This window comes from Dipodomys merriami, unplaced genomic scaffold, assembly GCF_024711535.1.
Source record: "Dipodomys merriami isolate MVZ:Mamm:240054 unplaced genomic scaffold, mDipMer1.0.p SCAF_1, whole genome shotgun sequence".
NCBI classification, from domain to species: Eukaryota; Metazoa; Chordata; class Mammalia; order Rodentia; family Heteromyidae; genus Dipodomys; species Dipodomys merriami.
In genome coordinates this window covers 127863673-127996394 of record NW_027202270.1, presented here as the reverse complement: position 1 = coordinate 127996394, position 132722 = coordinate 127863673, and the positions used below count along the sequence as shown (strand labels likewise).

The 132722-nt window shown below is 48.7% G+C and overlaps 4 protein-coding genes, 1 long non-coding RNA gene and 1 pseudogene across 9 annotated transcripts; 3 read left to right on the top strand and 3 right to left on the bottom strand.

The window, feature by feature from the left end:
• Positions 1-21753: 21753 nt before the first annotated feature.
• Positions 21754-45706, top strand: Vsx2 (visual system homeobox 2). Of its 2 annotated transcripts, none has more exons than XM_069991562.1 (5): positions 21754-22236; positions 23402-23486; positions 28039-28162; positions 44035-44215; positions 44961-45706. In XM_069991562.1, the coding sequence occupies exons 1-5, from the start codon at positions 21867-21869 to the stop codon at positions 45341-45343; spliced, it is 1143 nt and encodes a 380-aa protein (XP_069847663.1). In that variant the 5' UTR covers positions 21754-21866; the 3' UTR covers positions 45344-45706. The 2 variants fall into 2 exon arrangements, with proteins under 2 accessions (XP_069847663.1, XP_069847755.1); XM_069991654.1 differs by having other exon boundaries at positions 21867-22236; positions 45018-45343.
• Positions 45707-55454: 9748 nt separating this feature from the next.
• Abcd4 (ATP binding cassette subfamily D member 4) lies at positions 55455-71090 on the bottom strand. Of its 2 annotated transcripts, XM_070030129.1 has the most exons (19): positions 70979-71090; positions 68621-68739; positions 68350-68477; positions 66514-66653; positions 65370-65486; positions 65000-65125; positions 64427-64477; positions 62330-62424; positions 61962-62083; positions 61783-61874; positions 61540-61629; positions 59243-59451; positions 58988-59079; positions 58649-58685; positions 57750-57799; positions 57095-57147; positions 56744-56820; positions 56068-56183; positions 55455-55933 (listed from the first exon to the last, which is right to left on the bottom strand). In XM_070030129.1, the coding sequence occupies exons 1-19, from the start codon at positions 71014-71016 to the stop codon at positions 55865-55867; spliced, it is 1821 nt and encodes a 606-aa protein (XP_069886230.1). In that variant the 5' UTR covers positions 71017-71090; the 3' UTR covers positions 55455-55864. The 2 variants fall into 2 exon arrangements, with proteins under 2 accessions (XP_069886230.1, XP_069886238.1); XM_070030137.1 differs by lacking the exon at positions 55455-55933 and having other exon boundaries at positions 56074-56183; positions 56715-56820.
• A 90-nt stretch (positions 71091-71180) lies between these two features.
• Positions 71181-74945, top strand: LOC138805996 (uncharacterized). 2 transcript variants are annotated; one of them, XR_011365719.1, is made up of 3 exons: positions 71181-71291; positions 73015-73121; positions 74831-74945. It is a non-coding gene; the product is annotated as an uncharacterized lncRNA (long non-coding RNA). The 2 variants fall into 2 exon arrangements; XR_011365713.1 differs by having other exon boundaries at positions 71181-71373.
• A 22150-nt stretch (positions 74946-97095) lies between these two features.
• Vrtn (vertebrae development associated) lies at positions 97096-99207 on the top strand. The gene has a single exon (XM_069991300.1). It carries the CDS (start codon positions 97096-97098, stop codon positions 99205-99207), a length of 2112 nt encoding a protein of 703 aa, XP_069847401.1.
• A 3106-nt stretch (positions 99208-102313) lies between these two features.
• LOC138805897 (large ribosomal subunit protein eL22 pseudogene) lies at positions 102314-102754 on the bottom strand (annotated as a pseudogene). The gene has a single exon (XR_011365673.1). The product of XR_011365673.1 is annotated as a large ribosomal subunit protein eL22 pseudogene (transcript).
• An 18690-nt stretch (positions 102755-121444) lies between these two features.
• On the bottom strand, positions 121445-123818 carry Syndig1l (synapse differentiation inducing 1 like). Its single transcript, XM_069991054.1, has 3 exons — positions 123402-123818; positions 121743-121883; positions 121445-121603 (listed from the first exon to the last, which is right to left on the bottom strand). Exons 1-3 carry the CDS (start codon positions 123816-123818, stop codon positions 121445-121447), a joined length of 717 nt encoding a protein of 238 aa, XP_069847155.1.
• Between the last annotated feature and the right edge of the window lie 8904 nt (positions 123819-132722).

Sequence of the window (132722 nt, the reverse complement as noted above, 5' to 3'; positions counted from 1 at the left end):
AATTGGTTTGGTTCTGACCCTGTCACACCAGGAAGGATAATGATTCCAGCATGCCAGGCATGGGAGGGGCACGCGGTGGGGGCTGTGAGGATCAGAGTCTCACTGCACATCTTCATTAATGATCTGAAAGACAGGGGTAAACAGCATGCTAATGAAACCTGCAGATGATTGGTGTTACAAACCCCAGAGAGGAGAGAGAAATAGCCCAGTGTGACTCAGAGAGCTTAGAAATATGGGCCGGAGATTGTCAGAGGAGATTCATCCTAGGAAAATGAAAGCCAGCATGTCACGGAGGAATGATGGAGGTGCCTCTGGGTAGAGGTCTGCAAACCTGGAAAGCGGAGGTGGGCCACAGGTCATGAGGCTGAGTGAGGGGACAGGTTTGGAACACGAAGAAGGAAGACAGAACTGCCTTGAGAATCCGGGAACACATAGCCTGTGTCATTCTAGCCAGGACTAACAGGAGCCAGCTCTGCTGTCCTATATCTGTTTCTGGACTCCTTGCAAGGATGAGCCTTGTTTTCTTGTGTTTTGCTTTTGCTCTTTTTTTTTTTTTTTTTTGTCAGTCATGGGAGCTGAACTCAGGGCCGAGGCACTGACCTTGAGCATTTGTTTGCTCATGGCTAGTACTCTACCACTTTGAGCCACAGCTCGACCACCCGTTTTCTGGTAGTGAAGTGGAGATGAGTCTCATGGCTTAGTGGTAGAGTGCTAGCCTTGAGCAAAAGAAGCTCAGGGACAGTGCCCAAGCCCTGAGTTCAAGCTCCAGGACTGGCAGCAAAAAACAAACAAAAAGAAAAAAAAAACAGTGTCACAGGGCTGGGAAGGTGGCTCAGTACTAGAGCACTTGCCTTGCATGCCTGAGGCCCTGGGTTCAATTCCTCAGCACCACATAAGCAAAAAGAAAAAAGCCAGAAGTGGTGCTGTGGCTCAAGTGGTAGAGCACTAGCCTTGAGCTGAAGAGCTGAGGGACAGTGCCCAGGCCCAGAGTTCAGGCCCCACAACTGGACCCAAAAAAAAAAAAAACAGTCTCACAGACTTTCCTGCCCACATTAGCTTTGAACCATGATCCTCAGATCTCAGCCTCTCAAGTAGTCACCTATGTTCAGCTGAAAAGGCATGTTTATATTTATATTCACAATTATCAGATTAGTTGAGTGCTGGTGACTCAGGCCTGTAATCCTAGCTACTCAGGAGGCTAAGATTTGAGGATTGTTGTTTGAAGCCAGCCAAGGCTGGAAAGTCCATGAGACTCTTATCTCCAATAAACTACTCAAAAAGAGCTGGAAGTGGCACTGTGGCTCAAGTGGTAGAGTTCTTAACTTGAGCAAAAGAAGCTCAGGGACAGAACTCAGGCCCAGATTTCAAGCCCCAGGAAAGGAGGGGGGGAAGGTGAGGTGGGGATAGAGATCTGATTGTGAAAAATGTATCTCCTTCCTATCCCCTAGGCCTCAAGCCTTGGGCTGCTTGTAGGAGCTACATATTGTTCTATATTTGGCTTTTTCTGCCCTATTTAATGTATCTTGGATATTGTTCATCTTGGTACATATAGATTTAACAGCTATATACTATTTCACATACCACAAGTTATTTAAGCAGTCCCTGTGAAAGACCTTTCAGTTGTTTCCAGCCTTCTGCCTCTGCAGACTATATTTGTGGTGAACAAATATTCTCTAAGTCTTTGTGCATATACAAATATAGCTATCAAGGGGCTGGGGAGGTGGCTCAGTGGTAGAGCACTTGCCTTGCATGCCTGAGGCCCTGAGTTCGACTCCTCAGCACCACATAAGCAAAAAGAAAAAAAACGGAAGTGGCGCTGTGGCTCAAGTGGTAGAGCACTAGCCTTGAGCTAAAGAGTTGAGGGACAGCGCCCAGACCCGGAGTTCAGGCCCCACGACCGGACCCAAAAAAAAAAAAAAAAATATATATATATATATATATATATATATAGCTATCAAATATGTCACTAATGGGGAACTTGCTGGGTCAAAAGCCAGATGCAATTTTATTTTAATATAGTTTGGTAAATTGCTCCCTAAAGAGGTTGCAAAAATGAGGTCTTCCTCAACCCTACCACTGTGGTCAGGCACACAGGCTTCCTGTAGGGTAATAGGAGGGACTTCCATTGCCTCCCACAAGCCCTCATGTCCATTCTGCCCACGTAGCCTCCCTTCTTCCTGTTTCTAAGGACAGCCAAATTTAATGGAACACTCAAGAGGTCCCTGGGTATTGACCAGAACCTTTCACTTCAGTGGCTCTTGGACCCTTCAATTCCATGAGATTTCTGTTACTACTAGGTATATTATCATTTCTACTCGACAGCCGAGAGGCCCAGGTTTAGAGATTAAGTAACTCATTTGTGGTTGCCTAGCTTTAGGAGCAGAGCTGAGATTGGACCCCAGGTCTTTCTCCAGAATCTATACCTTTACCCCCATACCTGCTTCTACTCATTCCTCCTTCCCCATGGACACCAGTCTCTCCCTGCCTCTATTAGGAGCCCCTGCCACTTGGGCACCTTTGCTCCAGTGTATTAAGCCCCCCAGTCCTGCTTGTTTTCCCACCTAGGGCCAAGACAGACACTTCCATCCAGAACCCCTCCTCCTTGACGGCCTTCCTGTGCTCTTGACCTTGAGACGCCCTACCTGCACCCCAGGGTTGGCCCCCAGGTGATGCTCAGCCTGCAGGACTGAGAGAGCAACGGCTTCCATCACCTGACCCTACTCAGCCAATTCAGGAAGACAAGATGTCAAGTTAATGAGCCTGTGGGCCTCTAATTAGCTGTCAATTACCTCAAATTAATCAACTCCTCGCCTAATTAAGCATTATCGGCAGGTGGGCACAAAGCAGACCATTGTGTGGGAGCCATGAGAAAAGCCGGCCTGGCAAACTTGGTTAGGATCAGCACTGTGCACTGTGCCTGCCTCCCCACAGGGCTCAGCTACAGCCCAACTGAGAGGCACCAGGGTCCTCCACCCACCATGGTCCCCCGCACCGGGGTCCCTGGGGACCTCCTGGGTAGCGGAGAGGACGGGAGGTGCAGAGTTTAGAGAAGGTAAGACAGCTTTAGAGATGTGGGTAGCAAGAGCCGAAGACCCTGGAGGACTGGCTTCAGGTCCTCGGGACCTGTCCTGGCACGTAAGAGAGGAGCTGGGTTCGCAATGGGCAAGGAGTAGGCTAGGTCATAGTTGGGGACTTCAGGCTTGCATGGGCAGAGCTGGCTTCTTATCTTGGCCCAGCCAGAAAGCTCTGTAGACAAGAAAGCAACGTTTTCCATCTTAAAAAAAAAATAAGAAGAAGAATAGTCTGCTACCCGTGGCTCACACCTGTAATCCTAACTACTCAGAAGGCTGAGATCTGAGAATTGTGATTCAAAGCCAACCTGGGCAGGAAAGTCCATGACACTCTTATCTCCAGTGAACCACCAAAAATACCAGAAGTGGAGCTCTGACTCGAGTGGAAGAGTGCTAGCCTTGAGCAAAAAAGTTCAGGGATAACACCTAGGCCCTGACTTCAAGCCCCAGGACTGACGCGCGCGTGCGCGCGCGTACACACACACACACACACACACACACACACACACACACACAAACACACACTTTTTTAATGTATGTCATTTTTATTATCTTTATTTATTTTTTTTATTTTTTGCCAGTCCTGGAACTCTGGATCTGGGTAATGTCCCTAAGCTTTGTTTTGCTCAAGGCCAGTGCTCTACCATTTGAGCCACAGTGCCACTTCCTGGTTTTTTTTGTTTGTTTGTTTTGTTTTTAGTTTATTGGAGATAAGAGTCTCATGGAGTTTCCTGCCCAGGTTGGCTTTGAATCACAATTCTCAGGTTTTAAACCATGATTCTCAGATCTCAGCCTCCTGAGTAGCCTAGGGTTATAGGCATGAGCCACTAGTGCCTAACTTTTATTATCTTTATGTATTTGTTTGTACAAAGAACTTTTCAATTTAACCCATTAGTTTTTCAGTGCAATGCAGCGTGATCAATGGCACTCTTTCCATCATTCTCCCCCGTTTCTCCCAACCAAGCACAATCTTTTTTTTTCTTTTTTTTTTTCTTTTTTTTTGCTTATGTGGTGCTGAGGAATCGAACCCAGGGCCTCATGCATGCAAGGCAAGCGCTCTACCACTGAGCCACCTTCCCAGCCCCCCAAGCACAATCTTTAAGACCTTCCTGTGTCTTTGTTATAGGACCCAGTGAGAGTCTGTATGTGGATTTGCATGTCCCATGATGCATGGCAGTGGAGTGGCTCCAGATTCAAGAGCGCTTTGCCTAGGAACTGCCCAAGTTGTAGCATATCTCCATATTCTGAATCCCTCTAGCTTTCAGTGCATCTGTGAAAAAAATATGAGTGGACTCTAGAACATGCCAGGTGCTGGGGGCTGGAGTGTTCTGGCTACCACCTCTCACTCATCCCCAGCACCTTCAAGGACTTAGAGCTCAGCTGACTCTACTCACAAGCACCCCCAGCTGTCAAGTTTCAGCCTGACAGATGAGGTACACATAGATCTCCTCCTAAAGAGCAGAAAGAGGGGGACAAATGAGGTTGTTCTTCTTTTGGGTCTTGGGGCTGCAGACACGAAGGTGAACAGGGCTCCAGACAGCTCTTGGACACTGAATTTATGCCCTTGCTCATAGTCCTGACAGCTAAGCGGAATCCCCATTCTTGGCACAAGGTTGGGCAAGACTGGAGCCTAGTCTCTATGACCCAGTAGTGGTCAAATGCCACCACACCCATGCCAGTTCCACTCTCATTCCACTGCAATCACTGCTCAACGCTGGCACAGGACACCTTTCTATCCCTGGGCATTGGAAGCGCCTCAGCCTCACCCCTGTGAAAGCTTAGATGTCACTCATTCAACAACCATCCATTGTGCCTACTGATTAAAACTCACCGTGCAGAGGGGAGATAGTTAAGCTGGGTGCCAGTGGCTCAGGCCTATAATCCTAGCTATTCAGGAGGTTGAGATCTGAGGATCACTGTTCAAAGCCACTGTTTCAAAGCCAGCCCAGACAGGAAAGTCTGTGAGACTCTTATCTCCAATAAACCACGAGAAAATTGGAAGTGGCTCTGTGGCTCAAGTGGTAGAGCACTTGTCTTAAACAGAAGAGCTGAGGGACAGACAGTGCCCAGGCCCAGAGTTCAAGCCCATAGACTGAAAAGAAAAAAAGTGTGTGTGGGGGGAGGGGAGGAGGAGATGGTTGAGTAAACACAAATCACTCATGCATGCTCCAAAGAACCCTTATCAAGGCTATAGACTATATACACATTGTCTTTAATGATTCAAAAGGAAATAGAGTAAAACATGGACTTCCTTCACACTTCTGTTACCCAGCCATCTGATTTCTTTCCTATAACCATACCTTTCCATGTATGTATGTATATAAATATATATACATACATACTTACATACTTACATACATACATACATACATACATACATACATACATGGAAAGGTGCATATATATATATGTCTTCCTTTTTTAAACTATATTATATTGCCTTGGAGATTGTGGCAGAATGTGTTTATAATAATAGAGCCCAGTATTCCTTTCCTCCATAGATGTGTGCCTTTTCTTTCCAGATATAAAAATGCATGAAATCAGATCTATAATCCTAGTTACTCAGGAGGCTGAGATCTGAGGATCTCAGTTCAAAGCCAATCCAGGCAGGAAAGTTTGTGAGAGTCTTACCTCCAATTAAACACCAAAAAGCTGGAAGTGAAGTGTGTCTCAAGTACTAAAATGCTAGCCTTGAGCAAAAATCAAATCAAATCAAATCAAATCTCAGGCCTTCAGTTCAAGCCCCAGGACTAGAACAAACAAAAAAAGTATGAACTCAACGTAGCCAAGAGGAGCCTAAAGAGTCCCAATAATTAGATGTGACTCTGGGTGTCATCTTGGGACAGAAAAAGGAAAAATTAAGTAAAAATTAAAAGTTTGAATAATAAAATATGGACTTTAGTTGCCTCATTAATCATAACAAATTCACCAAATATGATACAACAGGTATGGTGGTACATGCCTGTAACCCCAGCACTTGAGATAGGAGGATTGGAAGTTCAAGACCAGTCTAGGCTATAGAGCAAGATGCTGTTTAAAAACAAAAATGAATTACAACCAAGGAACCACAGTATCAGATCATAACAGTGGAAACTGAGTGCCAGTTCATAATTTTTCCATATAGGTGAAACTTCTAAAAATGAAGTTTGCTTTTTAAGTATAATGTAAAAACGTGTACAGATGTTGAGATCACTGAAGTATGACTTCACAGAAAATCACTAGAACTTTGAAGGCTCTTGAGTCAAATGTATGGGAAAGGAGGAGTCCTGTCATGGGAGTCTGTGGATTTGTCTACAGTTAAAGGCCTTCCTCCGATTGAAGGGTGGACCCTTATGTAGTCCACCCTGCCTAATTGGCCATGAGGAAATTGAGGCTGGTTATAAAAAGGAACAGACCCCTCCATGGTGTCTCCTAGGTGCCTTGAGCACGCAGCTGATTGGCGTTGGCTGTCCATACCGGGCAGATGCTCCCGCAGACCCTCCTGGTCATCTGGGCTTTGAGGCTGTGGGTAACAATAGCCTGATGGCTTGTTATTCTTGAGAGCTATTGTAATTTCGACATTTAGCTGATGCCTAAGGTAAAGGAAAGATGCTCTTCTAACTGTCCAGGCTACTCCAACTGTTAGGGTTGGTTAAGGAGGGAAGCCTCTTGGGACCCCTGACATCCCTCCTCTCCTCTGGGATGTCTTGAAGAAGGCAGACAGTGGGGACAGCGGCCCTGGCGCTGGCGCTGGCCCTGGCCCTGGCCCTGGCCCTGGCCCTGGCCTCTCAGCCTGTGCGGGTGGCCCAGCCCGCGCTATCCGCTCCATCGCCGCTAGAGGGAGCTGCGAGCGGCTCTTCCCGAGGCTGCCCTCCATCCTCCCGCCAGGCTACTAGTCTTTTGGTCTCTGCCTTTTGGCCCAGGCCAGCTGCCCTCTCCAATCTGGTCCCCACGCCCACGCTGCGCCTCCCTGTTCAGCCCTCTCGTGCAAGCATCCTGGCGTCTCCCCCACTTTGGGAATTAGGACACAGAGTAACACTGTGTGACCAGGATCACACAGCGAACGCAGGCTCAGGCAACCGGGCCTCCGGCCGCCATCCCTCGGACGCTGTCAACCAGAGCGTTTTGAGCCGTCACAGGGAGAGAAGCTTCTAGCCAAAGGAAAACTGAGGCACGGGGCATCGCTTGAGCGCAGTGTGTGGGTGGCCCCATCTGTCAAGGGCAGGCAGGAGGCTGAGTCCAGGAGGCCAGCCCCTTGACAGATGACCACAGCGGGAAAGCATGTGGGGGGCAGAGGGTGCCAGCCTGCCTGGCGAGGCTGTCCCAGGAATGGGTGACAGCTGCAGCCTTGGGTGGGAGGGCAGAGGCACACAGGATAATAACTTTCACTCACTGCAATAGGCCTAATCCTATTACTTTGCATGGACCCTGGGGACCACCCTTCCCACCCCGCCACAATCCCCTGACTCCCACTGGGAACTGTCCAGGGGCCTCTCCACCAGCCCCTGCCAGGCCCTGCCCCATCTCTTGCCCTTTAGTGCTCTTAGACCACCTATGCCTGATTCTCTGAACCCTAAGGGGACTGAACTCCTAAAGGGAGCATGGAAGATCTATTGGCTAAACCTTGAACTTGAACCTGCCTGGCAGGTATGTCGGTCATGGGGCCTGAACTCAGGGCCTGGGCGCTGTCCCTCAGCTCTTCAGCTCAAGGCTAGCGCTCTACCACTTGAGCCACAGTGCCACTTCTGGCTTTTTCTGCTTATATGGTGCAGAGGAATCGAACCCAGGGCCTCATGCATGCAAGGCAAGCGCTCTACCACTGATCCACCGTCCCAGCCTTTCCTAAGCAGCTTCAGGAGCTTCTGTCTTCATTTGGGTTGCAGGAATTGCCAGCAGAGCCTCTTTCATGGTATATTTATGTGTAAAACAGACCATGGTGCTGGTTTTATGTGGTTATTCTATACAACAAATGCCCAGGGCCTGGCACAGAGGTGCCCTCCAGGGCCTCCAGTGTGATTATTACCAAGGTTGTTTTCCCAGAGGCCCAGGAAGCTCCGTGGCCCCAGGACAGGAGTGAAAGAGTCAGCTCTGGACTCTGTCATTACCTGCAGAATCCAGGGTTCATAGATAACCATGCTAAGATGCAGCTGAAATCAACACAAGGCAGACTCCAGTATTTTCCAGAGCATTCTTCTGCTGCTCAGGATCTACTTTTTTTTTTAAAGGGGGGGGGGAAGGAGGGGGGGAAGGGGTGGTGGCTGAGAATGTGCCTTAGTGGTAGCGTGCTTGCCTAGCATGCATGAAGCCCTGGGTTTGATTCCTCAGTACCACATACACAGAAAATGCTGGAAGTGGTACTATGGCTCAAGTGGTAGAGTGCTAGCCTTGAGCAAAAGAAGCTCAGGGACAGTGCCCAGGTCCCAAGTTTAAGCCCCAGGACAGGCAAAAAAAAAAAAAAAGAGAGAGAGAGAGAGAGAGACAGAGAGAGAAGGAAGGAAGGAAGGAAGGAAGGAAGGAAGGAAAGACCTGGCCCCTCCCACCCCCCACCCCCACCCCCGAAGTAGTGAGTTCCTCATTTCTCAGAGGGATCGAGGTTGATGCTGAGGAGCATCCTGCCAGGAGCCCTGAGGTCCGATTGCAGTCCCTAAAGCCCAGCATCCCTGGCCTGGGCACAGACACTGTCCTCTCTCAGGCAGGGTGCACAGGAGAGGCCTCTTTGGGCCTGGCCTCCCTCTCCCCCACCTTCTGCTGCTCCTCATTTACATAAATTATCTCTCCCCAATTATCCATCCAGCTGTCTCAACGGTGATCTGTGAATGAATTAAAAATGGAATATAATTTAATAATGGCTGATTAGAAGGAGATTAGTTGTTATATAAAAAGGAAAAGCCAAGAGCCAGCTAGTTGCCCTTAATCTGAGCCAATACCATCGTTATTCAGGAAAAGCTACCCTGGCCACCACCAGGCAAGGCAGACATGGGGAGAAGGGAGGGGGACAGCCCAGGTGGGGCCAGACCACCCCAAGAGGAAATGAGACACCAGGAGCCTAGTGTTAGGGTCCTATCTCAGCTGTGGGGCCTGGGCAGCTCCAGTAACTCCCTTCTAAGTGGGTTTGAACGGTTTCTGGGGTCTCCATTGTTCCCAATTCTAGACACCCTTGAACCAAACTGCTGGGTTCTCTCTGGGTAGCCTCAACACACAAGAGTGAGCCCCTGCTTAGCCCCTGAGCATCACGGGATGCATAGGAGTCTGGTGCTCCCCAGAACATAGAAAGGACAAGAGGATCTCTCTGTTTGGGGTAAGTAGTTAGAAAAAGGATTGAGGTTGGTGGCCTCAGAAGGTACCATAAAAGAGAGACAATTGAGTGCATGCTCAGCCAGCCCCTCCGACCTCAGCTTAGGACTGGGCCCAGTGGAGGCCATTCAACCAGGAGAATTTCATTCATTCTTGAAGTCTCAGCTCAAATGCACCTCCTCCAGAAGCCTCCCCTGATCTCCCTGGCATGGAACTCTCCCCTGACATCCTACACTTGTCCATTAGTGCACTCAGCACAACTGCTTAGGAGTACACATTAAGGATTTCTTGAGGACTAGGAGTGTGGCTTTGTCACATCTGCACCACTGAGTATTGAGCACAATACTGCGCAAATAAGATGCTGGCCCTCAGACACCTTCTGTGATTGCCCGGGTGGAGCGTGAACACGCCTTTCTGTGCTCCAAAAACACTGAGACAACACCCTCAGAATAAGTCTAGTCCTTGTTGTGTGGTCTCTCTGTCTCTGTCTAGAGAAACATTCCGGATAAGGATGAGTGGGTTTGCTGAGTGCTGTGGCTCACGCCTGTAACCCTAGCTACTCCAGAGGTTGAGATCTGAGGATCTTGGTTCCAAGTCAACCTAGCCAGGAAAGTTCATGAGACTCATCTCCAATAACCACCAGAAAACTGGAAGCGGTGCTGTGGCTCAAAGTGGTAGATTAGTAGCCTGGGACAGCACCTAGCCTCCACTTTCAAGCCCCACAACCAACCAAAAAAAAAAAAAAAAAAAGGAAAGAAAGAAAGAAAAAAGGGTGGGTTAGATAATCAAGAGGTGAAGAGGACAGACAAGCTAGTGTAAAGCTGTCTGTGCGAGCCCAGTCCATCACCTGCTACTGTGTGGCCTGGTATACATTGCTAACCTCCCTAAAATGGGGGTTTGTAATGATAACCCTCCCTTGTAGCGTTTTGGAGGATTAGATGGGAGAACCAAGGAAAAGCACTCAGAACTACACAGAGGTAGTTGGGTGCTTAAGCACAGTGCTTGTCACACTGCTGCTTGGGCTCTGGTACCTATTCCTCCCAGCTTCCTGTCCTTGGCAGAGGACAGGTGTGGATTGGCAGACAGGCCTGAATGGGGCTCCCTCAAGGTTCCAGACTGTGACCAAAGGGCCAAGAGTATCAGAACTATCATGGGCCTCCCCCAAAGAGGCACTCAGGATTGTGGTATGCCCAGGAGAGGGGTCATGACCCACTGGGCCATGTGTCCCAGGTGTTCAACATGATAGTACAGCTTCCTGGCCTGAGCGTGGGGTGGGACAGAGGGCAGCTTGCAGAGGAAATGGGCCTGTGACCAGGAAGGCGAAGGCTGAAGAGACCACAGCTGCTGTGCCTTAGGTGTCTAGAGCCCTCGTGGACCAGTCTGCCCTGCCAGAGGCTGGGATGGAGTGGGGTAGAAACCAGGGGGCCTTTTTCCCTACACTATGAGGTGGTACAAAGAGTGTGCACAGTGTTTGTTGGCGGGCTAACTGAACTTGCTCTAGATTTTTCCAAATTTTCTTTGTGTTTGTTTTGAAGGGAGCAAGGCAATGGGGGAGAGAAGAGGGGGGAGTCTGGAGCAGGCATGATGGCACAAGCCTGTAATTCCAGCACTTGGGAAGTAGAGTAAGAGGCAAGATCATGAGTTTGAGGATAGTCTGGATTGTATGGTGAAATTCTGTATCCATAATAGTAATAATAATAATTATTATTATTATATTTCTTATATTTGGGGGGGCTGGCATCCTTGGGGGATTGGTTCCAGGACACACTCCTCTACTGAATCTGTGGATGCTCAAACCCCTGACACAAATGGCATCATGTGTGCATACAGTCTACACATACTCTCATGTATACTTTAAATCACCTCTATATGACTTACAATAGTTAGTGCAATGGAAATGCTATGTAAATGGTTCTTATACTGTATACCTTAGGGAATGATGAAAGAAAAAAGTCTGTCCATGCTCAGCACAGATGCAATTTTTTTCCTGAATGGTTTCTGCCTGTAGTTGATAAAATTCACAAAGATGGATCCAGGAGATGACATATTTGACAAGGGCTAGTCTAGGGAACAGGAAGTTCCACCCACACCATCCTATGTCTCAGGTTTGGGACCTGCAGTACCCTCTGGGAACAAGGACTAACTGGTGACCTGCACCTTCCCCAGGACCCTCTGATCTCCATCTGCATCCTTCTACTCTACCCAACCCCGGCCCATCAACATAGGCAAGTGCTCCGTGGAACCAGGGAAATCTGTCCATTATTGCCACAGGGGAGGTCTCCCTGGCCTCCCAGGCTGCGGGATAATTTGATATTCAAATCTGGCAGAGACCTGCTTCAAATTGCTACAAATTAAGCTGATTTTCCCCCTCTGGATGAGGGATTTGCTCCTGTGGATCAGCCTTCCCTGGACTTGATGAGGTCAGGATTAAGAAGGAGGGACAGGGGAAAGAGCGAGAGGCAGCTAGGCTGGAGGGCTGGAGGGCAGAAGGGAGGGCCCAGGCCCAACCCCGGAGTTGGAGCAGGTTCCCAGAGCCTCAACAACCAGCTCTAACCAGGCATGGCAGAGTCTCTGGGCCCCAAATGGGTCAGCCCCCTCTCAGCACCTCAGGGAGAGCCCTGTACAGTTCACAAAGGCTGTATATATGTGGATCTCAGCTAATATAGCCAAGCCTCTGTGAGTCTGGGCAGAGCAGACCACCCCTATTTTACTGATGAGCAAATACAGGTTCTCAGTGGTGAAATGGGGCTCCACCAGCCAAAGACAAATCGGACCCAACCATTGCTACTGACTTACTGTGTCAACTTAAGCCTGTGACCTCTCTGAGCCTCTTTGTCAGGTTTCCTGGCAAGGCACACACAGTGCCAGGCACACACAGCAAGGGCTCCATAAACACTGGCAAAGCTTGAGGCCGAACAGTCATGAGAACCTGGACTCCCCAGGCTTCGCTTGTTGGAGGGACAATTGTCCCTGCCCTTCTCCTGACTCTGTCTCCTCACCCTGCCAGGACCCCTCCCACCCCCCCTCCTGCTTCCCCGTAGCTTCATTTCCGTCTGTTTGATCAAGGTCTGTACTGTATATTGCAGCAATTTCAAATTGCACCATTAAAGATTTTATGCTGGAGACGTTAAAATTAAAAAGATCTATGTGCAAAGAGTCACAACGAATTTAATCAACTTGATTTAATAGAAAACAGCAAATGGAATTTATGATGCTCCAAAAGACAAGGGAAGTTTTTTTTTTCCACGAAAAATAATAAAAAAGCACTTTGTGGAAAACAGAAAGCGGAATGGGGTGAGGGGTGGGTCGAGCTCCGCATCTGAGACTTTATCAGACCTAATCCTCAGCAAACAACCCCAGTTGGGGCTGTTTACCCGCTAATCCCAGCTGCCATTAAAATATTAAAGATAAATCTAATCGTCTCTTTATCCAAAATAAGCGACTTTTGTGTGGGGAGAAAAACGTCTAACCCTTTGAGAGAAGAATTAGTCCTAATGCATCAAATGGAATTCGGTCCAGGCTGGGAAGAAATAGGGTTTAGAGGCAAATGAGACGGTAATAGAAATAAAACCCGGAATAACAAATTAAAAACCCTCATTTACACGAATTAAAACGGCTCACAAAAGGGCTTGAGGCCCAACCCTGCCCTCCTCGGCCCCCCAGGTCTCCTGGCCCTGCCCATGGTGTCATCACCCAGCTCAGTGTCACCCAAGGCATGACCTCATCCTGTCCACCTCTGCTGTCCCCTGCAGATTCCAAGCCTAGGCCTGGGCCGAGCTTCTGGGAGCCTTGGCTGGGGCATCAGGCTTCTCTCAGCCCCTGTGTGGACTTAGGGGTTCCAACTCTGCTCCAGCATGAGTACCATTCCTAAACCAGAGGTCCTGGTTTAGTGTCTTAAACTCCTAGAATCCCTGTTGGCTGGGGAAAATGGGCAAGACAGGGTCTCTGTGTGATCTCACACCTCCCTTGGCCCAGCCTTGACCCCCCCCCCATCCCTGAGCTGCTCCGGGGTATGGCTCCACTGAACTCCACATGGCAACATGTGGAAAGGCACATACAGGGTCCATCCATGGCTCCCAGCATGCTTTCATTTCTGGCTCCCCCTTAAGACTTCTCAAACAGATCACACACTAAGGGACCCTAAAAGACCCCCGGGAAGCCAGGCTCTGTGCCCAGCACTGCGCCAGCCAGCGGGGCAGAGGAGGCAGCCCGCAGCCAGGGTTCTCATGGGCGGTCCCAGTGGGTTGCCATTCATGGGGGCTGAGGCTGCACTGGCTATTCAGGGTTTTCCCAAGGTGACCTCTAGGTTTCCCAAGGTTGGCCCTGGGGCTCCTGAGGATATCTCACACACACCTTCTGACCAAGGTCCGAGTCCCCTCACATTAAGACCACACTCTTTGCCTGTGGGTCCAGATGGGTCTCAAAGGAGACAAGTGTCAGGGGCCCCTCCATGAGCCACGGCAGGCTTGAGGAGCCGGGCTACAGACCAGGGTACAATTCCTTTCCTAACGCTTCTATGGACTGTAGAGGGAGAGAGTGGGAGAAAGTATTCCTTCCTCTCCCTAGGAAGCACCTGGGACCTCTCCCAGTCTCTACAAATCCATTATACAGGAAACTCATGTTGACAGCTCTGTATTATGGGATATTAAGGGGAATTGGATTGTGAGGCTGGAATTTCTCCTCTCTCTCAATCTCTCTCTCCCTCTCCTCGATTTCCTCCTCTTCCTCCTCATCCTCATCCTTTTCTCTCTCACTCTTGTTTTTTGAGATTGGTCTCCCTGTATATCCAGGCAGGCCTTGAACTCTCAGTCTTCCTGCTTCAGCCTCCTAAGTACTGGAAATACAGGCATGTCCCTCTGTACCAGGCTCTCTGGCTGAGTTTCTGTATTCAGTTGGCCTCATCTCAGTACCTACCACACTTGGCTTTCTGCTCAGTTGCCTCTCATTGCCTTCAAATTCTTCCCTACAATGACCCCCAACTCTTGGTTATAACAAGTGAAGATTCTAGGCCAAGAGAAAACAGGGACAAGTAGGGTACCTCTGGCTCCTAGGGAGTGAGTGACCTTCTATCCAGGATTGGGTGATGAACATATAATAAGGGACTGGATCCAGGGACCAATGGCTCAGGCCTGTAATCTTAGCTACTCAGGAGGCTGAGATCTGAGCCTTGTGGTTCGAAGCCAACTAGAGCAGGAAAATCCATGAAAATCTTATCTCCAATTAACCACCAGAAGACCAGAAGTGGTACTGTGGCTTAAAGTGATAAAGTACTAGCTTAGAGCAAAAAAAGCTCAGGGAGGGGCTGGGAAGGTGGCTCAGTGGTAGAATGCTTGTCTTACATGCATGAGGCCCTGGGTTCGATTCCTCTGCACCACGTAAGCAGAAAAGCGGCACTGTGGCTCAAGTGGTAGGGTGCTAGCCTTGAGTTAAAGAGCTGAGGGACAGCACCCAGGCCCAGAGTTCAGGCCCCATGACACAGAGGGGTGGGGGGAAAGGGAGAGGGAGAGAGAAGGTATTGGGTGGAATAAGGGCAAAGCCTTTGGATGAGCCTCCAAAAAGTTCTGAATGGATTCTCTTTCTAAGCCAGCACAGCGCCTGGCCTCTGCAAGGTCTGCAGGTTGGCAGGTGGACCTTGTCTGCTTGAAACAAGTCGAGTCTGCTTCAAGGAGTAGCCATAGAAAGGAAAATAGAGAACTATTCAGAAAAGGTGTGAAATAATATCTATATGCATGTTTGTGGTCTATTATGATGTAGTCTTGGAGGAAGAATGTTTAAAAAACGTACAGTATACAAGTACTAGCAAAGTACAGTTGCACACTCTTGTAACCTCAGCACTGGGGAGGCTGAGGCAGGAGATTATGAATCCAAGACCAACCTGGGGTACAGAGTAAGACCTTGTCTGGAAAACAAACAAATGAAACCCAACAAAGTACAAGGGCATGCAGGGTTAAAATGTAGCTAAATGGGCAGGTGTCAGTGGCTCACGCCTGTAATCCTAGCTACTCAGGAGGCTGAGATCTGAGGATCACGGTTCAAAGCCAGCCCTGGTAGGAAAGACTGTGAGATGTTTATCTCCAATAAACCACTAGAAAACTGGAAGTGGTGCTGTGGCGCAAATGGTAGAGCACTCGCCTTGAGCTGAAGAGCTGAGGGACAGCGCCCAGGCCCAGAGTTCAAGCCCCACGACCGATCAAAAAAAAAAAAAAAGTAGCTAAACCAGACAGAGGAAGAGGGAGGGAGGAAAGGAAGGAGGCAGAGAGGAAAGGAGGGAAGGAGGGTAAAGAAGTGTGTGGTTACAACCACACAGCAATTTATAGTCACCTCATCCATGAAGAGGAGGTAATAGAGCACCCACCCCATCGGTATTCTGTGAGTGAGTATTAAGTAAGGGACCCCATGTCCACACTGAGCCAAGTGGCTGGCACCTAGGGAGCACTCAGTGAACACAGAGATTACCAATGGTAGTTGTAAACTGCACCAGATAAATGCAGGCTATATGTAAATGCTAGGTAGTAAAATACCAAGTCAACAGGAATAAATCTCAGGTAGATCTTTACAAGACTAGAGAGTGAGAAAGGGAGACAGATGAGTTGCAATCGTGGACAACTAGAGAGAGAGAAAAAAAAAGAACTAAAGCCTGCAAATGAAATGCAATGGCCCATCTATTCTGAGTCATTGTTTGCAGCCTAGAAGTAGAGGATACAGTATGAGTATGTCCTGTGTCGGAGATCCTTTTCTCCATTGAAGGTTCTGGATGTATCTTCAAGTAAACAAGGACAAAGCTGGGAATGTGGCTTAGTGGTAGAGTGCTTACCTAGCATGCTTGAAGCCCTGGGTTTGATTCCTCAATACCACAGAAACAGAAAAAGCCAGAAGTGGTGCTGTGGCTAAAGTAGTAGAGCGCTAGCCTTGAGCACAGAGAGGCTTAGGGACTGTGCCAGGCCCAGAGTTCAAGCCCCAGGATTGGCAAAAAGAAAAGAAAAAAGAAAACAAGGATATAGGAGCTCACATCTATAATCCCACTTATCAGGAGGCAAAGATTAGGAGGGCTGAGGTTTATGGCCAGCCTGGGGAAAAAAAGTAATGAGACTGAATCTCAAAAAGCAAGTTTGGTACGCTGAGTCTCTCCTAAAATCCCAGGTCCAAGCTGTCCCAAGGCAAAAACTTGAAACCTAATCTGAAACGTATCTAAGAGCAAAAAAAAAAAAAATGGATTGGGCCAGCACCAGTGGCTCATCCCTGTAATCTCAGCTATTCATGAGGCTGAGGTCTGAGGATCACAGTTCAAAGCCAGTCTGGGCAGGAAAATCTGTGAGACTCTTATCTCCAATTAACCACCAGAAAACGAAGTGGCACTGTAGAACTCAGGAACAGCTCCCAGGCCCAGAGTTCAAGCCCCACGACTGACCAAAAAAAAAAGAGAAAGAAAGGATTGGGGGCATGTCTCAAGTGCTTAGCAAGTGCGAGACACTGAGTTCACCAATACCGCCAGAGACAGACAGACAGACAGACAGACAGGCAGGCAGGCAGGCAGGCAGGCAGGCAGACAGACAGAGAAAAAAGAAAGCAGAAACACAGTAGAATCAGACTCCAGCTTAGCTCTTGAAAGCTGTATGCTCTTTTTTAGATGGAGGGCTGTCCTCCACTCAATCCCTTGAGTGTCTAGAATTAAAGGCAGGAGCCATCCATGCCTGTCCTCCTTCATTATTTGAAAAATGATACACATTTTTCGAGGTAGTTAAGAGGATTCATTGAGACAAAGCCAAGAAGTCCAGAACTTAATAAATGTTCAGTGGGTGTAAACTACATGTGAACCAAAATCCCCCTTGAAGAGGCTTGAGGTGTAGCTCAGTGACAGTGCATTCACTTGCCTAACGTGTGCATGGCCCTGAGTTCAATCCTAGCATTACAGAAATAAAATGCTTCTTAGCATAAGCGTCTTTACTGAACAAATGAAGTCGAATGCCTGGTCCAATGCCAGATGACCAGAGGAGGAGCCCTCAGGGCCTTGGGCCGGGTTATCCTGAGGCTGTCTAGGGAGAACCATCCAGAACAATGAGAGATGAAATTCAGTCCCCCATGGGTTAGCCCAACATTCACCAGAGCATTTTAAAAAAAGTGAAACACAGTTATAGTGACAGACTAATAATGGGATTATTGATTTAAGCACAGACCCTTTCTCTTCCCCATATTTCCTAGTCCCTCCCCTCAAAAAAAAAAAAAAAAGAACAACATTGTTGTCAGTAGCTAGGTGGAGACTTGGGAAGACAGAAGCTGGGAAGAATGATTCAGCTGCTGTTGGAGCTAAAAATGACCAGAACTGAAGCAAATAAGAGAAATGGTATCCTCTTTTTCCTGTTCTCCTTCTCTGGCTTTACTGTCTTATTTGTAACAAGGGGACAACTCCTGATCTCTCAGAGAAGTTGAGTGGATTAAATGTGATAAAGAACCTGGTAGTCATTAATAAGAGTATTAAGGGTCTGAGCATAGTGATACATACCTGTAATCCCAGCATTTTGGGAGGCAGCCTAGTTACATAACTCTTAGCAGGATCTTACAGTTTCCAGCACTGCAGATTTCTAATCTTCATGACCATTTAGAGGGACTGCTACTATCACTGTCCCCATTTTATAGAGGAGTGAGGAAACTGAGGCTGGACAGCTTGCCCCAAGTTACCAAGCAATTGCTAGAGAAGGGGCCTGAAGCTGAGCCTGGAACCTCTGTGCTGGTTCTGGGGCTCAGGATCTGCTCGCAGCTCTGGTGCAGGCTGTTTGAGAAGCCATCAAAGCTGAGGGAGAAGTTAAACAATGGGCTCAAAACAGAGCCAGGATTTGGATCCAGTGTGAGCAAGCTTAATGCCTCTGAAAAGGGTAGACTTTACTTCCTCCCAGCCCAAACTTTGGGGGTCATCTTCCCTTAGGGCTCCCATACTGCACACATATCTTGAGTCTGGATCCAGACCCAGCTGGGCAGCTGCAGAGCAGGAACAAGTACTGTGCACAGTCAAGGCAGCACCAAGCCCCACCCTCATGGTCAGGAGTAAGCCAAGGCCAGGCATCCAGGTCCCAGGGTAGCACCGGTGTTAGACCCTCCCTCCACCCACAGCCTCTGGCAAGGGGGTGGGCCCCCACTCCCCTAGGGCAGAGTCATGACTGTCTCCTTGGGACGGACCTGGCAGCTTCACTCACTTGGGGATCAGTCATGAGATTTTTCATCCTCATCTCCTGCAAGAGCTGAGTTCATCACTCACACACTGGTTGCCATCACTCACGCCCTTGCCCATCGGCTGGCATCTGGCTCATCGTGGTTGCCTCACGATCAGTCAGCGACATGACAGATGCCATTAACATAACATCCCCCATCCATCGTCCCTGGGTAAGCTGGATGGAGCGAGGGCTGGAGTCAAAAGAGAGCAGCTGTGACATCAGACAGTTCAGGTCGGCTCTGCTGCTCACTTGCCGGGCAACTTTTCTTCTCTTGGATTTGTCTGCCCCGGCTGGCTTTGAACTGTGATCCTCAGATTTCAGCTTCCTGAGTAGCTGGGATTATAGGCATGAGCCACCAGCACCTGGCTGGTGAGATTCTTATCCTCAATTAACCACTAAAAAGCTGGACGTAGAGGTGTGGTTCAAATGGCAGAGCAACCAGTCTTAATTGAAAATGCTAAGGGACAGTGCCCAGGCCCTGAGTTCAAACCCCAGTGTGTACATCACACACACACACACACACACACACACATACACACACACACACACACAGAGGCACGCACGCACACACGCACACACACACACACCAAGGAGAAATTCTGGCAGGTAAGGACAGCATTGCTGTCTCCAGGGCCCTGTTTACATTGTTGCTGTGTGAGTGGAACCACAGAACTCAGCTCCAGAGAATAGAACATGAAGGGTGCCTTGAGATTGCAGATCCCTGCACCTGCACCTGGCAAGTGAGACTTGTTGAGCCAGCTCTCATGTAGAAGTGAGGTGCTAATGAATGGGACTGTTGGGAGGACCAGAAGGCATGTCATTCAAACAAGAATGGCCACACTTACTTCTCCCTGTACCGCCTGCCCTGTGAGATGCCCTTGTTAAATTCTGTTCTCACATCCGTCATACCTGAGCTGGTAAGAGGCACAGAGACCCTCCACCCTGTTAACAAGAACTAAGTTCCACACCCTGTAGGGTCTCTTTTACTCCTCAGTCTGGCCTGATGGCATCCACAGAGAAATCCAGACACCTTGGTAATGGATCAGGGATAGAGAATTTCCTTCTAGTTAGGGGTTTGCAGCTGACTGGCCAAAAAGTTCTGAATGGACTCTCTTTCTAACCTGGTTTGCTAATTGCTGCCCAAAGCCACTGAGCCTGTGTCTCTGTCTCCCCTCAAAGGGTGTCTTTGATTGAAAAAAATATTGACTAAAACCTGCTGTCTGCTAGGCACAGTGGAAAAAGGATTCCCAAGATAGATCCGACTCTTCCCATTTCAGTTCCCAGGAGGACTAGTTGAGGTGCAAGGTACAAGGGTACTGGGGTTCAGGGCCCGCTCTCCTTTGCTCTGTCTGGATCCTCAAGCAGGAACAATGTGGGGAAACAAGCACTCCATGAAATATTTTCAGAACTTAGGAGTCACTTTCCTGGTGGAGGTCCCACCCTGCACTAAGTAGTGTCCAGTTGCTTCTGGCTGCTTTTTGTTCCCTTTTTTCTTTTTTTGCCAGTCCTGGGGCTTGAACTCAGGGCCTGGGCACTGTCCCTCAGCTCTTCAGCTCAAGGCTAGCACTCTACCACTTAAGCCACAGCGCCACTTCTGGTTTTCTAGTGGCTCATTGGAAATAAGAGTCTCAAGGACTTTCCAGCCCAGGCTGGCTTTGAACCGAGATCCTCAGATCTCAGCCTCCTGAGCAGCTAGGATTACAGGCGTGAGCCACAGGCACCCAGCGACTTCTGGCTTTTTTTGTGTATGTGGTACTGAGGAATGGAACCCAGGGCTTCATACATGCTAGGCAAGCACTCTGCCACTAAGCCACATTCCCAGCCCTCTGGCTGCTTTTCAGCTGGCCCCACTGTGTCTTTCCTTCTCCAACAGGAAGGACAGTCAGTGATCAAAGGGTCCCCATCACATGGGGAAAGTAACTCATACCCCTCCCTCTTCCTTTTCTCTCCACAGCAAGCCCCCAGCCTCTTTATTCCATTTTCTCAATAAACTCTGAAATCCCTTTACTGTGGAACCTTAGGGCTTACCCATTTGTTGTTCAATTCACATTACTTGAATAATTGGATGGCAACATAAATAGCATTCTTCGGTGAAAGCTGAGCACACCTCATGTTTACTCTAGCAAGATGTTGGGAAGTCCAAGGCTGGCAAGGTGTGGTGATATAGGCCTGTAGTTCCAGCACTAGAGGTTGACAGGAAGGATGGTGGTGGGTTTGATACCAACCTGGACTACCTAGTGAGACTCTGAGCCATAACACCCCCCCCAAAAAAAAAACAAAAACAAGGAGGAGGAGAGAAGGAAAAGAAGTCATGGGGCTTTATTTCTGATCATGTATTCATTGGTTGAGCTACTGTTTGTTTGTTTGCTTTTTTTTAATTGTTGTTGCTGGTACCAGGACTTGAACACAGAACTTTGTGATCTGGTTTGACTTTCTCTCCCTCAAGGCTGGTGCTCTACCCACTTGAACCACTCCTCCACTTCTGGCTTTCTGCTGGTGAGTTGGAGATAAAAGTCTCACAGACTTTTTCTGCTCAGGCTGGCTTTGACTTTGAGCAGAGATCCTCAGATCTCGGCCTCCGCAGTAGCTAGGATTACAGGTATCAATGCTTGGATTGGTTGGGCTAGTTTTTATTAAGCAGATCGACTGAACTGAGCATTGCATTTTGTGCTGGAGAGACATGCCCATTCCCACCTCTGCCTCTTTGGCTCTTTTACTCTATCCCTACAGCCACCACAAATACTGCTCAGGGCCCTCCCGTTTCCCTTGTTCCCTCTATAAAGATCCTGTAGGTAGGCCTCTTTGAAACTGCTGACCAGTGTAAGAGTTATGGGAGGGAGGAGATCTCCCTCATTCTCTAGCCTCTCCTCTTAGCCCATGGTCCCACCCCAGGGACCTTTCTGGGCCAATCCAGGGACAGGGTCAGGTGAGGCCCTATTCATTCTGCCTCCTAGAACAAACCTGGAACCTGGTTGTTTCGCCTGCGCCCGGGGAGGGCTCCCGGCTCCAGGGCGTCCTGCAGAGAGAGGCCAGTGGCGCGGGTCCCGCAGCGCCCAGGCCCCTGCGCGCTGCGTGCGGCCGGCCGAGCTGCCAGCTTTTTTGGAATTCCTAATCGCTCCTGGCCCCGGTGATTGGCTGTTCGGCTCTGACCCCACTTGGGCTGCCGCCTGGTTGGATAAAAAGGGAATCTCCTTGGGGCTCCAGAGCTTTAGACACCGGAGGGGGCACCTGGGACCAACTTCGCGGAGCGGGGAGCCCGGCGGGGGGGTGGGGGAGCCAAAGACCTGCGGCCTCAGCCCCTCCGAAGAACCGGGAGATGACGGGCAAAGCGGGAGAAGCGCTGAGCAAGCCCAAGTCCGAGACAGTGGCCAAGAGCACCTCGGGGGGCGCCCCGGCCAGGTGCACGGGGTTCGGCATCCAGGAGATCCTGGGCTTGAACAAGGAGCCCCCCAGCTCCCATCCGCGGGCCGCCCTCGACGGCCTGGCCCCTGGGCACTTGCTGGCAGCGCGCTCGGTGCTCAGCCCCGCAGGAGTGGGCAGCATGGGGCTGCTGGGGCCCGGGGGGCTCCCCGGCTTCTACGCGCAGCCCACCTTTCTGGAAGTGCTGTCCGATCCGCAAAGCGTCCACCTGCAACCGCTGGGCAGAGCATCGGGGCCGCTGGACGCCAACCAGACGGCCAGCTCGGGTAAGGTGAGGGCGAGGCAGCTGGGCTACGGGGCGCGCGCGCGGGGAGCCCCCACGCCTGTCCACCCTCGGGAGAAAAAGTTAGTGCAGGCCAAGGGTCAGCCAGCAGATCCGGGGTGCGGGACCCGGGATCGCACCGCAGCAGCTCGGTTCCACGAGCCGGCGGCGTGCGGCCCGGCTTTGGCCGAGGCGCCCTGTGGGGGGGCTTCCCTCTGCTTGCCAGGCTCGGGGTGTCCGAGACCTGACCGGGGGTGTCATGCAGGCTGGAGGATCCCCGACTTCGCTTGCTCCCCCCACTCCCCGACCCCAGCGTTCTGCACGCAGGTGCCTCAGGAAGCGGGTGTCGACGCTGGCCCCGCGCTCCGTATTCAACTTTGGACACACCGCTGCATTGCTCAGCTGGGGTTCATTTTTCACCCCATGATCTCGGGGTGTGTGTGTGGGAGGGGGGGAGAATAGGCCTCCACTCGAGCCTACAAAAAGCCTTAATATATCGGGCCGGATCGGATCTTTCCAGGGTTCGGGGACCCTGGCTGACTTTGCGGCCCCCAGCCGGGACCCCTTTCCGCGGCAGTGCGTCCGTCCGGGGCTCGCTCGGCCCGCCGGCCCTGTGCGCTCCCGGCATTTCCCCTACTTTTGGTTTCTTCTTCTTCATCATCATTATCGTTGTCGTCGTCATCATCATCATCAATTATTGTTATATTGGTTTAGAAGGGCAACTGGCCCATCACAGCCTCTCCGACCTCGGGCGGGACTCATTGGGAGTGCTCCACGACAGGGTCATCGACCCGGCTGCTCCCACGCCTGTCCACAGCCCATCTCCCGGCGACCCTGGGCCAGCCCTCGGACCTGAGACTCAGAGCTCCGGGGCAGGACGGCTGCGGGGTTCCTGAGACGCCAGGGGTCTCCCACCACCCCGCGCCTCCGAGCGCGCCGGGGCCTTGGCCTCTCTTACAACGAAATCTGTTTTAAGCGTGCGGATCCCCGCGCTGCCGCGGGTGGGGCGGCCCAGGCCGCCGGGGTTCCGGGGGCTGGGGGCTTCCGGGGAGAGTGCAGGCCCGTGGGGTCACCGAGGCGGGGATCGGTGGAGGGCCCCGCGGGATTAGGGCGCCTCGGAGCGCACGCCCCATCCTCTCGCATGCCCCCCACCCCTGCCCGCTTTTCAGATTCCGAAGATGTTTCTTCCAGTGATCGAAAAATGTCCAAATCGGCTTTAAACCAGACCAAGAAAAGGAAGAAGCGGCGACACCGGTAAGGCCCCCTCCGATGCTGTTTCCACGGATCTCAGGGGTGAGGTCCGGGGCCGCAGCACAGCGCACCGGGGCGTTGCGTTGTTTGCGGGAATCTGTGTCCGGCGCGGGCGCGCAGCCACCCCGGGGCGAGGAGGAGGAGGAGGAGGAAGAGGAGGAGGAGGAGGAGGAGGAGGGCCGAGGGCCGCGGGAGACGGGAGAGGCCGCGATCAGAGGCCTGGGGGTGGGGGCCGTCCCCGGGTCCCTGCTTTAGCACTTGCCAAGAACCAAGCAGACCCCGCGGGCCGGCGGAGAGTCTCCGGCCCCAGCCGGTTCCTCAGTTCCCCAATGCCCATTCCTCTCGTCCCGGGGTCCCGGCGCCCCGGCGCCCCGGGTTCTCTCTGTTTCTGCTCCCAAAGCTTCCCTCCCCCCCCCCGCCCCCGCCCAGCGGGATCCGAGCTCCTGGAATTATTTCCCCTCGGCTTCTACTCTTTCGTAGCGAATTGCTACCTATCCGCGAGCCTCAGTTTCCTCATCTGTGAAATGCAGATAGGGGGAGCCCTGATGGCCCCACCAGCCCCATCCAGCTGGGGTGGGGGGCGGAATTAGAGACAGTGCCAGGGCGTTGAGGTTAAAGAGGGAGCTGTTTGAAATAGAATTAGGGATGACTTGCACAAAGTTAACATTTAAGAGGCCTTGAAAAAGGTGAGGTCTTGAAAAGCCACGGGGGAGGGGGTCCTCCCAGCACCCCCAGATCTCCATCCATTCCCCCCCCCCCAGTGTCACTGCAGTCCGCTCGGTGACAATTCGTGAGGTTAAGACCCGAGGGGAAAGAGAAGCAAAAATCTGCCTGTGATTCTGTGGGTGCTGCTTTCGGGTGCGGCCCCTGTGCTCCCCCCGTGGGGCGCATCTTTGTGCTTAGGTGGGGGGGTAGAGGTGGGGGTGGAGATTGTGGGGGGATGCTTTCTGTCTTCCAGCCCTAACGAATCCTCTTCTAGCCCCCCAAATTGTCCTACACGCGTTTGCACCCATTCGCTCTGTGATTTTCCAGTGCCCGACTCTTAGCCCTCAGAAACACAATTGGCCCCCACCTTTACAAACGCCCACCCTGGCTTCTCTGGCCCCACAGGGTCCCGCTTAGGTTTGAGGGACTTTGCTCATTGCCTTCACACAATTGTTTGCTTTCGTTCGGTTTGTTTCGTTTCAAATGAAACTTTTTTTCATGAGTCCCGTTCCTGGTCTTTTTACCCCCCGCCCCCCCCCCCCGCATTCGTTTATTCACTGAACAAATGTTCACGAAAATGCCCCTCCTCCTTTTTCGAGCCCCTTTCTCAAACTGGTTCTGGGTGGGTCAGCCTGTCAGCCTCGGGGAACTGGGGACAGGGGAAGAGGTAGCAGAGAGCTTTCCCTAGACTAGCATGGAGAACGCTGAGAAAAGCACCCCAAAACTTGGGGTGCTGGAATAGCATCAACTATTTTACTGTGTGCGCTAGAGACAGATGACTCCTCCCGTCCCTCAGCTCCCAGTCCAGGCTTGAGGTCCCTTCCCAGGAACAGGGGTGTGGGGGGGCTTTGGTGGATGAAGAGGGGACTGGAAAGCAATTCACCACAGCGGGAAGATTTACCACCTTGGGTTTCTGTCCTTTTTTTCCCTGGTGAGCGAAGGGAGCAGATGATTGGAAAGGAGAATGGCTCCTGACTGCTGATCCAGAGGTTTTTCATGAGTAAAAATAGCTGTTTCCCTGGGCTTCTCTCACCTGGAGATTTGAGTATGAAACCCCAGGATCCATAGTGAGAAATGGGGCTTGTTGGCACCCAGTTCAGGGCATCTGGGGGTGCAGTGGGGATGGAGCAGCGATGGTGGCATGCTCTGAGATTTTGCACTGTTCAGAAGCTCAGTTTGAGATGAGACGGCAGGCGCCTGAGAAACTTGGGGCTCTGCTTCAGCCAGGAGTAGGGGGCCCTTGATGGAGACAGAGCGTATCATTAGCATGCAGGCCACCTCTGTACTGGAAATAGGGGATGTTTGGGAGATCTGAGCTTCCTTTTATAGGTTTTACTGTTTTGGGTTTGGGTTTTCGTAGTCATCTTCCCTCCTCCTCCTCCTCCTCCCCCTCCTCCTCCTCCTCCTCCTCCTCCTCCTCCTCCTCCTCTTCCTCCTCCTCCTCCTCCTCCTCCTCCTCCTCCTCCTCCTCCTCCTCCTCCTCCTCCTCCTCCTCCTCCTCCTCCTCCTCCTCCTCCTCCTCCTCCTCCTTCTTTCCAGCCCTTTACATGGCTCTAAATGACCTTCAATCAGCTCTCTCCTCTTTGACTTTGGCAGGTTATCCTAACCTGTGTGTTTCAGTTTTCCTTGTTTGATTTGTTTCCTTGTTTTGACTTGTTTGATTTGATTGTTTATTCTGATGAGCAGTTCCGGGGCCCTTCAATAAGAGAGAAATAGAAAGTAAAGCGTGTTCACAAACCTGAAGAATTAACTTTTTATGTGCATTAGAATCTCACACATCCTCCTCAAGAGAACAGACAGGATTTCGAATCAAGCCACGTGTTGTTAGTGAAGAGCATGCTTTTCTTCCTTACACCCTCCCCATTTTATTCCCCCACCCCCTGAGATGTTAAAGTCCACACCAACAGGCGATCATGAGAACTGTGTCCGGCTTACACATGGACTCCTCACTCACGCTGGCTATGCGGGAAGCACAGCAGTGAGTTCAGTGAACCTGTGCCGGTCCTAGGGTCCAAATCCCAAGGGGATTTGGTCTCCCAGCAAGGGGAGACCCAGTTCCACAAGTTCAGTTTGTGGGAGCTGGCAGGTTTTTGCCTGTTTGCTTGTTGCAGAGGGGGTAGGATAAAGGCCACCTAGTGGAATCAGCGGCTGAATGCAGAAGCACTTGTGTCTTTAAGTGTGTGTTTAAAGTGGCATCATGGCTCAAGTGGTAGAGCACTAGCCTTGATCTGAAGAGCTCAGGGACAGCGCCGCCCAGCCTGAGTTCAAGCCCCACTGCCAACAAAAACAAAAACAAACAAACAAACAAACAAAAGCTTTTAAGTGCGCGTTTAGTGGTTTATTCAAGAAAGCAGGTTTCTAAAACCCCTTAACATTGGAGGCAGATTTTGATGTGTATATTTATTTGAATATTTTTCTAGGCTAAGAAAGTATAGTTTTGTTTTGTTTTTGAAGCAGTTTATGACATAAAGAGGTCAGTGTAAGCTCTTCTGTGCCCTAAACAGGACCCCTTCCACTCCTAGGAGTAGCTGAGTGGTGGTAGGTATGGGTGGGGACACAGAAAGGGTAAAGGGAACCCATTTCTGGCTGATTCACAAACACTGTAGCTGCAGCTGCATTTGAGTTGGTGATCTGCAAACTTTTTCTGAGTAGCTGGGAATCAGGTGGGATGGAGTGGGCTTCATTTATCCATAAGGCCTCTTTTACCTGTTTGGAAGGAAATGAGGGGCTTTCTGCAGTCTTCTAAAACTTCTGTTTCCTTCCCTCCTTCCCTCCTTCCCTCCTTCCTTCCTTCCTTCCTTCCTTCCTTCCTTCCTTCCTTCCTTCCTTCCTTCCTTCCTTCTTTCCTGCCTGCCTGCCTGCTTGCTTGCCTACCTGCCTGCCTTCCTACCTTCCTTTCCCCCACTCTCTCTTTTCTTTCTTTCTTTCTTTCTTTCTTTCTTTCTTTCTTTCTTTCTTTCTTTCTTTCTTTCTTTCTTTCTTTCTTTCTTTCTTTCTTTGTGTGTGTGTGTCAGTGTCAGTCATCAGGCTTGAACTCAGGGCCTCTCTGTTGTCCCTAAGATTATTTTTGCTCAAGGTCAACATTCTATACTTTGAGCCACAGCTCCATTTCTGGCTTTTTGGTGGTTAAATGGAGATGAGTCTCAGACTTGGGCTGGGAAGGTGGCTTAGTGGTAGAGCACTTGCCTTGCATGCATGAGGCCCTGGGTTCAATTCCTCAGCACCACATAAGCAAAAGAAAAAGCCAGAAGTGGCACTGTAGCTCAAGTGGTAGAGAGCTAGCCTTGAGCTGAAGAGCTGAGGGACAGCACCCAGGCCCAGAGTTCAGGCCCCACGACTGGACCCCCCCCCCCAAAAAAAAAGTCTCAGACTTTCCTGCATATGCTCTTTTTGAACCCAAATTCTCAGATCTCGACCTCCTGAATAGTAAAACTTCTTTCTTAGCACCTTTTCCCCAGAATACTTCCAGAAAAAAATCCCAATAGGAAAACATCACTGAGGGCTGAATTAATTCCCCTCTAACCAGAGGAATATGTTAGATCAACCCTTCAGAGGGCCAAGTTCTGTGTGTGTGTGTGTGTGTGTGTGTGTGTGTGTGTGTGTGTGTGTGTGTGTGTGTGTGTGTAGAGAGAGAGAGACAGAGACAGAGACAGAGAGAGACAGAGCAGGGAAGAAAGAAAGAAAGAGAAAAAGGGAGCGAGGCAGGGAGGCAGGGAAGCAGGGAGGCAGGCAGGGAGGGAGACAAAGATGGATTGTATTTATGTCCTAAGCCTGAGTTGGACTCTGTCCTTCCCAAGGCAGGCTCATTTGGTTTCCAAGGCCCTGAATGTCTGATCTTGCTCCCCCTCAGGACAATCTTTACTTCCTATCAGCTAGAGGAGCTGGAGAAGGCATTCAACGAGGCTCACTACCCAGATGTCTACGCCCGGGAGATGCTGGCCATGAAAACAGAGCTGCCAGAAGACAGAATACAGGTAACCCTGAGCCCCCCTGAGACATCTCTGTCTCTAGGGTCCCAGAAACCCATGAGGCTGCCTCCTATACCTGCTATGGACAAGAATCTGTCCGTGATCATGTCCTCAGGAAGGTTGGTTTATTTTAAGCTGACAGGTGTCTGCAGGTGTCTGCTGCCCACCTTTTGCGTAAGGTGGAAAGGACAAGAGGCTTAGCAGATGCCCAGCCGGCTGGTCCAGCCTAGCTTCTGGAGGAGTATATCACACAAACCCTGAGAGTCCTCGTGAGGAAAGATGGAGCTCTGGGGGGGGGGGGGTGAGGCCTGAGCAGGGTCTCTGCCACTGTAGGTACCTGTTCTAAGGTAAGAGGTAGCCTCAGGGTGCTCTGAGTGTCTGTGAAGGGGAATGAGGCTTCTTTCCCTGACTAGGCCTATTTCCCTTTCCTCCTCTTCCCTCCCCTCTCCTCAACTTCTACCCCATGCAGCTGCCTTGCATCTCTTTGCTACTCTCAGAAGGCTGCTGCTGTTTCTGTCCTGAGCTTTTCTCCCTGGCTTCTCCCTGGTCTGGCCTAGGATGGGGCCAAGTGTCTGGGAGTGGGCTCACCAAGGCCCTGCTCCTCTCCTGGTTCTGTGTCCTAACAAACCATTGGCCTGGACTGCCATGTTGTTGCTGTGGGTGATGCAACAGCCGCAGGGCCTTCCCCACACTAGAAGCCTCTAGCTGAGCTAGAGAAGCATGCCCATCCCTGCCCTGAGAGAGGAAAACTGATAGCTTCAAAGCAACACTTCTATGGAGCAGAAGAAGAAAGTGGGAGGGAGGAACTATTCCAGAAGAGCTAGAGTAGTTTGAGAGCTCCAGGGGCTAGATCCCCCCACCATCTCTGATGGGACTGGGAGTGCAGGGTGGGGTCCTAACTTTCGGGAACTCTAGGGCTTCTTTATCCTCTCCATATGATGTATGCTGGGTGGGCAGGGAGGACTGTAGCTACAGAGGGAACTAAAGAAGGTATGTGGATTGCTTCCTATTCTCTCACTGAAGGACCAGAGAATAGAAAACAGAGCTGTGAGTTGCTTTCTCAAAAGGGCCTTCCTCTTCCTGAAAAATCTATTAGGAATTGCAACTCACAGCTTTAGACATTGACACTAACAATAAGCTCAATTATTCATAAGCAGATTACATTTGGTGCATTTACCACAGTGGCCTGGAACCATCCTCCCTCACCCAGTTGGGCGCCGGGGGTTGATAATGAATTGTGTGTGTGCACATGTGCATGCACACACAGGCGTACACACACATGCACAATGCACATGTACATATGTGCACCTGTGTGCAGGGAGGAGGGGCCTGTGGGTTGTAAACCAGGGGCTGTAAATGTATGGCAGTGACCTCTGCCTTACATTCAGTAGCACTGAGTTGGCCACTGCAAGTGGCTGTGGGGGCCCCCATCAACAGGCCCACACTGGCACTATTGATTATAAAAAGGAACCTCTGGTAAGCCCAGCTCAGAGAGACAAATGGTACAGTTTTCTCTCATATGCAGAAGCTAGATCTAAAATACACTGAGACATGATAAATTATACAGGACTCTAGGCATTCATACACAGTGAGACCAAAGGAGGCTACTCAGGGGAAGAACACAAAGGCTCAATGCCTAGGTGAATCTGATCCTATACAATAATATTTATTGAAATGAACTCCAGGAAATGGAAATGAGAGGGTTTTTTGTTTTTGTTTTTTTTTTTTTTTTGGTTACTGTTTAAAAAAGAAGAAGAAGAAGAAGAAGAAGAGCCAGGTACTGGTGGCTCAGCCTGTAATCCTACCTACTCAGGAGGCTGAGATCTGAGGATAATGGTTCAAAGCCAGCCCAGGCAGAAAAGTCCCTGTGAGACTCTTATCTCCAATTAAACATTCAAAAACCAGAAGTGGCACTGTAGCTCAAGTGGTAGAGTGCTAGCCTTGAGCACAAAGAGACTCAGGAACAACCCCCAGGCCCTGAGTTCAAGGTCCACAACCACCCCCACCAGCAACAACAACAAAAAGAATAAGAAGAATAAGAAACGCCTAGTCCCTTGTCTCTGGCAGGGGGGAAGTCTCAAAGCAGGCTGTGGTGGTGGTGTGTGAAGGCTGCCGGGCTTAGCATTGGGGAAAGGCTGTCCTTTCCTCTACCTGCATTGCCACAAATGCTCCAGCAGGCCTGAGCTGGGCTTCATTATGTTGCCTCGAAATAATTTGTAGGAAGTGCTGGAAGCCCGTCTGGACCAGCAGAGCTGGGTGGAGTAAGGGATGTTGATTCACCTGGGGCTGTGAGGGAGGGTGACAGACTTGCAGATATGGGAGAAACGGACCAAGAGACTCTCAGACTCTTCCAGATCATGTGGCTATTAAGTGCTGCCCTTTTTGTTGTTGTTGTTGTTGGTTGTGGGGCTTGAACTCTTGGCCTAGGTGCTGTCCCTGAGCTCTTCAGCTCAAGGCTAGCGCTCTACCACTTGAGCTACAGGGCCACTTCCGGTTTTCTGGTGGTTTATTGCAGATAGGAGTCTCATGGTCTTTCCTGTCCTGGCTGGCTTTGAACCACGATCCTCAGATCTCAGCCTCCTGAGTAGCTAGGATTACAGAAGTGAGCCACAGGCGCCCAGCCTTAAGTGCTAGCCTCTTGAAGGGGTTGGGGAATGCTCAGCTGGCCCTGCCCAGATTCAGTTTACCTAGTGGCCTGGGAAAGGTCATAGTATGCATGAGGAACAATCCCAGCTATAATTTCCAAAGCGTGTGCCAGGTGTTCTAAGCATACCACGGTCACAGGAAAGGCATGGTGCTATAGTTTTGGGGGACACTGGCCCTGGGTTCACAGCTGGGCATCCACCCCTGCTAGTCCTCATGGGCTCAATGGGAAAGAGTAGCCCTCACAGAGATAAAAAGTGAACTGTGAGTGAACTGTGTCCTGAGTGGTGCAGGCTCAATCAGGTTCCACCCTGACTTCCTTAAATCCTACTGACAGCAGATAGAGACCGGGCCTCCATTAGAACTGAGGGAGTAGAGCCCAGCAGCCTGCCCAAGGTTGTATAGCTACTAAGCGAGGGACACAGACTGGAATCAAGGCTGAATCTGAAGCCCATCCTTCCACCACTGGCCTTGTGGGTTTGAAGCCTGGCTTTGACAGGAAGCTGGAAGGAGAGAAGTGGATTGAAGTCAGGAAAGGGTCCTGCTTCACAGTGTATCACAATGGTCAAGGCTAACAGAGTTTTGGGCACTGTGGGGGAAAAAAAGGAAAGGAAAGGAAAGGAAAGGGGAAAAAGAAGAAAAGAAAAATGCTCATAGGCCAGGGATGTAGCTCAGTGGTAGAGTGTTTGCATAGCTGTACAAGTCCCTGGGATTTGATTTCCAGCAATAAATAAATAAATAACACCTCAAGTTCACTTGTAGCAAAACTTCTATGTTTTTGCCTCTTAAGTGGCTTTTTTTTTTTTTTTGGTACTGGAGCTTTAACTCTGGGCCTAGATGTTGTCCCTTAGAGTTTTTGCTCAAGGCTAGTGCTCTACCACTTAAATGTAGCTCCACTTTTGACAGGTTCATTGGAGATAAGAGTCTCTTGGATTTTCCTACCTGAGCTGGCTTTGAATCGCCACCCTTTGAGTAGTTAGAATTAAAGGTATGCCTGGCCAAAGCTATTTTTTTTCCAATGGGCAAATTTATGTACATGAGTGAAAACTGAATCCTGCCCCTCAGCAGCCCATCAGTGACTTTTTTTTGTCTGTCATGGAGCTGAACTCTGGGCCTGGGCGCTGTCCCTCAGCAATTCAGCTCAAGGCTAGCACTCTACTACTTGAGCCACAGCGCCACTTCTGGCTTTTTCTGCTTATGTGTTGCTGAGGAATCGAACCCAGGGCCTCATGCATGCAAGGCAAGCACTCTACATCTGAGCCATCTCCCCAGCCCTCCTAATCAGTGACTTTTGTGTCCTTCTAGAACTAGTTCAGGGACACTCAGTAGAGCTCTCAGAACACAGGATGTAGAAACTATTCCTCCCAAGTTACAGAGACGCACCTGTGGCAGAGGCTTCTGCTTGGACTTGCTCTGAGTGCTCCTTGCTCATCAACATTTCCCCTCAGCGTGGAACCAATGCATTTTAAAGTGGACAGCTACCATTCCAGTGCCTGTTGCCAGCCTGCCTGCCCCAGATTTGGGGTCAGAAATATGCGTGTGTGGCTTGTGTGTGTTGAGATGGAAAAGAGGAATCATTAGTGGTGGTGAAATGGAAAGGTTGTTTTGTGTTTTTGTAGTACTGGGGATTGAACCAGGTCCTCTCCAATGCCTGGTAACTGCTCTACCATGGAGCTACACTGGAATCATGATTGGATGGGATCTCAAGGAAGTGAATCTGAGATCTACATCTGGCCTGAGATCATGAATGTGGCAGGAGTCCGGCCATTTCTCATGTCTGGGCCTAAAGAAAGGCAGAATGGACTTTATAAGGTCACCTCACCAGGCCCAGCCTGGGGCTGCCATTGTTGGAATGGGGTAAAGGTCAGGTGGAGTTTAACCATGCTGAGCCACGTAGCCATGCTAGGCCAAGCCAAGCCTTGGAATCCCCTAGGTATATCTGAGGCCTGCTTTCCCAAGTCTAAGGACCACTCACAGTGATTACATGAAGGCCAGCCACACCTACTTCCCATCTTTGTTTCACAGCCAGGGAGTCAAATTGAACCCTTAGTGACTCATTTGTAAGATAATAATAATAGTAACAACAACAACATTATTTTTCTGAATTGCTAACTTTATAAAGGTATTATAAGCTAGGCACTCGTGATTCACACCTGCAATCTCCAATTGACCACCCAAAAAATAAAAATGGAGCGGTGTGGCTCCAATGGTAGAGGGCTAGCCTTGAGTGAAAAGCACGCAAGAACATACACAATAACTAAAAAGTTACTGTGAGAACTATCCCAGGTACCAATTGCCTTCCAACTAGACAGGCCTTAATCTCATGCCCATATTTTTGGATAAGGAAACTAAGGAGTTGAGAGGCAAAGTGAGTAACAGACCAGGATTCAGACTTAGTTTCCTACTATCATATGAGATCCCATGACATGTTAATAAGTGAATATGGCAGTGACAAGGGGCCAGGCCTTGCTCTGTTGCTCTCTGGGCTAAGAAGAGAGGAGAAGGGTGTGCTGCGAGGGTACAAGGATTCCAAGCCCCCATGAGAGACCTGAGCACAGTCCTCTTTAAGGAGTGAATTCTGGCTATGGAATTATGGAACTTAGCTATCAGCTGTGGGAGACAGGAAATGGGTTTCCAGGTGGGTTTTATTTCCTCTGTGGAATCACTTGTTACTACAATTGTGAGACTAGGGTATATACCTGTATTTCCTTATTTGTATTTTTCCTGGTCAAAGTCTTGCTGGTTCTAAAAATGCAAAGGTGAACAGAGCTCTGGATGTGTAATGTGAACAGAGTCCACATCTCGCCTCTTGTCACCTTTGTGTGCAGGAAAAGTTGAGACTTAGATCCTCTGGCATTGTTTCACTTTGCCTGTTTCTAAGTTTTCCTGCCGAGAGCAAGGATGAAAGTGTCAGAACTTACATGCCAAGTTAAAAGAGTTGTCTAGATAGGAAGCCTTTATGGTATCTCAGCCCAGGAAGCTTGTTGACATCTTCAGGGCAGCTTTATAGAAATACCCTCCCACCCCCCCACACCCCTGACTCCCCACCCCCCCAGCAATCCTAATTTAAGGGATTTGGAGTAAAGCTTTGTCATCTGTATGTTTAAAGTCTCTCCAGGTTGGGCTGGGAAGGTGGCTCAGTGGTAGAGTGCTTGCCTTGCATGCATGAGGCCCTGGGTTTGATTCCTCAGCACCACATAAGCAAAAAGAAAAAAGCCGGAAGTGGCGCTGTGGCTCAAGTGGTAGAGCGCTAGCCTTGAGCTGAAGAGCTGAGGGACAGCGCCCAGGCCCAGAGTTCAGGCCCCATGACCGGACCAAAAAAAAAAAAAAAAAAGTCTCTCCAGGTAGAGGCCCAAAGTTAGATTTTGTTTTGTTTTGTTTTTGGTTTGTGTTTTTTTTTTTTTTTGGTCTGGTCATGGGGCCTGAACTCTGGGCCTGGGCACTGTCCCTCTGCTCTTCAGCTCAAAGCTAGCGCTCTACCACTTGAGCCACAGCACCACTTCCGGCTTTTTTTTCCTATTTATGTGTTGCTGAGGAATTGAACCCAGGGCCTCATGCATGCAAGGCAAGCGCTCTACCACTGAGCCACCTTCCCAGCCCCCATAGTTAGATTTTTAGATGAGTTAATGTGAGTGAGAGAAAATGGAGTCTGGATAGTAAGGTTGGGGTGAGGAAGGAAACCATTTGTCAGGGATGCCTGGAAAGATGCTTCTTGGAGCTGTGTGGAAATGTGGGCAGACTGCCCCCTGGTGGACATCAGAGGCTACAGCCAGGTCCTGCTTCTCTGAATCTCAAGCTAGGTAGGAAGGGGCCTACTGAAAGTCAGAAGTGCTGGGTGGCTGTGAGGTATTGCATCATGCCAATCAGGAGCTCAGATTTATTAGCTTTCAACCAGAGGAGAAGAATGGGGCTGTGTGAATATGATGGATGCTGCTATGTACCTGATAGAGCCAGGTCTGGTGAAAGCTGGGCATGCTGGTATGTACTTTTTTCTTTTCTTTTTTTTTTTTTTTGGGGGGGGGGTCCGGTCATGGGGCCTGAACTCTGGGCCTGGGCGCTGTCCCTCAGCTCTTCAGCTCAAGGCTAGTGCTCTACCACTTGAGCCACAGCACCACTTCCAGCTTTTTTTTCCCCTGCTTATGTGGTGCTGAGGAATCGAACCCAGGGCCTCATGCATGCAAGACAAGCGCTCTACCACTGAGCCACCTTCCCAGCCCAACTGGTGTGTACTTGTAATCCCAGTGTATGGGAGGTGGAGACAGGAGGATTTTGAGTCATACTGAGACCATGTCTCAAAAAGAGAAGATTGGCTGGGTGCCAGTGGATCATGCCTGTAATCCTAGCTACTCAGGAAACTGAGATCTGAGGATTGAGGTTCAAAGCCAGCCCAGACAGAAAGCGGGGAGGCTCTTATCTCCAATTAACTACCACAAAAGCTGAAAGTGGAGCTGTAGCTCAAGATGGAAAGCACTGGTCTTGAGCCAAAGAAGCTCAGAGACAGTGTCCAGGCCCGAGTTCAAGCCTCAGGACTGACACACAAGGAGACAGAGACTGAGACCGACAGAGAGATACAGAGAGACAGACACAGAGGGAGAGAGGGAGAGAGAGAGAGACAGAGAGACAGAGACAGAGAGAGACAGAGACAGAGAGGGACAGAGACAGAGACAGACAGACAGACAGGGACAGAGACAGAGAGACAGAGACAGAATTGTAAGGCAAAGCTGTAGTAGCAAAATAACCACCAGAATGGGAAAATGGCATCTATCATGTCAGATGTCTACTTTAGGAAGGATGATCCTAAAAAGAGACTAAAAGGTCTCCTGGCAGTGCTTTGATAGTAGCCCTGGGCATGTTGTCCTGTGGCAGTGCTAGGATGGGGGCCTACATTGGGACACAGTGGGGGGCCCCCCCGCTGTGGAGCATGGCCCTGGCCACACCTCCTGGCCACCCACATAGTTACAGGCCTGGGCGCTGGTAGCTCATGCCTGTAGCTACACAAGAGGCTGAGATTTCAGGGTTGCAGTGCGAAGCCAGCCCAAGCAGGAAAGTCCATTGAGCCTCTTACCTCCAATTAACCACAAAAAGCCAGAAGCAGAGCAGTGACTCAAGAGAGCCTTGAGTGAAAAAGCTAATGAGCAGCATCCGGGCCTTGAGTTCAAGCCCCAGTATTGGCACCAAAAACATAGTGAGAGGAAGAGCTGGCAGGGTGGCCTGGATTATTATCTATGTGCCTAGAAGCAGAAGATCATCTCTATGAAAAGAAGTCCTTCCCTGGGCCACCCCTCTGGGAAGTAGAGCTACCTTCTGCCACCCCAGCTTCAGACAGACAGTGCTTCCTACTACTAGCTCCTGGCTTCCTCCACCATGGGGAACCATGCCCAGTCTCCTGCCCAAACCAGAAGAGCCTCCCAGCTTGCCTTTGCCTGGAACTCCACACCTGAGGAGCACTGGTGTCACGTTGGCAACTTTCTCAAGTACTGGGAGCCTTGATTCATGTTAAGGTAGGGTTCTGATCCTGGCTGGCATCAGATTCTCAAGAGAGGTACTTGTAGACAGTGAGCCATCAGGAGAGCAGGAGAGGGCTCCAAGGAAAATCTCAAGAGCTTCTTAGAACCAAAAACCCAAATAGAAAAGGAGTCTACAAGTACTCCCCAAAATGTGTTAAAGGGGGGGGGTCCTGGTTTAGTAAGAGATACTAGAAAGCAAGACTCTATGGCACTTTAGTCCACCGAATTCATCAGGCATCATTCATCTAGCTCTTACTACATGCCAGGTATTTCTAGCACTGGGACTTGAACTCAGGGCCTGACACTCAGGTTTGCCTCATTCACTCAAGTCTGGAGCTCTACCATTTGAGCCACACCTCCACTTTTGGATTTTTGCTGGTTAATTGGAATATCTCATAGACTTTTCTGCCCAGACTAGTTTTGAACCAGAATCATGAGATCTCCACCTGCTAAGTAATTATAAGCATGAGCCATCAGTGACCCCACACTATTTTATTTAACTTTCCCTACAAATCTGCCTGGAAGTGGTGCCACAGGGCAGATGAGGAGTGGGAAACCTAGTCCCAGAACTGCAGAATCAGATCTGGTCCCAGGACAGGCTCTGCAGGGGTTTGCTGGTGTGTGAGCCTTGAGGGCCTGGGCTATGCTACAAAGGTGTGTGAGTCATAGGAGAATCTGCTTTTAAACCTGAAAACTGGGGTGTGTGTGGCTCAGTGGGAAAGTGCTCGCCCTGTGTGTGCAAGGACCCAGGTTTGTTCTCCAGCAATAGAAAAAAAAAATGAAAGCCTGAAATTTAACTCTGTTCTTTCCCTTTGTCGTGGACTGGCTGCCATTATCATTGCCAGGCCAGCCTGCTGCAGAGGAGGCCCGAGGGGCAGCGAAGTCTGCTGTTGAGTAACCTGCCGCCTGGGCTGACTCCTCTTCTGTGCCTCCATTGAAGTAAGAATAGCATTTATTGAGCACCTTCTGTATGAAAAGCACCGATTTTAGGTGCTTTCACATACTTCACGTAGTCTTCAGACATTTTTCAAATGTAGACACAGTTGTCCCTCAGCCTCTGAGGGGCTCGGTCCAGCCTCCCTGTGAGCCTCCCTTTACAGAAAATGCCACCGAGTGGGTGAGGTAGCTCAGGGGCACAGTGCTTGCTCAATATGTGTGAGGCCCTGGGTTTAAGGCCATGAAACTCCATTTCTGAAATAACCAGAAAAAAGCCAGACTGGAGACGCAGCTCAAGGGTTAAGAGCATCAGTCAAGAAAGCAAGTGCAGTGAGAACAGCAGGCTCTGAGTTCAAGCCTTCGTATTGTCAAAAAAAATTAGTGGGGCTGAGAACGTGGCTTAATGGTAGAGTGCTCGCCTAGCGTGCATGAAGCCCTGGGTCCAATTCCTCAGTACCACATGCACAGAAAAAAGCTGGAAGAGGTGCTGTGGCTCAAGTGGTAGAGTGCTAGCCTTGAGCAAAAATAAGAATCTCAGGGATAGTGCCTGGGCCCTGAGTTCAAGCCCCAGGACTGGCAAAAAATAATGATAATAGCATCTGCACAGAATAATAGTACATTATCTTGTATACTTGATAAAACCTTTACATCACTTATAATACCTAACATGATGAGGTAACTATTATAATGTGTTATTTAGGAAATGGTGACAAAAAAAAGTTTGTACATATTCAGTATAGATGCAATTTTTTCCGTGTCTCCAGTTGAATCCCACAGATATGGAAACTGTGGATAGGAAGAGCTAAATATATATATATATATATCATGGGGCTTGAACTCAGTGCCTGGACACTGTCCCTGAGCTTTCTTTTTTTTGGGGGAGGGGGTTTCGGTCGTGGGGCCTGAACTCTGGGCCTGGGCACTGTCCCTCAGCTCTTCAGCTCAAGGCTAGCGCTCTACCACTTGAGCCACAGCGCCACTTCTGGCTTTTTTCTTTTTGCTCATGTGGTGCTGAGGAATCGAACTCAAGGCCTCATGCATACAAGGCAAGTGCTCTACTACTAAGCCACCTTCCCAGCCTCATCCCTGAGCTTTTTTGCTCAAGGCTAGCACTCTATCACTTGAGCCACAGCGCAACATGTGGTTTTCTGGTGGTTTATTGGAGATAAGAGTCTTACAGACTTTCCTGCCCAGGCTGGCTTTGAACCATGTTCCTCAGATCTCAGCCTTTTGAGTAGCTAGGATTACAGGTGTGAGCCACTGACACCTGGATCTGAGTATTTTCTTAATTTTGGTTTGAAGAGCCTACGACAGAAGAGTCAAATAATGTGTCTAAGCTCACATGGCTAAACCCCAGTTCAGAACCAGCTAAGTTCAAAGCTGTTAGTTGTTTCCAGGAAGGGAAATAGGAAGACCAGATAGAGTTCAGTCTAATTCCTTGTCCACTTCCCTCCAAGGCAATCATGGTTTCCTTGCCAAATGTCCTGAAACGAAATGTTTTTGGCTATCCAGGTTTCCCCCATCAATTGGAGCAGCATCTGGTCTTCACAGAGAGCCAGGCGTTCCAGGAGCCCATAATGTGGGGTCCGGATGCCTCCTGGATTGAGCAACCAGCTGGCACCAGCTCCCCTGAGAGAGTGTCTGTGGGCAAAGACTGATCTACAAACCAGTGATTCATATGCTCGAATTAGCAGACCCAGAAAAATGGCTGCTTATAGACCCTAGGATAGAGTTCCAAGACCACCCCTTCTCTAGCTTCCTGAAATGCTGTTTCCATGTTACAGCCTTACCCCATCTTCAGCTGGACTAGCCAGAACACCTTCCCAAACATCCACAGCGGGTATACAGGTCAGGTGAGTGTGTGTGTGTGTGTGTGTGTGTGTGTGTGTGTGTGTAGTATGTACGTATGTATGTACATATATTCATATATGTGTATGTACATAGGTATGCCAGTACTGGGGCTTGAATTCAGGGCACTCTATCAACTTTTTCTCTTAAGGCTAGTGCTCTATCATTTGAGCCACAGCTCTACTTCCAGCTTTTTGGTGGTTAACTAAAGATAAGATACTTTAGCCTGGGGCCAGTGGCTCATGGCCTGTATTTATCAGGAGGCTCATGCCTATAATACTCAAGAGGCTGAGATCTGAGGATTGCAGTTCAAAGCCAGCCTGGGCAGGAAAGTCTGTGAGACTCTTATCTCCAATAAACCACCAGAAAATGAAGTGGCACTGTGGCTCAAGTGGTAGAGTGCTTGCCTTGAGCTGAAGAACTAAGGGACAGCACCTAGGCCCAGAGTTCAAGCCCCACGACTGACCAAAAAAAAAAAACAAAACTTTAAGATACTTCTCTACCTCAACTGGCTTTAAATTACAGCCCTCAAATCTCAGCCTCCTGAGTAGCTAGGATTGCAGGCATGAGCCTGGCTATTTCTATTGTGTGTGTGTGTGTGTGTGTGTGTGTGTGTGTGTGTGTGTGTGCACGCGCACATGTGCATGTGTGCATGCACACTGGTACTGGGGCTTGAACTCAGGGCCAGGGCACTGTTCCTTTAGTGCTCTACCACTTGAGTTACATCTCTACTTCCAGTTTTTTGATGGTTAATTGGAAACAAGTCTCATAGACTTTCCTGCCCAAGCTGGTATTGAACCATGATCTTCAGACCTCAGATTTCTTGAGTAACTAGGATTATAGGCATAACCACCAATGCTGAGCATTTCTGTAGTAGTAGTAGTAGCAGTAGTAGTAGTATTGCCAGTCCTGGGGCTTGAACTCTGGCTTAGGCACTGTCCCTGAGGGGTTTTTTTTTTTTTTTTGTCTTTTTCTTTTTTGGTACTGGGGATCGAACCCAGGACGTTGCACTTGCTAAGCAAGTGCTTTGCCACTGAGCTACATCCCAGCCCCTGAGGGTTTTTTTGTTTGTTTGTTTTGTTTTTGTTTTTGCTCAAGGCTAGCGCTCTACCACATTGAGCCACAGTGCCACTTCAAGCTTTTTCTGCTTATGTGGTGCTGAGGAATTGAACCCAGGGCCTTGTGCATGCAAGGCAAGCCCTCTACCACTAAGCCACCTTTCCAGGCCCCAGGCTATTTTCTGTAGTTTTTTTTTTTTTTTTTTGCCAGTCCTGGGGCTTGAACTCAGGGCCTGGACACTGTCCCTGAACTGCTCTGTGTGTGTGTGTCTGTGTGTGTGTGTCTGTGTGTTTTGCCAGTCCTGGGGCTTGAACTCAAGGCCTGGGTACTATCCCTGAACTTCTTTTGCTCAAGGCTAGCACTCTATCACTTGAGCCACAGCGCCACTTCTGGCTTTTTCTGTGTATGTGGGACTGAGGAATCAAACCCAGGGCTTCATGCATGCTAGGCAAGCACTCTACCATTTTAAGCCACATTCCTAGCCCTATTTTTTTTTCTATTTTCTGTATTTTTATACTCCACAATCAACACCTTCTTCAGGATTCCTAAATCCAAACTGAATGGAAAATGTTTTTGTTTTGTTTTGTTTTGTTTTGCTGGTTGTGAGGCCTGAACTCTAGGCCTGGGTGCTGTCCCTCAGCTCTTCAGCTCAAGGCTAGCACTCTACCACTTGAGCCACAGTGCCACTTATGGCTTTTTCTGCTTATGTGGTGTTAAGGACCTCATGTATGCAAGGCAAGCACTCTACCATTGTGCCACTTTCCTAGACCGGAAAATGTTTTCTTAAATATGGCTGAAAATTCATGTGGTGGCAAAAGTCAGACCAGACCATGTGCAATTTAGTTAGCTCTCTTAGTGCATGTATATGCTTTGTTAAAGGGTGTGATTATAAGAGGCTGCTGCGTTCCATGCTATGTACCATGTAGTATATGTATCATAGGGGTTTCTAAAACCAGAGTCATTTTCCTATCTTGCCCCAGGGATTGCTGGTAAGGGGCTGTCACTTTGATGTGCTACTATGCACTGTAGTCAAGCTTGACATGCTTTTGCATAACCAGGGAGCAGGTGGCTTGGTTATATTCATATTCTTGGCATCTGGAATTCCATAGGAAGCATTCTAATCTATATAACGGATGCCCTTGTATATGGATGGATCCTTTTAGATTTTGCCTCTGGGAGAAAGCAACTTGAAGCAAGTGTAGAGGGGGACCAAATGCTAACAGGATGGAAATGGAACAAGACAGTGGTCCCAGACAACCACTTGTCCTAGGTAGGGCAGATAGTGGACATTCACCCTGTAGACCTCATAGGCGGCCCTGGGACCATTTAAACGCCTGGCAGGACCAGGCCAAGATGAAGTCCGAGAAGGCAGTCCACTCAGTAGTGTATGGAGGGCAGCCATCTAGTGGCCTTCAGATTATATAAGCCTTATCCTTGGCAGGGTCGAGCTTCCCTGCATCTTGGTTCTATGAGCCATCTTGGACCTGCAGGTGCCAAGGTGGCAAACGCTTTCTAACAGCGCTGGCCACTGTGCAGGCAGAGAGGTCCCGGAAGTCCGATGCAGTTCCATTTTTAGGAATAAATGCCAAACCAGGGATACCGACATTTGGGTCAAGTTAAGGATGTGTGTGGACTGGCCAGTCTTTCTGTGCTGGGCCCCGAGCAAGTGTCCCTGTGGCCGCTTGGCTGCTTAGGGGGCCTCCCCGGGGCGCCCCCTGCCGGACGTGGCTGGCCTTGCTCGGCCGCCGACTCCAGTGGCCGTGGGGCACCTGGCGCTCGCTGCGCCACCTGGCGGCGGCAGCGGGAACCGCACGGATGGCGCCGCCCTCCCTCTCCCGACCCCCCATCCCCACCCCGCCCGGGGAACCCCAGCTTAGACTGCCCGGCAGCAAAGGGTTAAGCTGTCAGCAGCGCGATGTTAAACAGGTGTCAAAGGCGCCCCATATATCTGCAGATTGAAATCAAATTCTTTGCCGTATAAAAAGATAAATTACCCAGGCGCTGCCGCGCGTCCCACTCATCACGCCAGCGCCAGACGGCGAGCAATTTTTTTTTTTTTAATGTGCTAACGACCTAATCAAGCAATCAAGTCGGAGAAGATTGCAGTGACCGGGGCAGCCATCTGCCAGCGAGCCCCGCATTCATTTCCGCGCCCCCGGTGCGGGGGGCCGGGGTGGGGGAGGGGGAGGGAGCTGCGGGTGGGGGAGGGGAGGAAAATCCTAAACAAATTAACACCCAATTTTCCCCGTCTAATTAGTTAAATGAGAAGTGTTTGGGGTCCCCCGGGGAGGGGGAGGCGGCTCGCGGCGGGGCGAGCGCGGCCGCCCCAGCATTAATTAGTGCGGGTCAATGCCGCGGCTCCCGGGAGAGCGGCCGCTTTAATTTCCCGTGATATTTCAGTGCCTGAGGCCCATCGATTCAAACTGAAATTAACTTATTTTTCAATCAGCCCAGGGCTGCCCCTGGGGGTGACTCTTCTTTTGCCGCCTCCTGAATAGAGCTGGAGCAATTTTTCATCAAAAGCTGATACCTCGGCTGGGCTGCGCCGGGCTGGGGAGGGGCCTGGAGGGAGCGGGGCGCCCTGGAGAGAAAGGGGGGCCCTGAGGGAAAGGGGGGCCGCAGGGATGGAAAATCACCCAGGAAAGGGATGGCTTTTCCCCAGCCCCGCCTCTTTCTGATCCCCCAACCTCACCCAATCCCCCAGGAGGCTTTGTCCTCTGGTCTCCTTGGACCTGAAGAGACTAAGAAGAACCTGGGGTTCCTTCCCTTCGTTGAGAGACCAGGAAATTCCCTGTCTGTCAGATGCTGAAGTCTCAGGAAAACTGCTTCTGGAGATCAGGAAATCTTCCCTACTCAAACCAATCTTGAGATCTCTTCCAAGAAACACAGACCCGCCCCCTCCCTGCGACCCAAGGCTCCTTCGGATTCTGTACTCATCTGCTCAGCACCCTCCCCAACCCCCCCCCAATCCCTGGGGTATTGCCTATCTCTCCCACCCCACCCCCACCCCTCCAAGGTCCCCGTTCTCCTTTGCACCTAATGCCTGGAGAAGTTCGGCTTCCTTCCGTGACTGCCAGAACATGGAGGCAAAGCAGCTGGGCAGGGCGCAGCTGGAACAGGAGGGGATGAGAAAGGAGGCTGATTCTGGCCTCCAGGAAAAGGTTCTCCTCCCTACTCCCTGCCCCCAAGACTGTCCACTGCCAGGAGCTTCCCCATTCCCCAAGCTTTTCTGGACTCCTCTGAAAAGGAGCCCTGAGCTAGATGCACTGCCAGACAGGGACTCCGGCATTTGTCTTTTTTAAAATCTGTATCACCTGCAGTTTACACTCAGGAGGTGTGAGTATCTGCAAGCTGTCAGGCTCAGGTTTCCCAGCTGTAAGCTTAGAACCACTCCTGTCCCAGCTGCTCCCTTCCCCCAGCCCAGCTTCCTAGATCTGCTTTGATTATAAACAAAAAGGAGACCCATTTTGCTCACCGTATTTTTTGTTTTGGTTTGGTTTTGTGCCAGTGCTGGGGTTTGAACTCAGAGCTAGCATTCTACCACTTGAGCTACATCTCCACCTCTGGCTTTTTGCCGGTTAACTGGAGTCCCACAGACTTTCCTGCCGAGGCTGACTTTGAACTGGGATCCACGGATCTCAGCTCCTGAGTAGGGAGGATTACAGGCATAGGATACCAGCACCCATCTCGCTCACTGTACTCTTACAGGACTTGATATCCTCTTAGACATTCCCTGAACTTGAGGAGCGTTGGGGACACCAGGGATGGTGAAGCTAGGCTTAGGACATCTTAGACCACTAGGAAAGGATCTCCATCCCAGAGCTTCTCAGAGCCCAGCCCTGCCCCTTGACCCCTGACCCCTGATCCACTCCTCTGCACTGGCAGGTCTGGTTCCAGAACCGCAGAGCCAAGTGGAGGAAGAGAGAGAAATGCTGGGGCCGGAGCAGTGTCATGGCAGAATACGGGCTGTACGGGGCCATGGTGCGGCACTCTATCCCCCTGCCTGAGTCCATCCTCAAGTCAGCCAAGGATGGCATCATGGACTCCTGTGCCCCGTGGCTACTGGGTAAGAGCCGGCACCCTCCTTGGGGGCCTGCCCCTGCAGTGAGGAGAGTGGGATCCCTGCAGGTGGGGACAGAGCTGGAGTCTGGGCTAGGAGACCTGGCTGCAGCAGCCTAGGACTCTCCACGTGGGCCTCCCTTCTCCCCTGAGGTCATAGGCAGGGAGGGCTCAGCCTGGTGTCTGTCCCTCACACCTCCTTCCTGTGTACCAAGAACTCATCCTGGACAGGACTCTGAATCCTGTGAGGTGGGTGTGGCTGTGGCTCTAGAATCCTCACCTCCATTCTCCTTGGCCCTTGGGGGTTTATAGTGAATGAAACAGCCCACCTTCAAGGTTAAGGGGACCTAGAGGTCCCTTTGGCCACCACTTTAGCTCTGCCCAAACGACTTCTTTCTCCCCATTCTCTTCCCTTGCCATCTTCCCCTACCTGCCATCTGGGCTTATGTCTGCTAAGAGTCGCAGCCTACTGGGGGTTGGGGGGAGGGGGGTGTTAAGGTCTAGAATCCCAGCCCAGAAGGGTGGAGAATATGTTCTGTGCTCTGGAGGGATAACAGGTTGGAGCCTGGGGAAGGTACCCAAGGGTTTTGTATTCTTCAGGCCTGGTTCTGGCTCTTGGCCTTCAACCTCAGCCCTCTCAGCCATCCTCCCTAACCCCAGCCCAGCCCTGGGACTCGTGTGACTGTAGGATGTGACCTAAGGCTTTCTGCTCGTCCTTAATTCTGGCCTCTCTCTATCTTTGCTGTTTTCAGTTCAAGATGGCTTTCCCAGGCGCTTTTCTAAACCCGAATACCAACAATTCTTTTTAGGGATGCACAAAAAGTCGCTGGAGGCAGCAGCCGAGTCGGGGAGGAAACCTGAGGTGGAACGCCAGGCCCTGCCCAAGCTTGACAAGATGGAGCAGGAGGAGCGGGGCCCCGACGCCCAGGTGGCCATCTCCCAGGAGGAACTGAGGGAAAACAGCATCGCGGCACTCCGAGCCAAAGCTCAGGAGCACAGCACCAAGGTGCTGGGGACTGTGCCTGGGCCAGACAGCCTGGTCCGGAACACCGAGAAGCCAGAGGAAGAGGAAGCCATGGATGAAGATAGGCCAGCTGAGAAGCTCAACCCGCCGCAGCTGGAGGACATGGCTTAGGTCAAAGGGGCACAGGCTCTGGAGCCCCAAGACTCTGTCCCTCCTGGGATCTGTGGTGCCCAGTTCACTCCAGGCAGGACCAGGCCTGGCTTCTGCCATACTACCCTGTCCTACAGGCCTTCCATGACCCCTGTCCATTCTAGGTACAGGTCAGTTCTGGCTGGAGCTTTGGGCCATATTGAGATGTCCTGGACCTAGTCCTGACGCTCCAGCATCCCCCTCCTCCTCCCAGCATCACACCTCGGAAGCCTTCTTGCTTCCCAACCATCTCCTCAAGTCCCTGGCACCCAGCCCCTTAGCCACTCTCGCTGCTCAAGTCCACCCCTGATGCTGTGCTCTGGCTCTAGAGAACCCTCCTTCCCAATCCACTTGGGGTCATGTCCAAAGCCTGTAGCAAACACACGGCCTGCTACAGCCCTTGACACCAATTGAGGACCTGCGCTCAGGTTCCAATGTCCCGAGCTTGGCCTACCCTTCCCGCCGACCTGGGTCTGGGTACCTGCTTCAAGAATATAGTGCTTTACAGACCCACACACAACTTGTGCAACCTCTGCCCTGCCCTGTTGGCATCCAGATTAAAGTTGCCAAGTCTCAGGCTGGCCCCCCTGGACTCCTGTCTCATGCCAAGCCCTTGGGAACCTGCCCTCTCTTTGTCCAGCTTGCCTGTGGCTCTTCTCCAGTCCAGATGTCAACAACACATGGGGGCCAGTCCCCATGCCCTGCATGAAGGGGCACATCTTACTACTGCTCTGGCTCAATGCACTGCTTGGTGGGGGAAGGGAGTCCTTGGGACCCTAGGCCTCCCTGATCCTGTGCTGCCTGTGACCTTGACTTGCTGTGCAAAGTCCCCTTCCGTCAGAGTTTCTTGTACACGACTGGTTTGTGTGTACCTGCCAGTGCAGCCAAGAAGTCACACATCTAGCTTCAACTTGACCCAGGCTTCCTTGAGAAGCCAGCTCTGCAGTGGGCCTGGGCTATAATCTTCATCCAAGGTGAAGCACAAAGAGGGTATAGGAAAAGGCTCAAGAGAAAGCAAGTCTCTCTACACCATGGTGGCTCAGCTACTCATGAGGATGCGAACTGAGAATTGTGGTTCTAAGCCAGTCTGGGCAGAAAAGCTCATGACACTTATCTCCAATTAACCACCAAAAAGCCAGAAGTATGCTTCCAGTGGTAGAGTGCCAGACTTGAACAAAAAAGCTAAGGGACAGTGCCCAGGCCCTGAGTTCAAGCCCCAGTATGGGAATGATAAATAAATAACAAGGCAGGAGGTCAGCACTAAATCCACACAGTAAGCTGTAGGCACTTCTTCATGGCAGGTGAATATTGGGAGCATGCCACTACCATAAGACATCCTCAGGAGCTAAGAAAGTAGGACTTGTCTATTTTAGAGTGGGCCTGTCCGTGCCAGTAGCCTCTCTGCAGCTGCCCTTCCACTTGTCTCTACCTTTTGTGTAACGGGCACAGGTAGCGCTATGGAACCTGCTGGATCTGTAATCCCAGGCCTCATGCCCATTCTGCCATTCCATCCATGTTCGTAGGGAATACCACACAAGAGAAAGGCCAGAAACAATGAGTTGCAGTTTTCATTCTGTATTGAAAGTTGATTTCTTCTTCATTCCATCATGGAGTCCCTTCCCCCAAGGTCTTGTCTTTTTCCTCTGTTGGTTTGAAATGTTAGCCTGTAGCCTTTGTGTGTAAATAATGTACATAGAGTGAGAAGAAACTTGATATTAAGGTGTTTGAAATATGGAACTTCTAGGTATTCTAAATCTGTGATCTCTGTGTCATTTTCTGTAAAGATACAAGTGAAAATAAAATTGATGTAAAAACAGCTGGGAGGATGTTTGATTAGGTAGCATACTGAGTAAAGCCACAGGCTGGGTGTACATGCCTGTAATCCCAACCCTTGGGAGACTGAGGAAGGAAGATTACCTGGCAATCTGGATTATATAATGAGACCCAAACTCAAATAACAACAAAAAAGGCCAGTTGCCAGTGGTTCATGCCTATCTATAATCCTAGTTACTCAGGAGGCTGAGATCTGAGGATCATAGTTTGAAGCCAATCCAGGCAAGAAAAATTCATGAAACTCTTAACTCCAATAAATCACAGAAAAAGCCAAAAGTGTCATAGTGGCTTATATGGTACAATGCTAGCCTTGAGCAAAAAGAAGTCCAGGGACAGCACCCATGCCCAGAGTTCAAGCCCCATGACCAGCAAAACAAAAATAAAATCACTCAAAAGCCAATGCTCATGCCTGTAATCCTAGCTATTGAGATCTGAGAATCACAATTCAAAGTCAGCTCAGGCAGAAAAGACTTTTGAGATTCCTAATCTCCAATAAACTACCAAAAAAGCCCAAAGAGTAACTGTGGCTCAAATGGTAGACCCTGTGGGCAAAAGAAGCTCAGGGACCAGGTCCTGTGTTCAAGCACTAGGGCCAGCAAAAAAAAAAAAAAAAAAAAAAAAAAAAAAAAAAAAAAATCAAGCTGAGTGCTGGTGGCTCACCCTTGTAATCCTAGCTACTTAGGAGGCTGAGATCTAAGGATCACAGTTCAAGCCAGCCGGGGGAAGGAACGTCACATCTGTGAAACTCATCTCCAATTAACCACCAGAAAACTGGAAGTGGCACTGTGGTTCAAGTGGTAGAGCACTCACCTTGAGCTGAAGAGCTCAGGGACAGCACCCAAGCCCAGAATTCAAGATCCTCCACTGACCAAAAAAACCCAACAACAAAACAATAAAAACCCCACCCCCAATAACAACAAAACCAACCCTCAATAAAGTAAGTCCACAGGGGCTGGGAAGGTGGCTCAGTGGTAGAGTGCTTGCCTTGCATGCATGAGGCCCTGGGTTCGATTCCTCAACACCACATAAGCAGAAAAAGCTAGAAGTGGTAATGTGGCTCCAGTGGTAGAGTGCTAGCCTTGAGCTGAAGAGCTGAGGAAAGCGCCCAGACCCAGAGTTCAGGCCCCATGACTGACAAAAAATAAATAAATATAAGAAATAAAAATAAAGTAAGTCCACAAAGAGGTCAAAACTAGGTTCCTCTTTTAAAAGTATTCCAAATGTTGAAGAACCAACAGCCTACCTCACTTGGCCGAACTGATGCCACCTTTTCATGGCATCTGTCACTTCCAACGAAGGTCCAACAAAACCCTCCCAGACACAAAACCCAAGCGTCTCCCAGTAGATTACATTAACCTTTCTCTCTGATACTTCCTTACCATCAACGCTGCTTACTCCATACCTCTCACGAAGCCAACAGCTCACCTTGGCACACCTTACCTTCCATCAAATTAACAACACCCAGGCAAGGTGACCCTGTCTGGAACTGACAGTCAGATTATGCTAAATCCCTGTCAGAGAGGGAAAGGGAGCTTGAGGAAGGCTGTGTGAAATTGTCTTCAGACAGCTGTGAGCATGGCTTGATGATGTGTTGGCTGGAATTGCAAGATGAGAGAGTCAGTGAGAAGGCTGGATAGGTTGAATGTGAGCTTCTAGGTCAAAAAAAAAAAAGAAAGAAAGAAAAGAAAAGAAAGAAAAAAGAAATCTAAGATGGTTTCAAATAGGCTCAGCTGTGGCCTCCCTGGCAGAGAGGTTTCTAGCTGCCAATCAAGGAGATTGACAGGAGGTCTGCAGTGTCCTGTGTGCACCTGGGAGCCCGAGGGTCACATATGGAGACTCTAGTCCCTGGTGGTAACAGGACAAGATTCAACCCGTCTGCAAGGGTTGCTGCAGGGCCTCCCTGAGTGTGCCAGGCCCCTTCAGGGCTCAGGTAAGCCCCGGAGTCTAGAGATACCTTTCCTTCTCCCCCTGCTCACCCAGCCCCTTCAAGAAACAAAAATGTCCTTCCTGTAGGAAGGAGTGTGAGTGAGAGTGTGTGTGTGTGTGTGTGTGTGTGTGTGTGTGTGTGTGTGTGTGTGTGTGTGTGTGTGTGTGTGTGTGTGTGTGTGTGTGTGTGTGTGTGTGTGTGTGTATTCCTGTACTGAGGTGAGGTTTGAACTCAGAGCTTATTAGTTGGGCTCACTTGCTGGGCTGGTACTCTACCACTTGAACCATGCCCCTAACTCTACAAGAAGTGTTTTGGGGGTTGGGAATGTGGCTTAGCGGTAGAGTGCTTGCCTAGCATGCATGAAGCCCTCAGTTCGATTCCTCTGTACCACATAAGCCGAAAAATCCAGAAGTGGTGCTGTGGCTTAAGTGGTAGAGTCCTAGCCTTGAGGAAAAAGCAGCTCAGGGACAGTGCCCAGGCTCTGAGTTCAAGGACTGTCACAAAAAAAGTGTTTCATTTTCATTTTCCCCACAAGATCAATTTCTTTGAAGGTGGGTTTATATCATATAACCCTTCAGGATGCATCAAAGGGCCTGCTATTCAGCCCGTGTTGAATGTTCTGTCTATAATTTACCTAACTACTCAACAATTTTAACATTTACCAAACATTTAACATATAATTTTTTTTCAGTACTGGGGTTTGAACTCAGAGCCTCTACAACTGGAGCTAGGCTTCTAGCCCATGTATGAAATCTGGTATATAAATACTGGTACGGAATTCCTATCTCTGAAGTCAGGCAGTGGAGAGATTGTAGTAGGCAGAGCAACTTCAGTTCTTTTTGTCCTGGAACTTAGAAACTGGGGGAAGAGACAGAATTCTGGTTACTACACAAATAAAATAGAAAATTTCAAGGGCATGATATAAGGGACAAAGAGAACATCTAATATGGCAATTGCTAATAGGGTAATCTATTACATCCCTGGGACTTAGTTCCAAATACTGAATTTTGGAGCCTTTTTCTCCAGCCTCCTAAATTTTGTTTGGCTGTTTGTGCCAGTAATGAGGCTTGAACTCAGGACCTACTCTCACTCATCTTTTTCTGCTCATAGCTGGTGTTCTACCATTTGAGCCATACTTCCACTTCTGGCCTTTTTTCTTGCTTTTTTTTTTTCTTTCTGAGCTTGGGGCTTGAATTGTTCCTGTCTCTGATCTTTTTTTGCTCAAGGCTAGCAAGGCTAGCACTCTACCACTTGAGCCACAGCACCAGTTCCAGCTTTTTGGTGTTTAACTGGCAATAAGAGTCTCATGGACTTTCCTGTATGGTCTGGCTTTGAACCACGATCCTCAGATCTCAGCCTCCTGAGTATCTAGGATTACAGGGGTGAGCCACCGACACCTGGCTCTGCCATTCTCAATGCCAGAAGAAAGGACACAGAGAAAGGCAGCATTAGGCACAAAGGAAGATGGTATGCCAAAGCAGGCTCTTTAGGTCCAAGGGTGCAGCTAGCCCAGGCCCAGGTGGATCTAGGGAACAACTAGGGACACTTAGAAACTTGAGAGATGCTAGAAATTCTTCCCCCAGAGGAAGAAACAGCTATTGTCTACTGTCTGTGGAGGGCAATGCACACAGGCCACAGTCAAGCCAAGAGACTGGACTGGACAGGAAGGGAAGGCCTGGACAGCTGGGAATCAGGGCAGAACAAAGAGAAATCCTGTGTAGTTGGTGAGGTAACCACGTGTGGATTCTGCTTGTCTCTGAAACTCTGGAATGTAATGCCCCTTAGAAAGGGATTATTCCAGGCTGCAGATGCCTAGGGCTGCCTGTAGATGGCTGTCTACACCAGGAAGAGCAAGGGAGACATAGGCAAGCAGGGAGGGCTGATTGACTCAGGCTACCAGAGCTGCTGTGCAGGCCTGGCAGGGATAGATAAGGCCAGCTAGGGTGGAAGAGTGGCAAGTGGAGGTGATGATGGAGGGGGCTTCCAACCCCTGCCAAACAGGGACTTGGCACGATTGCTAGAACCTATTCCCCGCTCCCTGCTGGCCTCTGCAGCCGCCTATGGTTTTTTTTTTTGTTTTGTTTTGTTTTGTTTTGTTGCTGGTCATGGGGGCTGAACTCTGGGCCTGGGCGCTGTCCCTCAGCTCTTCAGCTCAAGGCTAGTGCTCTTACCACTAGAGCCACAGCGCCATTTCTGGATTTTTTTCTACTTTACGTGGTGCTGAGGAAACAAACCAGGGCCTCATGCATGCAAGGCAAGCGCTCTACCACTGAACTACCTTCCCAGCCCCACCTATGTTAACTGTACCCCCCAGCTTACCCTCGTCTGGGAGTGTTTTCCTGCTCCCAGGGGAGCTGTTGGGCCCTAGCTCAACTCCCCTGCAGGTGAGGCACAGGCTGAGATCTGAGGATCGTGGTTTGAAGTCATCATGGGCAGACAAATCTGAGATTTTTCTGTGCTGGTTCTGAGGCTTGCACTCAGCACCTTGTGCTCTTCTTTAGGGTTTTTCTGTTTGTTTTGTGTTGCTCAAGGCTGGCTCTCTACCACTAAAGCTACCTGCCTCCACTTCCAGCTTTTTTACTAGTTCATTGGAGATAAGAGTCTCCAGATTGTCTGCATTAGTAGACTTTGAACTGGGATCCTCAGGCTTCAGCCTCCTGAGTAGCTAGGATTACTAGGTGTGAGGCACTGGACCTACCCAGAGAAGGTCTTATCTCAATTAACCAGCAAAATACAGGAGGCTCAAAACTAGGGGATAATTGAAAGGTAGATTGTGTGTGAGCTCCTGTCCATCCCCACTCAGGAGGTTCAAGTATGCCAGGTTCCTAAAGCTGAAGCCAAGTTTGTAGCCTTTCCAACCCTTACTGAAGGGCAGCCACAGGCCTTTCCAGTGCTCTAGTCCTGTACCTCCATAGCAGGGACTGGACACACCCTCATGACCAGGGGCCTTGGAGAGCTCCCAGCCTGGCCCCTGGGCACATGGCCTTAGCAGCCCTGCCAGGAGCTCAGGAAGAACAAGCCCCGGGCCTTATGCCAGGAAGCCAGGTTGAGTGACACCTCAGCAATCCAGGGTATCATTGTTCCAAGAATAGAACATTAGGGCTGGGATGTAGCTCAGTGGCAAAGCACTTGCCTAGCAAGTGCATCGTCCTGGGTTCGATCCCCAGAACCAAAAAAGACAAAAAAAATACAGTTAAAAAAACAAACAAGAATAGGACATTAACCTCATATCTCGAATGACTTTACAAAGTAATAAATAACCTCAAACCTTAGTGATAAGGATATCTCCCTTGCAATTCCATTCCACTTTCTTAATTTTACTGAGAAAAAAAGAAATCTTAGTTGGGTGCTAACATATGTAACTCCTCTCTGTATCCCTTTAACATCTTCCTTCCCTTTTAAAAACATCAGAACAAGAAAGCCTTGACAGCTTCAAGCTCTGAGTTTTTTTTTTTTTTGCCAGTCATGGGGCCTGAACTCTGGGCCTGGGCGCTGTCCCTCAGCTCTTCAGCTCAAGGTTAGCACTCTACCACTGGAGCCACAGCGCCACTTCCAGCTTTTTTCTGTTTATGTGGTGCTGAGGAATCGAACCCAGGGCCTCATGCTTGCAAGGCAAGCACTCTACCGCTGAGCTACCTTCCCAGCCCAAGCTCTGAGGTTTTTATAGCCAACAGCAAGTAGCTACAAAGAGAACACAATATTTTTCACTATGTTTATTTCTACTTTATGTCAAATGCAAAGTTCCTCTTTTGTGGTTGTTGTTGATGGAGAGGCATGCTTGAACTAGGGAACTGTCCTTGACCTTTTTTGTTCAAGGCTAATACTCTACCATACCACGTTAAGTACAGCTTAATACTCTACCACACCACATTAAGTACAGTTTAACATCCAGTTTTCTAGTGGTTAATTGGAGATAAGAGTTTCAAGGACAGGGCTGGGAAGGTGGTTCAGTGGTAGAGTGCTTGCCTCGCATGTATGAGGCCCTGGGTTTGATTCCTCAACACCACATAAGCAGAAAAAGTCAGAAGTGGTGCTGTGGCTCAAGTGGTAGAGTGCTAGCCTTGAGCTGAAGAACTGAGGGACAGCACCCAGCACCCAGCACCCAGCACCCAGCACACACACACACACACACACACACACAGAGTTTCAAGGACTAGCACCCAGCACACACACACACACACACACACACACACACACACACACACACACACAGTTTCAAGGACTAGCACCCAGCACACACACACACACACACACACACACACACACAGTTTCAAGGACTAGCACCCAGCACACACACACACACACACACAGTTTCAAGCACACACACACACACACACACAGAGTTTCAAGCACACACACACACACACACACACACACACACACACACACACAGTTTCAAGGACTTTCCTGCCCAAACTGGCTTTGACCCACAATAAGGCATGAGCCACCCATTGCCCTGGGCAAAGTTTCTTTTAACAATCCAATTAAAACTGGGTGTTGGTAGCTCACCTCTATAATCCTAGCTCAGGAGGCTTAGATCTCAGGATTGCAGTTCAAAGCTAGATTGGGTAAGAAAGTCCATGAGACTCTTATTTCCAATTAATCACCAAAAAATGTGGAAGTGGAGCTGTGGCTGAAGTGGTAGCATGCTAGCCCTGAGGGAGAACATCTATGCCCTGTGTTCAAGCCCCAGAACTGGTGCGGCATGCACACACACATCCAATCAAACCGGGAATGATGGTTCACACCTCTAATTCCAGCATTGAGAGCAAGATCTGAGACCAGCTAGACTACAAAGTAAGACATTGCTTCAAAATACCAAGGGCTAGGATGTAGCTCAGTAGCAGAGTAGAGCATGCACAAGGCTCTAGATCCAATCCCCAACTCTCAAACATATAGATATATATATTTTTTTTTTGGGGGGGGGGTCCAGTCATGGGGCCTGAACTCTGGGCCTGGGCGCTGTCCCTCAGCTCTTCAGCTCAAGGCTAGCGCTCTACCACCTGAGCCACAGTGCCACTTCGGGCTTTTTTCTTCTTGCTTATGTGGTGCTGAGGAATCGAACCCAGGGCCTCATGCATGCAAGGCAAGCACTCTATCACTGAGCCACCTTCCCAGCCCTCAAACTTATTTTTTTTAAATAAAAAAATGTTAATTTATGTTATAGTTTCTGTTTTCTGGCCCAGGCTTCCTAGATTCAGTTGGCTGGACTCACCTGATCCTTCAGCTTTCCGGGTAGCTGGAACTACAGGCAAACACTGTGTCTGAGTTAGCGGTTTTTGTTGTTTGTTGTGTTTTGCTTTAAATATTAGGTAAATCCAGTTTAAGCAGTGTAGAAATCTAGCAAAAATCATGAAAGTGATACAGACAACTATAATTTGAGAACCCTGTTTTAGAATAAGGACTCTGGGCTCAAAAACCCACTTCATGCTTTTGTGATCTCTGGGGTTTTCCCATTTAATTTTGGAGACTTGGTCTTGCTACATGGCCCATGCTGACCTCAATCTCCTAATCCTTCTGCTTCTGTCTCCAGAGTACAGGTATTATAGATATGAACCACAGTCACTTAATTTATAGTTGTTCTTCCTTAATACAGATTATTTTTTGCAAAGTCCAAATCTTTTAGCTGGTATAGGGAAGAGGATTTTCAGCTGTGTTAAGATAGCAACCAGAGGACAGGGTCATGGCTCAAGTGGTAAAGCACCTGCTTAGCAAGTGCAAGACCCTGAGTTCCAACCCCAGCATGGCAAATAAATGAAAGAAATAATAAAGGAAAGAAGGAAGGAAGGAAGGAAAGAAAGATAGACACGAGGGGCCCTACAGGTTATTGGTTCCAGTATTGATTCATGGAAGGGGAGACATGTACAGAGTGTAAAACTGTATTAGAGGGGGCTGGGAAGGTGGCTCAGTGGTAGAGCGCTTGCCTTGCATGCCTGACGCCCCGGGTTCCATTCCTCAGCACCACATAAGCAAAAAGAAAAAAAGCCGGAAGTGGCGCTGTGGCTCAAGTGGTAGAGCGCTAGCCTTGAGCTGAAGAGCTGAGGGACAGCGCGCAGGCCCAGAGTTCAAGCCCCACGACTGGATCCCCCCCCCAAAAAAACAAAAACTGTATTAGGTCCCAAGGCAGTGAAAGGCAGCTCTCCTCTCCACAGTGCTGGACATGGTGGCAAATGCCTGTAATCCCAACACTAAGGAAGCTGAGACAGAAGGATCCAAGAAGGATCAAGGGTTGAGATGGGCCTGGGCTATATACAGGAGAAAAGGGGAGGTAACGCTATAGTAGAGAAAATAAGGAGCAAAAGTTGCAAAAAAACACTTTTAATGTTTAACTTTTCTTTCTAAAAAAAGTTACAAAATTTAAATGGTCAGTTAATTATAAAGTTAAAAATTTATCATTATAAAATTTAACTGGCTGTCTTCATTCCAGGTCGCTGACCCTTCCCGCCTTGACCCCTCATGTCTTACACTGGGTACACTCAGGTATTTCTCAGCCATCATGATCTGAATTCATTTGTAAGCAATCGGCACTTCCAGCAGAGGCCCCCGCTGGCGCCACAGAAGCAGCCCTGTGGAGACAGACTCCTGTGTTCCCCGTAGGGCCACCCCTGGGCTGAGCCAGCTGCTGCCAGGGCTCCAGCACAGGACCCATGAGGCAAACCTGGGGCTCTTCCTGGTCTCCCCTGGGGGGCTGCTGGTCTACCCAGAGTTTGGCTCTCCTCTGGTGTCCATCCACGCCTTTGACTTCATTCCACTTTGATTCTAGTCAGTTCCCATCTTCCTCCTCCATAGAGTTTCAGAACCCAGGAGTGAAACTATGAAAGATCACCACACAGGGATCAGGAGGCTACCCTGCCTCCTCTGCCACCCTCTCCTCAGGGAAAGGGGCCTCTGGCTCTGGCCAGGCCTAGACTTTAGGCTCTTCTCCCTCCTCAGGCCATCCTTGTACCTTCTCCAGGTTGGGTCGATGTCCCACGCTGATGAATGTCATCCCTAGCTGCTGGCCGATTCGATAGAGCTCACTCTCCACCTCCTCTGTCAGGGCGCTGGTAGCTTCATCCAGCACTGAGGGAAGGGATAAAATCAAGATCCTGCCCTTGATCCCAGCAGTTGTTGCTGTCCTACCACCACAATCACCCTCAACCCGGGCCCCAGAAGAGGCTACTGCTGCTCTGACTTATAAGAACCTGGCATGGGGATATGGGCCAAGGGAGCTGAGAGTCCAGCTCTATCTGGAAATGTATCTTTGAGCACCAGCCCAAGATTCTCAGCTTCCTAGTTACTAAGTGCCACAGCTCCCTGGGTCTGTGAAATTCAGGTAGCTCCCCAAAGATGTGTCCCGGGAAGAGCCCACACCTGCTACCCTGCAGCCAGGCACGGCCACTCATTTGATGGCAGAGCCTGAGGAGCTACAATCATAGTCCTTCAACTAAGGCTTGCTCCCCACTCCAGCTGTGCCTTGGCAAGAAGCTTATGAAATGGTGTGACACCCCTAGGTCTGCCCTGAACTGTGAGGCACTGTTCTTTACAGGAGGGCACAGAGATGCTCAGACATACCCAGAAAGGCCTACGTGCTGTGAACACACACTGCTGTACCTGGGATGTGTCTGTGGGGCAGACCTCACCTGCATACTTTGGCTGCAGGTAGAAGAGCCGTGCAAAGGAAAGCCTCTGCATCTCCCCTGGGGACAGGACATCATACCTAGGAAAGGAAACGAGAGAACCCTGAAAGGAGGTGACAGCTTGGCTTTTGCCAAGAATGGGTTTGGGCAGGGAGCTGTTTTCTGCAGGGGCCCAGGACAGAGGCGCCTTCTCATCACAGCCCTGCTATCCACACCAAACTCCAGTCCTAAGGCACAGAAGATGGCCTAGCCAAACATCTGGCCATCAGGAGCCATTCTACCCCTTCACGGGATCCCTGCACCGATGGCTGTCGTGGGGGGAGCTGGTTGGAGAACCTCCAACTCCATTCTTACCAGTTCCAGTCCACCTGCTGGTCCAGACCCTCTGTCCTTGCCACCAAGCTGGACTGTAACAGACCCAGAGGGCAAGAGGTCCATGACAATGCGCACTGCTGCTTCCTGCCACCTAGTCTCCACAATGTAAGCGCTTCTCACTAGAGCAGCGCACCAAGGTGGGGCTGCCAACTACAGTGCTGAGACTATCACACCATGACAGAAAAAGCAGACTGGTTCAGTCAGGGCGTACAAGTGTGTGCGTGCGTGTGTGTGTGTCAGGGCGTGTGTGTGTGTGTGTGTGTGTGTGTGTGTGTCTTTTTGTTTGCAAGTCCTAGGGCTTGAACTCAGGGCCTGGACACTGTCCCTGAGCTTCTTTTGCTCAAGGCTAGTACTCTACCATTTGAGCCACAGTGCCACTTCTGGCTTTTTCTGTTTATGTGATACTGAGGAATCAAACCCAGGGCTCTATGCGTGCTAAGCAAGCACTCTAACACTGAACCACACTTCTAACTCAGTCAGTTTTGTTTTAAATTCTCTGCTTTCCTGTGTCTGCCTCCCTGTCAATTTGTACTCCCATTCTTTGACCCTGTCCTGGATCCAGAGATGGCAGGGCCTTGCTGTTGGGCTAGTACCTCACTGTGGGCTGGGTCTTCAGGGGCTCTGTCCCACTTACCAGGCCTGCCAGCTCCAAGAACCTCATGATCCTCTCATCATCAGCAGAACCTGAAAAACAGAGGCTTCTTCAGCCCATCAGTTCTTCTGGCTTATTGGAATAGATTTGGACATGCTGGCAGGATAGGTACACCAGTATGCTGGGCTGGCTGACAGGTAGGCGTACTTAATAGGGAAGTTAGTAAAAGAAGCCACCAGCAGCTCTCACTTGCAATCCTAGCTACTCAGGAGGCTAAGATCGGAGGATCACAGCTTGAAGCAGCCTGGGCAGAAAAGTGTGTGAGACTCTTGTATCCAATTATCCAGCAAAAAGTGAGAAGTGGGTATATGGCTCAAGTGGCTGAGATCAGCCTTGATCAAAACAAGCTAAGGGAGGGGGCTGGGAAGGTGGCTCAGTGGTAGAGCACTTGCCTTGCATGCTCAAGGCCCTGGGTTCTATTCCTCAGCACCACATAAGAAAAAAGCCGGAAGTAGCGCTGTGGCTCAAGTGGTAGAGGGCTAGCCTTGAGCTGAAGAGCTGAGGGACAGCGCCCAGGCCCAGAGTTCAGGCCCCACGACCAGACCCAAAAAAAAACAAAAAACCAAAAAAACAAGCTAAGGGAGAGTGCCCAGGACCTGAGTTCAAGCTCCAGGACAGACAGATGGACAGGTGGACGACAGATACACACATACATACCAAAAACCAATCATTTCCCTTCCTCCAACAAGTGTCTCTATTCAGGGAGGGAAGTCAGAACAAATGGATCATAGGTCAGTCCCCCAAACAGGAAGCAATTAACAGAGGAGACCCGATATGAAGCAAGCAGCCTGGCTGGAGCCTCTTCCACAGGCACAGGTGAGGCCACAGGCTGGCAGAGCAAGGACAACTGAGATGTCATGACCTGAGGAGTCCCAGCTCACCTGAGTCAGGGTAGATCTCCTTCAGGGGATATATCACCTGAAAACAAAATGCAAACTGGTCTAGAAGGCTGAGACAGGTGTACATAGCTTCCTCCCCCTCAGACACTGCCCAAAGAAGCAGGCTCCTCTCCACTGGCCCATGGTTCCATAGTCATATGTCTACGACTATGATCCATGAATGTAGCATACAATGGTCTTAAACCCAGGAGTCCCAGGCACGGCTACTTCATTACCCCTAGCCCCCTAGGGCCTGAGGCCTGTCACACTGCTAGGGGGCCCTGGTGGGGGGTGGGGGGTACGCGGAGGTGAGAAAGGAGGACTGAGCCCTGTACCACTGACCTGCTCCCGAAGCGTCCCATCAGTGAAGAAGGGCTTCTGAGGCAGAAACAGCACTCCGTGGGGCCCAAAGTCGGTCAGCATCTGCACAGAGCCTGCAAAGCCCACACAAGCTCCATTCTGAGACCTCACAGAGACTGTAACTGCCTCTCCCCTCTGCCTCTCATCCTCTTTCCTGGGCCAGGAAAGGCCAGAGTTCACATTACCCACCCACCCCTGGCAAGGCTGGGTCACAGGCAGGGAGGATCTAGCTCTCACCCTTCGTGCTGTCCCACAGGCCGCCCAGAACCCGCAGCAAGGAAGTCTTGCCAGTGCCCGTGTTGCCCATGATGAGTAGGCTCTGCCCCTCACAGATCTTCAGGCTGAGGTCCTTGACTAGGGGCTTGTCAGAGGAGGGGGCACAGATGGAGACTCGCTCAAGGAGAAAAGCTGTGTCTGCTGGCTCAGCTGCTGACCATCCGCAGGCCCTGGGGCAGAGAAGGGAGGGTGGGCAGTGTGAGCAGTGGCCTGGAGAAATCATATGCACTGGGAGTTTTAGGGCCCAACTGTCCCTCTCCCCCAGTCTGTATGCTGACATTCCATGCCTGAAAACCTCACCGTCTTTAGAGGAGTACTGTTAGTCAGGCACCAGAGGCAAACACCTGTAATGACAACTACTCCGGAAGCTGAGATCTGAGGATCTGGCTGGGGTCCAAGCCAGCCTGGTCAGTAAAGTCCATGAAACTCTTTTCTCCAATTAGCCATCAAAAAAGCTGGAAGTAGAGCTGTGGCTTAAGTGATAGAACACCAGCCTTGAGCGAAAAAGCTAAGGGACAGTGCCCAGGCCCTGATTTCAAACCCTAGTACCGGCACATACCCAAGAAATAATGACAATAAGAATAATGATAATAAGCCGGGAGCTGGTGGCTCATGCTTGTAATCCTAGGCTGAGATCTGAGGATCTCGGTTCAAAGCCAGCCTGGGCAAGGAAAGTCTGTGAGACTCTTATTTCCAATAAACCACCAGAAAACCGGAAGTGGTGCTGTGGCTCAAGCGGTAGAGCGCTTGCCTTGAGCTGAAGAGCTGAGGAACAGCGCCTAAGCCCAGAGTTCAAGCCCCATGACCGACAAAAAAAATAAATAAATAAAAAATAATGATGATGATGAAATGTTAAGACGATGCTGGTAGGATGGACCTTAGGGACAGAGCATGAGGACAAGGAAGAAGGTAACCATCTGCAAGCCAAGGAGAGAAGCCTCTAGGGAAATCAACCTGCCCATAACTTGACCATGTGCTTCTAACATCCAGACTGTGAAAAATAATTTCTGTGTTTGAGCCACACAGCCTGAGCTCACTGACACAGGAAGGTCATGGACACCTTACTCTGGGACTCATCAATGAATGATCTTTATCATTTTCAATGTTTATAAATAGAAAAAATTCGGGCTGGGAAGGTGGCTCAGTGGTAGAGTGCTTGCCTTGCATGCATGAGGCCCTGGGTTCGATTCCTCAGCACCACATAAGCAAAAAAAGCCGGAAGTGGCACTGTGGCTCAAGTGGTAGAGTGCTAGCCTTGAGCTGCTGAGGAACAGTGCCCAGGCCCAGAGTTCAGGCCCCAGGACCGGACACCCCCCCCCCAAAAAAAAAAAAATAGAAAAAATTCTCCCCAGATGAGGAAATCCAGTCAAGTGGCTGAGTAACTTGCCCAGGGTTGCTGAGCTGACTCTTCTAATTCTAGGGTTGGTGGGTTTTCCGGGTGGCACAGGTGACTAGGATAATCATAGTAAGATGGAAGTGGTTACTATTCGACAGCTCTGGAGCTCTTGGTTCTCCATGGATGCCTGACTCCATGCAACCCCAGTTTCCTGCACCATCCCACGGCCTCTGGTGGCATTTGCAACAGGGCAACTATTAAAGCATTTGTTACTAAGAAGAGAGACTTGAGCATAGGCTCTGGAATTCAGACTGTTTCCATTTTTGAAAGCTTACCATGTGGCCACTGTCCAAGTACTTTTCAAGGACTGAGATCTAATCCTCAAAGCACAGAGAAGAAAGGTTTCACTAATTCCTCTTTTTTTTTGGGGGGGGGGGTCTGGTTGTGGGGCCTGAACTCTGGGCCTGGGTGCTGTCCCTCAGCTCTTCAGCTCAAGGCTAGCGCTCTACCACTTGATCCACAGCACCACTTCCGGCTTTTTCCCTTTTGCTTATGTGGTGCTGAGGAATCGAACCGAGGGCGTCATGCATGCAAGGCAAGAGCTCTACCACTGAGCCACCTTCCTCAGACTCCAGAGCACCGGGATTATAGGTATGTGACACCATGCCTAGCTTAGGCTTTTGTTTGGTGATGAGGCAGGTGTGTGCCCTCTGTTTCCATCACCTGGGGTAGAAGATAAATCAGAGCAATGGGTGCCATAGAGATGGCACCAGAGACACTTATGCTTAGCATAAGATGGCCACTACTTTTATTCATTCCCCATGGGTCTGCTACCCAGCTGCAAGGGCCATCTCCCAGAGGAACGCCGCCAGGCTTGTCGTTCAGTCTGGATTCCTGTGTTACACTGCAGCCCCGTACTCACTTGTCCAAGCCCCACTCGGTCTCTCTCAGAGTCTCGCAGTCCTGTGACTTCTGAGACATGTCCAGCAGGGCCTCCTGAAGCTCCCCGATCCTGGTAAGAAGTGAGAACCTGAGGCACGGTCTGGGGCTCCTGGTGAAGGTGACACTCCTTCCGACGTCCCACCCGCTAGCACTGTTCCCCATTCAGCTGCTTCTTCCAACAACTCACGCTGCTCAGGAAGCAGCCGCAGGGGCGGAGCCTCACCGGTGCGTGTAACCAGCCACATCTGAGAATGTGGTGGAGAGGTCGATGAGGCGGGTGAAGCAGTTGATGAGGTACATGCACACAAAGGCATTCTGGATAGGATGGAGGGCAGTCAAGACCTCGGTCACTGGGCAAGGGCGGTGGGGACAGCATGAGGGGTCGCCAGGAGAGACACTCACCTTGCTGACCAGCGTGCTAAGCTCTGTGGGGCTCAGGTCTCCATAGACCCCACTGAAGATGGGGATTGCGATGACAACATAACTCAGGATGCTGCCCAGATAGTCAAAGGTGTTGACACCGACTGTAGGACAGACAGACTGCATGAGGCCCAGGAGACGCCTATGGGCTCTGTAGGAAACTCGGCCCTCAGGATGGAGAGCAGGAGGCCAAGCAGGGTTATACTTCCCCTATGTCCTCATTTTGAGGACAGCCCTGGCAAAGGCAGTGGTTCCGCTGGCTCATCTGGGCAGGCAGAAAGTAGGGAGGTGTGGGAAGGAAGCAAGCAACCCGATCCATGGTTCCCAACTCCCGGGGCCCCTCTGCCTACTGTACAGCCAGAGCTCCTTGGACATCAGCTCCCTCTGGGTCTGAAGGAGTCTCTGCAGCCTGCGGTCTGTCCTCATGTGTTCCACATGCCCGGCTCTAACAGGAAAGGCTGGGATGTCCACAGGCCTGGGGGACTGAGCCAGGCTAGGGCACCCTAAAACTCTCACAGCCTCCATTAGGCGCCCAGCCCATCCAAGTGTCTTGGTCTTAGAACCCTCCTGTCACTATCACCCATCATCCTTTGCTTGTATTCCTTGTGATCTTATCAGAAAAGAACTCTAGACTTAGTCAGACCCGGTTCGAATCCAGACTCTAGTTTCTTCATAGGTGACATGGGCAGGCTGTATAAAGCCTTTGCCTTACCTTCTCTCATTTGTTAGGATAAAATATTATGTTAGGATAAAATAAGAATTAAAGAGTTTCTGGGGCTGCGAAGGTGGCTCAGTGGTAGAGTGCTTGCCTCACATGTATGAGGCCTTGAGTTCGATTCCTCACAGAAAAAGCAGGAAGTGGTGCTGTGGCTCAAGTGGTAGAGTGCTAGTCTTGAGCTGAAGAGCTCAGGGACAGCACCCAGGCATGCAAGGCAAGTGCTCTACCACTGAGCCACTTTCCCAGCCCCAGTTCATGAGACTTATCTCCAATTAACTACCAGAAAATTAAAAGTGGCGCTGTGGCTCAAGTGGTAGAGCGCTTGCCTTGAGCTGAAGAGCTGAGGGACAGCGCAGGCCCATAGTTCAAGCCCCAGGGCTGACAAAAAAAAAAAAAAAGTTTCTGAATGCTAAATACAAGACATGAGGGGCACTCAATAACTAAGAGCTGCTGTTAATGACCAAATAAAATGGCACAGTCAAGGCTCAGGACCAGTCAGCGAGTGAAGTGGAAAAGTGGACAAGAGCCCTCCTCCTTGAGGAGCTCCCGGGCCAGGGGACAGAAAGCCACACCACACTCTTTGCCTGGACAACTGAGTGGGCTAAGATAACAAACAAACCCAACCTTGAGGGAAGTTTGGGAAAACTCAGAGAAGATATGGGGCTTCAAGGACAGGCAGAAATTCCAGGCCGAAAAGGTAGAGGGAGTAAAGGGGACCATTTCAGATTTATCCACATTTTCAGAAGCTACAAAGAACTTATCTGGAACTCTAAAAACGAATCTGCCTTCCCCAGAACTAAATGAGAAGCTGCAGAATCCACATGTACTGTCACCAGCAGCCCAGCCCTACCTACCTCACTACCACTGCAAGTTGTGGTAAAGACTGACAAAGGAGAAAGGACCTTGGGCTATTCCATCCACCCTAAGAACAGGTGAGACAAGGAAAAGCGCCCCCCTCCTTTTTTTTTCTTTTTGTACTAGTAGTGGAGTTTAAACTTGGGAGCTCATGCTTTTGTTTGACTTCTTCACTCAAGGCTGGTACTCTACCACTTGAGCCACTGGCTTTTTGGTGGTTAACTGGAGACATGAATCTCACAGACTTTTCTGCCCAAGCTGGCTTTCAACCTTAATCCTCAGATCTCAGCCTCCTGAGTAGCTAAGATTACAGGCGTAAGCCTCCAGTACACAGTTATCTAGACCAACTGCTTAAACATAAACCAAATATTGGTCTTGGAAGCCTCCCACATGGCAGAGCACAGGGGCCTGCCTGGGAGGAAAGGAAGAGCACAACACTGCCAAGTGACTGAACACCAGGACACCAGACACAGGAGCAGGCACTTGTGGGGGAGTCTGCTTTTCAGAGGGGCTCCCATTCCTTCCCATGCTACAAAGGACCAGCCATGTGTATTGGGCACTGGCAAGAAAACTACTTCATTCAGGAAAACAGCAGAGGGGATGCCTTATAGTCATCAGGTTGAAGCAGCACCTACTCTACTCATTTTATTCTCTGGTTATTTCATACTTCATATTAGGCCACTAAGACTAACGCTGTCTGCTGTACAAGGCTACCAGCTTCAGAAGCAATCTCTAGACCTAAGGACAAGGCAGTTAATGACAGTGTGGACAGGGAGAGTTGCAGCCAAGCATGAGAATGCTCAGAAAAAGCTCCACGGTAGCAAGAGGCCTGCAGACTTATCTTTTAGTAGAGGACTATCTCTGCCACACTCACCTGTAGAAAGCAGCAGGCTCAGCGTTCACCCGAATCTGCATGTGCTTGAACCTGGGCAGACCAAAGAGGAATGTGTACTGACCAGGGGGAGACCTGGATCAAGACCAACACCTCTCACCCCAACACAATGTGGAACCCAGTTCCACCTCAACACTATGGCTGCTTCCACTGAACTTTCCATGGACTGGAAGTCTCAGGGCCTGTGCAAAGTCGGGGTTGCCCTCTACTTTCTGTGCTCCTACCTCTAGCACCTCTTTCCCCCCACACCTCCTTCCTAAGCCCCAGCCTGAAGAAAGATGCTAAGAGGAGCTGCCAGGCCCAAGAGAAAGGGTGGTTAGAGAAGCATGTGAGAAAGCCCAGGGACCAGGATGTTGGTGAGGGCCAATGAGACATTGTTCTCAATTCTCTCAGTAGGCAACCACAGCATCCACTTTAGAAAGCAAAACACTTTCACCTTGGAGAGGTGAAAGGCTTTGCACAAGATCACTCAGCTAGAAACTGGCACTTCTTGGATGCAAACTAAGGAAGTCTTACCCTGGACCACACCTGTTAGCCTTAGCGAAAGAGACACACCTAAAATCCCCCTCCAGCTTCTCTTGCTGCACCAGCTTCGCCACGATAGGTCCCATCAGGGTTTTGTTCACCACGGTTCCCAGGATGAAATACCCGAAGATGCTCACCGGCCCAAGCCAGCCTGTGCTGAGGGACAGAGTGACAGGGAGGGCGAGGGATGGCATGGAGTGCCACACAGCACCATGGACTTCAGCCCAGCCCCCTGCCCCCAGTCCCTGCTCAGTTTCAGCAGCTCCATGGGGCCTCCATGTGGAGGTGATGCCCTGGAGTACAGGTAGGGGAGAAAGACCAGCCTCTCCAGGACCCTGAGAGACTTAGGGGGACGTGAGGCCAGGGAGGAGGAGGAAGCCCAGGAGGGGAGAGGCTGCACCTTTGGAAGCACTGGTATGTGTAATAGACGAGTGTGAAGGGGGAGACAATTAGTTTGCTCGCCATGCTGCTGAGCTGCCGGCAGAATCGCTCCACATCCTGGCTGATACGCTGATCCCTGCAGCCAACAACACCGAGCAGTTGAACCAAGTTAGCTGCGCTCCAGGATGGTAATAGTCAGAACTCACACCTTTTCTTGATGGGAACATTCTAGGACTTAGAAAAGTCATCTTTAGGACCTCTACACAAGACTCCAGACAGCTGCTTCTTACGGTGCCTCACTCATCCCTCAGAAAAGGTGGAATCAAAAGACCCAGTACTTGTGGCTTAAGTCAGTTCTGTATAGAACCAAAGGGACACTTGGAAGGTCGAAGAGCTTCCTTTCAGCCAGGCATCGGTGGCTCATGTCTGTACTCCTAGCTACTCAGAAGGCTGAGATCTGAGGATCAAGGTTCAAACCCAACCAGGCAGACAAATCTGAGACTTTTTTTTTTGGTTGGTCATGGGGCTTGAACTCCGGGACTAGGCGCCGTCCCTCAGCTCTTCAGCTCAAGGTGAGCATTCTACCACTTGAGCCACAGTGCCACTTCCAGTTTTCTGGTAGTTAATTGGAGATAAGAGTCTCACGAACTTTCTTGCTCGGGCTGGCTTTGAACCTCAATCCTCGATCTCAGCTTCCTGAGCTCAGAGACTCTTATTTTCAATTAACCAGAAAAAAGCCAGAAGTAAAAGTATGGCTCAATTGGTAGAGCCATAGTAGAAAAAACTAAGGGACAGTGCCCAGGCTCTGAGTTAAAGCTCTAGTATTGGTGTGTGCATGTGCATATGTGTGTGTGCACGCGCACACACAGACACAGACACAGACACACACAGAGATGGCTCAAATTTGTGATCCTCCTGCCCCAGCCTCCCGAATGCTGGGATTACAAACATGTGCAACTATGCCTGGCTCCTGGCTTCTTCTTTTCTGCTTTCTACTCTCAGGCACACAGCCTCTCTAGAGATTTTCTTGGAGCACCCTTCTCCCATGACTTGGCAATAACACTGGCCTACTAAAGATGACCTCCGTGGAATCTGAGGCCAGGACTCTCTGGGGCTAAGCTAGGTGAATGGGGCACACAGGGGTCAGGCATGAGGGTGCCTACGGGTTATCGATGCCATCCTGAAGCACATTGAGGGTGTAGTACACACGGGCCCGAAAGTAGAGGCGGTGCAGGTGCTCAGTGAGGTCCTTCCTCCAGCTCACATACAGCAGGTTGCAGGTGAACTGGTCAAAACTCTTCAGCTGTGCAGCACAGGAGGCAAGGGGAAGGGAGGAGAGAGAAGCTTCCTGTAAGTCTCAGGTCAAAGCTCAAGGCTGACAGATGTCTCTGCTGACTCAGCCTAGCCTATTCTGATCACTCAGCACTTTTCTCTCTTAACGAAAGCTTCAAATCACAGGATTTCCCTTCCCCATTTTTTTTGTGTTTATCTTTACAAAAACCTGAAAGGCTTACTAAAGGCAAAAGCTTTGTCTCTTTTTGTATCATAGGTCTTTTTTTTTTTTTTTTTTCGGTCGTGGGGCCTAAACTCTGGGCCTGGGCGCTGTCCCTCAGCTCTTCAGCTGTAGATTAGCGCTCTACTGCTTGAGCCTCAGCCCCACTTCCAGTTTTTTCTGCTTATGTGGTGCTGAGGAATCAAACCGAGGGCCTCATGCATGCAAGACAAGCATTCTACCACTGAGCCACCTTCCGAGCACCTGTATCATAGGTCTTAACTGAATACAGAGAAGGGGGGGGGGAGCCTATCATGTGTTTCATTTATGGTGTTTTTTGTTTTTATTTGCCAGTATTGGGACCTGAACTCAGGCATAGGCACTGTCCCTGAGCTTCTTTTGCTCAAGGCTAGCACTCTACCTCTTGAGTCATAACGTTATTTCTGGCTTTTTTTTTTTTTTTTATGTGGCATTGAGGAATCAAACCCAGGGCTTCAAGCCTGGTGGGCAAGCACGCTACCACTAAGTCACATTCCCAGCCCCTCATTTATAGTTTTTTTTTTTTTTTTTTGTAAGTTGTGGGGCTTGAACTCTGGGCCTGGGTGCTGTCCCTGAGCTCTTCAGCTCAAGGCTAGCACTCTACCACTTGAGCCACAGTGCCACTTCTGACGTTTTCTCTTTATGTGGTGCTGAGGAATTGAACTCAGGGCCTCATGCATGCAAGGCAAGCACTCTACCACTGAGCCACCTTCCCAGCCTCACAATCTGCCATTTCTGAAGCAATCTCTTTCCTAGGCACTTAAATGACAGTCTAGCTAAGGAGCAGACAATGAAAATGAGTGTCAGGACATAGACAACAGATGCAAGTACAAAATAGGATTGAGTTAGGTGGAGGAAATGTGCAGCAGAGAGCTGAGGACCTGAAAGAGTGGACAAGGAAGACTCTTGAAAACAATATGCAGGATTTAGCCAACTAACAAAGGGTAAAGAAAAGAGGTCATTCAGCAAGAAAGCAGCAGATGTTGAAAGCTGGAGGTGTGACACAATGTTAGGTTGAGTTACAGCCTCAGCTGCCAGAGGAACAGCAGCAGCTCTGGCTGTCAATCCTGGTTTTATTTATTTATTTTAATAAGTTTTTTATTGTGAAAATACTGTACAGAGGGGTTGCAATTACATGTCAATCCTGGTTTTAGCCTACGCTAAGCTCCCAGAAGCAAGAGTTCTAGGAAGCGAAGGGACAGTATCCATTTCTGCGAAATGAAGCCAGAATCGTGCAACCTAGACCTTAGAGTTTGAAATACATGAGAAATCTGTCGCAAGTGGGCCAATAGCAAGATCAATGCCCTGCTCAAAGTTCTGATGTCCAGGGTCACCATCCCAATTCCTTGGAAAAGGAAGGAACACCCCCGAAAGCCTGGTTCTTGCTTCTTGAAGACTAAGTTCCAAAAGTTATTTATTCCACTCACACCAGATAAGGAAGAGACACAGAGAAAAAGGAAGCCCTTACTGTGGAGTTGAGAACGATGAACACAACAGCCAGGAATGTCAGTGCCTTAAACCCATCCAAGTCTTTGTTTCCCAGGACCCCATAGTACTGACTGGGGATCACGCCAACCTGGTATATCACCAGTTGTTCTGTAGGGAGGGAGGAGTCAGAAATCATTGAGGGAATAAAAGGTAGGGGCTTCCTGAGTTCCTGTCTCTCCTCTCTCAGAGAGAAGGGGACTCCAAACTAGTGCTTTCCCCTGTGCCCCACCAAACCCAACTTAGGCACTCACCCAGTAGAGTCACAAACAAGAGAGTCAGGAACATCAAGACATTCTGTGATGACCAGGAAGGAAACAAAACCTTCTGTATTCTCAGGAACCGCTGGAGAAATTGAAGATCTAACCTAGGCCTAAAGAAAAGTCAGGAAGTAGAGAGAAGCCCCAGAGAACAGTTAAGTGCTAGAAAACAGTGACCCAGCTTATCCCCATTGGTCTGGAGAGGGGCCAGGCTTTGAAGAAAGAATGGTTTATAAATACTGACAATGACAGACCAGGACTAGATCTCACGGCAAAATGTGACAGTAGCTGGGTGGCAGTGGCTCATGCCTGTAATCCTAGCTACTCAGGAGGCTGAGATCTGAGGATCCCAGTTCAAAGCCAGCATGGGCAGGAAAGTCCGTGAGACTCTCATTTCCAATAAAGTATCAGAAAACCAGAAGTGGCACTGTGGCTCAAGTGGTAGAGTACTTGCCTTGAGCTGAAGAGCTGAAGGACAGTGCCCAGGCCCAGAGTTCAAGCCCCATGACTGGCAAAAAAAAAAAAAAAGCAACAGAAAGAAATGTAGAAAAACATTTAAAGATGACGTAATGGCCTTAAAATGGGAAGGCATTCCTCAATAAGAGACCAAACCCACAAACTGTAAAGGAGAAAACTGTTAGATTTCACTTAATTAGAATAAACTCTTTTTGCTTAGTACATTACAATAGATTTTAGTTTAAAAAGATAGAGAAAGCATCTGTAGAGCTCACAACGGTAATCCTAGCTACTCAGGAGGCTGAGATCTGAGAATCACAGTTCAAAGCCAGCCCAGGCAGGAAAGTCTGTGAGACTCTTATCTCCAATAAACCACTAGAAAACTGGAAGTGGTGCTGTGGCTCAAGTGGTAGAGCGCACGCCTTGAGCTGAAGAGTGCAAGGACAGAGCCCATGCTCAGAGTTCAAACACTACCAAAGGGGTGGGGGGGGGGGTAAAAACCAGTAAGTAAAAACCAATTAAGGATGAAAAAAAACCAAAGCATAGAAGTCAGAAATTCAGGAAATACACAGAAAAGTGAAGGATATAAACAGACATCCCCAGGAGGGGAAACCCATAGGCCTAGTAAATATATTCAAATGAACACAATAGGTAGCATCTTACACCCATGACATTGACAGACATGAGAAAAAACTAAACAATACCAAATCATGAGAGGCTATGGGAAAACAGGGACCTATCATCCTGCTGTTGAGGAGTATAATCTGGGGTGACCTAGCAAAATTAAGCTGGGCACTGGTGACTTTCTCCTGTAATTCTAGCTACTCAGGAGGCTGTGATCTGAGAATCCAAAGCCAGCCCAGGCAAGAAAGTCCTTGAGACTCTTATCTCCAATTATCCACCAGAAAAAAAATTGGAAGTGGTGCTACGGCAAAGTGGTAGAATGCTAGCCTTGAATTTAAAATCTCAGGGACAATGCCCAGGCCGGGTTGAAGCCCCATAATCTACCAAATAATAATTAATAATAACCTAACAAAAGTTGCCAGGAGGGCTGGGAAGGTGGCTCAGTGGTAGAGCGTTTGCCTTGCATGCATGAGGCCCTGGGTTCGATTCCTCGGCACCACATAAGAAAAAAGAAAAAAGGCAGAAGTGGTGCTGTGGCTCAAGTGGTAGAGCGCTAGCCTTGAGCTGAAGAGCTCAGGGACAGTGCCCAGACCCAGAGTTCAGGCCCCATGACCGGACCCAAAAAAAAAAAAAAAAGTTGCCAGGACCTAGCCTCCTACCCTGGGTGGATCACCTAAATCACTGATATCCACCTGGAGACAACTGCCAGAATATTTGATCACAGTAAACTTTGTAGTGGTTAAGATACTGGAAGCAATCTAGGGACCCATCACTAGGGAAATGTACACTAACAAGTGAAAACTGCGGCTGGATGAGCTCAAAAACTAAGTTGTTAAAGTCTCTTTAAAAAAATCACAGCGTATGACTAATACAAATTCAAAACCGCTATATATATTTAAGGTGACACAATTTATGCAAGGTGGCTTGTGAAAATACTAGACCCAGAGTGATCTGGGTTGTCCCAGGGATGAAATGATATTGAGGATCGGAATGAAGAGGGAAAGGTGGCCCAAGAGGGCCCCACGTGGTGCCAGGACCCGGGAAGAACCACAGCGTGCACTGTGAGGGGCTGACACCAGCCAACAAACCAAAAGGCCTTGGGGAGTAAAGGGGGGGGACGGCAGCCGACGCGGGGGGCTCGGGACCGGCCGAGGGTGGGCGCTCCTTCCCGTCAGACGTCACTGGAACCAGGAGCAGAGGAGCCCCTTCTCCGCCGTCCCAGGCGGGACGCCCTGCGCCACCCCGGCCCTCCTCCCCAGCTGCTCTGCTCACCTAGCGCCAGCTCCGGGCGCGGGCCCCGGGACCGCCATGACCCGGGATCCGACCGACTCAGGAGCCCCACAGCACCGCGGCGGCGCTGGGCAGAGTCCGCGGGGCTCGGGCAGCCGGGGAGGGGCGGGGCTGCGGTGACCACTGAGACGGCCGGATAGAGAGGCCGCTCCCGGAAGCGCAGGCTTCTCGGAAAATACCAACGAGTGTGCAGGGTTGCTTCGGCTGGCCTGACGGCTAGAGAGTCCCCTCTGGACACGGACGGTTCCCCTCTACCCCGCATCCCTCCCGCTTTGACAGCCTGTACACCAGAAATGTAATTCTTTCTTTTTCTTTTTGGTCGGTCGTGGGGCTTGAACTCTGGGCCTGGGCGCTGTCCCTCAGCTCTTCAGCTCAAGGTGAGTGCTCTACCACTTGAGCTACAGCACCACTTCCGGTTTCCTGGTGGTTAATTGGAGATAGTCTCATTACTTTTCTTGCCCGGGCTGGCCTTGAACCATGATCCTCAGATCTCAGTCTCCTGAGTAGCTAGGATTACAAGGGTGAGCCACTGGCGCCCGACTGTTAACTTTTTTCTTAACAAGTCTTTGTCTCAGTAGGTTTTTTTTTTTTTTTTTTTGTCGGCCGTGGGGCTTGAACTCTGGGCCTGGGCGCTGTCCCTCAGCTCTTCAGCTCAAGGCGAGCGCTCTACCACTTGAGCTACAGCGCCACTTCCGGTTTTCTGGTGGTTTATTGGAGATAGGAGTCTCACGGTCTCTCCTGCCCGGGCTGGCTTTGAACCGCGATCCTCAGATCTCAGCCTCCTGAGTAGCTAGGATTACAGGCATGAGCCACCAGCGCCCGGCTCAGTAGGTATTTTATACGTTGTCTCAGAGAAGCCAGGGTGGTCTTCCCCAGCGGGACCCTCCCCGTCCCCCCAACATTCTGGGGCTTGAACTCAGGGCACTGTCCCTGAGCTTCCTTTGTTCGAGGTTAGTGCTCTAGCCCTTGAACCAGAGCGCCACTTCCAGCTTTTTCGAGTTGTTTACTGAAGCTGAATCTCACACTTTCATGCCCAGGCTCGTAATCCTTAGATCACAGCTTCTGGAGTAGCTAGGATCACAGGCATGAGCCACCAGCATCCGACTAATTATTTTCCTATGCATTGTGGGAAGCTTAGCAGTAGCCCAGGCCTCTACCTGTTAGAACTCCCCACTCCATCTATGTCAAATACAAGTATCTAGGCATTGTAAAATGTCCCTTGGAAGAGAGAGGTTTTGAACTGGGCAGGTGAAAACCTCTGCAACGTAGCTGCCTCAAAGACCAGTGCCATTTCCCTGAGTGAAATCAGCCAGCTTATCTCCAGACAGGAGAGCAGAGCAGGAGAGGTACAGTGTCAGCTAAGCTGTCCCTGGGGTTAGCATGCCTTCCATCTCAGGTCCTCAGCTCCTCCCTCAAAGCCAGTCGATCTGGCCAGGCCTAACTGAAGCTGGCCTTCAGCTCTGGCCATTCCTCCCACTTCACTTCCTAGAGTTGTGTTTTACTCCTAGCCCCAGCTGCATCAGGGAATGAGGCCTAACTGTTAACTGTTGCCATTAGAAAACCCCTCCCCAGGGGCTGGGAAGGTGGCTCAGTGGTAGAGTGCTTGCCTTGCATGCCTGAGGCCCTGGGTTCTATTCCTCAGCACCACATAAGTAGGAAAAGGTGGAAGTGGTGCTGTGGCTCAAGTGGTAGAGCGCTAGCCTTGGACTGAAGAGCTGAGGGACAGTGCCAGGCCCGGAGTGCAGGCCCCACGACCAACCAAAAAAAAAAAAAAAAAGAAAAGAAAACCCCTCCCCAGCTATGTACCATCAGAAGACTTCCCATCTTCCCTCCCCTAGCCCCCCTAAATATAAATTTGACCCTGAACAAAGGACAGGTGCCATTTTTCCCCTGGTGGGAGAGGTAGCCTTGTCAGCTCAGGCTGGCAATAAACTGTAACTCTGTCAGTAGGTGTGTCCATGTGATTTTCTGGAAGGGGGCTTATACCTGCTATAGTGTTTGGTTTTTTTTTTTTTTAGGTCCAAGACCAGGACTCAAACTTGTTACCTGATGCTTTCACTCATCGGCTAACACTCTACCAACATCTCCAACCCCTATCATTTCTTCTAGATTGAGAGCCAAGTAGGTCTGTTTCCACCCCAGAAATAAGTCACTTGGAGAAGACTGTGCTCCCTGGGCTATAAATTAGTTTAAAAACTTGGAACTCTGGGCTGGGAAGGTGGCTCAGTGGTAGAGCGCTTGCCTTGCATGCCAGAGGCCCTGGGTTCGATTCCTCAGCACCACATACGCAAAAAGAAAGAAGCCAGAAGTGGCGCTGTGGCTCAAGTGGTAGAGCGCTAGCCTTGAGCTGAAGAGCTGAGGGACAGCACCCAGGCCCAGAGTTCAGGCCCCACGACCGGACCCAAAAACAAACAAACAAACAAACAAAAAAAAAACTTGGAACTCTGTGGCTCAAGTGGTAGAGTGCTCGCCTTGAGCTAAAGAGCCGAGGGACAGTGCCCAAGCCCAAAGTTCAAGCCCCAGGACACCCCCCCCCCCAAAAAAAAGTTGAACTTTTGCAGAGGACAAGTGGTTCATGCCTGTAATCCTAGCTACTCAGGAGGCTGAGATCTGAGGTTTGTGGTTCAAAGCCAGCAGGGACAGGAAAGTCAGTGAGACTCATCTCCAATTAATCATAGAAAAAACTAGAAGTAGAGCTGTGGCTTAAGTGGTAGAGTGCTAAGCCTTTAGCAAAGGAGTTCAGTATCCAGGCTCAGAGTTCCAGTTCCAGGACTCATAAAAATAAAATTATTTTTATTTTTATTTTATTTTTAATTTTTTGCCGTCATGGGGCCTGAACTCTGGGCCTGGGCACTATGCCTCAGCTCTTCAGCTCAAGGCTAGTGCTTTACCACTTGAGCCATAGCGCCACTTCCAGATTTTTTTTCTGCTTCTGTGGTGCTGAGGAATAGAACCCAGGGCCTCATGCATGCAAGGCAAGCACTCTACCACCGAGTCACCTTCCCAGCCCATATATGTTTTTTTAAATGTTGGAACCTGAGCCTGGGTGCCCGTGGCTCATGCCTGTAATCCTAGCTACTCAAGAGGCTGAGATCTGAGGATCCTGGTTCAAGGCTAGTCCAGGCAAGGAAAGTCCATGAGACTATCTCCAATTAACCACCAGGAAACCGGAAGTGGCGCTGTGGCTCAAATGGTAGGGCGCTCGCCTTGATCTGAGAAACGGCACCCAGGCCCAGAGTTGAAGCCCTATGACCAACCAAAAAAAAAAAAAAAAAAGAATCACCTGAGGGCCCTAGGCATAATGGCCGACATCTGTCATCCAACTTCTTGGCAGGCAGAAGTGGGAGTGTAGTTTAAGGCCCACCAAGGCAAAAAAAAAAAGACCTTATCTCAAAGAACAGGCCTGGTGTGGTGGTTCATGTCTGTAATCCCAGCTACTTGGGAAGCTGAGATAGAAGGATTAGTTCCCTGGCAGCCTGAGCAAGAAAGTTAGTATATTAGTAAGACCCTATCTCAAGAATTTCAAGTAAGAGATGATAATCCATGGGACTGTAGAATGATAGCTGTGCACTGGGAAGGTAGCTCAGTGGTAGAGTGCTTACCTTGCATGCATGAAGTCCTGGGTTCGATTCCTCAGCACCACATAAGCAGAAAAACGCAGAAGTGTCATTGTGGCTCAAGGTTAGAGTGCTAGCCTTGAGCTGAAAAGCTGAGGTACAGTGCCCAGCCCCAGAGTTCAGGCCCCACGACTGAAAAAAAAAAAAAAAAAAAAAAAAGCTGTAAAGAGGTTTTCAACTGAGTGATTTTATCCCTCTCTCACCATCTCTGTTCTAGAAAAACCGAGTCTTCGTGTGTGAGAACCAGCCACGAGGACTCAGATGGAAGAAAGCCGAGAGACCGGGGGATAGATCCCTGAGGCTGGTCTATAAAGCAATTAGGACAAAAGTGACTTTCACCCAAGCCAGAATGTTCATGATTTCTCCCAAGTGAATGTCAGAGATGCCAAGTGCATTGCTGGCACTGATGGTATCCGGGTTTGGTGGATCACCAGCCCCGCACCACTCTAAAGGCTTTGCTGATACTCGGCATGCTGGGAAATGATGGGAAAGCAGAGCAGGGTCACTCCCCTCTCCCTATTACCAGAGTTGTCACTATCTGAAGACATTATTGGTGGTCATGAGGGGAAGGTGCTGCTGGTGCCTGGTAGGCAAGCCAGAGATGCTCCTCAGCGGCCCTACCATAATGCACAGGACAGCAGCTCTCCACAACAGTATTGAAAAGGATGAGAAATCTTGCTGTAGAGGGCTTGGGGTGGAGTTCAGCGTAGCTTGACTAGCATCGGCGAGGCTCTGGCTTCAGTCTCCTCAATTATTGAAGAGTTTTTTGTTTTTTTTTTTAAAAAAAAGAGGGGCTGGGAAGGTGGCTCAGTGGTAGAGCGCTTGCCTTGCATGCCTGAGGCCCTGGGTTCGATTCCTCAGCACCACATAAGCAAAAAGAAAAAAGCCAGAAGTGGTACTGTGGCTCAAGTGGTAGAGCGCTAGCCTTGAGCTGAAGAGCTGAGGGACAGCGCCCAGGCCCAGAGTTCAGGCCCCAGGACCAGACCAAAAAAAAAAAAGAAAGAAATACAATGTTGCATGAGAAGATAGAGAACTGTACATGAGAACTGCCTGGTGGAGTTTATCAGTGACCTTGAGGAAAGCAGGTTCCATGGAGAAAGTTCAGGGGTAGGGGAGACTAAATGAGGAACTTGGAGAATTCTCTCATAGTTGTCATAAGAAACACTTATGACACTTATTGTGTAAGTAGGTAGAGGAGGATATGGGGGTCAAAGATGGAGCTATTTACAATATATATGCTATAAACATAATAAATATATAACATATATACATCATATAATAATATTATATATCATTAAATAGTGTATATGTGATAAATAATATGTTATATAATATGAACTACATTTTATCATATGGTATAACAACATACTTATAAACCCTAGGGAAGACTCGCCAGAGAAAAAAAGTTACCCTTTACTGAAGACTAACGAAATCTCAGAAGTTGTGTTAGGTATTTTATTATTTATCTATCTATTTATTTTTGATGCCAGTCCTGGGGCTTGAACTCAGGGCCTGGGTACTGTCCCTGAGCTTGTGTTCAAGGCTAGTGCTCTACCACTTTGAGCCACAGCTCCAGTTCCAATTGTCTGGTGGTTAATTGTAGGTAAGAGTCTCATAGGATGGAAATGTAGCTTAATGGTAGAGTACTTGTCTAGCATCCATGAAGCCCTGTGTTCAATTCCTCAGTACCACATAAACCGGAAAAAAAAAAAATCCGTAAGTGGCACGGTGACTCAAGTGGTAGAGTGCTATTCTTGAGTACAGAGAGACTCAGGGACAGAGCCCAGCCCTGAGTACAAGCCCCAGGACAGGCAAAAAAAAAAAAAAAAAAGCTGGTGCTGGTGGCTCAAGCCTGTAATCCTAGCTACTCAGGAGACTGAGATCTAAGGATCATGGTTCAAAGCCAGCCCCAGCAGGAAAGTCCGTGAGACTCTTTTTTTTTTTATTTTTTTTTTATTTTTTTTTAAATATTATTTTATTTTATTTGAGAACATACTGTACAGAGGGGCTACAATTACATGGGCAGGATAATGCATACATTTCTTACCAAGCATTGCAGCCTCCTCCTTTGTTTACCCTTCACCTCCCTTCCCAGCCTCCCCCTTCCCCCCACCCCCGTGAGACTCTTATCTCCAATTAACTACCAGAAAACTGGAAGTGGCACCATGGCTCAAGTGATAGAGTGCTATCCTTGTGCTGAAGAGCTGAGAGACAGCACCCAGGCCCAGAGTGCAAGCCCCATGATTGACTTTCTTGCCAACACTGGCTTTGAATTGTGATTCTCGGATCTCAGCCTGCTGAGTATCTAGGATTACAGATGTGAGCCACTGGAGCCTTGCTTATGTCAGGTGCTTTATATAGATAACCTGAATACCCAACAAAGAAGGCAAGTAACATTTTAAAATCCCATTTCACAGAAGGCAAAACTGAGGTATGGAAAGGATTGGTTTTATGACCACCATCATGCAGCCAGTGAGGGAGGGAATTTGAGTGTAATCAGGATGCCTGGCGTCAGAGCCAGATGATCTTATTGTCCCTTTCACTGAATTCACTCCTTACACATTCAACTACCAGCTGGAATTTCTTTCTTTTTTTTTTTTTGGGGGGGGGGTCTGGTTGTGGGCCTGAACTCTGGGCCTGGGAACTGTCCCTCAGCTCTTCAGCTCAGGGCTAGCGCTCTACCACTTGAGCCACAGCGCCACTTCCGGCTTTTTTCTTTTTGCATATGTGGTGCTGGGGAATCGAACCCAGGGCCTCATGCATGCAAGGCAAGTGCTCTACCGCTGAGCCACCTTCCCAGCCCTTCCCCCCCCCCCCCCCCCCCCGCCCTCCCCCCTGCTGGAATTTCTATTATTATGTTTCCTCCCTTAGTACCTTGGTAAGAAAACAAAACTCTAGACTCTAATCTGCAGGAATTTGTACCTGACTGTTCCTCGCCCTGCCCCCTCTGTCTTTGGAACAAAGCCCTATCACGCTGTTCAGTCCAGCACCTTAGTGTATGTTTACTTGTCAGTCTGGTCAGTGGAGCAGATACTTCTGAAGGGCTGAGGCTGCACCTATTTCATCTTCTGTCTCTGTTTGCCAAGACAGACTCTTAGACAGATATTTGTCCAAGAGTTTAATAGATGGATGATTGGATGAGTGTAAAGAGTTTACAGTTGTCCCTACTATATTTGAGGTTCTACATCTAAGGGTTTAACTAAGTATGAGCCAAAAACATTAGGAATAAAATTGTATCTGTCCCAAACATGTACAGACATCTTTCCCTGTCATTACTCCCTAAATAATACAGAAAAAGAACAATTTGTATAGCACCTATCTTGTATTACACATTAGAAGTAATCTCAAGATGATTGGCATCTTTCGGAGGATGTGTGTTGGTTCTATGCAAATGCTATGCCATTTTATATAAGGTACCTGAGATCCAGAAAGAGGAGTGTTCTGGAACCCATCCCTTGCAGATACCAAGGGATGAAGACTGAATTAGGGATATAAAAACCTTAAGATAGTTGAATATAGGCAGCTACATTTATATATAAGGTACCTGAGATCCAGAAAGAGGAGTGTTCTGGAACCCATCCCTTGCAGATACCAAGGGATGAAGACTGAATTAGGGATATAAAAACCTTAAGATAGTTGAATATAGGCAGCTACATTTATAAGTTGGATATAAACAAAAGTACTCTCAAAATTGAGTGCAAAGGAACTCATGGGAAATGGTGGGGTTTGAGGATGATAGTGCTTGTTTAAAGAGTCCTAATTCTGTGAGCCACTGGCTCACGCTTGTAATGCTAGCTATTCAGGAGGCTGAGATTCTGAGGATCACAGTTTGAAGCCAGCCTGGGTAGGAAAGTCTATGAGGTTCTAATCTGCAATTAAAAAGCTAAAAGTAGAACTATGACTCAAGTGGAAGAATGCCAGCCCTGAGTGAAAAAACTAAGGGACAGTGTTCAAAGCCCTGAGTTCAAGCCCTAGTACTGGCACACACACAAAAAAAGGAATAAATTCTTGGAAGGACAGGGCCTGGGTTTTATCCCCAGCAAAACACACACACACACACACACACACACACACACACACACACACTTCAAATTCACACTTCAAATTCCTGAGTTTGGCCCCTAAATTTATTTATTTATTTATTTTAGTATTTCTGAAGTGGAGTCTCAGTACAAATATCTTTGCAATAGAATTATTCTGAAGGTACTCTGGTTCTGATACTAAGAGGCTAAGCAATCATAAGACTTCAATTCTCATACACATACTGCCATTCGCCAGTTGGATAGGGCTGGCCATAGATAAAATGTACATCCACACTAAAAAATTTATTGTTTGGTTGGAAGCAGTGCTCAAGTTGTAGAATGCCGGCTTAGCAAGCTTGAGGTCCTGAGTTTAATCACCATTATGGAGAAATTGTAACTTCCCTTATTGTGATGATGAAGCAGTAAGATCTTCATGTAAAGTGCTTATCTCAGTAAATGGCACATGTAAATGCCCAGGAAAGGAGCTATTAGAATTTGTACTTTGTTTTAATTTCAGTATCTGCTAGAGCATTAAATTATAATCTAATTATAAATTAGATGTGCACCAGTGTCTCAGAAATGCATCAGTTAACAGTTAATGTGAGTCTGGACTGGCAGGCAGCTGGCTGGCATGATGAGGTAGGGAGAACTTGAGACAGCCTTGAACTCCAAAGGTAGGATTAGTCACATGTTTTTCAGTCCGATCTTGTCATTTCCTTTTTTTTTTGGGGGGGGGTCCGGTCATGGGGCCTGAACTCTGGGCCTGGGTGCGGTCCCTCAGCTCTTCAGTTCAAGGCTAGCGCTCTACCATATGAGCCATGGTGCCACTTCCAGCTTTTTTCTTTTTGCTTATGTGGTGCTGAGGAATCAAACCCAGGGCCTCAGGCATGCAAGGCAAGCGCTCTACCACTGAGCCACCTTCCCAGCCCCTCTTGTCATTTCCTTAGGTGGCAAATCAATATGTAAGGAAAAATAAAATAAAAGTGTGCTTCTCCAAGTAATCAGTAGGGGGAGCATGTGCAATTTGGGACTGAACTGGAAACAAGGCATCTTGCCTAACAGCAGGCTCCAGGCTTCTCCCATTCTAAGAACAAAGGAGGTCTTTAGGAATCCCTGAGGAAACAGAGCTAGAATCTGTGCAAGACCTCAAAATGCCAAGAAAGTCAGCCTATATAGAAGCAGCCCGGAGGATGGTGTGAGAAAGGAGAAACCCAATACAGATGTGAGTACATACATACCATGTAGAAGGGAAACAGAGACATTGAAAGACAGCCTCTCCCCCAAATACAGATATGAGTACATACATACCATGTAGAAGGGAAACAGAGACATTGAAAGACAGCCCCTCCCCAAATACAGATGTGAATACATACATACCATGTAGAAGGGAAACAGAGACATTGAAAGACAGCCCCTCCCCAAATACAGATGTGAATACATACATACCATGTAGAAGGGAAACAGAGACATTGAAAGACAGCCCCTCCCCCAAAAAAGTGACAAACCAAGAGAAAAATGCTGTATATTCCATAATTCCAGATGTCCTGACAATCATTAAAACAATCACCAATAAATAAAAAGATGACAGAGGGCAGGGGATGTGGCTCAGTGATAGAGCACTAGTCTAGTAGGTAAGGTCCCAGGTTCAATCCCAAGCATTACAAATTGTGATTGTGATTAATAACAATAATAATAATAATAAAGCCAAGCATGGTTGTATATGTCTGCAATCCCGGGGCGGGGGCGTTGGGGGAAAGCTAAGGCAGTAGGATTGTGATTTGAAGGTCAGCTTTACCTACATAGGGTAGGTAAAGCCCCACCCCCAACTCCACCAAGGCTGGAGAGGTAGCTCAGGTATAAAGCTCTGGCTTAGCACTTGCAAAGTTCTGGGTTTGTTCCCTAGTACTGCTATTATTATTATTTGATATAATAAAAGAGCTGGATGCAGGTGGCTCATGCTTGTAAATCCTAGCTATGCAGAGGCTATGCAGATGTGAGGATCAGTTTGAAGCCAGGCTGGATAGACAAATCTGACTCTTATCTTCAACTAACCAGCAAAAAGCCAGATGTAGGACTGTGGCTCAAGTGATTAGAGTACCAGCCTTGAGCAGAGAAAGCTAAGGGGCAATGCCTTGGGCCCTGAGTTCCAGTGCCAGTACTGGAAAACAAAAATATAACATATATGAACAGACAATTTACATTAAAAATGCCAATCAAAAATAAACATATCAAGCCGGGCGCTGGTGGCTCACGCCTGTAATCCTAGCTACTCAGGAGGCTGAGATCTGAGGATCTCGGTTCAAAGCCAGCCCGGGCAGGAGAGACCGTGAGACTCCGATCTCCAATAAACCACCAGAAAACCGGAAGTGGCGCTGTAGCTCAAGTGGTAGAGCGCTCACCTTGAGCTGAAGAGCTGAGGGACAGTGCCCAGGCCCCGAGTTCAAGCCCCACGGCCAACAAAAAAAAACAAAAACAAAAATAAACATATCAGATGTGTGGCTCAAGTAATAAAGTGCCAGCCTTGAGTGGAAAAACCAAGAGAGAGGAAGAAGTTCAAGTCTCAGTGCCAGCAAAAAAAAAAAAAAAGGAAATATATTTCAAAAGATGAGCATTTTTTAAACAACAAGGAAATACAAATTAAAACAACATGGGGGTAGGGTGGGAGAATCTGCCTTATCATTATTTCGTGAACTAATATTCATTGAATACCTATTCTGGGCCAGGCATTGATAGCTTTTTAAACATTAACTTAGATTTTAATCAGCAGGAAACCTTTAGGAAGTAGGAACAAACATTAGCCACATTTTGCTTAGAGAGAAGTATGGCTCCAAACAGCTATTGACTGGCTTGGGGTTCACTTAGCTGGGAAGCCAGGGCAGGAAGTATGGTTCCAGACCCAAATCTCTTCTCCCAAGTCTCAGGAGTGTCCAGTGCCATTGGGGAAGGTCCAGGAAGTATCTCAAACAGCCAAGAGAGTCACTGAAAAGTTAAAACAACCTGTCAACATTCTGAAAATCCATCTGCCTTAGAAGACAGAGGAGGCAGTGTGTTTAGAAAAAAAATATATATATATACATATATATGTGTATGTGTATATATATATATATATATATATATATATATATATATATATATATATATATATATATATGAAATTTAGGGATAGGCGAGATAGAGCTTGGAATGACAATTGAGCACTGGAGGAAGAAGTTTGTAACTACATCCTAAGCAGGATGGAGTCTGGCTGGTCTGAAGGTTCACAGCCTGGGAGGCTGAAAGCTGGGGAATCTGTTTGTCCGGTCCACTGCCTGCTGAGTCGCCATTCTCATTTCTAAACCTTCCAAGCCAGAGTCACAACTCCCTCCCCCATTGTCACACCTGCTGGCAGCAGGGGCTCCAATGAATGGACAATTTCCAAGAATTCCTGTCCCTTCCCCCACCTTTTACATAGCCAAGCCCAGGGACAAAAGGCGCCCGGGGTCTGGAGCTTCTTCCTCCAGCTCCTGCCAGCTCCAGGGAGTGCCAGACAACTGGAGCCGGGCTCCACCGCACCATTTACATTTTTAACAGCCTCCCCACCCTACTCCCCTCTCCACACCCATGGCCAAGGCCACACGTCTACTGGACCCAGGTCCCTTCAGAGTCCCATGGAGGCTGAAGGTAGTTGCAGTGGAATGCAGGTGGGCAGGCACGAGTATGGGACTGGGGGGTTCCTATCTTAGATCCAGGGCTAAGGGTACAGATCTTTTGTGCAGCACACCATGTCCCAGCAGCTCCAAACTGGCCTGTCACTCAGTGTTGATTCCTGCCTTACATGGAGGCTGTCCTATGAGTTGCAGATGTTCTTTTTTTTATATGCTGCATGGTTTCTTTAGCCACTGATGGGTACAACCTGTTCACTGAGCTCCTCCTATGTGCCAGAGACAGTGGCAAGTGCTTCACATCCGTTCTCTTCTTGGATCCTCACAACCTGAAGTAAGCAAGGACCCAATTTCCAGATGAGGAAATTAATTTCCCTGGGGTCCCCTCAAGGGCGAGCGGTGGCAATCACCCCCAAGTCTGGGGCAACGCTTTCCTCTTCACATTTCCCAAATGGTAGCATTGTCCTGCCCTTTGCTGATCCTCAGGGCTGGCCCTGCCTGGGCTGGGCTTCCCTGGCCCTCAGAGGCAGCCTCCTGCCGAAGTCCACATTTTGTTCCCAATGTTAGCTTTGTAGGGCAGACCGGGAGAGGGGACAGTTGCTCTTCACTCAAGGAAGAAGCTGCATCAGGACCCAGGCTTGGCTTGGATCCTAGTGGACTGGGCTGATCATCCAACCATATGAGGCTGGTTGATTCTAAGATTTCCACTGCTCCTGAGAGCCTCGAAGAATGGGGACCGGCACATCAAAGGGCAGCCTGCAGGGCAGCAGGGAAGACTGTAGTTTTCGTCTTTATACATTAGAACATGTTGAATTTCTTCCCTCCCTCCCTCCTTCCCTTTCTTTCTTCCTGCCCCCGCCCCCCTTCTTGGCAGGGTACTATTCCTGAGCTTCTTTTGCTCAAGGCTAGCCCTCTACTACTTGAGACACATCTGGCCTTTTCTGTGTATGTAGTGCTGAGCAATTGAACCCAGGGTTTTATGCATGCTAGGCAAGCACTCTACCACTAAGCTACATTCCCAGCCCTCCCTCCACATTTTAAAAAATGTTATTATAAAGGTGATGTGCAGAGGGGTTTTGGTTACGTAAGTCAGGTAAAGAGTACATTTCTTTTTGGACAATGTCACCTCTTCCCTTGCTCTCTCCTAGTTGTCCCTGAGATTTTGTGCTCCAGGCTAGCACTCTACCATTTGAGCCATAGCTCCATTTCTGGCTCTTTTTTTTTTTGGTAGTTTATTGAAGAGTCTCACTAACTTTCCTGCCTAGGCTGGCTTTAAACCCTAAGCTTCAGATCTCAGACTCTGAAGTAGCTAGGATTACAGGCATGAGCCACCAGCACAGGATCTACTTTCTTTCTTTCTTCCTTTCTCGCTCTCTCTCTCCTCCTCCTCTTCCTCCTTCTCCTCCTCCTTCTTCTTTCTTTTTTAGAAGTACTGGGGTTTGAACTCAGGGCCTCACACTCGCTTAGCAGGTACCTTCCAACCCTTAGACATGAAATTGTAACAGTTATTCCCTGTCCTGTCCTTTAGAAAGAGAAATGTCTGGGGTGGTTTTGAATGATGACTGGATTTAGGTAAGCCTGGATTAGTGAAGAGTGGCCCTTGATGATATCAAACTCTGAGTGCACCTGAGGCATTCTGAAAGCATCAGGAGATGCTTGACTGCAGGAGAGCAGGTCATCTAGAGTAAAGAGAAGGAAAGCCCACCATGAGGCTGTCTCATTCGGTAGGATAAGGATCCTAGTTCCTCACAGAAGAGGACCATAAGGAAAGCCCTGGGGACCATACATGACTTGGACTGGGGTTCAATAACCAGGAGCTTTGTCCTCTCTAGGGATAGAGGCACATGGAGGTGCACATGTCCTTACTGAGTGCCATACATGGGCTGTGCACATTAGCTTGTGTGTCCTCTGAGTCAGATGACAACCTCATTTTATACCCAAGGAAATCTGTGGCTTACCTGAGTTAGTATCTTAAAAGCTGCCTGTGGTAGCACATTCCAGTAATCTGGGAAACTTGGGAGGCTGAGGCTGGATTGTGAGTTTGGGGTTAGACTGGGCTATGTACATAGTGTGAGTGGCCCTGCCCAACCCTCTCCTGATGCTCCAAAAAGCCAGTTCTTTCCAACTCCATGTTCTATACTGTGCGGACTGAACTGTTGGCCCTTGGGGTAGGGAACCAATGGCATCTAGGCTCCTCATTTTCCCTCACTCTCCACCTACTTACAAAGGAAGGGAGCAGGATACTAGGCTCAAGTTATTTGCCAAAGAGACATATATTCCACAGCTGTAAGCAAAAAGTTCCTCCAGGAGAAAATCCACCACATGAAAGCTAAATTATGATGAATCACAAACTCAGATAAAGTATTTTAAATTCTTATCACAGATCAAGGGCTACCTATCTTAAGATATAGGAAATTGTCCCAAATCTTTTTTGTTTCTTTTTAAAGAAAAGGGCTATCCAGGGAATGTCTATAATCCTAGCACTCATTTAGCTATTTCTTTTTTTTTTGGGGGGGGGGGGTCTGGTCATGAGGCCTGAACTCTGGGCCTGGGTGCTGTCCATCAGCTCTTCAGCTCAAGGCTAGTGCTCTACCACTTGAGCCATAGTGCCACTTCCGGCTTTTTTTTCTTTTTGCTTATGTGGTGCTGAGGAATCAAACCCAGGGCCTCAGGCATGCAAGGCAAGTGCTCTACCACTGAGCCACCTTCCCAGCCCCAATCCTAATACTCAGGAGGCTGAGGCAAGAGACTGTCATATGCACACACAAAAAAGCCCAGCTGAATAGCAAACCACAAATTAGGCACAAGGTGTGTGTGTGTGTGTGTGTGTGTGTGTGTGTGTGTGTGTGTGTGTGTGTGTGTGTGTGTGTGTGTGTAAAAAATATTCATCTTTCCTTTCATTCATAACGAAAGAATACAAATTAAAACTGCAAAGCCGGGCGCTGGTGGCTCACGCCTGTAATCCTAGCTACTCAGGAGGCTGAGATCTGAGGATCATGGTTCAAAGCCAACCCGGGCAGAAAAGACTGTGAGACTCCTATCTCCAATAAACCACCAGAAAACCGGAAGTGGCGCTGTAGCTCAAGTGGTAGAGCGCTCGCCTTGAGCTGAAGAGCTGAGGGACAGCGCCCAGGCCCAGAGTTCAAGCCCCACGACCGACAAAAAAAAAAAACTGCACTGAGGTAAAAAAAAAAATTCACCTATTAGATTAGCAATAGTACAAAAAAAATTGTTGGATGTAGTGCTCATAATGCCAGCACTCAGGGGACAGAAGCAGGAGGAAGGATAGCAAATCTGAAGCTAGCTTTTGTTGTTGTTGTTTAAATAAATACTGTATTGACCAGAATAGAGAAACGGCATTTTCTTCTTTTTTGTCTACAGGTGGGTGGGTGAAACAGGGTGTTCCTATGTTCCTATGTAGCCTAGGATGGCCACAACTCTCAATCCTCCCGACTCAGCCTACCGAATGCTGGGATTATAGGCATACACTCCCATGCCCAACATTTTGTGATTTTGTGCCAATACACTCACCTACACTTTCATACTTTATTTTATTAATTAATTAATCAATTAATTAATTAATTATTTTTTTGCCAGTCCTGGGGCTGGAACTCAGGGCTTCAGCACTGTCGCTAAGCTTCTTTTGTTTAAGGTTAGCACTCTACCACTTCCGCCACAGTGCCAGTTCTGGCTTTTTCTTTTTTTTTGGTCTGATTGTGGGCCTGAACTCTGGGCCTAGGCGCTGTCGCTCAGCATTTCAGCTCAAAGCTAGCACTTTACCACTTGAGTCACAGCGCCACTTCCAGCTTTTTTTTTCTGCTTATGTGGTGCTGAGGAATCGAACCCAGGGCCTCATGCATGCAAGGCAAGCACTCTACCACTGAGCCACCTTCCCAGCTCGGCCTTTTTTTTTTTTGGCCCAGTTGTGGGGCCTGAACTCTGGGCCTGGGCGCTGTCCCCCAGCTCTTCAGCTCAAGGCTAGCTATCTACCACTTGAGCCACAGCACCACTTCCAGTTTTTTTCTTTTTGCTATATGTGGTGCTGAGGAATCAAACCCAGGGCCTCAGGCTTGCAAGGCAAGCGTTCTACCACTGAGCCACCTTCCCAGCCCAGCTCGGCCTTTTCTATTTATATGATACAGAGGAATTGAACCTAGGGCTTCATGCATGCTAGGTAAGCACTCTACCGGTAAGCCACACTCCCAGCCCCTCATACTTTATTCTTAAAAAATAACTTGTATAGCTTTTTTTTTTTTTTCTCCTGTTTATGTGGTACTGAGGAATTGAACCCAGGGCTTCATGGCTTCATGCATGCTAGGCAAGCACTCAACCTTTAAACCACATTCCCAGCCCTGGTATATAACTTTTAGGGAGGGGAATTTACAAAATCTATATTGTACAAACCACACAATATAGTTTACATAGACATATATACATATATGTGTGGGAAAAATATATGAAGTTACCCAATGTCATCGTTTAATTAGCAAAAGATGGAAGTGGCCTTAATGTTCATGGACATAGAAGACAGAGTAATTATTCCTATGCATAGAGTTCATATATGTAGACCTGAACTAACGTAGACGCCACCAGCTAAGTGAGCTAAGTGTGACTGTAAATCATTTGATATGCTAGTCTTTCTTGAGACTCTTCCCTTCTCTTCTCTGCCCTTCCCTTCCCTTTTCCTGTGTTGCTAGGCATTGAACACAGAGCTTTGCACTTTAAGGTGTATTTTAAGTATAAAACATAACCACATACCTGCCTTGGGTGTGGTAGCACAGGCCTATAATCCCAGCACCCAGGAGGCAGGCACAGGAGGACAGTGAGTTTGAGATCTGCCCGGGCTTTTGAGATATTGTCTTAAAATTGAAGAAAACAACAACAAAACCCCTACAAAGGAACATATAACAACAACAAACATAAAAGCCTATTTCACACATTTGCTGTTTGAAGACATGGTAGAAAAGAGAAAGTTTTCATATCTGCTAAGAATGATTATATTTTAGACACAGTGTTTCAACTAAGTTTCTTTAAAAATTAATTTTACCTCTTCCTCTTACATTTCCCCAAAGTGACTGAAAAAATGTGTAAAAATGTATAGCTTTCATGAATTTCCTTGGACAGCAGTGGCTCTGGCTGAAACTAAACAAAGTAAGGTACACTGAAGTATTTAGTATGCTGCCAATGGGCTTTAACACAGGAAAGAAGATCCAGGCACTGGTGGCTAATGCCTGTAATCCTAGATACTCAGGAGGCTGAGCTCTGGGGATTGTGGTTCAAAGCCAGCCCTGGCAGAAAAATTTGTGAGACTTTTTTTTTTTTTGCAGTCCTTGAGCTGGAACTCAGGGTCTAGGTACTGTCCCTGAGCTTCTTTTGCTCAAGGTTAGCACTCTACCACTTGAACCACAGCACCACTTTTGACTTTTTCTGTATATGTGGTACTGAGGAGTCAAACCCAGGGCTTCATGTGGTGCTGTGGTTCAAATGGTAGAGTGCTAGCCTGAGCAAAAGCAGCTCAGGGACAGCATCCAGCCCAGGAGTTCAAGCAGAGAGAGAGAGAGAGAGAGAGAGAGAGAGAGAGAGAGAGAGAGAGAGAGAGAGAGAGAGAGAGAGAGAGAGAGATTGAGAGGGGGGCAAGGACAGAAGTAGCTCTCTCATCTGACTTGCTTGTTTTACCTATCTTGAGAATGATACCTTAGAGACAATACTGGCTGCCACTGAGAGACAACCTGTAGCCAGAGAAACAGGGCTGACCTTTGAAATCTAAATCCTTTTGTACATTTTTGAGACAAACTTTAAGGACAGTTTGAATATTATTATGTATATTTTATCTGTATACTTTATTTGAGTTGGATGTGTGTGTGTGTGTATGTGTGTGTGTGTGTGTGTGTGTGTGTGTGTGTGTGTATTTGCTGGTATTGGAATTTGAACTAAGGCCTGAGGACTATCTCTGAGTATGTATGTATATATATGCAGCATGATGCTCAGAGCTCAGCCTCTTGTGAGTAGAATTACAGCCATGAGCCACTGACCCCCTGCAAACCTTCTTTAAAATAATATTTTTAGTTGTACCATTATTCAGCTTTTTGTAAATTAAGTTTTTTTCTTTTCTTTTTCTAACTTTACCAATTGAGTCTTTTACAAAGAAAATGTTGAAATGTGGAATTTTAAGGGGGGGAACCCTTCCCCTATATTAGAACAAAATATACCCAAGATGTTCACAATAGCTGTCTTCAGATAATGAGATTGTAGGTAAGTTATTCTTTCACTTTTCTTTCAAAAACTTCTCAATTATTCTATAAATAACACTTTTGTAATGGAAGAGCCAAAAAACTCCTTTTTGTATTAAAAAAACACTTTAAAAGATTCCATTAGCCTTTTAAACAATTTTCAATCATCTTCATTGCTTTTTAAAATGATAGCAAAAATGCAGGCTCCTTATAAAATGTCAAACAGAAAGATATGTGGAATGAAAAAATGTCCCATAATTCCATCTCTTATGAGATAACCACTATTCTCTGAAACCTAAAAAAAAAAGACCCAGCAATATTTCAGGCTTACATTAAGCATGTTAAAAATCATTAAGAATGTTAAAAATCATTCTAAATGGCAAAAGAGGCTGAGAACTAGAATATATTCTTCGTGTGCCTGTCAGAATCCAGAATCTTCAAGTTGACCAGCCCATGAAAATACTCAATGACTCAGGGAGGGGTGGGGGTGGAGATATGCCCCCCCCCACCTCTGTCCGGTAATAACTTGCCCTAGGCAGGGCTGGCATTCAAATCCAAGTTCAGCCACTGCACCGAAGGTCACTGGGTATTGGCGGGTGTGGCTGGTGTAGTTTGGGAACGGGGCTGTGCTGGAGCTCTAGTTATCAGGCAGCCCCCTCTGCCAGAGCTCCAGGAAATGGGTGTTTGAGAAGGGATCTCAGAGTTTGGTGATAAGTATAGAGCTCTTGACTTAAAGAGAGGAGGGAGAAAATGTGGTGAGACTGTGGCTCATAGCGGATTGTGGGCTGTGGGTTTCAGAGAGAGAGGCCAGGCTATAAGGAGGAGAGGGGTGGAACTGGAAGCCCAGGAGCGAAGCTACTGTAGATCGCACTCCAAAGGGTTAAAGCCCCACAGGGAAACACCCTCCCCCTCTCTGCTTCCAGAGGCTGGGCCTCACCTCCCCCCAAGCCGGGGACTAGACAGGCAGCTACCTGGGATTAGTTTCTTCAGATTATTTGCAGCCCCTAGGCTGCAGGTGAGCTTCGGGAAGGAAATAAAGCCTCTTTTTCAGTGCATTCACATCCTTTCCTTTCTTGGGGTGCAGAGTTTGAGCCCTGGGATTGAGCCCTGACACCCAACTCTTAACTCAGGCACTGCTTTGGGAATGGGAGGTGTTGAGCTCTAACCCTGGGGGGAAGGGAGAGGATGCTCAAAGAATAGTGGAGGACTTGGTTTTGGACAAAGTGGAGAACTTTCTGGAAGTCTCCACTGAGCTGTTTTTCTGCTCGCCTGGCTTCAGAGCCAGAACGAGAGGAGCAGACCCAACGATGCGTTTTAGGGGTTCAAAGAGCCCCCTCACTCTTCCTCTAAGCAACCCTCCTTGACCAGTTTCTAGGCTCCAGCTTTACAATGGGTCTTGCTCCCCTTTCTTCAAGCCAGATCACAGCCTTTTCCCTTAAGTCTGTCTACAACCTTCTCCTCCAGTTGGCTCCCCCCCTCCCCCTTCAAACTCTTTGGAAATCTTTTGACTTTCTTCTTAAGTTTTCCCGGGGCAGCTTGAGGTCTGTTTCGGAGCGAGTCTGAGCACTTTAACACCCCCAGCTGGAGGAGAGTGGATAAGACAATAGCTGCTATCACTTTACCATTGGAAGTGACCCCCGAATTTGCACTTCTTTCATCTTGGGACCAGAGCCCTGGAGGGTGGGCGATTTCCTGGGGGGAGTGGCTTAATCCGCTTCCCCAGCGGCCAGTTGGTTGTAGAGACCATCCATGTTCTATGGTCCACTACAGATATGAGACTGGTGGGGGCTGAGAGTGGAGCTCAGCTGGGGCGGCTTCCTGGGAAGCCCTTTCCCTGCAGGGCAACTTAAATGTCCCAGGCTGGAAGGTGGAGAGAGAAGTGGACACCCCCCAGGGCTCTGGGCCACCCTTGAGGTCAGTAAACTAAGAGGCAAAACTAAGAGGGGTGGGCACCACTTTCAGCTTGGAGGCCCCAGGGGAGTGAAGGGTGGCCTCAAGTCTGGGTCAAGGCATGACCGGGAAGACGGTGTGTGTGCGTGTGTGTGCGTGTGGACCAGGAGGGGAGGCATTGTTTCTTGGACTCTCTCCCCACCCCCACTGGCCTGCCTAGCTCTCCTCCCCACCCCTGACACAATGGTTTGGCCTGATCCCCTCCCCAGACTGCAGGAGCTTCCAAAGTTAAGGTATAGGCGCCTTGTCTCTGCAGGCCCAGGAAGGCCGGCTCTCTACTCTGTCACCCAGGGCCTCCTGGTACTCCAGGAGGTGACTGGTGGCTTGTATCCTTCCTCTTACGGACTTGGTCTTCCCTCCTTTCGGGACACGTGGTCCGGTAGAGCATCTGAACTTGGGAACTCAGATTTGGCCTCCCATTGACCCAGGTGCACCATTTAATTCCGTGGTTTTGGGAGATTCCTTGTGCAGTTGCATGTACAAATTCTACCAGTGAGCCCCCCATGGCTGTCCATGTTCCCCTGGGTCTCCAGACCACAGGGGGCTGAGCCAAGATGGCTGGCAGTCCCTAGAGAGTGCAGCCTGGGCAGTCAAGTCAGTGTAACTGGGAGCCTGACTGGCTGAGAAGCCAGCTACGCAGGGGAGAATCGAGGTCCCAGAGACCTGTGTAGCCTTCATGTTTGGGATTTCGTTGACTACAGAGACTACAAAGGTGCAACTTGGAGAGGGACAGGGAGAAAAGGGGCCCAGGAAAGTTGAGCATTCCTGATACAGCTGGTGGGAAAAGAGTTTGTTCTAGAGATGATCTTGGCTTCTCCTCTTGTCTACTCAGAGACATAGTTTACCTCCTAAAATTCAGGGGACGGAGCCTGGAATTGGTCTCCTGCAATAAGGGGATCATCTGCTTACAATAAAGGAGACTGAAAGATAGGAAAGCAGGCCCTGTTGAAGTCAATACTCAAAGGAGTGTGTGAGTGACTTGCTCTGTCCATTCTTTCCTCCTTGGTTTGAGTCCTTTTTAGGTGCTTAAGATGCTCTCTGGTGCCCTGTCTTTCCTCTTCTCTCTTCTAACTTCAAGCCAAGGAAGTGGAAGAGTCTGAGGGGGGTGTTAGGGAGGCCAGCTGGGCAAAGTCCTCAGATTCCTTCTCACTTTCTGCCTCTCAGTTGCTCAATGCACCTGACAGTGCTTTTGTCTGCTTTGCATTGCACTCCCAGGCAAAGAGCCATCGCCAAAGACATAGCTGCACCTGAACCCCATCACCAGTTACCTATTTAAGATGGATCAGCTTCCGCGTGCAGCTCCTACCCTCTCCACGCTGCTGTACTCCATTCAGTCCAGTCCTGTTTTGCACGGCTGAGGGGGTAGGGGAGTTGTAGAATCTCTCCAGGGAACTGTTGTTTTTCTTCCTCTTTGTGTGTGAGTTTTAAGACAGAGTCTCCTGTGTAGCCCAGGCCTGATTCCAGGTCCTTCTGCCCCAGCCTCTGAGTGCTGGGATTACAGGTATGCACCATCCAGCTCCTTTCTTAGCAAGCAGGTTGTTTTTTGTTTTTTTTTTTCCCTTTAGGTGGGTTGGGACTCAGGGCCCCACAGGTCAAGTGCTCTATCCTTTGAACCACACTTCTAGTCCACTTTGCAAGCTTTTGAGGATGTCAGAAGTGGGGTTCTTATACTTTCTCCGCCCACTCTTTGGAGGGGAGGAAGGAATGGGATAGGGTAGTACCAGGTGTGTCTGACATGCTGAGGATGTAGGGTGGGACCACGTAGGGTGGGGAGGGGTGGAGTTTGTGAGAGGGGAAATGCGTATATTTAGACGTATGTGTTGGAAGTTTATGGACACTACTGCATGAATTCAGGCAAGTCAACCCTTTCCATTCTGGACCTCAATTTCTTTATAAAATAATTAGGTTCATCACAAAGCTCTAGAATGCCTGTATCTTTTCAAATAAATAATTTAGAGAATTTTGGGTAATGAGAATCTGGGTTGGGGATTTAGCTGAGTGGAATAGCACTTGGCTGGCAAGTGCAAGGCCCTGAATTAATTATCCAAAGGAAAGTCAGGGTCTCAGGAAACAGGCACACAGAGTGAAGCAGGAGAATTACCTAGATCTAAAATTGGTCTTTTATTCTTTGTTTTCCCTGAGATTTTGGTTGAGTTTTCTGAAGTTCAATGCAGTCAGTAAATGGTAAATAATTTTGTTTGCAAAGTACCTGGCAGAGCACTCATGTATATGGAGCTGGATAACAGCACATAACAAGTCACATGTATGAAAAACAGAAAAAAAAAAAACCTGCCATCCCCTCCTGAGGTGATGATTGTTTGCCAGAATGTAAAGTCTCTTCAGTGTGTTTAGTTTGTTTGTCAGGGTTCATGTGTTTATAACTATAAAATGCACAAGTGATGAACAGATCAAAAGCCCAAATCCAGTTGGGTGTGGCGATGTATTTGACTAATCCCAGCACTGGAGGCTGAGGCTGGAGGAAAGCTTAAGGTCAGCCTTTACTACTCAAGACTGACTGAGAGGAAACAAGAAAAACAACAAAAAGGCTGAAATCCATTTTACAGAAGAAATTTGGTGGGAGTTAACTATCCTAGATATGCAATAAGATGCACATCTTGAAGAAGTCTGCTGCTGGGAAACTTTATCCAAAGGGGATTGTAATTATCAATGCTTTAAAAGCTTCTTTATTCCAGTCCAGGCAGGAAAATCCATGAGACTCTTTATCTCCAGTTCATCACCAGAAAACGGGAAGTGGCGCTCTGACTCAAAGTGGAAGAGCACTAGCCTTGAGCTGAAGAGCTCAGGGATAGGGTCTAGGCCCAGAGTTCAATCCCCAGAACTGCCCACCCCCAAATAATAACAACAAACAACAACAACCTTTCTTTATCATTATCAAGTTAAATCTAGGCAGGTGTTCCTTCAGTGTTTTGAAATGCTTTTATTGAATCTCACTTTTACAATTGTGTACACTTAAACACAGCATCACATTTCTCATTTGAAACTGTCCATAAAGAGGTATCTGAACACTGAAATTAGGATGATTAGCTTCTATTGTAAATGTGGCTTCCCAGTGATTGATTAATTGATTGCAGTAATGGGAGGCACTGTACTCCACCCTGGATGGAAATTTAAACAGGAAAAGATGAATTACAGATCCTAAGGAGCTTCTGGTTTCAGCTACTGGGCATCCTGTTTGCTTGCAGGACCTTTGGCAAAGTAGGCTGTCTAGAGTTCTCCTACTTTCCCTACCATTTTGTAAATAGGGGATAATGACAAAAGCAATGTTAAATTCCTGTTGTCTGGTTTAGAATTTATACATGTAGCTGTACTTAAGTGTGTCTGCACTGTGGGTAGACATAGCTACTCCTCTGAAAAGGCTGCTTTTGTTTCTGGTCTCAGAACGCTTGTGAGCTTTTATTTATTTATCTATTACACTACTAAGGATCACCTTTTGTTTACAACAATCTTTTGTTTCTACCAGCATAAACTGTATTCATATTTTAAAGTGAGTCAACAAGGGTGGCTCAGGATAGCTCTTTGGTCAGGCCTATATCCTATTTACTCAGGAGGCTAAGAGCTGAGGATCCAGCCCAGGCAGGAAAGCCCGTGAGACTCTTAGCTTCAAAGAACTACTTGGAGAAAACTGGAAGTGGCTCAAGTAGTGTTAGCCTTGTACAACAAGCTCAGGGACAGTACCCAGGCCCTGAGAGTTCAAACCCCAGGACCAGCACAAAGAAAAAAAAAACAGAGGCTAAGGAACAGTTACTTACATGCTTAACCTTGGATTATATCCCTAGCATTGCAAAAATAAAACAGTATAAGTAATCATTGCTTTAAACAAACAAAAACAATGAAAAAAATAAGAATTTATTTTATTTCTCTCAAATTTCTGTAAGTACCCAGTTTAACAGAACAGGGGTGGATTCTCCTGTCTTTTAGAGTGCCTCTGTTTTGATATGTTATTTTGTGAAAGTGAATGAAGAGGACCCACTTTTCTCTAGGTGGAGAAGAGAAAGGTATATTGATGGCTTTTTTTTCAGTGGACTTTCTTTTTCTTTTTCTTTTTGCCAATCCTGGGGCTTGAACTCAGGATCTGAATGCTGTCCCTGAGCTTCTTTTGCTCAAGGCTAGTACTCTACCACTAGAGCCACAGCACCACTTTCTGGCTTTTTCTATGTGGTTCTGAGGAATCGAACCCAGGGCTTCATGCATGCTAGGCAAGCACTCTACCATTAATCCATATTCCCAGCCCCTCTGGATTTTCTTTGAGATTCGGAAACTATGAAACTGGACAAGCAATAGACTTGTAAAAGGTTAGTTATAATGTGGGATTTGAGTGTGCATTTAGTTCCAGCTCTGGGAAGGCTGAGGAAGAAGGATTAGTTCAAAACTCACCTGAGCTATGTAGAAGACTCTAAGGAAAATAAAAACTCTAATATTCATGAGGTTTTGTTTTGTTTTTGGCCAGTCCTGGTGCTTAAACTCAGGGCCGGGGTACTATCCCTAAGCTTCTTTTTGTTCAAGGTTAGTGCTCTACCACTTGAACTGCAAATCTAGTTCCAGCTTTTTTTGTCTGTTTTATTGACCTTAAGGCCTGCCTGGGCTGTCTTTGAACCACTATTCTCAGATTTCAGCCTCCTGAGTAGCCACCGGTAGCCACAGGTGTGAGCCACCAGTGCCTGGCTCATGAGATTTTTTTTTATTTTAATTTTTTTAGTTTTTGTGCCTACTTTTTGGTTATTTATTTGCTGAGATACAATCTCCATGTATAACCTCAGGTTGGCCTTGAACTCAATCTTCTGCCTCCCCGTGCCAGGTTTACAAAGCCTGTGCCACTACATACAGCTTTTTCTTTTGTGCTGCTACTGGGCACCTGCCCCTTAGCTTTTTTTTTTTTTTTTCCCTCAAGGCTGGTGCTTTTTGGTGGTTAATTAGAGATAAGAGTCTGATGGACTTCCCTGCCTGAGCTTGGTTCAAACCATGATTCTCAAATCTCAGCCTCCTGAGGAACTAGGATTACAAGTGTGAGCCTCTGGTGCCTAGTTCCTTTTATACTGTGAATAGATCTTTTACCATTGTGAATAACCATATAATACTACTACCTGTTATTTGAGAAGTACAGTTCATTGAGTGATGTAGCAAGTGAGTCCATGGAAATGTGGAGACACCACATTCAGTAATGTCACCATCGATCTCACCAGGGATTTGTCAGTATTGGGAAGCTATCAAGCTTACTGTAGTGGAAACAACGTTTTCTGAAAACTGATTGTTTTTGAGATGGGATCTAACTGTTCCCAGGTTGTGGACTCATGAGCTTGAAGCAACCTTTCCACTTTAGCTTCCTGAGTGTCTGAGACTGCAGCTGCATGCAAATGTGCCTACTTTCCTAATTCAGAATTCCAAATGAAACTTCCAAATTTCTCATGGGCAGCGAATACAGTTATCTTCCTTGAAGTGACAGGCTCACTTTATTCATTTTGGAGAAAATGTTTGTGTCAGTCTTTCTCTAAAGTGAAGATGGTATTCCATGCTAAAAGCAGCTAATTCATCACACATGCAAACAATGGTCCAACTGAGACATGCATCCTGCTCAGTATGCAGCCGGTGCTCTGTGTGCTCTCCCAATACAGAGGAGACACTTAATGGTCATGATTGAGTAAAATAGATCATCTTCACTGTTCTAAGAACACACACTTTTCCCCTCCCCCTGACACCCCCCTGTTTGCTTGTGAGGGTTTTGAACTCTAAGCCTTGCACTTGTTAAGCAGAGCTCAACCCCTTGCCCTTTGTATGCTTTGTTATTTTTCTTGAGTTATTGCCTGGGCCTAGCCCCGGGCAATAATGCCCTTATGTACAGGCTCCCAAGTAGCTGGAGCCATGACCAGGTCCCCATAACTTTTTGCCCCCCCTCTCCAGGCTAGCCCCCATCTGTGATCTACCTGATCTCCTTGGTAGCTGGGATTGTAGGAATGGGCCACTGCATCCAGTGTTAAGAACATTCTTTTTGTTGTGGGGAGGGGGGAGGAGGGAGCTTGAGCTGAGGGCCTTGGCACTGTCCCTTAGCTTTTTTCATTCAAGGCTAGTGTTCTACCTCTTGAACCATAGCTCTACTTCTGGCTTTTTGCTGGTTAAATAAAGTTAAGAGTCTCGTGGACTTTCCTTCCTGGGCTGGTTTTGAACTGTGATCCTCAGTCTTAGCTTTCCTGACTAGCTAGGATTACAAATGTGAGCTACCCATGCCCAGCTAGGTTCAGCAAGTAACTGTATGTGTGTTTGTGTGTGCGCGTGTATGTGCAGGTGTGTCTATGTATATCTTCTCTGCATTATTTCTCTTAATGCCTATAATGACTCTCTAAGGTAGGTTATATATGTCTATTCTCATTTTACGTTAGATGAAGCAGAACACTAGAGGTTAAGTTGTTGTTTGAAGCTAACATCAGAACCAAGATTTAAAGCCAGGTTCCAGAAATGAGACCATTCTCTCCTTCATAACCCTGAGCACCTAAACAAACTCAAGAAGGCAGTTAGTTAGCCGTTACCTGCAATGGAGAAAGTGTAGGAGTGGACACGGCACCAATGCTGGGGGTGTGTATATCATGTGGATACTTTATTCTGACCTCTGCCCTTTGCCCTTTCAGGATGACTTCTCGCGATGAGCTGATACAGCAGGTGCTACGGGAGCTGCAGGAAGCCGTGGACTCCCAGGGTCTGGAGGGTCTTGTGACTGCTGCACTGGAGGCCAAGCGGGTCTTGTCTTCCTTCACCCTTCCCAGTGGCCGGAAGGAGAGCCTGGGGCTCCAAGTGCTGGAGGTAGATTCTGTGGCTCTGAGCCTGTACCCAGAAGATGCCCCCCGGAATATGCTGCCCCTGGTGTGCCAGGGTGGTGGCAGTCTGCTGTTTGAAGCGGCCAGCACGCTCCTGTGGGGGGACACGGGCCTCAGCCTGGAGCTGCGGGCCCGCACTGTGGTGGAGATGCTGCTCCACAGGCAGTATTACCTGCAGGGCATGATCGACTCCAAAGTGATGTTACAGGCCGTGCGCTACTCCCTGTGCTCAGAGGAGTCCCCCGAGATGACCAGCCTGCCTCCTGCCACACTGGAGGCCATCTTCGATGCAGATGTCAAGGCCACCTGCTTCCCCAGCAGTTTCTCCAACGTGTGGCATTTGTACGCCCTGGCCTCTGTCCTTCAGCGCAACATCTACTCTATCTACCCCATGCGCAACCTCAAAATCCGACCTTACTTTAACCGGGTCATCCGACCACGCCGCTGTGGCCACATGCCGGCCACGCTGCACATCATGTGGGCTGGCCAGCCCCTCACCAGCCATCTCTTCCGCCATCAGTACTTTGCCCCCGTGGTGGGACTGGAGGAGGTGGAGGTGGATGGTGCTCCTCACCCTGCACCGGGTCCTCCCTCGCTGGCCCAGCTGCCACCACCAGCCAAGACCCTGGAACTGCTCACCTATCAGCCTGGCCTCAGCTACTCTCACCTGGGGGAGCACCACCATGTCACCAAGAGCACCTTCTACCGCTGGCGCCGGCAGTCCCAGGAGCACCGGCAGAAGGTGGCCACCCGCTTTTCGGCCAAGCACTTCTTACAGGACAGTTTCCATCGGGCCGGGTGCCTCGTGCCTCTGCAGCAGTTTCTCCAGATGTTCCCCGAGATCTCCCGCTCTACCTACTATGCCTGGAAGCACGAGCTGCTGGGCTCAGCTGCAGACCCTGCCCTGGACCCTGCTCCTAGGGAGGTGACAGCCATGGCGAAGTTGCTAGGGGAGAAAGCCACCAAGGGGCCAGAGTGCTCTCCCCCCGCCGGATCCAGCCCAGGAATGGTCTTAATGCAACAGGCCAAGTCCTACCTGGAGCGCTGCATCGCCCTGAACACAATGGTGCCCTATCGCTGCTTCAAAAGCAGGTTCCCTGGCATCTCCAGATCCACCTACTACAACTGGCGGCGGAAGGCCCTCCGGAAGAACCCCAGTTTCAAGCCAGAACCGCTTGTGGAAGTCCCCCTGGCTCCCCAACCAGTGTCTGTGGGGAAAGAGACTCTGCCCCCTTGGAAGGATGAGGTGGCAGAGACGGTGGAAAAAGCCACAGATAAGGGGCCCCCTGCTCCCCGAGAGCTCCCGTCCCCCTGGAGGTCCCTGTCACGTTGGCAGAAACGCCTGCGCGAGGCTGCCCGCAAGCAGGTGCTGAGTGGGTATCTGCCCTTCTGTCGCTTCCGTCTCCGTTACCCTCATCTGGCACCCTCTACCTTTTGGGTCTGGAAGAGTCTTGCCCGGGGCTGGCCCAGAGCCCTGGCCAAGCCCCAGGTGCCAACTCCATGTGTGGGCACTGGGAAGCAGGAGGCTGAGGAGAAGCAGCAGGAGAAGGAGGCTGTTGGGAAGGTGACAGCCCTGCCGGGAGGAACCCCGGCAGTGGGGGCTTCCTTAGAAAAGGATCCAGAGGAAACTCAGGGAGGATGGCCTTCCAGAGAGGGCGCCATGGCCCCGGTTGAGCCCCATAGCCATTCCCTGTCCAGCCAGCCTGTGGTGGCAGCAGTGGGTGTGGAGAATAGCCAGTTGCTGGTGGTGGACGTCCCCACCACAACATTCAAGGCCCAGGCGAAGCTCTTCTTGCAGAAGCGCTTCCAGTCCAAGAGCTTCCCCTCCTACAAGGAGTTCAGCGCCCTCTTCCCCCTCACTGCCCGCTCTACCTACTACATGTGGAAGCGAGCCCTTTATGAAGGCCTTACCCTTGTGGATGGCTGACTCTGGGATGCTAAAAGGGGCTGAAAGCAAGAGGGCGGGGACTAGTTTGGGACTTGTTTCCTGGCTTGGCCACTGTGCCCTTTGGCTACAGTGACTTGGAGCGCATGCTTGTGTTATTTCCTGGCTCTAGGACAGAAAAGAGCCAGAAAATCAATCACCTGGTCTCTTGCTACAAGAGCACTGGTGTTGTCTTTGGTTGTTGGCTGGTTCTGTTTTTATAGTTGTGTTTTAGTTTCTTTGTTTTGATTCAAGCGGATTGCCTGGGCTCCCTCACCAGTGTGGGCAGCTGTATGTTTGGGTGAGGGGATAGAGAAATATGGCTAGCTAAGGCTGCTTTCTACTTTTCCTGGGAAAGAGGAATATTCTGGCCATCTGTCCCATTAGGCAGAATACGCCTTCAGTTTCTTTGGGGAGTGGCACCCTCTACCAGATATTTTCAGAGGAACATTTTTGGTGCCAGTTTGGGTGGCAGGCTCAGCAAGAGGAACAGAGTTTAGAAAGAATGTCGATGGCCTAAAAGGAAAGTGGTGAGGCACATGAGATCACAGGTTCAGGCCTGGTCCCTGCTGGGGGGTTGTGCTGAGCCTCTTCTCAAAGTCTGATCTTTAAGAGGCACAAAGTGGGCAGGAAGGGACTGTTTGCATTTTCTAAGAGTAAAGTTGGAAACCAAACCAAACAAAACCAAAGAAATAAAAGTGATACATTCCTCATAACCTGTGGTGTTTGTTTTTGTTGGATGTGGCTGTTGGTTCGCATAGTCCTCTTTGGCAAATGGAGACTGAGTGCCCATTTCTGTCTTAATGAAATGAGATGGGCTCACAACTAGGGCTTGGGGAGCAGAAGGAATTACATTGGGGTCTGGGCCTTGACTTGGATCTAGAAGTGACAGCTAAGGACATGAAGAGTCCTTTCTGATAGGAGAGTCCACGAATACTGTGTGTGCTCAAGGCCAGGCCTGCACTAATGTTCCTATGCCTAATTTAGTTCTTGCTATGAGCTTAGGCGAGGCCCAGTCAGACAAAGAAACCACACCCCACCTCACCACGTTTAATTTGTATGTTCTGTCTGTAGGAACTGAGCTCTTCTGGGGCTTGAACTTTTGTGCTGAAGGCTAGCATCCTACCACTTGAGTTACAATTCCACTTCCATCTTTTGGTGATTAATGGGAAGTAAGAATGTCATGGACTTTTCTACCCAGACTGGTTTCAAACTGTGATCCTCAGATCTCAGCCTCCTGAGTAGCTAGGATTATAGGTGGGAGCCACTGGGACCCAGCTTGAGAGTCACTTTTTTTTTTTTTTTTTTTTTTGTCTGTCGTGGGGCTTGAACTCTGGGCCTGGGCACTGTTCCTGAGCTCTTTAGCTCAAGGCCAATGCTCTACCACTTGAGCCACAGCACCACTATTAGTTTTCTGAGTGGTTTATTGGAGATAAGAGTCTCATGGACTTTCCTGCCCAGGCTGGCTTTGAACCACAATCCTCAGATCTCAGCCTCTTGATAGCTAGGATTACAGGTGTGAGCCACCAGCACCCAGCTTCACTATTTTGTTTTGTTTTGTTTTGTTTGGTGGTCATGGGGCTTGAACTCAAGGAACGGGTGCTATCCCTCAGCTTTTTGCTCAAGGCTAGCTCTACCACTTTAAGCCACAGCTCCACATCCTGTTTTTAGGTGGTTAACTGGAGATGAGAGTCTTACTGTCTAGAGCTGGTTTTGAACTGTGGTCCATAGATCTCAGCTTCCTGAGTAGCCAGGATTATAGTCATGAGCCACCAGCACCCAGCTTCAGAGAGTCACTATTACTCTTTTTCGTTCTCTAGATGGTTCATATTCCACTTCTGATATTTTTCTTATTTGCTTATTTCCTACCACCTCTTCTTTACCCTTCCATATCAGACAGAAATAGGCCTTGAGAAAAGTAGAGTCCCTCCCCCACCTTTTTTCCCCCCTGACATGCTTACAATACTATATTTCCAAGCAGGTGGATTAGTTCTTGGCACATAGCGCATCCTCTGCTTTTTTTCTTTTAATGTGTGTGTGGTGTGTGTGTGTGTATGCACATGCATGCTGGTACTGGGGCTTGAACTCAGCCAGAGTGCTATCCCTTAGCTTTTTTTTCACTGAAGACTGGTGTTCTATCACTTGAGCCACAACTCTACTTCTGGCTTTTTGCTGATTAACTGGCTTTTACCTAGGATCCTTAGGTTTCAGCCTCCTGAGTAGTTAGTTTTACAGGTGTGAGCCACTAGTGCCCAGCTAGTAAGTGCATTTATCCTTCCTCCTTTGTGTATGCATGTATATATGTGTGTGCCAGCATTGCAGCTTGAACTCAGGGCCTTACTCTCTTGCTTAGCCTTTTCACTCTCAAGTCTAGTGCTCTACCACTTTAGTTCTACCTCTAGTTCTGGCATTTTGCTGGCTAAGTGGAGATGAGTCTCTTGGATTTGTCTGCTCAAGCTGTCTCTTAACTATGATCCTTAGATCTCATCCTCCTGTAGTAGCTGGGATCACAGGTGTGAGTCATAGGTGCCCAACATTGAGATTTGGCTTCTATCAAACCTAATCAGTCTTACTTCCTGAATATTTCTCAGACCATTTCCCCCTCCATCCTTCACAGCCACCCTGTAATCTATGCCAGCAGCTGCTCTCATCTTTGATACTGAAATGATTTGCAAATTGAATCTGCCTCCTCTCAGACTATCCTGTTGCTTTCTCCTGACAAAGGCCAGAAGGATCTTACTAACACCTTCCTCTCATTCTGCTGGATTTCTCTTTCCCTTAGCACAAAATTCAAACTTAATGAGGCCTACCTAGTCTAACCCCTACCCTCTTCTCATTTCTTCTAGACCTTTCTCCATATCTGTACCCACCTCCTCCCCTAGCACTTAACCCAGGGCATTGTTGATTCTGTCTCATGATCTGGATTTAGCTCTAGAGTCTCCACTGAAGCCCTACTGCTCATTTAAGGTTATGAAGAGGTTTGACCAGCCGGGCACTGGTGGCTCTCGCCTGTAATCCTAGCTACTCAGGAGGCTGAGATCTGAGGATCGCAGTTCAAAGCCAGCCCAGGCAGGAAAGTCCGTGAGACTCTTTTTTTTGGGGGGGGGAGGTTCCCAAGTTTTATTCAAGAACTCATACAAAATATTCCAGATAAATGAATTTTAATCCTTGTCTTCCTCCTCTTCTTCGTCCTGGTTAATCTGGAAGTAACGTAATTCATAACTCTCTTTGCTGTTAGCAACTACGCGTAACCAATCACGTAGATTATTCTTCTTCAAATATTTTTTGGTGAGATATTTCAAATACCTTTTGGAGAAAGGCACCTCAGAGGTTACAGTGATCTTGCTTTTGCTTCTCTCGATGGTGACCACTCCTCCACCAAGATTTCCAGCTTTCTCGTTCACCTTGATTCTCTCTTGGAGAAACTGCTCAAAATTGGCAGCATCCATGATTCCATCTTCTACAGGGGGAGTGCAGTCCAGGGTGAACTTCAGAACCTGCTTCTTTTTTTTTTGCCCCCCTTCACCACAAGCTTTTTCACGGGCGCCATGGCGGCAGCGGAGGCAGAAAGGGCCCGTGAGACTCTTATCTCCAATTAACCACCAGAAAACTGGAAGTGGCTCTGTGGCTCAGGTGGTAGAGTGCTAGACTTGAACTGAAGAACTCAGGGACAGGGCTTGGGCCCAGAGTTCAAGCCCCTTGACCACCACCAACAAAAAAGTTTTACCAAGGGGTGTTCCTATTTGGCTGTGATAGCAATGTATGGCCAGCAGGTGGCAATCTGGTGCAGCAAAAAGTTTATTGGTTCCCAGTGGGGCCAGAACAGCTTATTTAAAATTCCTTTCTCCTTTGGGTATGAGAGTGCAGTCCCAACCTGCCTCATAAAAAACCAGATTGAAGCAGGGGAGGGGGAGAGGGTGGCTCATGCTTGCAATCCTACCCAAGAAACTGAGATCTGAAGATCCCAGTTTGAAACCAACCTGGGCAGGACCATGAGACTCCTATCTCTAATGAATCACAGAAAAAGCCAGAAGTGTTACTGAGGCTCAAGGGGTAGAACGATAGCTTTGAGCACAAAGAGGCTCAGGGACAGTGCCCAGGCCCAGTGTTCAAGCCCAGGGCCGTCGCCCTCCTTTCCCCCCCTAAAAAAAAAAAAGCCTAATTGAGGCTTGCTCTCAGCCTTGCAGTCAGCCAGATCCAGTCTTCTAATTTCTGGAGCAGAGGGGTCTAAAAAAAAAAAAAAGACCACATCTGGAGCTGGGTGTTGGTAGCTCACATCTGTAATCCTATTTACACAAGAGGCTGAGATCTGAGGATCTCGGTTCAAAGCCAGCCTGGGCAGGAAAGTCTATGAGACTCATCTCCAATAAACCACTCAGAAACAAATAAAAACAAAAACAAAAAAACACGAAAGGAAGTGGCGCTGTGGTTCAAGTGGTAGAGTGCTAGCCTTGAGCTGAGAGCTGAGGGACAGTGCCCAAGCCCCACGACTGACAAAACCCCCAAAACAAATAAATCTGGGGCACAGTACTAGTGTGTAATTCTAATTATTGAGGAGGCTGAGATTTGAGGATCACAGTTCAAAGCCTGCTTGTGTAAGATAGTCCAGGACACTCTTATCTCCAATTTCTCCACAATTAAGTGCTAGCCTTGAGCATGAAGAGCTCAGGGACAGTGCACAGGCCTTGAGTTCAAGGCCATGACAGAAAGAGAAAGAATGAATGAAAGAAAGAGAGAGGGAAAGAGAAAGAAAGAAGGAAAAAGAAAAAATAAAAACAACAATAAAAAACCTGGGGGCTGTGGATGCAACCCAATAGCAGAATACTTGCCTAGTATTTACAAATCCCTGAGTTCTGATCCTAGCACTGCAGGGCAAAACATCTGGATCACCACACTGGGGACTGGATTCTAGGGCTCACCTAGATCTGCTGACTCCTACCTTTGACACTGCTGTAACTCACTTTCCTACCTGAAGATGTGGTTTTGTCAAGCCTGTGGTGTGGTTCCACTAAGAGCTATGTGGGTATTTGGACCAGTAACCACACCTTCCCACTGGAGATCCTCCTATTGGAGTCCAATTCCTACTTTCTAGAGGGAGACTAATGGCCAAGGAGATGCATGCTCAGAGTTACTCTCCAAAGATGCTCCTGTATCAAGATGGAAAACTTTTTTTTTTTTGGTCAGGTCAACACTGAGCACTAAACCTATAGCAGAAAATCAAGCTGCTGGAAAAAAAATGGTATGTCAATATTTATTGATTCAAAAAGGGTTTTATAAGTAGGGTTAAATTATTCTTGTGCAGAAAAAGGCTGTTTTCATTTATAATCTCTTTGGAAGATGGGGTACCTATGCTGTGGCCATATTTGTCAAGAATGTTTCATACTAATTGAGAAGTTGACATTTGTTGAATTTTTTTCTTTTTTGGGGTCCGGTTGTGGGGACTTGAACTCTGGGCCTAGGCACTGTCTCTCAGCTCTTCAGCTCAAGGCTAGTGCTCTACCACTTGAGCCACAGCACCATTTCCGGCTTTTCCTTTTTGCGTGTGTGGTGCTGAGGAATCGAACCCAGGGCCTCAGGCATGCAAGGCAAGCACTCTATCACTGAGCCACCTTCCCAGCCCTGACATTTGTTGAAATTATTTGTACATTTTTCTTCTACATTTTCTGGCACCATTTTTTTTTTTTCATGGATGCCTACACAGGAAAACTTTCCAGGGCTGGGAATGTGGCTGAGTGGTAAAGTGCTTGCCTAGCATGCATGAAGCCCTTATTTTTTTTCCAGTATCATATACACAAAAAAGCCAAAAGTGGTGCTGTGATTCAAGTGATAGAGCACTAGCCTTGAGCTAAAGAAGCTCAGGGACAGTGCCCAGGTGGTGAGTTCAAGCCCCAGGACTGGCAAAAAAGAAAAAAGGAAGACATTCCAATGAAAAAGTGAATAAAAAAGGAAAACAGGCCATGTACCAGTGGCTTACACCTGTAATCCTAGCTACTCAAGAGGCTCAGATCTGAGGAGTGAGACTCAAAGCCAGCCTGGGCAGGAAAGTCTATGAGACTCATCTCCAATTAAGCACCAGAAAACCAGAAGTGGCACCATGGCTTGAATGGAAAAAGCACAGGGACAGTGCCCAGCCCTGAGTTCAAGTCCCACAACTGACCAAAAAAAAAGCATGAAATGGGAAGTGGAGCTGCGATTCAAGTGGTAGAAACTCAGGGTGGAGGGAAAAAAGGCTAAGGAAGAGTTAGAGATCCTGAATTCAAACCCTAGCACTGGCACAAAAACACAAAAATTAAAAGAAGAAAAAGCAGAATGTGAGGTTCTATATGCCGTGACAACATTCTGTGTCACCAGGAGGTAATCAGTTCTAAAAATATTAAGTATAAAAGTTTCACTCGAAACAAAACAAGAAAACAAGTAGGTAGAACACAAGCAATTCTTTTCCTTATCACTCAGATTTCCCGGGGGGCGGGGGGAAGGTCCTGAATTCAGGGAGATAATCTCCTCTACCATGATACATGAAGTTGCTCCTCAAATATTTCACTCATCTGCCTGAGGTGTTGTGTAGTCCTGCTCACAGGAGGACATAGCAAGTAGAGCAGGCTCCTCTCCACCCATCTCTGGTAGGCCAGGGTTTAGGCTGTAAGCTTAGGAGATCTATTTGGCTTTAACGCTTGTTTCGCAACAGATCCATCCATGTGAAATGTACAAATGCAGGGGTAAGGTAAGGAAGCAGTGCTGGCTTTGCCTGGCCTCTCATAGCTCATCCCGACTACTCACCCAACCAAAGCTGCTCAGGGCCAAGTCTTCTAGAAGGGTAGGCTTCCTATGAGTCTACAAGACATGCCTGTGTTACTCCCCTGATGCCGCTGGGTGGCTGCTGGGAGAGGTTCATTCAGGGACTGAAAATGTAATTCAGTAATAAAGTATTTGCCCGGGAATTGATCCCCAGCACCATAAGGAAAAAACAAAACAAAACAAAACAAAAAACCCTATTTTGCTACTAAACTGGAAACAGGCACCTGACACCAAGCAGTTGCCAGAAAGGACTGGGCAGGCTGAGAAGCAAAGCTTGGGACCTCCAAGGTAGCCTGCTCCGGCCCCCACGCATGCGCTGTCTGCCCCCCTTCTCAGGGGAACCTGGTGTGATTTTCCTCCCCAGTAGTGACACCAGGCTTACCTGTAGGGTGTGACTGGCAGGTTCTTAAGTATTCTAATGAAGGAAAGAGGAGTAGAGGAACGTTTAGGGAGATGAGAAGGAGCAGAAAGTAGGTTTAATGATATAAAAAATTTTCCATGGAAAATGACTTTGAAAATAGCATGAAATCCGCTTAACTCTAATGGTGCTTTCATGCTAGGCAGAGAGAGAGAGCTAGAGGGATGGGGCGGGAAGGGGAAGGAAAGGGGAACAAGCACCCGGGAGGCTGGCAGAGGCTGCTCAGCCTGGGATGGCCACTGGGGTGCCAGTAGACAGGAAGGCTACAGGGGTCCTCCCCAGAATCTCACACCAACTGCTCTCCACAGAAGCCCTCTAAGTTCAAAAGATGTCACACTAATTTTTCTACCTAGGCTGGCTTCAAACCATGATCTTCCTAATCTCAGCCAGCCTCCCAAATAGCTAGGATTTAGGGGCATGAGCCAGTGGCACTTGGTTTTTGGCTCAAGGCTTGACCCTCTACCACTTGAGCCTCAGCTCCACTTCTGGCTTTTAGCTGGTTAATTGGAGATAAGAAGGTTAGGGACTTTCTTTCCCAGGCTGACTTTGAACCTCAATCCTCAGATCTCAGCTTCCTGAGTAGCTAGGATTACAGGTGTGAGTGAGCTACTGATGTCTGGCAATACTTTTATGTGTGTGTGTGTGTGTGTGTGTGTGTGTGTTGGTTGTGGGTATTGAACTCTGGGCCTGGGCCCTGTTCCTAAGCTCTTCAGCTCAAGGCTAGCACTCTACCACTTGAGCCACAGTGCCACTTCCGGTTTTCTGGTGGTTAACTGAAGATAAAAGTCTAATGGATGTTCCTATCCAAGCTGGCTTTGAACCGTGATCCTCAGATCTCAGCCTCTTGAGTAGCTAGGATTACAAGCGTGAGCCACTGGTGCCCAGCAACACTTTTGGTTTTAACGTTAGTTTCTTCCAAAATCAGGACCTTGTGATATATTATAAACTGCAACAGAGGGAGGCAATGGTGCCCAGGGCCTGGATGGATGGACCTGCACCAGACATGGAGAGATGGAGAAAGTCTTCCTGGGTTGGAGCTGCAGCAAGCCTGGTTGGTGTGTAGGAGCAGGCATATCTCTGCTGAAGGAGCCTCTCAGAACTCAGGGTGGTGAGGGGAAGAGGGACGTTAGGGGAGGAAGGGGCTGAGGATACAAGGCCTGGAGCTGGAAGCTCCAGAAAGATATTGATAGAGCCATTTGGTTCCCTGTACTTTGAAGCCCAAACCTAATTTCCTGATTTCCTAGAAGTGAATTGGCCATGATGGAGTGTTTATATGACAGAAAGAGATAGATTCTACAAATCCGCCAGGTGATGCTCCTCCAGGTGGAAGGCCTCTGCTTCTGTCCTTGCACATCTTGCACCGGCCAGTCCTCCCAGTCAGACACCAGCCCAGAGAAGCCTGATCCTACCACACGTCTCCCCTTTACCACTTCCCTGCACTGTCTGCACGCATCCATCTGTCTGTCTGCCCTAGATAGTAGAAATACATCTCACTTGTTTGCTGCCTTTTCCTTCTGCTGAGACAGTGGCTGGCACATAGTAAGTACCCCAAATGTTTACTGAAGTAAGAAATGATGCTGGGGGTGTGGCCTAAGTAGTAAAACACTTGCTTAGTAGGAACCAAGCCCTGAGTTTAACCTTCAGTTCCCTCTCCTCCCCCCCAAAAAAGGAAAGTAGGGTGCCCATGGCTCAAGCCTATACATTTGGGATTTCGATTAAACACAAATATTTTAGGCATACGTACATTTAGTAACTGTTCATTGTTACTTGAAATTCAAATATAACAACTATAGTTGGCATCTGCAAGTACTGCCATTGAGGAGAAACTGCGCATGCTGTGAATGCCTAACAGCTGGGTGCCAGTAGCTCACACTTGTAATCCCAGCTACTCAAGAGGCTAAGATCTGAGGATTGTGGCTTGCAGCCAGTCTGGGTAGGAAAGTCCATGAGACTCTTATCTCCAATTAACCACCAAAAGTGCCAGAAATGGAGCTGTGGCTCAAGTGGTAGAATGCTAGTCGAGCAAAAAAGCTCAAGGACACCATCCAGACCCTGAATTCAAGCCTCAGTACTGGTGTGTGTGCGTGTGTGCATGTGTACATACACATGTATGTATATATGTATGTATCTGGCAGAGCTGGTGGTAGAGCACTTGCCTGGCACACGTAAGGCCCTGCATTCAACTCCAGCATCAAACAGTAGAGCTCCTCCACTATCCTGTGTCTCATCCTCCCCTGATCCCAAATCTGTATTTTGTCCTGGAACAATAGAGTAACAGCCAATTCTTACTTCCTAAGCAAAAGGTAACATTCCTGTAAGGTGTAAACATGGCCTAACATCTAATCACCGCCCCTAAAGACTCTTCTCTGGATCTTCTGGGATTGCTGAGAAGCAGAACCTCCAGGGTCTCTTCCTTACTTGGGTGATATTTGGGCTCATTTATTATTGCCTCTGGGTGGCAAGTATCTGGGAAGGGGAGGAGATGGGAAGGGCTCAGACCCACAGACTAGAATGATGTGCAGCATTTATGTTGGAAGTCTGTACAGAGTAAAAGACTTAATTAAATTTAAATGTAATTAATTTTAACCAAATTAAATGTGCCTAGGGGAGGGAGGTGGCTTCTAGATGGTGAAGAGGAGGAAGCTGGGTGCTGGAGGCTCATGCCTGTAATCTTAGCCACCCAGGAGACTGAGATCCAAGGATTGTGGTTCGAATCCAGCCTGGGCAGAAAACTCTGTGAGACTCTATTTCCCAGTAAACTACTCAGAAGAAGCTGGAAATGGCCCTGTGGCTCAAGTGGTAGAGCACTAACCTTAAGCACAAAGAGGCCCAGCTATCACACTCAGGACTATTGCCCTAGGACTGGCAAAAAGAAAAAAAAAAGGAGAACAAAGAATTCTAAGAGGGAATACTTAAAACACTTAGAACAAGGGGAAATAGAGTCTCACCCTATGCAAACCCAGGTGAGGTGGGCTGAGAATGTGACCAGGGCAGGTGAAGGATTCACCTGCCTCCGGTGAGCCAGATCTGTAGACTAGAGATGCCTATTGCAGTAGATTTCACAACTTGGGGTGACCTCCAGTCCCTATTAGCCTGGAAGTTGTGTATAAAATTGTGTATGTAGCTATACATTGGTGACTCATGCATGTAATCCTAGCAACTCAGGAGGCTGAGATCTGAGAATCATGGTTCAAAACAGCCTGGGTAGGAAAGTCTGTGTGACTCTTATCTCCAATAAATTATCAAAAAGCTGTAAATAGAGTTGTGGCTCAAGTGTCAACCTTGAGCAAAAAAGGTAAAGGACAACACCCAGGTTCTGAGTTCAAGACCCAGTACTGGCATACACCCCCCACACCATCAAAAAAAAAGTCTTTGTAGGTCTGCATTTTTCTGGTAAGAATCTGCAGCAATCAGAAAATTCTCAAAGGGATTTGTGTCCCCAAAGATATCAAGATTGGAGTTCATTGTTAGCTGGGTACTGATGGCCCAAGCTTGTAATCCTAGCTACTCAAAAGGCTGAGTTCTGAGGATTGCAGTTTGAAGCCAAGCCTGGGCAGAAAAGTCCATGAGACCCTTATATCCAATTAACCACCAAAAAGCCAGAAGTGGAGCTGTGGCTTAAGGGGTACAATGCTAGCCTTGAGTGAAAAAGCTAAAGAATAGTGCCCAGGCCCTGAGTTCAAACCCTAAGACCCAAACAAACAAAAGTTCATTGTTGCTGGGTGTGGTGATTCATGCCTCTAATCCTAGCATTTTAGGAGGTGGAAGTAGGAAGGTGGAAAGTTCTAGACCAGCCTGGACTACATAGTGTTCTGAGAACTTGTCTTATGAAAGAGTGAGGAACAGGGGAGGATAGAAGGAAGAAAAACCAAGGAAGGAAGGAAGCAAGCAAGGAAGGAAAGGGCAAAATTTTGTATTGTCTGTCAGCAAAAGTAGGCCCAACGCCTCTCCATTCCCCCACAAGTACTGTTGGATTCCTGAGCCTCCAGTTCTCTGGGGGTGTCTATCCTACAGGAGCCCCCAGCACTTCTCACCATGGCTCTGCCTGTGTGACACTGTCTGATTTATCTGTGGCAGCTGAGTCTTCTCATAGACTTGTATCCATCGCCTCCTCCAACTCCAGCTTTGCTCTCTCGTGTTCCGTACTTTCCCTCTCCTGAAGCAGTTCTCAAATGTCACTGATGAGTGATGAGCAAAGTCCCCAGTGCTAAATTTGGAGTCACCTCAGGGTATCTCCTCCTCCCCTTCCTCCTCCGGCTCCACTCCCTTCTTCTAACCCTCCTCCTCCTCTCTCCTCCTTTCCCTTCCCTCTTCTCCCCTTTCTCTTCTGCAAAGTTGCCCTCTTGACTTCCCACTATTCCTTGTTTGTCCTTCTTCCTGACTTGTGAGTGTTTCTTTATGTTTTAAATGGTGAGTTTAAAAACAAACAGGTAATACATGGAACACAAGGGAAAGAAATCAAACAGAATGATAGAGCAGCAGAGCAGAGTGGCAGCTGCTTCTGCTCCCTGGGTGTCAGGGCCCCCAAGGTGCTCCCCCAGGAGCCACGGTGCCCACTGTGCTTTGAAGTCCTTCCGGAGCTGTGCCTGCTGGTATAGTAGTAGCACGGGACTGCAAGAGTGTGTATTGACATTCAGATTTCAGAGACTTGGGACATGGCTCAGGTGGTAGAGAACTTCAATGAGTGAAAGCATCGGATACCAGTTCTAGTCCAGGTCTCAGACCAAACAAACCCAAAACAAACAACATCAAAAACCAAAACAGCGTCTTATTACTTGGAGATGCTTTGAGCTGAGAAGGTGGTCAGAATTCACTGGGGCTAGTGAACATGGGCTGAGAAAACATAGCTCCCAGACTTCCCATGCTCTCTGGTCCTTAGGGACCCTGATTAGAACCTCAATTAGGAAAGGGACTTTTCACTTTATGGAGGGGGAAGCAGGGTTCTGGGAAGGAGGGGACTGTTGGTACATATCTTAGTCAAATGAAATTTGGTCAGTTTTTTTTTTAAGTATATATTGATTGTACAAAGGATTTTCACAATGGATTCACATGAGCTTATCATTACATTTTATTCAGTTTCTCTCTCTCTCTCTCTCTCTCTCTCTCTCTCTCTCTCTCTCTCTTTCTTTGTAGGCCATGAGGTTTGAACTCTGGGCCTGGGTGCTGTCCCTCAGCTCTTCAGCTCAAGGTGAGAGAGAGCTCTACTACTTGAGCCAGAGCTCTACTTCCGGTTTTCTGGTGGTTTACTGGAGATAAGAGTTTCACAGACTTTCCTGCCTGGGCTAGCTTTGAACCTCGATCTTCAGATCTCCGCCTCCTGAGTAGCAAGGATTACAGGCATGAGCCACTGGAGCCCAGCTTCAGAGTAATCTTTCTTTCTCTTTCCCTGTCCCCTCATCCCCCTATCTAACAGCCTTCAGTGAGGTTTGTTACGCCCTTTTTATACAGATGTAATGTATTTCAATATTATTATTATTTATCATTCCCTTTCCCTCTCCTACTCCCCACCATCCCCCAGAGAGTTACAATGATGTTCTCTCTGTATATTTATGTATATATGTATTCATGTATATGTGTGTCCTTTAGGTCTACATTCCACAGAAAAACAAAAATATACCATATTTGGCTTTTTTGAGCTTTGCTTGCTTTACTCAGCATGGTGATTTCCAGTTCTACCCATTTTTCTGCAAATGACATAATTTATTTTTTTCTTTATGGCTGAATAATTGTGTATGTATGCATATTTTCCTTAGCCTTTCATTGTCAAGTGCATGGCCTGTATCCAGCAAACCTTGGATTGTGTGTGTGTGTGTGTGTGTGTGTGTGTGTGTGCGCGCGCGCGCGCGCGCGCACTGGGTCTTCAACTCAGGCTCTCTCAATCTTGCTGGGCTTTTATGCTCAAGTCTGGTGCTCTGGCACTTGAGCCACATCTCCAATTCCACCTTTTTGCTGGTTAACTGGAGATAATAGTCTCATAGACTTTCCTGCCTGGACCAACTGTGAACTGGGATCCTCAGATCTCAACCTCCTAAGAAGTTAGGATTATAGGAATGAACCACCAGTGCACAGCTTTTTTTTTTTTTTTTTAAAGGCAAGGGTCTTCTATTTAGCATTGGTTGACCTCAAACATCATCCTACTACCTCAGCTTCTGAGTGATGGAATTACAGGTGTTGCCACTACATCTGGCTCTGATTTTATACTAGAATAATAGTTAGAAGGGGCTTTCAAGGTGTCCCAGCTGGAAGATAGCCAGAGTCTAGGTTTCATTCACAGAACAGATCTTTATTATGAACCTACCATATTCATTTCTGTTCTAAGCACCGAAGATTCCTCTGCAAAGAAGATCCAGCCAGGTGCTGGTGGCTCAGGCCTGTAAGCAGCTACTCAGGAGACTGAGAGCTGAGGATTGCATTCAAAGTCAGCCAGCTGGCAAAGTCCATGAGATTCTTTGTTGTTGTTGTTTTTTTTTTGGGTCCGGTCATGGGGCCTGAACTCTGGGCCTGGGTGCTGTCCCTCAGCTCTTCAGCTCAAGGCTAGCGCTCTACCACTTGAGCCACAGCGCCACTTCTGGCTTTTTTTCTTTTTGCTTATGTGGTGCTGAGGAATCGAACCCAGGGCCTCAGGCATGCAAGGCAAGCACTCTACCACTGAGCCACCTTCCCAGCCCCATCCATGAGATTCTTTTTTTTTTTGGTCGGTTGTGGGGCTTGAACTCTGGGCTTGGGCTCTGTCCTTCAGCTCTTCAGCTCAAGGCGAGCACTCTACCACTTGAGCTACAGCGCCACTTCCGGTTTTCTGGTGGTTTTATTGGAGATAGGAGTCTCACGGTCTCTCCTGCCCGGGCTGGCTTTGAACCGCGATCTCAGATCTCAGCCTCCTGAGTAGCTAGGATTACAGGCGTGAGCCACCAGCGCCCGGCACATCCATGAGATTCTTATTTCTAATTAACAGAAAATTGGAAGTGGTACTGTGGCTCAATGTGGTAGAGCCCTATCTTTGAGCAAAAGAGCTCAGGGACAGTACCCAGGTCCTGAGTTTTTTTTTAAAAAAGGTCAAGAAACTTTTTCTCATGGAATTTACATTCAGAAGAGGGAAGACTGATCCACACAGAGCACAGAGGGACAGAGCTAGGAGGAAAGTTAAAACTGGGGCTGGTAGAGTTGGAGCAGCTGTTTAAGCCATCTTAGCCTATTTGGCTGGGCTCACTTTTATAATTCTAGTTACTCAGGAGGCTGAGATCTGGGGATCATGGTTCAAAACCAGTTCTAGCAGGAAAGTCTGTGACACTTTTATCTCCAGTTAACTACCCAAAAGCCAGAAAGTAGTAGAGCACCTAACCTTAATCAAAGAGCTCAGCCTATGTGCATCTGATCAAGCAAAATAATATCTATCAAAATGAGCTCCTGGGAATGAACACAAGAGGGGTTTTTCTTCTTTGCTGTTTTTGTTTTCTTTTTGTTCTGTTTGTTTGCTTATTTGTCTTTGGGAGAATAAGGGGAAGCACAGAAATGGAAGGACAAAGGTAAATGCAGCAAGGACACTCACTGGACACTATATTGAAACTGAACTATACAATTTGTGGGTAGGAATGGGAGGGAAAAACCGTGAGAGATGGAGGGAAGGGGTTATGTCAAAAAAGAAACATACTTATTACCTAACTTATGTAACTTTAACCCCTCTGTTCATCACCTTTATAACTGTGTGTGTGTGTGTGTGTGTGTGTGTGTGTGTATGTGTGTGTGTGTGTGTGTGTGTGTGTGTGTGTGTGTGTGTGTGTGTGTGTTTTCTTTTTTTCTAGTCCTGGGGCTTGAACTCAGGGCCTGGCCACTGTCCCTGGGCTTCTTTTGCTCAAGGCTAGCCCTCTACCACTTGAGTCACAGAGTTGCTTCAGCTTTTTCTGTTTATGTGGTACTGAGTAATCAAACCCAGGGCTTCATGAATGCTAGACAAGCACTTTACCACTAAGCCACATTCCCAGCCCAATAATTTGTTTTTTTTTTTTAAGTTCAGGGACAGTGTCCAGGCTCTGAGTTGAAGTGCCAGGACCAGTGTGTGTGTGTGGGGAGGTGTGTGTGTGGGGGTACGCATGCAGACCTATTGGGGGAGGCTCTTTCAGATGAGGCTTGAGCAGTACTGCTGATGTGGGGAGATGTTCCTGGTGGTAGGATCAGGATCTGCATGTGCAAAGGCCAAGGCAGGAGCACAAGGTTTCCACGTGTCTCACTGTGAAGGGAAGAGGCTCTTTGTGCCTTGCAGAACAAGAATGGTCAATTGATGCTCTGTGTTGGAGGCATATTGGGAGCCTGGGTGAACCTGGCTGCAGTTTGGTGCCACACAAGTCTGCTTCCTGGAGCACCCTGCTCACTCTACTTGCCTGGCCTCTGGGTGCGATGATTAGCAGGTGGCTCTCTGAGGCATCTGGAGGGACTCAGAGGCAAGAGTGGGGATGGTCAAGGCCCTAAAGCAGGATGATAATCCTTCACTGGCTTTCAGATTGTGGAATCTTCCCCAGGGTGAGGGTGCGCCTGGAGAAAGCTGTGCTTCATGTCTCTAGGAGGGCATCTGGAGCTGGCATGGGGCTGGGGGAAACGGGGGAGGGGGAGAGCTGTGCTGGGCAAAGGGCCGGCAAGGTCTAAGATGTTTCCTTGCTCAAACACTCAGATGCAACTTTGCCCAGATTTAGGTAGAGAAGGACATGGTGAATCATTTCAGGCAAAAGTGGAAGCTGGTTGCTGTTCTTGAGTTTTTATTTTTCTATCCAACTCTTGTTTGTTGGCAGATAGGGTCAAAGGTACAGAGGATTAATGGAGATAGAAGACTGACAATGAATTTTAAGTCTCCCTAACTTCTCAGCTAGTTGGAAAATTTAGCTCACCTCTCTGAGCCTCAGTTTCAGTCTACAAACTGTGAGTTAGTGCAATAGGGAATGAACCTAATGCTGGCCCAGGTGGCATTCATCAGTCCAAGTCAGAAAATCTGGCCTCACTCTGAGGATTGAGGTTCAAAGCCAGCTACCATTCACTGAGCTGTGGACCCTTGCTGGTCTCAGTCTTTCTGTCTGTCAAGTGGGGGCAGGTAGAGAGCCTGTGGGAAGGTTCTTTAGATACTTAAAATACCATCAATGTACTTGTTCCGACTGGGCACTGGTGGCTCATGCCTGTAATCCAACTACTCAGGAGGCTAAGATCTGAGGATGATGGTTCAAAGGCAACCCTGGCAGGAAAGTCTGTGAAACCTTTTTTTTTTTTTTGGTTGGTTGTGGGGCTTGAACTCTGGGCCTGGGTGCTGTCCCTCAGCTCTTCAGCTCAAAGGAAGCACTCTGCCACTTGAGCCACAGAGCCACTTCCGGTTTTCTGGTAGTAACTTGGAGATAAGAGTCTCACAGGCTTTCCTGCCTGGGGTTGGCTTTGAACTGCGATCGTCAGATCTCAGCCTCCTGAGTAGCTAGGATTACAGGCGTGAGCCACTGGAGCCTGGCAAATGTATGAAACTTTTATTCCCAATTGATCAGAAAAAAAACTACAACACAAAACTAGATGTGGAGCTATGGCTCAAGTGTTAGAGCATATCGTGAATGAAAAAGCTAAAGGGACAATAACCAGGCCCTGAGTTCAAGTCCTAGTATTGGCATACACACAAAACAGTATTTATTCCTGTCTCACTCTAGCCTTACCCACTGGTGCAAAGACAGATGCCCACTGTCTCCTTTGTCCCCTTCCTGTCTGTCTTTGGGGGACCCTTCCCTCTGGGAGTTTCTGTCATTTCCTCCCAGGGCTAGAATAGGCTTTGAAGCCTGCCTGGCTCTTCAGAGGGAGCGAGGTAAAGGCAGCTCAGGGATGTAGGTTGAAAGTGCTGGAAATGCCGACAAGCCCCGTGAGCATCTTTTCTTTTTGTCCAGAACATCTGAGTCTCCCTGTGGGGACTCCTCCGCTCAGAGTAGCGCCTCCCCCTGTGGCAGAGAGGATGTGATAGCCCCCCGAGGGGAGCCCGAGGCAGGCTGAAGCAAGACCGCCACCCTCTCACCCACCCTGGTCATAGCACCAAAAATAGAAGGAGGGCTAGAGTGTCAGCCCCAGGGAGGGGCAGCCCAGGAAGGCCTTTGAAGCAGGACCAGGGCTGGGAGGGAAGGGAAGAAGGCAGAGGGAGGCATGTCTGTTAGTATGCACGGTGCAGCAGCAGCAGCAGCAGCAGCAGCAATTGTCCTTGGATTTTCTGTGTCTCCCCAGACACAGTGGACAGACATCTTCAGCCTAGCTTGGCTACTCCAGAGCCTTGGTGCAAGAGTTATGCTTGGTTCATAACCCACTATCGAACCCTCCTTCTCTGAGCCTCACTTGCTTCTTCTATAGCTTGAGGGACTCTGATTTGATCCTCACCAAGTTTCCTTCCTCCACAACATTATTAGATTCAGGACCCGAAAGATTTGACAGTGCCATCCCTTAACCCACCAACCAGCCTCCACGCCCTAGAGCACAGGGACAGACAGAAGATGTCTGGGACCAGAACAGGCAGGGAGGCATTCAAGAAATTGGTTGTCAGGAGAGACCAGGCATGGACTAGAAGGAGCTGGTGTGCCCGCAGGGGACCCCTTCCTTCTGAGATCCTAGAATTGGTGCTGGGGAAACAGACAGGGAAATGTTTACCGGGTGTGGGGCTGGGCAGGGTGTTTTTATTAACTGGCATGGAAATATGTCACCGTTTTGACAACCTGTGTGACTGTCAGGCAACCTGCTGTCAGTCAACCTGCTTGGGGGAAGGAAGGTCAAAGAAGGCTGTGCGGCCCTGTGAGTCCATGTCTAGTAATTTCTACCATCGGAAACATTCCTTTCCTTGGAGTGGGGCTGGCCCAGGCAACCTTGCCCTCAGGCCTGGCCTGTCACTCGTAGGGACTCTCCTGCCTAGGAATAGAGTAAAAGGAAAGGGCGGCTTCCTCTCCCCTCTCTTTTCCATGCCGCACCATTGGCCCTGTGGTCTGCTTAGGGTGGGATCTTGCCTAGCATCTGCCAACCACAGGCCAGGTGGCTTCAGCTCCTGGCTCCTCATGGTCAGCTGGCTTAGTCCTGGTCTACCTGAGCCCTAGAGAAGAGGTTTTTCCATCCTGTTCCTGCCCAGCCCCATGGAGGACAACTCTGTGGAGGGTTGAAGGTGTGGCTGCAGGAGCAGGTGCCGTTTCTGGACAGCTGATGGGGGGTGGGGGGGTGGTGCTCTTAATTCTTGGTTTAGGGCCCCTGCTTCCCTATGCAGCAATTTCGGTTTCTATTTTAAACAGTTTAGGTTGGTTGCTTCCCTGCTTTCCTGCTGGGTGTTTATAGTGAGGAAAATAATTGGTAATATTTGCACAGATGTGCTGGCTCTGCAGCTCGTCACGGGCACCTTTACCCAGGGGGCCCTCCCTGCCCCCAACCTCTCTGCCAGCTTGAAGAGGGGAGGAACTGAAGCCCCCCCCCCCCCATCCCGCAGGCCTCGCAGCAGCCTGAGGCAGGGAAGTACAGGCAGAGCTGGCAAGCAGGATGCCTCCAGTGCCCCAGGCATGCCAGAGGCAGGCCTCATCCAGAAAGGGAGAGCCTGTGCTCTTAAGGGCGGCTAGGACAAGCTCAGGCTCCATAGGATGGGCCCTTTCTAGTGGGTAGCAGAGGGGTCAGAAAGCCTTTAGGGTCCTGTTTCAGCCTCTGTTTTCTCATGTAGAATCTGAGTTTGTAGCTGAAGTTAGTGACTGAGGTAAAAGCGTGGGGAGAGGTTAACAGTAGTAAACCAAGTCAAGGGAGGTGGTATGAGCCTGTAGTCCAAGCTCCTCGGGAGGCTGAGACAGGAGGATCATTTAAGTCCACATATCATAGGCCATCTTGGCTGATACAGCAAGATCCCATCTCAAAAGAAACATCAAAAAAGGAAGTGAAGGCTAGGGATGTAGTTCAGTGGTAGAGTGTTTTCCTAGAATGTTTGATTTACTCACAGCATCACACTCACCAAACCCCTATTTCTTTGCCAAGTATGGTGGCTCATGCTTGTAATTCCAGCACTTGAAAGAAGGCAGGAGGATTGTAAGTTCTAGACCTGCCTTAGATATTTAGAGAGACAGAAGCAAAAAACAAAAAAAAAAAAGACAAAATAAAGAAAATCACGTAGGAAGTGTCAGTATCTAGTCCAAGCAGGGCCTGGCCGGGAGGACATGCCGCCCAGATCCCATTCCCAGGTAAGGGCAGTGGGTGAGGCTTCAGAATGGGCAAAGCTGAGTAGGAGTTCTTCTCTACCCCGTTATAACACTCAAGTGTTCAAGGTGAGTATGGGCATGCAAGTACTTGCAGCAAACAGCCAGCAGGTTAGCACTTATGAGCTGGCCACTTCACCCAAAGTCGCTTCTCTCCTCTCCTCTCTCTCTGTTTCTCTCTCTCTTTCGGTGCCAATACTAGGGCTTGAACTCATGGCCCTACAGTTGTGCTTAGCTTTTCCGTTCAAAGCTGGTATCCTACCACTTGAGCCAAGGCTCTACTTCCTGTTTTTTGATAATTAATTAGAGGTAAGAGTCTCCCTGGGTAGCTAGGATTATAGGCATGAGCTACCAGTGCCTGCCTCCATATCTTCCCTGAGCCCACATCCAATGACTGATCGAGGAGAGGGTAGAAAAGTTGGGCCTTCACCCATTCTTGGATCAATACTGAAGGGCATCTAGCTCTACCACAGGTTGGACCAGATTGTCATTCTAGACTAGATCACAGCCTGATCTCTCCCTCTGCTCAGATCTCCTTTTTCCTCCCTCCTCTTGCCTCCTCCACCAACACATCTTGTGAGTTCACCTCTGTCCCTTGAGCTTCCTTGCCATGCATCATGTGTGGGCAGATGTGCAGTGTTATGTCTTAAAGGTAGATGCATATAGGATGTAAGTGTACATAATCCACTTCCTCAGAACTCTCCACACACAGCCCCTTTGTTGATCCTGGTAGGCTCCCAGAGGCCCCAGAATGAGAGGAGATGAGAACCCAAAATGAAGGGATTTTGTATTGAGGCTAGAGCCTGAGGCAGGTAGAGATGGCTCCATCTTTACACTACCTACAAGCATCTGCTGGGATGGTAGATACAGGAGGCCAAGAATGGACGAAAGGGGAGTGAGGCTCATTGGCCTGCCATAACCTGTCTCTATCTTTGGTAGCTTCAGGCAGCTCTGTGGAGCCTCAGTCACCCTGGCCCCCATCCCTTCCTCCCTGATGGCTGAGGCCCTGGCATCTAGCAGGGATTTTCTAGCAGGCTCAATCCTGCCTTGCTTTGTGTAAAGTCAAATGCAAGCCATCAGCCTATATCCAGGCTACTCCATGTAGGGGAGTCCTGTGGCAGTGCTGGCTTCTCGTTTCCCTCTCTTTTAGCCCATATGTCAGCTTGTCCGCTGCAGGTCTGATCTGCAGGTGCAGATTGAGAAATGGAGGCCAGCACTGGAAAATAACAGAACACAGGCAATGTTGAGGACAGGTAAGGACAGCAAGAGGCCCAGAAGGCACCAGTACAGAAAAGTTTATTACCAGGATAAATAAATACATAAGGAGGACATTAAAACTGCCAAGGATGCAGGGATTGGGGAGCTGGGCGATGCCTGAGGTATGGGAGGGGGGGTAGGGTGTGGACAGGGAAGGTCAGTAGGGGAACCATCATCCCATGTGAGCTCAAGGTGGGGCACAGAAATGGCTAGGGTCCCCAGCTCGTGAACAGTGGGGTCCAATTGCTTGAACCTCACCTCATTCCCAACGTACTGCCACTCTACTTGCCTGGTACTCCTTAGTGGCTGGGGGAGTCGAGAGCGGCCATGAGTGGAGCTATCAGCGAAGGCCCAAAGCTGGCCAGGGATCCAGCATGAACCCCTCCTCAGAGATGGGAAAACATTGCTGGTCTCTCTGTGAGAGACAGGCTCAATCTTCCTTACAGAGTGCTCAGAAATGGCTGCCATTTGGCAGCTTAGATGTTCTAGAAGAATCCAACCAGCTTAGAAATCCCCATGGGAGGCCCATGACACATCCCTGTCCACAAGTGGCAGGACTTATATGGGAACAAATTTGATCGGATTCCACTCATTCTTCTAAACCTTGCGCAGGGGACACCTCCTCTAGGAAGCCCTTCTGAGCTCTGCTGGCTGCTCAGTAGCCCACATTTGCTCTAATCTCTCTTTCATCTCTATCCTGCACTCCCCAGGCTCCCTCCTGGCTGCCTTTCCTAAAGGGCTGAAGCTACAGTCTGGGACTTAGTGGCTGGGGTGACAGTGTTCTTTCTCGATTTTCTCTCCACTCAGGATTCTCCCTCAGCAGAGCCCAGAAAGGGAGTGATTAAAGGGGGTAGAGTGAGGAGGCCCTGCAGTCCAGGAGGATTGTGTTTCAGTGCCCTCCAGCCTTTCTGTCATCCAATCTGCCCTTTACCTCACACAGGGAGCTCTAGGCACTACCCTCTGTGCAGAGTTTACACCTGAGACTCCTTCTCTCTCAGGACCAACAGGGCCTTACGTGTCCATGGTATGCAGCGCTCAGACTGAGGAAGAAACTGGGTTCCCACATATTTCCTTCCTGATTGGTGGATCTGAGCATCATGGATCCAGAGAGGAGAGTTGAGGTTGGGAGTGGATATTGCTCAGACTGTCCCCAGGTGAAGACCCTGGCAGGCTGGAAGAACTAGATCTGGTCCTCTGTGCCCCAAGTAATCCTTTTCCTTCCTCACACCTTCTGCTCTTTCTCTGTAGGGAGGTTGGCATGTAGAGGATGGGCTGCCAGCAGGGTAAGAGAACCTCTAGGGAATGGGCAGAGTAGGCCAGGCTAGGCCCTGCCTGCTGGGCAGCCCTAGCTCTACTGTTTGCCATCTGCACCTGGGTTTAGAGTGCTGTCCCAGCCTGCTCTGGGACTGGAAGCAGTGGGTGAAAAGTGGAGGTCACACTCCCTCAACAAGCTACTCCTGCAGGTTCTCTCCTGGGCCAGGGCTCTCAGAGTCCACAGCCCCCAAGCCCCTCTTCTGTGCCCAGGTAGGCCGAGGAGTCAGGAGGTGGGTCCTACCGGCCACTAGCCATGGCCATTCTGGGACATGTAAGCTGCCAGAGCCACCACCACGGCTACATAGAGACCAGCCCCCACAGCGATGGACAGAGTGGCCAAGAAGAGGGCCCGGCGGGAGGTGGTGCTGGCCAGGCGGAAGTCCCCTTTGGAGATGGCCTTGCTGGTCTAAGGAGAGAGAGGATGGATAAAGTCCCACCCCAGGAAAACAGCCCAGCCCACCACGTCCCTGATCCCATCTTGCAGATGGGTGTCAAACCCTAAAGCAAAGGGATCATAGTTGAAGAAACAGCCCGGGTGCACTTACCCCCTGGGAGAAGTAGAAGGCAGCAATGCCCAGTGGCCAGAAGCAGCAGAGCATGGAGAAGAGGGTGAGCCCAAGGTGGTCCCTGGGAGGCAGCGTGAGGAAGTTGTCTTCACTTTCGCTCTCCGTCGAGATTGCATCACTCTGCAAACCAGGGGAGTTTAGTGCCCACGTCCAGGGTTACCCCAGCCCTGTCAGACTGGCAAGAGTTAAGAAACAATAACAGTAAAAGATAACCAGGTGTGATGGTGCATACTTGTAATCTCAACACTTGGGGAGGGGCGGGGGCAAGAGGATTCTGAGTTCAAGGCCAGCTTGAGCTAGTGAGACTTTATTTTGTCTCATAAAACAAAGCAAACAAAAGTAATACGAACTGGTCTAGAGTGCCTGCTTTGCTGGTGGTGAGAATGGTAGGTTAGTTATCCTTCTACCTAAAGCCTTTAGAACAATGACCTGATGAGTCTACTTTTTTATTTATTTTTTTGCCAGTCGTGGGGCCTGAACTCTGGGCCTGGGCACTGTCCCTCAGCCCTTCAGCTCAAGGCTAGTGCTCTACCACTTGAGCCACAGTGCCACTCCTGTCTTTTTCTGCTTATGTGGTGCTGAGGAATCAAACCCAGGGCCTCATGCATGCAAGGCAAGTGCTCTACCACTGAGCCAAGTCCCCATGAAATTTTGATCTCTAATTAATCACTCAAAAAACTGGAAGTGGAGCTGTGTCTCAAAGGGGTAGAGTGCTAGCCTTGAGCAAAAGAGCCCAGGCCCTGAGTTCAAGCCCCATGACTAAAAAAAAAAAAAAAAAGCAATACTTCCAGTGCTCAATAGCTAGGAGCTTGTGTAATAAAGGAAAAGAATTCACAATGGAAGACCATGTAACTTTATAAATCCCCTTGTAGAATATATTAAATTACATGAAGTAATATTGAAATTCGATGATATAACTATGTACCCCAAGGCTTCTTTGGGGGTCAAAGAGACTTAGATGATCATTTACCAAAGCAATAACATTATCTTTGAGTAGTAAATAATTTCTGTTCATCATTTGGATTGATAAATGGTTAATCAAAGCTAGTGTTCTCTTCCTCCTCTTCCTCTTCCCTTCCTTCTCCCTCCTCCCTCCTCCCTTCCTTTCTCTCTTGGCCTTTTTTCAAGACAGGGTTTCCCCGCCTTGAATTTGCTGTGTAGCCCAAGCTGGCCTCAAACTCTTTCTTCTCCTGCCTCAGCCTCCTCAGTGTTGAGATCACAACCATGCACTATCACGCTGGGCTCCAAGCTTAAGTTTCTCAATGTGTGGGCTGTATGTATATCAGAACCTTTCCTTTGGTGGTTCCAGTCAAGTTTTTTTTGTTTTTTGTTTTTTGTTTTGTTTTTCCCTCTCAGTCCTGGGGCTTGAACTCAGGGCCTGGGCACTGTCTCTGAGCTTCTTTTTGCTCAAAGCTAGCACTCTACCACTTGAGCCACAGTGCCACGTCCAGCTTTTTCTGTGTATGTGGTACTGAGGAATTGAACCCAGGGCTTCATGCATGCTAGGTAAGCATGATCACTGAGCCACATTTCCAGCCCCCAATCAAGCTTTCTTAAATCTCACTACCTGGTGTATGTGTGGGGGCTGGTGGGGGGTGGCGGGGGGGCTGGGGTTTTGTATTTATTACACATGCTCACCTCCTCCTCTTCCTGGGTGTCCTCCTGGGCCTGCAGCTCTTCTTGAACTCCGTAGGATACAGTCTGGATGGTGACATCCTCTTCAGCTTGGCCGGGTTCTGTGCTCTGGTTTGGGGGTCCCACCTGGGGTTCGCTGGCCTCTGTGAAGCTGGTCTCACAGCTGCCTGCCCTGGGCTCCTTGACCTTGTCCCTCCCTAGGAGGCAGCTGGGCCTGTACCAGGCCTCCACTGCCAGCTGCAGGGATCCTGGGTCCAGGAGCTGGTGGGGACGAGTGGGGCCAGCACGGCCAAGGAGGTAGGAGTAGAGCTTCTCCTGGCAGGACCAGCTGGTCGGAGCCTCTGGGTAGTGATAGGGGCTGTGGAGATGGGCAGGGCTCCTGGATAGCAGTGGGTTTTGCAATTCACTCAGGCTCTCCATGGTTCAGGCTGCCACTGGGGAAGGGAATCCTCACAGAGCCTATGAGAGAGCAAGACAGATACTGACGCCAGGACACTGAGCATATGACAGGAAGTGCTATAAGAAAGCAAGTTCCAGCTAGGTGCTGGTGGTCCATGCCTGTCACCAGGTGGCTGAGATCTGAGGATTATGATCCAAAGCTAGCTCAAGTAGTAAAATCCATGAAACTCTTATCTCTAATTAATCACCAAAAAGCTGGAAGTGGAGCTGTAGCTCAAAGTGGTATAGTGCTGGCCTTGAACAAAAAAGCTTAGGGAAACCCTCTGACATCATCCTTACAAAAAATAAAATAAAATAAAATAAAATGCTTAGGGACAGTACCCAGGCCCTGAGTTCAAGCCCTAGATCTGGAAAGAAAGAACGAGGAAGAAAGGGGGTGGGGGATGGGAAGGTGGCTCAATGGTAGAGCGCTTGCTTTGCATGCATGAGGCCCTGGGTTCGATTCCTCAGCACCATATAAGCAAAAAGAAAAAAGCCAAGCCGGGCGCTGGTGGCTCACGCCTGTAATCCTAGCTACTCAGGAGGCTGAGATCTGAGGATTGCGGTTCAAAGCCAGCCTGGGCAGGAGAGACCGTGAGACTCCTATCTCCAATAAACCACCAGAAAACCGGAAGTGGCGCTGTAGCTCAAGTGGTAGAGTGCTTGCCTTGAGCTGAAGAGCTGAGGGACAGTGCCCAGGCCCAGAGTTCAAGTCCCACGACCGACAAAAAAAAAAAAAAAAAAAAAAAAGCCAGAAGTCAGAAGTGGTGCTGTGGCTCAAGTGGTAGAGTGCTAGCCTTGAGCTGAAGAGCTGAGGGACAGTGCCCAGGCCCAGAGTTCAGGCCCCACGACCGGACCTCCCCCCCCCAAAAAAAAAAGAGGAAGGAAGAAAGCAGAAGGAAGGAAAGAAGGAAGAAAGAAAGCAAGCAAGGAAGCAAGAGGAAAGAAAGAGGAAAGAGAAAGAGAAGAAAGAAAGAAAGAAAGAAAGAAAGAAAGAAAGAAAGAAAGAAAGAAAGAAAGAAAGAAAGAAAGGAAGGAAGGAAGGAAGGAAGGAAGGAAGGAAGGAAGGAAGGAAGAAAGAAAGAAAGAAAGAAAGAAAGAAAGGAAGGAAGGAAAGAGGAAGGAAGGAGGAAGGAAAAAGAATATAAGCCAGGAGCCAGTGGCTCACGCCTGTAATCCTAGCTACTCAGGGGGCTGAGATCTGAGGATTGTGGTTCAACGCCAGCCTGTGCATGAACATTCATGAGACTCTTATCTCCAATTAACCACCAGAAAACTGGAAGTGGAGCTGTGTCTCAAGTGGTAGAGCGCTTGCCTTGAGCTGAAGAACTCAGGGATAGCTCCCAGGCCCAGAGTTCAAGCCCCACAACTGATGAAAAAGAGAGAGAGAGAGAAAAAAAAGAATACATTTCTGTCCAGAAGGAGAAGTACAGGAGTATACACAGGGCTAAAACTGCAGAAAAGGCTTTTGAATGAAGATGTAAAGAAGGAGCAAAACTAACAATGCAGTAACCGGGATTTAGAATGTTCCCTAATGTCCACATGCTCAAGGCTTCACACTCAGCTTGGGGTGCTGGCTGGTGGTGGATATGTTTAAAGGGTAGAGCTAGAGTTGGGAGCATGGCTCAAGTGGTAGAGCACTTAGTAAGTGTGAGGCCCTGACATCAAACCAAGCCCAGCATATATAAAAAAGAGGTAGGACCTAGTGAGAGGTTTTAGGTCATTAAGGTCTTGCTTTGGAAGTATACTACAGGATGCTGGTGTCTTCCTCTCTGTTTTTCTTCTTGGCCACGATACAATGATTGAAGCATAGGTAGAAAGCAACATAGACTGAAATCTCTAAAACTGTGAGTCAAAATAAATTTTTCCTTTTTTTTTTTTCTTCAATGAAAACATCCCTATCCCACTGACAGTTCTTTTTGCTTTATTTTTCAGATAGGGTCTTTTTGTTCAGAATCAGCCTCTATGCATGATCTACCTACTTATGCCCTCTGTGGATAGCTGGAATCACAGACATTCATTACCATGCCCAGCTTAAACCTTTTCTCTTTTTAAGTTGATCATTTTAGGTATTTTGTTACAGTAACAGAAAGCTGACTAACACAGACGGGGGACACATATCATGCTGGGGGAAGAATTCATGTAAAGATCCTGTGGCTGGACAAAAAAAATTGGTAAGGATGAATGCCTGGGAGTCAGATTATAAAGGACAGCATGAGATGGTGTTTGTGAGTCAGATTCTGTGGGTCTCTGTGGTTTAAGGCTCCAGGCATCTCAGCAGGAGTAGGTTTGAGTTTGGTTGTGAAGCCTTTCTCATGTCTATGTGTGCACAGTGGATTGGAGAAGGCTAGGCTTATTGTAATGAAGAGGTTTTGCTGCAGGTTCAGGTAAGCTGAGGATAAATGGAACTCAATTGTTGGTGGAGAGAGAGGAAAGGAGGTGGGCCTTATGAAATGCTGACAGGATTTGATGGTCTGTGGGATTTGGGGTTGAGGGAGAATTTGTTCTGGGCTTGAATGGGACATATAGTCTTCTCCTGTGTTAGCTTGGTACATGGTCCATGCTCACAGCTGCCAATTCTTACCAGGGCAAATACAGCCTTAGGGAGATGTACCTTAGGCTAATTTCCCTTTTGTCACAAGGCAGATTGCAACCTTGGGAAGTTCCTGAAGGTTCTTAGCAAGGACTTCCTAGGTACTGAGGTCTGGACCCACATATGCTAGCCAGAAGTACAGACACATGCCAGGGCTGCCTTCCCTCCTTTAGCCTACCAGATCACCAGCAGGATACCTGCGAACACTAGTTACAATGAACACACACTCTCTGCGGTGTGACAAGTGGAAATAGGTGTGAAGAAAGAGGAGAGGCAAGCCCGGTGGGCTCAGGGACTCTCCCTTTCCTCCACCAGCCCCCTTGGAAACTGGATGGTGATCATTGTGCCACCTTGCATTTCTAGCTGAAGACAGGGAGTCAGTCCTGGCCTGGATGCCTCCAGTGCATCTGCATGCACTTCCGCGTTTCCTCATTCACAAAGTGTGGATGAAGATCCATGCCCACCCCACAAGGCTATTTTTAGCATCCAAAGGCGTGGCTGAGGTGCTGGTGCATTGTGGGTAAGTGGGAGAGGCTGCTGTTCTTATTTCCGGGCTGCAGAACTTGTCTTCACCCATTTAGGGTTGTACTGGCCTCCCAGTAGGCACTCTGCTAAGGACAGAGGGAAAGCATGGGAGACATTTCTGCTCCCAGGGCTGAGTTTATCTGGTCCCATCCCCAGTCCTCACCCTATCACAGCCAAAACCTGGAAAAAGGGCATTTTAATTCTGCTTCAAGAGACAAGACTGGAACCTAGAAAGCTGCTCCTGAGAAACTTGAAAATAGCATGGTTCTCTCCCAGGTAGGGACAGAGAGGAAATGAGCAGAAGAGAGAGGGTCCAGAACAACTGGAGGAGGCTCGGGGTGGGGGGTGGGGGGCCGCTGGTGGCTCACATCATTAATCCTACATACTCAGGAAACTGAGATCTGAGGATCGTGGTTTAAAGACAACCTTGAATAGGAAATCCATGAGACCCTCCAATTAACCGTCAAAAAGCCAGAAATAAAGCTGGCAGAGCACCAGCCTTGAGCAAAAAAGCTAAGAGACAAAGCCCAAGCCTTAAATTCTAGCCCCAGAACTGGTACATACGTATTCTCACATACACACAAAGATTGGAGGGGGCTCTGCAAGGTGGCGGGGCAGGAGGGGGGCGGGCAGAGTGGAGCTGTTACTTGATTGGAGGCAAAAGAACAAGAAGAGGCTGCTCTGGCTCTGAGCTCTGAGCCCTGAGAGCAGATGCTCCCAAGCAGGCCTCTCCCTTCTTGTCCCAAAGACCCAGGGGCTCACTTGAACACAATGGCAAAATGGAAAGCTTCTTGAATGCTCAACCATCAGAAAGAAGTTCAATAAATTATGGCACGAAATCTAGTGGTACAAGGCCTTCGCACAGTGTTTTATTGCAGTGTTGGGGAGAAGGAAGAAAAGAAAAGGTCTGGGCATGTCATTTCCACGCCACCACAATGGCAGCCATGATTAGGCCCTGCCTTGGCAGTGCAGGTGCTTTTCATTTTCTTCTTTATACCTTCTCCTTCCTTTTTCCACATTGATTTTTTTTTTAAAAGAGCATACACTACTTTTAAACAGCAAGAAAAAAAGAAGTTAAGTGCATTGATTTCTTCTGAACCAAATGATCTAAAATCAGTTTGAAATCTCTCCGAGCTCTAGGTTCCTTTTGGGCTTAGTGGCTGAGCATGTTATTAAAGCCGCACCTGCCCACACTCACCCCACACCTCCACTTCCACAAAGTAACTCAGTTAGTGGTTGCAGCACCCTGGCAAGAGTGATGGCTCCTCCCCTCCTCAAATACGAAAGCCATGCAGGAGTTCATGGTCAGATTCCAGGAACCCAATTTCAAGTCCTGGTCAGGAATAGGGGACAGTTGACCTCCAGAACTAGCCTTCTCTGCCTTCTAGCCTGTTCTTTGAGTCTGCCTCTCCTTACCCTGAACGGATCAACTTACATTCAAGACAGAGCTGTTCTTTTTTGGGGGTGGGGTGGGGGAGGTCATGGGTCTTGAACTCAAGGCCTGGGCACTGTCCCTGGGCTCTTTTTGTTCAAGGCTAGCACTTTACCACTGTGAGCCATAGCACCACTTCTGGTTTTCAGGTGGTTAATTGGAGACAAAAGTCTCACAGACTTTCCTGCCCGGGCTGGCTTTGAACTGTGATCCTCGATCTCAGCCTCCAGAGTAGCTAGGATTACAGGCGTGCGCCATCAGCACCCAGCTAAGGCAGAGCCATTCCTATGGCCACCTTAACTGTGTGATCTCACATGGGCTGTGTGTGCTTTCTAGACTGGTGTTGATCCAGGTGCACCAGCACTGGTGAGTGTGCCTGTGTCTGTGCATTCATGCGTATGTGCATTTGTGTGTATGTATGTGTGTCCTTTGCTCTGGAGGACAGACAGAGCTGGGGATTCTGAAGCTAAGAAAGCTACTCTGGGTTCTGTGGGTTTGGACCCCACAATGGGAGATGGGGAGAAGGTGGCTCCATGAAACTGGAGCCCCTGGGGATTGTCTCCTTCTAAGCAGAGAATTTAGCAGGGGTAAAAGTTTCCACTCCCAGTCTAGGGCCAGGCATCCATCCAAAGATCCCCAGGAGTTCAATTACTGTCTTCCTCCAAGTGCAATTGCACTGGAATCCAATCATACACAGGAACTTTGGTTTCCTTATCTAGAAAAAGTATGGGAGAGCTAGGAGTTGACTGTAAACAACTCAGCTCTACAGTACCCTAGGAATCTATTGGGAGAAGAGGAACAATAACTTAAACTTGGGATCCAAACTGTTCTAAATGCTCCTTTGAGCATAACATTGGACAGGGGCTTTCTCTTCCAGCTGTGGCAGACGGATTTGTGTTCACACACACACATTACCAACAATTGTTAGGAAAGCTGGGGGCGGGGGAGAGACAGGGAGGGAATGGGGCATGAAAGAATCATCAAGGGAGTATGAATTCAAAGGGTCAAAATGCCAACATCTCAGAGGAGAGAGAGGCCTGAGAGGAAGCCTGATCCTTGACAGCATGCTTTCTTTCCCGGCCTTTTGGATGAACTTGGGGCTGCTTCATTACTGAAGCGCCTCCAGCAGCATCAAAGGATGGAGAGAAAGATTGGAGTTCAGGGCCTAATAAGGAGAGCCCAGAGATTTCAATTTGGGATCTCTCTAGGGCTATACCCTAGAAAACCAGATACAAACTAGTCCTCACAAAGACTGAAGCCAGGGGCTGGGCATCAGCGGCTCACACTTAGGAGGCTGAGATGTGAAGATCATGGTTTAAAGTCAGCCCAGGCAGGAAAGTACATGAGTCTCTTATCTCTAATTAACTAAGACAAAGCCAGAAGTGAAGCTGTGGATCAAGTGGTAGAGTGCCAGCTTTGAGTGAAAAAGCTAAGGGACAGTGCCCAGACCCTAAATTCAAGACCCACTGCTGGTGCATGCACACTCTATACACACATACCACCACCACCACCACCACCAACAACAACAAAATCCCCCCACCAACATCAGAAAAACAAAGACTAAAGATAGGCTTGGAAGCCACCACTCTAACTAGATGAGGGTGGTCTGCACATAGCTGAGCAATCTGCCTGAAGCAACAGTGGCAACAGTGGTCTTCAAGTTAGTGGTTCTCCCAACAAATAAAACTTTACAGCCAGCTAAGTGCTGGAGGCTCACATCTGTAATCCTAGCTACTCAGGAAGCTGAGATTTGAGAATCACAGAAGCCAGTCTGGGCAGGAAAGTCCTTGAGACTCGTATTTCCAATTAAGCAGAGAGAGACAGAGAAAGAGAGAGAGAGAGAGAGAGAGAGAGAGAGAGAGAGAGAGAGAGAGAGAGAGAGAGAGAGAGAGAGAGAATGGAGCTGTGGCTCAAGTGGTAGAGTACTAGCCTTTAGCAAAACGGCTTAGACAACACCCAGGCCCTGAGTTCAAACCCCAGGAACAGTGTAGGAGCATACAGCCCCTCCCTTGCATAAACCCTATAGCTGATTGAAACTGATTGTTATGCCCTGACTTTCAGATGAGAACTGAAGCTCAGGAAGGGTCAGGAGCTCTCCCAGAGATTATATCTGAACTCAGGTTTAATTTAATCCAAAGTCCGAGCTCTTTTTAATCACACTTGTCAGGGTGTAGCTACTAAGGTCATATAAATGGCTGGGGAAGGGGGATTGGTAGTGGGAGGAATTGAATTTTTCAGTAGGGGGGGGGATTATTTTGCAATTTGAGAGTGTCTTACTATATATGTAGCCAAGGCTGGTCTTGAACTCCTGTCCCTCCTGCCTTTGTCTCTAGAGTGCTGGGATTATAGGTATATAGGCCACCAAACCAGCTAAGCATTGGTTTTGAATGAGTTAAAACTAGTCCTCACTGAAGACTATAAGAAATGGGAGCTAGCAGAAAAGATGAAGAGATTTTAGGTGATTTAGCAGCCCTGGGGTGGCTGCCTAGATAACCTTTGAAGACCTGCATTCTAATAAATATAGAGCCAATCTGAGGATCCTAAGAACTATCAACACTATCTCTCAGTGCAACAGGAGAGATTGCTTTAAACTGAGAGATAAAAGCCAGAACTTCCTAGTAGGGCAGGAGATTAGACAGAAATGATTAAAATCTTTAAGAATAGGTGCTAGACCATCTTTTAGTCAGATAACACATAAACGGTTTTGCAACTGTGCAGAGCTGTGACTGTGGTAACTGTTAGAGGGAGGCTTTGGGCTGGATGGATGATTTTCAGCCCATAAGCAACAGAGCTACCAAACCAGCCTGGGGCATTAGCCCTGCTTGCTGCATCTGCCTCCAGGGGTGGGGACAGCAGTGGGGTCCTCAAAGTCAAGCAAAACTGGGAATTTCCCTTTCTCCTTTCATGTTGCCTAATCTGCAAAAACAATACAACCTCTTCCATCTTTATTGGCTCCTAACTCTTCATCTTTCTTAACATCAATGTGTGTGTGTGTGTGTGTGTGTGTGTGTGTGTGTGTGTGTGTGTGTGTGTGTGTTTACTAATTTTGAGGCTTGAACTCAGGGTCTAGACTCTATTCCTTAACCTTTTCACTGAAGGCTGGCACTCTACCACTTGAACCATAGCTCCTCTTCTGTTTTTGTTTTGCTTTTTGTTTTGATAGTTAACTGGAGATAAGAATCCTATGGACTTACCTGCCTAGACTGGCTTTGAACCATTATCCTTAGATCTCAGGTGTATGTGTGTGTGTGTGTGTGTGTGTGTGTGTGTGTGTGTGTGTGTGTGTTGTCCTGGGGTTTATACTCAGGGCCTGGGCAATGTCTCTGAGCCTCTGTGCTTAAGGCTAGCTCTCTACTACTTAAGCCACAGCACCACATCTGGCTTTTCTCTGAGTAGTTTATGGGAGATAAGAATCTTACCAACTTTCCTGCTTGGGCTGGCTTTGAACCTTGACCCTCAGATCTCAGCTCCCTGGGTAGCTAGGATTACAGATATGAGCTGCTGACATCTGGTCAGATCTCAGTTTGAGTAGTCTGAGTAGTCAGTGTAGTTAGGATTACAGGCATGAGCCAGAGGTACTCAGTTCCTAACAGCTCTTAATCATACTGTAGTCTCTTAAAAGAAAAAAAAGAAAAGAAAAGAAAAGAAAAAAAGAAACCACTGTGGTAATGGGCAAACAGGGCTGCAAGTACTTTGACTCCCCCCATGATGAGGTGGAGGCTTGTGCCTTCCTCTGTCACCTGCGGAGCTGTGACTGCTTCACCCCCAGAGCATAGCACAGAGCACAGAGCACAACAGGAAGCGATCCTGTGAGACTCCCAAGGTCAGGTTATGGAAGCCCAGGTAACTTTCACTTTGACCTTGGCACCCTCCCTTGAAACCTTGAGCTACCCTATAGGTAGCTGAACTACTCAGCATCTTCCACACTGGAGAGGCCAGGTGTGAGAACAGACTACTGTCAATGGAACCCACTGAGCCACCCGGCCATCTTCAATATGCTAGACATCTGAGTGATGCCATCCCAGGCTCTCCAAACAAATCCATCTGTCTCCAGGTGGGTGATCACTCAGCCAGCTCCCGCCTGCATTCCTGACCCCTCAAAGTCATGAGGGATGTGGAAGGGAGAGGTAAGCCACAAAAGTTTTGCAGATACCTGGAACATCCTTCCTCTGTGTCTTTAGCTTTCTCAGTTCCGGACCCTCTCTCCATCACTTCCCAGCCATATTTCTCAGAAGCTTGGCTCACAGCAACACTTTAGCTCTTAACTCAAAAGGCCACTTCCTCTGGGAGGGCTGCCTCTATGTCTCTGCACCCACAATCTAGATTTTAGCCTCCC

What these genes read in the sequence shown, in the direction of transcription:
- Vsx2 (XM_069991562.1), top strand. Translation starts at nt 21,867, where the DNA reads ATGACGGGCAAAGCGGGAGAAGCGCTGAGCAAGCCCAAGTCCGAGACA. An exon ending in AGGAAGAAGCGGCGACACCG is followed by an intron (nt 23,487 to 28,038) that starts GTAAGGCCCCCT and finishes GCTCCCCCTCAG; the next exon opens with GACAATCTTTACTTCCTATC. An exon ending in CTGTGCCCCGTGGCTACTGG is followed by an intron (nt 44,216 to 44,960) that starts GTAAGAGCCGGC and finishes TGCTGTTTTCAG; the next exon opens with TTCAAGATGGCTTTCCCAGG.
- Abcd4 (XM_070030129.1), bottom strand. Translation starts at nt 71,016, where the DNA reads ATGGCGGTCCCGGGGCCCGCGCCCGGAGCTGGCGCTAG. An exon ending in ACATACCAGTGCTTCCAAAG is followed by an intron (nt 65,126 to 65,369) that starts GTGCAGCCTCTC and finishes TCTGTCCCTCAG; the next exon opens with CACAGGCTGGCTTGGGCCGG. An exon ending in CAAGGAGCTCTGGCTGTACA is followed by an intron (nt 62,084 to 62,329) that starts GTAGGCAGAGGG and finishes TCTGTCCTACAG; the next exon opens with TCGGTGTCAACACCTTTGAC.
- Vrtn (XM_069991300.1), top strand. Translation starts at nt 97,096, where the DNA reads ATGACTTCTCGCGATGAGCTGATACAGCAGGTGCTACGGGAGCTGCAG.
- Syndig1l (XM_069991054.1), bottom strand. Translation starts at nt 123,818, where the DNA reads ATGGAGAGCCTGAGTGAATTGCAAAACCCACTGCTATCCAGGAGCCCT. An exon ending in ACACCCAGGAAGAGGAGGAG is followed by an intron (nt 121,884 to 123,401) that starts GTGAGCATGTGT and finishes CCTGGTTTGCAG; the next exon opens with AGTGATGCAATCTCGACGGA. An exon ending in CCTTCTACTTCTCCCAGGGG is followed by an intron (nt 121,604 to 121,742) that starts GTAAGTGCACCC and finishes CTCTCTCCTTAG; the next exon opens with ACCAGCAAGGCCATCTCCAA.